Source organism: Coregonus lavaretus (assembly GCF_964263955.1).
Source record: "Coregonus lavaretus genome assembly, chromosome: 16".
In the NCBI taxonomy this organism is placed as follows: domain Eukaryota; kingdom Metazoa; phylum Chordata; class Actinopteri; order Salmoniformes; family Salmonidae; genus Coregonus; species Coregonus lavaretus.
This window is the reverse complement of record NC_140003.1, coordinates 10,401,790-10,511,022: the sequence shown is the minus strand read 5'-3', so window position 1 is coordinate 10,511,022 and position 109,233 is coordinate 10,401,790. Positions and strand designations below refer to the sequence as shown.

General features: G+C 42.8%; 2 protein-coding genes and 1 pseudogene across 3 annotated transcripts; 1 reads left to right on the top strand and 2 right to left on the bottom strand.

Annotated features, from left to right (window-relative positions):
* Positions 1-13,135: 13,135 nt before the first annotated feature.
* On the top strand, positions 13,136-19,314 carry LOC311143395 (peroxisomal N(1)-acetyl-spermine/spermidine oxidase-like; annotated as a pseudogene). The gene is made up of 3 exons: positions 13,136-13,246; positions 14,659-15,459; positions 19,098-19,314. The product of its transcript is annotated as a peroxisomal N(1)-acetyl-spermine/spermidine oxidase-like (transcript).
* Positions 19,315-25,593: 6,279 nt separating this feature from the next.
* On the bottom strand, positions 25,594-81,372 carry LOC311143972 (villin-1-like). Its single transcript, XM_084179880.1, has 20 exons — positions 81,252-81,372; positions 66,226-66,334; positions 65,706-65,780; positions 65,392-65,588; positions 58,367-58,475; positions 49,557-49,667; positions 48,868-49,076; positions 48,576-48,654; positions 30,836-30,934; positions 30,338-30,491; positions 29,969-30,069; positions 29,722-29,859; positions 29,356-29,514; positions 28,959-29,138; positions 28,675-28,820; positions 28,337-28,481; positions 27,186-27,374; positions 26,910-26,978; positions 26,453-26,605; positions 25,594-26,308 (listed from the first exon to the last, which is right to left on the bottom strand). The coding sequence occupies exons 2-20, from the start codon at positions 66,304-66,306 to the stop codon at positions 26,195-26,197; spliced, it is 2,508 nt and encodes an 835-aa protein (XP_084036006.1). The 5' UTR covers positions 66,307-66,334; positions 81,252-81,372; the 3' UTR covers positions 25,594-26,194.
* Positions 81,373-82,477: 1,105 nt separating this feature from the next.
* On the bottom strand, positions 82,478-108,555 carry LOC311144042 (integrin beta-2-like). The gene is made up of 16 exons (XM_084179978.1): positions 108,478-108,555; positions 103,454-103,502; positions 103,267-103,364; positions 101,970-102,174; positions 101,277-101,447; positions 100,771-101,012; positions 100,212-100,370; positions 99,893-99,988; positions 99,471-99,560; positions 99,133-99,267; positions 88,649-88,842; positions 88,051-88,283; positions 87,584-87,803; positions 87,056-87,267; positions 86,618-86,784; positions 82,478-83,305 (listed from the first exon to the last, which is right to left on the bottom strand). The coding sequence occupies exons 1-16, from the start codon at positions 108,523-108,525 to the stop codon at positions 83,240-83,242; spliced, it is 2,385 nt and encodes a 794-aa protein (XP_084036104.1). The 5' UTR covers positions 108,526-108,555; the 3' UTR covers positions 82,478-83,239.
* Positions 108,556-109,233: the final 678 nt, after the last annotated feature.

Sequence of the window (109,233 nt, the reverse complement as noted above, 5' to 3'; positions counted from 1 at the left end):
GAGGTTTTCACTCAAAATCTCACGATACATGGCCCCATTCATTCTTTCCTTTACATGGATCAGTCGTCCTGGTCCCTTTGCAGAAAAACAGCCCCAAAGCATGATGTTTCCACCCCCATGCTTCACAGTAGGTATGGTGTTCTTTGGATGCAACTCAGCATTCTTTGTCCTCCAAACACGACGAGTTGAGTTTTTACCAAAAAGTTATATTTTGGTTTCATCTGACCATATGACATTCTCCCAATCCTCTTCTGGATCATCCAAATGCACTCTAGCAAACTTCAGACGGGCCTGGACATGTACTGGCTTAAGCAGGGGGACACGTCTGCACTGCAGGATTTGAGTCCCTGGCGGCGTAGTGTGTTACTGATGGTAGGCTTTGTTACTTTGGTCCCAGCTCTCTGCAGGTCATTCACTAGGTCCCCCCGTGTGGTTGTGGGATTTTTGCTCACCGTTCTTGTGATCATATTGACCCCACGGGGTGAGATCTTGCGTGGAGCTCCAGATCGAGGGAGATTATCAGTGGTCTTGTATGTCTTCCATTTCCTAATAATTGCTCCCACAGTTGATTTCTTCAAACCAAGCTGCTTACCTATTGCAGATTCAGTCTTCCCAGCCTGGTGCAGGTCTACAATTTTGTTTCTGGTGTCCTTTGACAGCTCTTTGGTCTTGGCCATAGTGGAGTTTGGAGTGTGACTGTTTGAGGTTGTGGACAGGTGTCTTTTATTCTGATAACAAGTTCAAACAGGTGCCATTAATACAGGTAACGAGTGGAGGACAGAGGAGCCTCTTAAAGAAGAAGTTACAGGTCTGTGAGAGCCAGAATTCTTGCTTGTTTGTAGGTGACCAAATACGTATTTTCCACCATAATTTGCAAATAAATTCATTAAAAATCCTACAATGTGATTTTCTGGAGAAAAAAAAATCTCAATTTGTCTGTCATAGTTTACGTGTACCTATGATGAAAATTACAGGCCTCTCTCATCTTTTTAAGTGGGAGAACTTGTACAATTGGTGGCTGACTAAATACTTTTTTCCCCCACTGTATATATATGTAATATTTACATAAGTATTCAGACCCTTTACTCAGTACTTTGTTGAAACACCTTTGGCAGCGATTACATCCTCGAGTCTTCTTGGGTATGACGCTACAAGCTTGGCACACATGTATTTGGGGAGTTTCTCCCATTCTTCTCTGCAGATCATCTCAAGCTCTGTCAGGTTGGATGGGGAGCATTGCTGCACAGCTATTTTCAGGTCTCTCCAGAGATGTTCGATCGGGTACAAGTCCAGGCTCTGGCTGGGCCACTCAAGGATATTCAGAGACTTGTCCCGAAGCCACTCCTGCATTGTATTGGCTGTGTGCTTAGGGTCGTTGTCCTGTTGGAAGGTGAACCTTCGACCCAGTCTGAGGTCTGCTCTGGGGAAGGTTTTCATCAAAGATCTCTCATTACTTTGCTCCCTTCATCTTTCCCTCTACCCTGACTAGTCTCCCAGTCCCTGCTGGTGAAAATCATCCCCACAGTATGATGCTGCCACCACCATGCTTCACTGTAGGGATGGTGCCAGGTTTCCTCCAGACGTGACGCTTGGCATTCAGGCTAAAGAGTTCAATTTTGGTTTCATCAGACCAGAGAATCTTGTTTCTCATGGTCTGAGAGTCCTTTAGGTGCCTTTTGGCAAACTCCAAGCGGGCTGTCATGTGCTTTTTGCTGAGGAATGACTTCCGTCTGGCCACTCTACCGTAAAGGCCTGATTGATAGAGTGCTGCAGAGATGGTAGTCCTTCTGGAAGGTTCTCCCATCTCCACAGAGGAACTCAGTGACCATCGGGTTCTTGGTCACCTCCCTGACCAAGGCCCTTCTCTCCCGATTGCTCAGTTTGGCCCGGGCGGTCAGCTCTAGGAAGAGTCTTGGTGGTTCCAAACTTCTTCCATTTTAGAATGATGGAGGCCACTGTGTTCTTGGGGAACTTCAATGCTGCTTTGTTTTTGGTACCCTTCCCCAGATCTGTGCCTCGACACAATCCTGTCTTGGAGCTCTATGGACAATTCCTTCGACCTCATGGCTTGGTTTTTGCTCTGACGTGCACTGTCAACTGTGGGACCTTATATAGACAGGTATGTGCCTTTCCAAATCATGTCCATTCAATTGAATTTACCACAGGTGGACTCCAATCAAGTTGTAGAATCATCTCAAGGATGATCAATGGAAACAGGATGCACCTGAGCTCAATTTCGAGTCTCATAGCAAAGGGTCTGAATACTTACATAAATAAGGTATTTCTGTTTTACATTTGTAATACATTTGCACACACAAAAATCACTTTGTCATTATGTTGTATTGTGTGTAGTTTGATGAGGACATTTGTTTATTTAATCCATTTTAGAATACAGTTGTAACGTAAGAAATTGTGGAAAAAGTCAAGGGGTCTGAATACTTTCCGAATGCACTGTATGTAAAAAAACAAACATATGAAAACAATATTTTATTGCAAACATTTTGAACAACAACCATTGTTAAACATTTAATTAATATAAGACAAATAACATTCCAAAAGTAGCCGATGGGCAGAGCTCAAGGAAGTAGGCCAGTGTTTTTGAGAGATGGGCCAAAAAGCAGAGGGGTCATGCCGCATAGAAGAGCTCAGTGAGCAAAGTGAAACTGTATCGTTTTTGGTATATCTAACACAGGTGTGGAGGGTCACCTGCTTGTGAGAATCACCAAATTGAACTGCCTGGATTTCACTGGTGTATTTACACAGGTAGTTCTCTGCAAAGTCAATATGCACGATGATCTGCTCATTCCGCAGATTCTCTTTTAATTATCTCAGTTTGGAGTATTGGTGTTGAATGTTGTACACGTGTTTCCCCAAGTCCTCCAGTAGAATCTGCAGTGTGCCACACGCTGTCACGCCCTGGCTCTGGGGACTCTGAAATGTTGAGCCAGGGTGGGTAGTTTCTGTGTTATATTTTCTATGTTGATGTTCTAGATCGTTTAGATCTATGTTGGCCAGGGTGGTTCCCAATCAGAGACAGCTGTATCTCGTTGTCTCTGATTGGGGACCATACTTAGGCAGCCTGTTTGGCACTAGTCGGTGTGGGATCTTGTTCCGTTGAGGTTTGTTTTGTGTAACCTAGGACTTCACGTTTCGTTTGTTTGTTGTTTTGTCGTGAGTTAAGTACTTAATAAAATGTACGCTTATCACGCTGCGCCTTGGTCCGTATCTTCCGTTAACGCTCGTGACAGAAGATCCCACCAAAAGAGGACCAAGCAGCGTGTCCAGGAACAGACAGCCTGGACCTGGGAGGAGATCCTGGATGGGAAGGGATCCTGGACTTGGGAGGAGATTCAGGCCAGAATGGATCGGCGTCCTTGGGAGGAGACTGTGGAGGCGCGCTATAGAGAGGAGCAGCGGCAACGCAGAGGGTACCGGCCGAGGAGGAAGACAGCCCCAATAATTTTTTTTGGGGGGGCTAAAGGGGTGGTTGGCGGAGCCTAGGGTTAGAGCAGAGCCAACTCCCCGTACTCAGGCTAGGAAGTGTGTGACTGGGCAGGCTCCGTGTTATGCGGAGCCACGTACTGTGCTGCGAGTGTTCCGGCACAGTCCTGTACGTCCTGTGCTAGCACCACGCACGTGTCGTGCAAAGATGGGCATTCAGCCAGGACGGGGTGTGCCGGCTCAACGCTCGTGGTCTCCAGTACGCCTCCTCGGTCCCGTATATCCTGCGCCAGTTCCACGTGCTGTAGCGCCAGTATGAGTGCACAGCCCCGTACGTCCTGTGCTGATGCCTCACACGTATTGTGTGGAAGTAGGCATTCAGCCAGGACGGGTTGTGTCAGCTCTCCGCTCCAGACCTCCAGTCCGCCTCCACAGTCCGGCCCGGCCCGTTCCGACTCCCCGCACCAAGCCAGTGGTACGTGTTCCCAGTCCAGCCCGGCCTGTTCCTGCCCCTCGCACCAAGCCAGTGGTGCGCGGCGCCAGCCCGGTCCGGCCTGTTCCTGCCCCTCGCGCCAAGCCAGTGGTGCGCGGCGCCAGCCCGGTCCGGCCTGTTCCTGTCCCTCGCGCCAAGCCAGTGGTGCGCGTCGCCAGCCCGGTCCGGCCTGTTCCTGCCCCTCGCACCAAGCCAGTGGTGCGCGTCGCCAGCCCGGTCCGGCCTGTTCCTGCCCCTCGCACCAAGCCAGTGGTGCGCGTCGCCAGCCCGGTCCGGCCTGTTCCTGCCCCTCGCACCAAGCCAGTGGTGCGCGTCGCCAGCCCGGTCCGGCCTGTTCCTGCCCCTCGCACCAAGCCAGTGGTGCCCGTCGCCAGCCCGGTCCGGCCTGTTCCTGCCCCTCGCACCAAGCCAGTGGTGCGCGTCGCCAGCCCGGTCCGGCCTGTTCCTGCCCCTCGCACCAAGCCAGTGGTGCACGTCGCCAGCCCAGTCCGGCCCGTTCCTGCTCCCCGCACCAAGCCAGTGGTGCGCGTCGTCAGCCCGGTCCAGTCCGTTCCTGCTCCCCGCACCAAGCCAGTGGTGCGTGTCGTCAGCCCGGTCCGGCCCGTTCCTGCTCCCCGCACCAAGCCAGTGGTGCGCGTCGTCAGCCCGGTCCGGCCCGTTCCTGCTCCCCGCACCAAGCCAGTGGTGCGTGTGTCCAGTCCGGCACGGCCCGTGCCTGTTCCACCGGTGCCTGGTCTGGCACCGGTCAGCGGCTCCACTCCGGAGCCAGAGCAATCTGCTCCACCAGGGTCCGGTCCAACTCCAGTCAACGGATCCACTCCGGAGCCAGAGCAATCCGCTCCACCGGTGTCCAGTCCAGCTCCGGCCAGCGGCTCCAGTCCGGAGCCTGTACGGTTTGATCCACCGTCGTCGGGTCCAGCTCCAGTCAGCGGTGCCAGACCAGATCAGGGGCGCAACGGGGAGGTGGAGAGAAAGTGGTGGTCACGCCCGGAGCCGGATCCGCCTCCGAGGCGGAATGCCCACCCGGCCCCTACCCTGTTGTGTTTGTGTGGCGCGGTCGCAGTCCGCGCCTTTCGGGGGGGGGGGGGGGGGGGGGGGGGGTACTGTCACGCCCTGGCTCTGGGGACTCTGAAATGTTGAGCCAGGGTGGGTAGTTTCTGTGTTATATTTTATATGTTGATGTTCTAGATCGTTTAGATCTATGTTGGCCAGGGTGGTTCCCAATCAGAGGCAGCTGTATCTTGTTGTCTCTGATTGGGGACCATACTTAGGCAGCCTGTTTGGCACTAGTCGGTGTGGGATCTTGTTCCGTTAAGGTTTGTTTTGTGTAACCTAGGACTTCACGTTTCGTTTGTTTGTTGTTTTGTCGTGAGTTAAGTACTTAATAAAATGTACACTTATCACGCTGCGCCTTGGTCTGTATCTTCCGTTAACGCTCGTGACACACACGTTTTCTTTTACATTCAAATGTACAGTGAACTTCTCCATGTTTCCCTCTTTGTTTTTTTTCTTTCTCTCTTCAGCTTTGTTTTTCCACTCAAACCACCATGTCTGCTCACCAGCATCAAAGTCAGATGTTTAAGCTCTTTTGCTTGGCAAAGGGAGCACTCTGTGTACATGCACTCTTTCTTCAGGTCCTCACAGCACAAAGACTCAATAAGGTTCTCAATGTTGTTGCAGCTGATCACTTTGTGTTACTGTAGTTTGTCCGCCATGAACTGGAGGTTGGCATGGGTTTTGCAGAGGCATGTGTCCCTATCCTGGACTGTTGGCTTGACATGTATTTTGCAGAATTCATAGTACGAAATTTGAATCTCTGAATATTCCGTCTTAAACTTCTGATAAAGGTTATAAATTGTGCTATTAAAGAAGCGCTTGTGCTTTTTCTTCATTAGTGTCCTTTTTCCCTGTTGTTGTTCTACTGTTGTCATCATGTTCATATAATCTAGTGATTTTCTCTTCTGTGGCTATGCTAATTCTGTTACACTGTTTTTCTTGGAGTATTGAAGACTGGTTGGCCTGTTTTCATTTTCCCTCATTGCTTTTGCTGAAAATCCAAATTCTCAGTTTGCGGCTTTGACCAGGCCATTCTTTCTCAGGACGTTGCCTCTGAGGCATCTTTGAAGCCACTTGTTTGTCCTTGGCACTGCGCATGTTTTGATACTTGTGCTTTAACTCTGCAATGATGGCATTTTACAATAAAATCCTTCTCAAGTTCTTCGGAGTTCCCTTCATTTGCTGTTTTGCCTTTGCCTTTGGGGAATCTTGTCTCTCCATTTTCTTCATCAGTCGATCATACCTTTTTTTGTATTTCTCAGCTTTCCATAAAGCTTTATCAAGTTTGACATTTGTCATGCAAACATCTCTGTATGTTTTTGAGCGATCTCTTCTAACCTTTTTGCAGATGTTCCTGGTATCATATAGGATCATTTTCTATTTAGTTTCTATGTCTGTGACCTCTGTGCTGTTTTATGTGGCATCTTCTAAAAACAAATATAAACACTACTTAGTTTTCAACTTGTGCACACCTTTGAGCATTTTCTAGATTAAATGAATTTAAAACATGATTAAATAAGCCTAAAGTAAAAAAACAAAAACAAATGCATTAATGGATTTTTTGTCATTTCCACCACCGTTAAGTTTGTGATGGAAATGACTGTGATGGAAATGATGCTTCTACAGTTTTTGGATAAAAATGACAGGCTGTTTAGCATGCTTTGGCTAGAATTCCAACTAGCATTTAGTTTACACTAAATACATAAACTATACACATTTTGACAAAATTCTACCACAAATTAAATAAAATGTATATCCATTCAGCAAGCAAGAGGATCGATCAATGCTTCCCTTCTCCAATAGGCCTAGGCCTATTATTTAAAATAATAGCTTTAAATAAGTTTTAAACTACTGTATATTGCTGTTCATTGTCTATAGGCTACTCATTCAAGAGAGAGGGGGAAGAGAGTCCATTGGAGTTTGCCAGATGTGTGAATTGTGCAAAAAGGAAACAGTCAAGAAGACAGAGAGATGTGTAAGTTAGAAGTTAATTCATATATTAATGCATCATTCGTATAGCCTATATATTAGGCTATACAGTTGAAGTCAGAAGTTTACATACACCTTAGCCAAATACATTTAAACTCAGTTTTTCACAATTCCTGAGATTTAATCCTAGTAAAAATTCCCTGTCTTAGGTCAGTTAGGATCACCACTTCATTTTAAGAATGTGAAATGTCATGGATACATTAGAACTAGTAGATATATGGAGGCTTAAATATGCTGATCTAGTGAGATATACATGGCGGAGACTGAATCAAGCTAGTCGTCTTGACTTCTTTCTTATCTCATTCTCGTTGGCACCAAAAGTTAAAAAAAGTGTTGATAGGGGACAGAATGCGGTCGGACCATCATATAATAGGCATATACATTACTCTGACTGAATTTCCACGTGGGCGAGGATATTGGAAATTTAATCAAAGCCTATTAGATGATAATTTATTTATAATTAGAACAAAGGAATTTATAACTGACTTTTTCCAACATAACATAGGTACAGCGAATCCCCTTATTGTATGGGACACCTTTAAATGTGCCTTTAGAGGCCATGCAATTCAGTACTCATCTCGAAAACAAAAGCAATTTAGGTCAAAAGAGTTTATACTAAGAAAGGAAATAGAAAGTCTAACAGAACAGATAGATGGCAATAAAAACTGTAACATAGAGGCTCAGAATAAATTAGAGGAAAAACAAAAAGAAATGGAAAAACTTATTCAAGAAAGATCAAGTGTAATATATTATAAAAATAAAGCAAACTGGATGGAATATGGGGAAAAATGCACAAAATTCTTTTTTAATCTTCAACATAGGAATGCTACCAAAAAGAACTTAATGAAACTGGTTACAATTGACGGAGTCACCCATAATTCACCTAATGATATTTTGAAGGAAGAAACAAAGTATTTTAAGCATATGTTTTCTTTTCAGTCGCCTCCATCTCCTCTAACTGAAGCTAATTGTAGAGATTTTTTTCTATTGATAATGTCAAATTAACAGCCACACAGAAAGACTCATGTGAAGGTGAAATTACAGAGGAGGAACTTCTGGATGCAATTAAAGACTTTAAGTCCGGGAAAACTCCAGGGTTGGATGGCATACCAATCGAGGTATACCAAACCTTTTTTGATATACTAAGAGGACCGTTATTAGCATGTTTTAACCACTCCTATGTAAATGTTAGATTATCTGACACTCAAGAAGAAGGTCTGATCTCATTATTACTGAAACAGGATACAAGTGGAAAATATAAAGATCCAGTCCATTTACAAAATTGGAGGCCCCTTACACTTCAGTGTTGTGATGCAAAAATCCTAGCAAAATGTATAGCGCCTAGAATTAAAAAGGTATTGTCGGATATTATTCATTCTAATCAGACAGGTTTTTTACATGGAAGATACATTGGAGATAATATAAGGCAAGTATTGGAAACAATAGAACACTATGGAAAATATGGGAAACCAGGCCTGCTATTCATAGCAGACTTCGAAAAGGCATTTGATAAAGTTCGACTGGAATTTATATATAAATGCCTGGAGCATTTCAATTTTGGAGAATCTCTTATAAAATGGGTCAAAATCATGTATAGTAACCCTAGGTGTAAAATAGTAAATAATGGCTATTTCTCAGAAAGTTTTAAACTGTCAAGAGGAGTGAAACAAGGTTGTCCACTATCGGCATATCTATTTATTGTGGCCATCGAGATGTTAGCTATTAAAATCAGATCCAATAATAATATCAGAGGATTAGAAATACAGGGCTTAAAAACAAAGGTGTCATTGTACGCAGATGATTCATGTTTTCTTTTAGATCCACAACTAGAATCCCTCCACAGCCTCATAGAGGATCTAGATACATTTTCTAACCTCTCTGGATTAAAACCAAATTATGACAAATGTACTATATTACGTATTGGATCACTAAAAAATACAATTTTTACATTACCATGTAGTTTACCAATAAAATGGTCTGATGGTGATGTGGATATACTCAGAATACATATCCCAAAGGAAATAAATGATCTCACTTCAATAAATTTTAATAGAAAGTTAGCAAAAATAGATCTTACTACCATGGAAAGGAAAATACCTGTCAATTTGTGGAAAAATCACCCTGATTAACTCTTTAGTATTATCCCAGTTTACCTATTTGCTTATGGTCTTGCCTACGCCTAGCAAACAGTTTTTTAAATTATATGAGAAAAAAATATTCAATTTTATTTGGAACGGCAAGCCAGACAAAATTAAAAGAGCATATTTATATAATGAATATGAATTCGGAGGACAGAAATTATTAAATATTAAAGCATTAGACCTATCACTAAAATCTTCAGTCATCCAAAAGTTATACTTAAATCCGAACTGGTTCTCAAGCAAATTAGTAAGATTGTCTCACCCACTGTTCAAGAAAGGCCTTTTTCCCTTTATTCAGATTACAACCTCTCACTTTCAGTTATTTGAAAAGGAAATAATCTCCCAAATGTCACTATTTCTAAAACAAGCCATAGAAAGTTGGTTGCAATTTCAATTTAATCCTCCAGAAACGACAGAACAAATAATGCAACAAATATTGTGGTTAAATTCAAATATACTAATTGACAAAAAACCTTTATTTTCTGACAGAATGTTTAAAAAAGGTATAATCTTCGTAAATGATATCATCGGTAGGACTGGTGGAGTTATGTCGCACATGCAGCTAACAAAAACATATGGAAATGTCTGCTCTATCCAAAATTACAACCAAATAATTGCAGCCTTACCGCAAAAGTGGAAGAGGAAAGTTGAAGGGGGAGAAAGTAAGGAACTTGTCTGTCGGCCTTGCATTAAAGAACATAATTGGTTAAGGAAAACTGTGATAAATAAAAAAGTATATCAGTTTCACTTAAGGACCAAAGGATTGACAGCCGTCCCATATAGATTGCAAAATAGTTGGGAAGAGATCTTTGACGTACCGATCCCATGGCATAGTGTTTATGAACTGACACGCAAAACGACACCGGATTCAAAAATTTGAATCTTTCAATTTAAATTATTATATAAAATTCTTGCTACCAATAGAATGTTATTTATATGGGGGATACAATCTTCCCAGCTCTGCAGATTTTGCTGTGAAGAGATAGAATCATTAGATCATTTGTTTTGGTTCTGTCCATTTGTATTTTGTTTTTGGACACAGGTCCAGGAATGGCTAAAGGATTGCAATATTTACCTGGAACTAACCTTACTGGGTGATCTGAAAAGTCATAGTCAATCAATCAATAATATAATAATACTTTTAGCAAAAATGTTTATTTTTAATTCACAATCTGTAGAAGCAATGAGAATAGAAAGGTTCAGAACTTTTGTAAAACATCACAGTACGGTTGAAATATATATGGCAAATAGAAATCCTATATGGATGGTGTTAAGAGATAGATGGGAGGTATTGAATAGAGTTGAAGGATGGGACTAATAACAAATAACAACAAATAATAACAAAGATAGCTAATAATGTAAGCATACTGTGTCCATAATAAGTATATAGGTTGTATGTTGGGAGCTTTTGGGAAAGAGCACAGTTAGAAAGATATGGCATTTAGAAGCAAACCGGATGGACATCATGAAAATGATCGGAGAGGTTGAGAGTAGAAGAGGTTCAGGAGCAAAAAAATAAATAATATATATATATATATATATATATATATATATATATATATATATATATATATATATATATATATATATAGAATTATTGTAAAATTAACTCTGTCCATAAGGTGTAGATAGTAAGTATAGACCGGAAGTAGAGGCCTGGGCGTTGTTGTTCACTAATTTACTCGAAGTAGGGAAAGGATGGTGGGGTTGAAAAGTAATAAAGGGGAATATATATATAAAAAATAAAAATAAACATGGGGGATTGGAAGTGATGCAGACAATTACATTGATAGAAGATACAATCTATCTGCAATATTAAGCTGATCCATCCCCCCGGAAAAAAAATAAAAAAAATAATAATAAAAAATAAAAAATAAAAAATAAAATTGATAAAAAAATAATAAAGATTGTGAAATGTCAGAATAATAGTTGAGAGAATTATTTATTTCAGCTTTTATTTCTTTCATCACATTCCCAGTGGGTTAGAAGTTTAAATACACTCAATTAGTAGTTGGTAGCATTGCCTTTAAATTGTTTAACTTGGGTCAAACATTTTGGGTAGCCTTCCACAAGCTTCCCACAATAAGTTGGGTGAATTTTGGCCCATTCCTCCTGACAGAGCTGTTGTAACTGAGTCAGGTTTGTAGGCCTCCTTGCTCGCACATGCTTTTTCAGTTCTGCCCACACATTTTCTATAGGATTGAGGTCAGGGCTTTGTGATGGCCACTCCAATACCTTGACTTTGTTGTCCTTAAGCCATTTTGCCACAACTTTGGAAGTATGCTTGGGGTCATTGTCCATTTGGAAGTCCCATTTGCGACCAAGCTTTAACTTCCTGACTGATGTCTTGAGATGTTGCTTCAATATATCCATATAATTTTCCTTCAACATGATGATGCCATCTATTTTGTGAAGTGCACCAGTCCCTCCTGCAGCAAAGCACCCCCACAGCATGATGCTGCCACTCCCGTGCTTCACGGTAGGGATGGTGTTCTTCGGCTTGCAAGCCACCTCCTTTTTCCTTCAAACATAATAATGTTCATTATGGCAAAACAGTTCTATTTTTGTTTCATCAGACCAGAGGACATTTCTCCAAAAAGTACAATCTTTGTCCCCATGTGCAGTTGCAAACTGTAGTCTGGCTTTTTTATGGCGGTTTTGGAGCAGTGTCTTCTTCCTTGCTGAGCTGCCTTTCAGGTTATGTCGATATACGACTCGTTTTACTGTGGATATAGATACTTTTGTACCTGTTTCCTCCAGCATCTTCACAAGGTCATTTGCTGTTGTTCTGGGATTGATTTGCAAGTACGTTCATCTCTAGGAGACAGAACGCGTCTCCTTCCTGAGTGGTATGACGGCTGCGTGGTCCCATGGTGTTTATACTTGCATACTATTGTTTGTACAGATGAACGTGGTACCTTCAGGCATTTGTTATAGGCAACCCTAAAATACAGAGGAAATAATAAGTTTACCCTTATCAGTAAGTGTTTGCCCAGATTTAGATAAAGCATTCTCTCAAAATAAAATGTTGTGTCAACATAACCACCCATTGCTTCACTAAAATGTATAACTGCTGAAAATTAGGCTATGGACAGGTTGTGTGCATGTATTTCTATTTTCTAATGGTTGTCGATTTCATCTTCATGCCTATCACAGCTGTCTCTATATATCCCCCTTCAAACTTTCCTCGTCAATTTATATGATAGGCTACATTGATTTTGAATTATCCTATAATGTAGACTATCTTTTGATATTTTTTTTGGGAAAGGACAAATGTCTGAGTAAGATGCGCTGCAGCCGGCTTTGATGGGTCCTTTTAGGTGGGTGGGTGGGTGTGCATGTATGAGTTCACTAATTATAATGTCCATTCAGAAAGATTCCACAAAAATATGCCCAGTTTAGCTTATTAAATGGGGTGCAACTGAATGAAACGTAGCCAAGCTCTTCTCATGATTCATCCTATAGGATGCATAGCTTAAATCCTAATATTTTCAGTCGCATATTATTTTTCCAGTAGTATATGATTTTTCTCCCATTACTGCATCCTCTCTAGCCACTTTGAACAACATATTGACACAGAGAATGACCGCAGCAGCATTGGTGACGTTATGGTAATTGTTTGGAAAAGTAGAGGGGAAAACGCATCGGCTTTGGTGTGAATGGTTTAGTGCGTCAGAATCGGAAACTGTATTTTTTCGGAATTCCTCTCCAATCTGACATTTCTTCATTTGTGTACTAGACTAATATTTGAGGTAATAACTTGAATAATAATAATGAAATGCAAGTGATAATAACGAAGTGTAATGGTAATAGTGAAGTTGGCACATTTCTTTTGAGTCTAATATTCGCCAATCCCAATCTGATATCCCCCCCCCCCCCTCCATGTACATTGGCCTTTCCAATTACCGTAACCTCAAATTCCAAGACCATCACAGACCTATGTTTTGTGCACAAAGGTCGTGACTAAAGTATCTTATTAGGAATTTTCAAATCTGACTTCTCTATGTGGCCGTCTATGGAAATTGTCTTTCTGGGCCGGGCGTTAGTGAAACTGCAGTACCAAAACGAAACTGTAGGAGCAGTGGAAACCGTGCTTCTAGACTGGAACCCTGGCCCTGAGAACAAGGTTCAGGGAAGATAAGACCATCGAGCACAGCTAACATTAGCTAGCTATTTTTGCAGATTTATAAAATAACAAAAACAGAAATACCTTATTTACATAAGTATTTAGACCCTTTGCTATGAGACTCGAAATTGAGCTCACGTACATCCTGTTTCCATTGATCATCATTGAGATGTTTCTACAACTTGATTGGAGTCCACCTGTGGTAAATTCAATGGATTGGACATGATTTGGAAAGGCGCACACCTGTCTATATAAGGGCCCACAGCTTGAGAGGATCTGCAGAGAAGAATGGGAGAAACTCCCCAAATACAGGTGTGCCACGCTTGTAGCGTCATACCCAAGAAGACTCGAGGATGTAATCGCTGCCAAAGGTGCTTCAAAAAAGTACTGAGTAAATGGTCTGAATACTTATGTAAATGTGATATTTCAGTATGTATTTTTAATAAATGTGCAAAAACGTATAATAACCTGTTTTTTTGCTTTGTCATTATGGGGTATTGTGTGTAGATTGATGAGGGAAAAAAACAATTTCATCCATTTTAGAATAAGGCTGTTAACAAAATGGGGAAAAAGTCAAGGGGTCAGAATACTTTCTGAATGCACTGTATTACCTTAATTACCTCGACTAACCTGTACCCCCGCACAATGACTCGGTACCGGTACCCCCTGTATATAGGCTCTTTAATTTCATTGTTACTTTTTCTTACTTTAGTATATAAAAATATATATATATATATATAGATACATATAAATTATATTCATTTTTTCTTACTTAAAAAATAATAAAACTCTGCATTGTTGGTTAAGGGCTTGCAAGTAAGCATTTCATGGTAAGTTCTACCTACACCTGTTGTATCCGTTTTTGTATAATAAATTAGCACACATTTCTAAAAACCAATTTTTGCTTTGTCATTATGGGGTATTGTGTGTAGATTGATGAGGGGAAAAAACAATGTAATCAATTTTAGAATAAGGCTGTAACGCAACAAAATGTGGAAAAACTCAAGTGGTCTGAATACTTTCCGAATGCACTGTGTCAATTCTGTCTCCCCTTTTCGTAGGCCTAGATTAGATGGTTGCATTCAAGACAAGGTCGTTTTTATTGATCTGTTTGTCAGTATCAGCAGAGTAGGTCTAGGCTACCTTGTGATTTGTCGTATGAAAAAAGATTCTGCTAATGTCCCCTGTCATACAAAGTGTAGTAGATTTGCATGAAATGTGTTCATCAAAGGCCACATTCTTCCAGTGCAAAGAAAAGAGAAGAAACGTCTCTAATATAGCCTATAGGCCTATGCCACTACGCGCTCAGCCATATACAGTGATTAGACTTATATTATCAAACATATGGATACCACATAACTCCGTTCCATTGATTCCATTCCAGCAATTACAATGAGCCCATCCTCCTATAGCATCTCCCACCAGCCCCCACTGCTCTCTTCCTGCTAGCTCAGGAGCGGGGCCTGCTGGTGGTGGAGAGCGGCTCAGCCAGCATAATGTGCCTGCTGGGCTCCGTCACCCCTAGGGACTTCTTCTTCAAGGAGAGCGGGAGGCAGCTGCTGGTGGGTGAAGTGGAGCAGGTATGTGCACTCTTCAGTAGGTGCACCTCCAGCGCTTTTGATTTGGAGATGAGGCACAGCACACAGAGCTTGAGGGGCTACCTGGACGAGGAGTTAACCTAGTTGCCCCTGGCGGCCTCAGAGAACTGCCCAGGGGTCTTTGAGTGGTGCAAGAGGAGCAAATGCACGGATGAGGCCATCTCCTCCCTGTACACAGTATCCACTGGGCCCTGGAGGAGAGCCACACCCATCCAGCCAGAGTGCTGTGCCAGGGGGGCCAGTGCTTTACTGCAGACCACGTCATCATGACCGTCCCTTTGGGCTTCCTGAAAGAGAATGTGGCAGCCATGTTTAAGCAAGCCCTCCCCAAGTCCAAGGCCGGCGCATGGTGGACAAGATCTACCTGTGATTCAAGGACATGTTCTGGCCCCACGACTGGGTCAGGATCCAGTTGGTGTGGGATGCGGGGGAGGATGAGGAGTTATACCAGCACTCTCATTCAGAGGGTGGGGCCTGGAGAGACACATGGTATAAGATCTGTGGCTTCGACACGGTGGCCCGCCATGCCACCGTCCTCTGCGGCTGGATCACAGGCCAGGAGGCCCGACATATTGAGAGCCTGGACGAGAAGATGGTGGGACAGGTGTGTGTCATGTCTGCCTATCACTCAGGTGCACAGGTCAGCGTGTCAATCATTGGCTTTGTGGTAGAGAGGTGTGGCCATCATATCTCATCACTGAGATATGTGACATTCCTGTTTAACCTTTCACCCTGTCGTTAAGGTGGGGTCAGTAGATATCCTCCAACGGTTTCCCACCATAGATTATATAAATGGATAAAGCCATCGATCACGTGACACCATTCATCCCTATGTGAAGACTTAATAGCACATTTAAAGCCAAGGAAGTCTGTGTTTAGCTTGCTAAAATGGCGTCTCATGGAGACATAACATGCTCAGTTTGAGCTAGTCCAGGAAGTGACATTGCAGGTTAGCTCATTGCTGCCCCCTCTCATTGAGGATCTCAAATTGAAGGCCGACTGGGGTACTGCAGACTTCCGGTACAATCTAAATTATCCTTATAACTTCTTCTGTGTGTGATTTTAAAATGATCAGTTCAAGGACATAATAGAAGCAAGTATTTGTACCATGACTGTCTTAGAATTTTGATGTTATTTACGCTAATATTGCCCACGAAGATTGCCATTTTCCTACTCACCTACCAGAATGGCGCCGGAGAAGATGGCTGCCGTTTTACAGCCCTCTAACCAATTGTACTATTATGTGTGTTTTTTCGCATTATTTGTAATTTATTCTGTACATAATGTTTCTGCCACCGTCTCTTATGATCAAAAAGAGCTTCTGGATATCAGGACAACGATTACTCACCTCGTATTGGACGAAGATTTTTTCTTCAACGAGTCGGACGCGAAGGAAAAACACCCGACAAGGCCCAAATCCCCGTCATTCGCATGAGAAAGAGACAGAGATATCGTGGACGTAGGTCGGGGTGCCTTGTAAGGATCCGACGGATCGCAAGTAAACTGCCTCTTCCATCAATCCTATTAGCCAATGTTCAATCATTTGAAAACAAATTGGATGACCTAAGACTAAGGTTATCCTACCAACGGGACATTAAAAACTGTAATATCTTGTGTTTCACAGAGTCGTGGCTGAACGACGACATGGATAACATACAGCTAGCGGGCTATACGCTACATCGGCAGGATAGAATGGCTGACTTCGGTAAGACAAGGGGTGGCGGTCTGTGTATATTTGAAAACAACAGCTGGTGCATAAAATCTAATACTAAGGAAGTCTCAAGGTTTTGCTCGCCTGAGGTAGAGTATCTCATGATAACCTGTAGACCACACTATTTACCAAGAGAGTTTTCATCTATATTTTTTGTAACTGTCAATCTCCCACCACAAACCGATGCTGGCACTACGATTGCACTCAATGAACTGTATAAGGCCATAAGCAGACAGGAAAACGCTCATCCAGAGGCAGCGCTCCTAGTGGCCGGGGACTTTAATGGAGGGAAACTTAAATCCGTTCTACCTAATTTCTATCAGCATGTTAAATGTGCAACCAGAGGGGAAAAAAACTCTAGACCACCTTTACTCCACACACAGAGACGCATACAAAGCTCTCCCTCGCCCTCCATTTGGCAAATCTGACCATAATTATATCCTCCTGATTCCTGCTTATAAGCAAAAACTAAAGCAGGAAGCAGCAGTGACTCGGTTAATAAAAAAGTGGTCAGATGACGCAGATGCTAGATATCATTGAGGAGTACACCACATCAGTCACTGGCTTCATCAATAAGTGCATCGATGACGTCGTCCCCACAGTGACCGTATGTACATACCCCAACCAGAAGCCATGGATTACGGGCAACATCCGCACTGAGCTAAAGGATAGAGCTGCCGCTTTCAAGGAGCGGGACTCTAACCCGGAAGCTTATAAGAAATCCCGCTATGCCCTCCGACGAACCATCAAACAGGCAAAGAGTCAATACAGGACTAAGATTGAATCGTACTACAACGGCTCTGACGCTTGTCGGATGTGGCAGGGCTTGAAAACTATTACAGACTACAAAGGGAAGCACAGCCGCGAACTGCCCAATGACACAAGCCTACCAGACGAGCTAAATCACTTCTATGCTCGCTTTGAGGCAAGCAACACTGAAGCATGCATGAGAGCATCAGCTGTTCCGGATGACTATGTGATCACGCTCTCCGTAGCCGATGTGAGTAAGACTTTTAAGCAGGTCAACATTCACAAGGCCGCAGGGCCAGACGGATTACCAGGACGTGTACTCCGAGCATGTGCTGACCAACTGGCAAGTGTCTTCACTGTCATTTTCAACATGTCCCTGACTGAGTCTGTAATACCAACATGTTTCAAGCAGACCACCATAGTCCCTGTGCCCAAGGACACTAAGATAACCTGCCTAAATGACTACCGACCCGTAGCACTCACATCTGTAGTCATGAAGTGCTTTGAAAAGCTGGTCATGGCTCACATCAACACCATTATCCCAGAAATCCTAGACCCACTCCAATTTGCATACCGCCCCAACAGATCCACAGATTATGCAATCTATATTGCACTCCACACTGCCCTTTCCCACCTGGACAAGAGGAACACCTACGTGAGAATGCTATTCATTGACTACGGCACAGCGTTCAACACCATAGTGCCCTCAAAGCTCATCACTAAGCTAAGGATCCTGGGACTGAACACCTCCTTCTGGATCCTGGACTTCCTGACGGGCCGCCTCCAGGTGGTAAGGGTAGATAACAACACGTCTGCCACGCTGATCCTCAACACGGGGGCCCCTCAGGGGTGCATGCTCAGTCCCCTCCTGTACTCCCTGTTCACCCATGACTGCATGGCCAGGCACGACTCCAACACCATCATTAAGTTTGCCGACGACACAGAGACCTGGCCATGTGGTGCCAGGATAACATCCTCTCCCTCAACGTGATCAAGAGAAAGGAGATTATTGTGGACTACAGGAAAAAAAAGAGGACTGAGCACACCCCCATTCTCATCGACGGGGCTGTAGTGGAACAGGTTGAGAGCTTCAAGTTCCTTGGTGTCCACATCACCAACGAACTACCATGGTCCAAACACAACAAGACAGTCGTGAAGAGGGCACGACAAAACCTATTCCCCCTCAGGAGACTGAAAAGATTTGGCATGGGTCCTCAGATCCTCAAAAATTTCTACAGCTGCACCATCGAGAGCATCCTGACTGGTTGCATCACCGCCTGGTATGGCAACTGCTCGGCCTCCGACTGCAAGGCACTACAGAGGGTAGTGCGTACGGCACAGTACATCACTGGGGTCAAGCTTCCTGCCATCCAGGACCTCTATACCAGGCGGTGTCAGAGGAAGGCCCTAAAATGTGTCAAAGACTCAAGCCATCCTATTCATAGACTGTTGTCTCTGCTACCGCACGGCAAGCGGTACCGGAGCGCCAAGTCTAGGTCCAAAAGGCTTCTCAACAGCTTCTACCTCCAAGCCATAAGACTCCTGAACAGCTAATCATGGCTACCCGGACTTAACTGTAAATTAAATAAGCTAGTCGTATTTGTAAACAATCTACAGTGCATGTGTTATTGCTCACTGAACCCAAAAACTGTGTTGTGAGAATTCATGCATGTGGAACTACTGAAACACACACTCATAATTGTTGAAGGTATTATTAGTAGCTAGCTATTATTTTTGCCGTACTGTATTTGCATTATGAGGATGAGTAACCTCCAGGCTTATGTTTTGAAAGACTACTCAGGTCGTTCTTGGGCTGCTTAGTCCCAGAGTCAGCCCAGGTCCTGATGTCCAAGTGGGGGAGTGAGCCCTTCGTCCGTGGGTCCTATACGTACCCCCCTCCAGGAGTGGACACTGTGAGGGAACACCCAGCCCTGGCAGCCCCGCTTCCCCAGCCCTTTGAGGCTGGACACTCACAGGCAAAGGGAAATTATGTTCACCACCGTCCTTGAGATCACATACTACAATAGTCAGAGAATATGACACCTTCGTATACACTTTAAAATGAAGATAGAAATAGGCTTAATGTTACTAGAAGCTAACTGCTCATTATTGCAATACCTAGTATATTTGTTCATGCCTACTCACTCATAACATGTTAGACACACAGTCAAGTGTAGAAACCGGTGGTATGTCTCTAAGGCTGCGTTTAGACAGGCAGCCCAATTCTGATATTTTTTTCACTAATTGGTGTTTTGCCCCATTTGGATCAGCTCTGAAAAAGAGCTGATGTGAAAAGATCTGATGTGATTGGTCAAAAGACCAGTGGTGTAGTGGAGAGAATACATAGCTATTTGCCGTATACCCACTTATTTTTAAGTGGTCATTGCGTATACTCACTTCTTAATCCCCACAATGCATACAGTGGGGAAAAAAAAGTATTTAGTCAGCCACCAATTGTGCAAGTTCTCCCACTTAAAAAGATGAGAGATGCCTGTAATTTTCATCATAGGTACACGTCAACTATGACAGACAAATTAAGGAAAAAAAATCCAGAAAATCACATTGTAAGATTTTTTATGAATTTATTTGCAAATTATGGTGGAAAATAAGTATTTGGTCACCTACAAACAAGCAAGATTTCTGGCTCTCACAGACCTGTAACTTCTTCTTTAAGAGGCTCCTCTGTCCTCCACTCGTTACCTGTATTAATGGCACCTGTTTGAATTTGTTATCAGTATAAAAGACACCTGTCCACAACCTCAAACAGTCACACTCCAAACTCCACTATGGCCAAGACCAAAGAGCTGTCAAAGGACACCAGAAATGAAATTGTAGACCTTCACCAGGCAGGGAAGACTGAATCTGCAATAGGTAAGCAGCTTGGTTTGAAGAAATCAACTGTGGGAGCAATTATTAGGAAATGGAAGACATACAAGACCACTGATAATCTCCCTCGATCTGGAGCTCCACGCAAGATCTCACCCCGTGGGGTCAAAATGATCACAAGAACGGTGAGCAAAAATCCCAGAACCACACGGGGGGACCTAGTGAATGACCTACAGAGAGCTGGGACCAAAGTAACAAAGCCTACCATCAGTAACACACTACGCTGCCAGGGACTCAAATCCTGCAGTGCCAGACGTGTACCCCTGCTTAAGCCAGTACATGTCCAGGCCCGTCTGAAGTTTGCTAGAGTGCATTTGGATGATCCAGAAGAGGATTGGGAGAATGTCATATGGTCAGATGAAACCAAAATAGAACTTTTTGGTAAAAACTCAACTCGTCGTGTTTGGAGGACAAATAATGCTGAGTTGCATCCAAAGAACACCATACCTACTGTGAAGCATGGGGGTGGAAACATCATGCTTTGGGGCTGTTTTTCTGCAAAGGGACCAGGACGACTGATCCGTGTAAAGGAAAGAATGAATGGGGCCATGTATCGTGAGATTTTGAGTGAAAACCTCCTTCCATCAGCAAGGGCATTGAAGATGAAACGTGGCTGGGTCTTTCAGCATGACAATGATCCCAAACACACCGCCCGGGCAACGAAGGAGTGGCTTCGTAGAAGCATTTCAAGGTCCTGGAGTGGCCTAGCCAGTCTCCAGATCTCAACCCCATAGAAAATCTTTGGAGGGAGTTGAAAGTCCGTGTTGCCCAGCGACAGCCCCAAAACATCACTGCTCTAGAGGAGATCTGCATGGAGGAATGGGCCAAAATACCAGCAACAGTGTGTGAAAACCTTGTGAAGACTTACAGAAAACGTTTGACCTGTGTCAAAGGGTATATAACAAAGTATTGAGAAACTTTTGTTATTCACCAAATACTTATTTTCCACCATAATTTGCAAATAAATTCATAAAAAATCCTACAATGTGATTTTCTGGATTTTCTTTTCTCATTTTGTCTGTCATAGTTGACGTGTACCTATGATGAAAATTACAGGCCTCTCTCATCTTTTTAAGTGGGAGAACTTGCACAATTGGTGGCTGACTAAATACTTTTTTTCCCCCACTGTATATAAGTAGTGTAGTGGAGGTATACGCCATATCAAATAATAAAGCTGATGGAACAGATCAGAATGTTTAGATTATTTTTTCTATAAATATGCACACAGTTTTAGGCCTATGCGTGAATGTACCAAAATGTAATATGCTGGAAAACACATTTATAAAAATCGCACTGTACATGTGAGCGGTTTCATGGACAGAGATGGAAATATCTGTTAGAAATTTAGAAAGAGGGGAGATCTAAAGATGCAACAACTTGCTAATATGACTAGGATAATGCCTTTGGCTGCTAGACAATGAAAGAAAGTTGAAAGAAAACCAATAGAACAGGAGAACTCATATGAAGGAAGTCTTTATAAAATAATTGCCTCCACGTTTCTATGGTGGGATTTTGGCTATAGGCTACTTTGAAGCAAGGTAAGATATGTCTCATAATATGAAGTAATACGTCCAGGTTTCGAACAATTAAGGAACAGGAGAAATATAGCGATGCTAATGATAGGCCTATCCATCTTCTGGTAAACCTAACCGTTTTAACTACTCCTATAGAAATGGTAGTCTGTCAGGTACTCAGCAGGAAGGTCTGATTTTACTATTAATAAAACAAGACCCAGATGGCAAATATCTAAAAATAAACTGGAGGCCTCTTACACTTCAATGTTGTGATGCAAAAATACTAGCAAAATGCATGGCACTCAGAATTAAAAAGGTTTTGGAGATACATTGGAGACAACTACTAGAAATAATAGAACAACACGAAACATCTAAGAAGCCAGACCTGGTATTTATAGCGGATTTTGAAAAGGCCTTTGATAAAGTAAAACTGGGTTTTATTTATATATGCCTGGATTTTTTTTATTTATGTGATTCTCTTATAAAATGGGTATAAGTAATGTATAGCAACCACAGGTGTAAAATAGTAAATAGTGGCTACTTCTCAGAGAGTTTTGAATGGTCAAGATTAGTTAAACAAGGGTGTCCGCTGTCACTATATCTATTTGTTATGGCCATCGAAATGCTATAAAAAAGCTATTCAAATCAGATCAAATAACAACATAAGGCTTAAAAACAAAGGTGTCCATGTATGCCGATGACTCAAGTTTGATATTAAGTCCGCAAGCTAGATCCCTGCAATGTCTCATTGACGATCTAGATAACTTTTCTGGACTCTCTGGTCTAAAACCTAATTATGATAAGTGTACAATATTACGTATTGGATCTTTCAAAAATACAACTTTTACATTACCCTGCAGTTTACCTATAAAATGGACTAACGGTGAAGTAGACATACTTGGTATTCATATCACAAAATATATAAATGAGCTCTCCACAATGAATTTCAATAGAAAACTTGTAAAAATAGCCAAGATCCTGCAACTATGGAGAGGTAAATACCTGTCTATTTATGGAAAAATTGCCCTGATTAACTCCTTAATCATATCTCAGTTTACTCACTCACTTATGGCGCTGCCTACTCCTGATGATTTAAAAAATATTTAGCTTTATCTGGGATGCTAAACCAGACAAGATAAAGCGTGTCTATCTATATAATGAATATGAACTGGGTAGGTTGAGATTTTGAAATATAAAGCACTAAACCGCTCTCTAAAAGCTTCAGTTATCCAAAAGTTTTACTTGAACCCTAAATGGTTCTCCAGTAGATTTCTAAGAAAAGCTCATCCATTGTTTAAAAATTGCCTTTTTGCCTTTGTACAGATTGCGATGTCTCATTTTCGATTAATTGAAAATGAAGCATTTTTTCAAAGTATCTCTCTTTTTCAAACAAGCATTGCAGAGCTGGTTACAATTTCAATTTCATCCCCCCCGAAAAGATAGAACAAATATTACAACAAATATTATGGCTGAACTCAAATGTGATGGTTGATAAAATAACTGTATTTATGGAAAAGATGTTTGAAAATTGTGTTTTGTTTTTAAATGATATTGTAAATTGGAATGGTAGTTATGTCTTTCATGGAGTTATCATAATTGTATGGGAAGGTCTGCTCAATCCAAGATTACAACCAATTGATTACAGCATTACCCCAAAAATGGAGGAGACAGGTGGCAGCGGGAGGAGGTCTGTCTGCCCAATATAAAGGATCAAAACTGGCGGAGGAATAAAAACAGCATAAATAGGAAAGTATACCAGTTTCATTTGAGGACCAGGATGTTGACAGCTGTACCATACAGATTGCAAAATAGTTGGGAAGAGATTTTTGATGTACCGATTCCATGGTGAGTTGATATATAAAACGACACAAGATTCAAGACTTTGTGCTTTTCAGGCCAAAAATGTTTTACGGGTACAGAATTCTTGCCACCAACTAAATGTTGAATATTTGGGGCATACAATCATCACAGCTCTGCAGATTTTGTTGTGAGGATACAGAATCAATAGACCATTTGTTTTGGTATTGCCCTCAGGTAGCCTGTTTCTGGTCTCGGGTTCAGGAATGTCTGAAAATGATTAACATTTATCTAAAATTGACCTTATAAATAGTATTGTTGGGAGAACTGGAGAGACCTGGTCAGTCAATTACTAATATGCTAATACTCTTAGTAAAAGTATTTATCTTCAACTCACAATCTGTGGATTCTATTCGATTAGATAGATTCAAATTGTATGCTAAACATCACAGCATAGTTTAAATATATATGGTGTGTAGAAATCCTAAGAGGGTGGCCAGCAGAGATAGGTGTGATGGGGTGAGGGAAGCTGAGGGTTGGGATGTGGAATTGGAGAGAAGTGGGAGGGGAGTTGCTGGGCGGGGGGTAGAATGACGGTCAAAGATAAAAGTAAAAAAATAAAAAATAAAGTCAAAATAAAACTAAACTAAAAGTCAGTTTGAATGACACTGAGGGGCAGTGTTGTTACAGCTAATGCCTGTTTGCCTGAGGCTGATGCCGCGCATGTGTTTGTACACATGCATATACACACACTCTCTTTCAAATGCATACATGTGCACATACACGGACACAAAGACACATACACACGTAAATAGTGCCATACATGCACCTAAACATATTCAGTTGGCCTTGCTGTTATGATTTTTGTTGTCCTTGATGTCTTTAGTTCTTTGCATTGTTTTCTGTTTTCCTTTGTCTTTGGCTTTTTACTATTTTGTTAATTTTGTTGGTTATTGGTGCATTGGGGGACGTCTGTCAACCAACGTGCCCTTGAGCAGGGCGTTGACCCTGGTTGCTTCTGTGGGTCGCTCTGGATGGGAGTCTGTTAGATGACTAATGTGATGTAGATGTTGAGTGGCTTCACTGCAAGTAGATTGTATGTTTTAATATATAAAAAAAAAATAGAAAAAGGCATAACCGTTTTCTGGTAGCCTTCTCAATTAAATGATAACTAGCTATAAAGTGGCCTATGCCTGCCTAGCATAATTATATTATGATTATTTGCATCAATCCAGTGGCCATTTGTTTTACAAACTCCATCTTATGTGCTACAGAAACACAGCTAACCAGTTCAACAGTTCTAGGTGCCTGTGCACTTGAATTAAAGGGTAACTACACAAAGCAATCCACATTTCTTGGATTTTTCCCAGACCTCAAAAGTGGTCTCCTGATGTGGTTTAAGCATTGTTATGGATTTAGAACATCCAATTTTGTTGTTTTTCTATTAAGAAAGTCTGACTTTGAGAGCAAAAAATAAATAAAATCAGAAACCTGTGAATTTCTAACTCAGTTGACAGCCTCATTTATCTGTTTCAATTGTAGGCCTACTATTAGCCTACTTGCACAGTTGGCCTGACTGTGAAAGACCAATATGGGATTTATCATTCAGGTCATTCAGAGTGTATGTCAACTAATCATGTTTCTATCCACAGTTTTTATGCGAGTAAAGGCAGGGGTTGGAACCGGTTCAGGGAACAGAACAGAGAAATTATTAGAGGAACAGAATCCGAACTGGAAACAAAAGTGATGTATACTGTTCCGGAACAGAACGGTTATTTTATTTTAAAAGCATGGGAACCGGTTAATAACGTTATTTTACTACACTTTGCTATTTCATTTCACATCCAATTTTAGTTATTATGATTTGCTGAAGGTATTGAACTTACACAAAGTGGGGAGTATTATCTTTATTGACTGCCATTCAGCATGGCAACTGAAGGGTCTTCATATAAAGACCTATTAATCTGTGTTTATCCAACATAGCAAAAACTAAATACCACAGTAGTTATCTCTATTTGACTATCTTGAATTTCATTGATACATTAGATCTCAACATTTATATTATGAAGCACATGAAGTAACAAAGATACATTTTAAGATACATTTTCAATGTTAAGGCTCATTGTGAAAATAAGGTATAGAACCAATATCTTCTCCTGCTTAATCTTAAATGCTTGACATCTACATTACATATCCAGGTAGAATTCGGTGACACAAGTAGCAATTCAGGGGAAATTGTGCTGCTTATAGTGCCTATGATAAATCTCAGATAACAAAACGAATAAAATAATTCCTATCACCTACACATTTCCTCTTCATAACTTGATTGTTTAAATTCCAACAGCAACATTTCAGAAGCGAAAAAAATAACTAACCACTCATTCACACATTCTCATGTTGGCAGAAGAGTAGAAGTGAAAGATGACAAAACATGAGGGGCCTAATTTTGACAGCACAAAAAAGCAGTGCTAGTGTCAACCATGTCTGAAATTCTCCCTATACTTTTGTCCACGCAGGAGCAATATTTTTTTACATTTAAGGATGCACGAATAACGGTGCAAATTCAAGATGAAGAATTAAGATGTGTAATTCTTGCATTCTAAACTCCCTATGAAATAAACACTAAAGTGTGATTTGACAACATGCTATTTTACACTGTCAAAATGAGACCTGAGGTGTAGATATTCTTCTCCTAGAACAGACCATTCTCTTTCTTCAGATTCTGCTGCTTCCAGGAGGGCATGGAGTAGAACTCTACCCGGGACACACCCAGGATCAGAGCAAAGTCATCATTGGACAGATACTCCTGGAAAAGATAGAGGTATGGTATAGTTATAGTACATGTAAAAATAGATGAGTGACTGACTACAATAATCATGAATTTAGCTGACAGCTACACTGAAGTACAGACTGGTGAGAGACCAATCATGGAGATCCAGTGTTAGTTTACCTCCTTCTTGGTAGGGTCAACCCCATCGGGCAGGTCATCTGTCTGGCGGTTTAACAGCTTGTCTGCAGGGAAGGTGACCCCAACGGTGGGGGACAACAGTGGTTCTCCAATGTTCTTGGAATTATTTTGAGTGGAGTTGGATGTGGTTCTGTCCTGTAGCCACAAACAGACAAGAGACCATTAATTTAACCAGAGCAGAAAATAATATTTGACTGTGGTTTCTATGACGATGCAATAATTGTTCCTTAATGACTGGGCTAGGTTAGAACACCTGGTCAAATGGTAGCTAGACCTTCGGGAACTTTATTGGTGGACATTTTTTCTAATACATATGAACATTAACACTTACATGTACATACTGTAGATTTCCTTTGTGCATTTGTAAAGAATGTTTACATGAGAACTGTTTCGTAAAATCAGATGACGTGAGTGGGCTTGAGAGAGAGTAGAGACTCACCACGGTGATCTGGATGATATCAGTGGCATCCCCAAGCTCAGCCTTCAACTCCTGGTAGGATTTCCCTCCCTGTGGATATACAAAGCAAAGCAGCTTGTTTAATTCAATCTTTTGTGCCCTGAGTAAAGAGACTTTGGTAACACTACCTGAAGCCAAGCGGTGTAATGCGTTGTTATGCAGTTACAATGCATTGTTAGGCTTGTCATACGTATATGACCCTCTTACAATGTGTATTATCACCTCATAATTATCCTGACTAAAATGCATGCTACATACACTCCACATGTGTGGGTCCCAGGTGTGGAACCAGCCTGTGAAGGTGGGAGGCTCAAATCCCTGTTTGACCAGCACAATGGGGGTGTCCAGATTTCGACCCCCTGGGTGGGTCCTCAGGTACTCATGTGCGGTGGGGACCACATTCTCCTTCTCTATTTGATTAGCTCCCTTGCCCATCCACAGGAACACCTGAGGAGGAAGAGGACCTCTTGTGTTTTAAAAGAACCAAACCTCCAGATCGTAGATTGATAGTAGTGCTGAGCGATTAACCGAAATGTCTGTTATTTTTCGGTTTTTAAACAACTAATTAACTGACAAAGGTTCAATTATTTGAATTCCATTTCGTTCGGTTTTTTTCTGTGAGCTCAATGCGAACATTGCACAGTTTCTCTAGAGATAAATCAGATCCAGCCTCAACTGTGCGATTATAGTAGGGAGTTGTCGTTTCCAACAGGCCAATATTCTACATAGTTTAGGGCACAAAACGTGGCAATTAACTACAATGACCATAATCCATAGAGCATCTACTTGTCCGGTCTGCGTTTCTTTTACACCCGATAAGGAAGGGACAAGAATGAGCAATCGTGAGGGGATATAGAGAGCATATGTTGCTTCGCGAGGCTTCTCTACCTGAAAATACATGATCAAAGTGATGGATAGCTGGTATTCAGCAGTCATAAAAGTATGCCTTATTTACTTAGAAGAACTACAAAATAGTGATTTTGTCAGACAGCATAGGCAGCAGCTCTATAGAGATGAGATGATGACTTGGAATGAAATAATAAAGTCATCAAATAAAACATATACACAACAACTGAACATTTTTATTAAAGTGAAGTAATGTGAATAAATTATGGTTAATAAGGGAATAAGCATTAATGAACAGTCACTACCATCATGGGACTTTTATTAATTGTTTTTTGTTCTGTGTTGTAACAGCGTTCAACCCAAATAATCGAAAACCGAAATTAAAAACTGTGATTATTTCTTAATAATTGAACCGAAACCGACCTCAAAAAGCACTAATCGCTCAGCACTAATTGATAGCAGCAATCAAAGGACAGTACAGTAGTAGCCTGAAACCCAAACTGAAACAATGGGGAAACACGGCACATCAGTTTGGATTCCAGGGTAAAAAGATAGGTATTCACCATGTCCCAGATGTCCAGCAGCATGATGTCATCTTCGTCCAGGTCGTCCTGGTTAAAGTTGGTGATCTCCATAGCCAGGAAGCGGCCTGTCTGATTGGAGCACTCGAAGAGACGTGGGGTGATGTTGTTGTGCTCTTCCTGAAGCCTTGGTTAGAGACCACAGATGATCCAGGAAGAAGGCATCAGAATGGGATGTCATTTCCAGTTACATTGTACTAGACAGTGTTTTGCTGTCTTGTGCAATGAGTTTATGAATCAATTACATTTAAACCCGCTAACCGAGTTCAGTTGAATAGGGCCCTTAGGGAACTATAAAACCAAGGGATCAAGTGTGGTACCTCTTACTGTTGGCATACTGGGACTTGCCTCCCAGATTGACCCAGAAGTGAGCCGGCTCCTGGCCCTCTGCGATGACATGTTTTTCCCTCCTGGAGATAATGTCTGCCAGGGATTTTCCCATCTCTCGCTCATCACCACTGCAGCCCTGCAGGGGATAAGAGTCATACCTGTCACATAACTAGGTACAGCCCTTGTACTCTCCTCATCAGTGCTTAACTTGAGAACTGTCATATTGTCAAACCTGGATTACTAGTTTATGGCGTTTCTCTAAAATGGTGCTTACCTTTCCGTACCACAGATAGCAGCAAGTGTCAGTGCTGAACACAAAGACATCGTTGGAGTTGAGGGACGAGGAGCGTGCTGGCACTTCGATGGCGCGGGTGTTGAACTCGTTGGTGCCGTGGATGTGGAAGAGACGAACTGTCGGCTGGGCATGTGTGGAGTTGGCTCTGGAGCTCCCCTCCTGCAAACCATGATTACAATCTTGATGATGAGATAGGATAACATTCATGGTGAGATTCCAATCACCGAGATGGACCCAGATGATGTGAAACATAATTTGGACTTTTGAAGTTTGTCTCGTAATTGAATAGGATCTATGTGGTCTCATATTTCAGTCGCCTCTTGTAAGATGAATTACTTGAAATCCCGTTGACAAAGGAATACTATGAAGCGCCTACCTCATAGACCACTATCTTGCCCTTGAATATGGCCATGAGGTGGAGTGGTTCTTTCCCCATGGGCACTCGGACCTGAACTGGCTCCCCGTTGTACTGCCGGTCGATGTTCACGGCTTGGAAAGCAGAGGCAGCCAGCTCTCCTGTGCTCGCATGGCGACCCTACATTGTACACATCAAACACACTATAGTTCCTGTACCTTTCTGCATAAGGTTGCATGGAAAGCAAGCAAGCCAGACACTAAGTCATGGAATTAAGCTCTACTCATATTAACATTTTCTGGTATTTTCAAAGCCTGATTGCCGGGCAGACAGAGAGCTATGTCGATAATGCCGGAGATGGAATGTTGGATAGTAGGGTGTTCTGACCTGCCATATGTATAGCATGTAGTGACTCCTGTTGCTGACTTCATATTTGTAGAGGATGAGATAGCAGTCGCCTCCATAGAAGTGGCCCAACCACTTCCTGTCCACAGGCACCAGCTCACTGTCCTCTAACCTCCACACCTGATTGGAGGAGAATAGGACATGTTGATTTGTATTGGATATCCAGTTTAAAGGGGAGGATTATGAATAATTATTTTGTCAAAGCTAGTTATTACAGGTTGTTACCAACCTCTGCTTCGCCTGTTCCGTCATCCACCATTTTCTGCTGGGCAGCCAGGTCAGGCCTTGCATGCATGGAAGTAGCATCAAACTTGATCTGCTCAATCTTGGCTGCATTGTCAAGAAAAAACATTTAGAGATACCAATGTTGGCTCATTCAGTGTTTTTTGTTTGTTTTTTACCCGTGAATACTGGATGCTTAGTTTCATTAGTCAAGTTGAGAAATAGGTGTTGGATTCATAATGTACATTGAAGCATACTGTGCATTTCCCACAGCATATTTCAGTCAATACTCCCCAAAGAATGAAAAAAAATCCTAAATACATCTGATTGGAGATGTGTGCATTGAGTGTATATTTTCAGTGTGTGACATGCTCACCAATTTTGCCTGGGCTGTTTGTGGCCCCCATCCCCACAGTCTGACCCTTCACGGTCCACCTCTGGAACAGCTGCTTGAACACGGCAGACTCAGCACCATCGTTCACCGTCTCAACGTAGGTGGAGATAGGGTAGCCCTTCGCCTTCTTGTATGCCTAGAATTACAAGATGCTTTTTATTTGAAGAGGGGTCCTAAAATATTTTTTTAGGACGGTACCAAAGTATTCTTCAATTAGGTTAGTATAGAGATATGGGTGTCAGAGAGAGTTGAATTGGTAAGTGATTGTGTGTATCTGTGATCCAGGACCGGAATAAATGTTTCAGGGATCCAGATGATTTTCAGGGTTAACTTGTTTAGGTATCTGGTATCTGGGTTGTACAAAAAGGGGGGAGGGGGGATATTTTTTGGACTCTGTATTAAACTAAAAAGCATCTAGGGGACAGCAAAGGGATATCAAAAGCATTGTGAATCTAAAATGTGTCAAGAGGTGTGGCTCACTTCTGCTTTATCCAAAGACTCAGACCGCTCTGTCTTGGAAGCCTTCTTTCCTTTCCAGATAAAGATCCTCATACCACCTTGATCCAACAGATAGCAGTCCTGTGAAATTAGTAAATTTAGATTATGTTTCATGTAATAAAATTACAATTATTGATACCTCTACTGCCAAGTAAAGAGGTTCACTGTTTGACTAAATGAGTGTCAGTACTGCATTATTCATTGCTGCACAATTCTTGTGTGGCATAGTCAGAATATCTGTAACCATTCTAACAGATTCAGCCCACTGGGCACACTACGACTTTTCAAGGTGGACATTTTGGTAATATTTGGTTGAGACGTTGGTCAATGAGATTTCAACCTTTATTCACCCACTCAAAAAGACAACCATCTAAAAGCACAACCAAATTCCAATTGAAAAACAATGTCAGATATTTTGTATTTATACAACAACTTAATGTGTTATCACTGTGCTTCATATAATAGCACAACCTAATCACCTGGATTGCGATTGATATTACATTAAAAGCAGTGGTAGCTGGTTGCACTTTAAATGGGGAGGACGGGCTCATAGTAATGGCTGGAACAGAACGAATGGAATGGTTTCCATTTGTTTGATACCATTCCATTCACTGCATGCCCCTGCCCCTGTTTCGGTAAAAAACTGAGGGATGGGACTGGAGAAATGTAACCAGTCTCAAATTCATAGACAGAGCTATGGATGCTAACATTATGGTTTTAAGCATGTTTTGAGGCTATACAGTATAGTGTTTGTTTACATTTACTTTGTTTACAAACATTGGAGTAAAGCAAGCTTATATTTTAGGTTCTGATTGGGTACGACAGTTGAACTAAGCTACAAATTATATTCTTCAAGAATCAATGAGTACATATCATGATTTTATAAGTCCAAAAATGTATGTAGCAACTGCTGATTGCCGCTTTAACTTTAAGCTATTTACTGTATTATGTACAAAAGTAATAATGAATTGTGTTTGGTTGACAACACAACCAAATATCAACATTTAAAGGAGCTGTATCTAATGCTTGGATAGTTTCATCTGAACCACTACTCTTTCACTTACATTTTTGGTTTAATTGGAGACGTGATTCCAACATATCATTTGTTAACTTTTCGACAAGTTAATAGGCTATTTACTCTATTGCAAAAGTAATATTGAATTGTGTTTGGTTGTCAAACAACCAAATATCAACATTTGAAGAAGATGTACACAGAGTGTACAAAACATTAGGAACACCTTATCTTTCCATGACATAGACTGACCAGGTGAATCCAGATCAAAGCTATGATCCCTTATTGATGTCACTTGTTAAATCCACTTCAATCAGTGTAGATGAAGGAGAAGAGACAGTTTAAAGAATGACAGTCAGATGGTGAATGGGCAAGACAAAGATTTAAGTGCCTTTGAACGGAGTATGGCAGTAGGTGCCAGGCGCACCGGTTTGTGTTAAGAACTGCAACTGTTTGTTATAAACTGGGTTGTTCGAGCCCTGAATGCTGATTCGCTGACAGCTGTGGTATATCAGACCATATACCACATGTATGACAAAACATTTATTTTTACTGCTCTAATTACGTTGGTAACCAGTTTATAATAGCAATAAGGCACCTCGGGGGTTTGTGATATATGTCCAATATACCACGGCTAAGGGCTGTGTACAGGCACTCCGCGTTGCATCGTGCATCAGAACAGCCCTTAGCCGTGATATTGGCCATATACCACACCTCCTCTGGCCTTATTGCTTAAGTATACTCAGTGTAGAGCCGGAGTGTAAACCTTGCACATCCTTATCTCTCTCAGCTTACGCATTTCTCAGAAGGCTCTTTCTGTCTTAGAAATATCTTTATCATTTTCTCATTCTTGTATGAGCCTGATCATTTTATTATGCTTAAGCTCAGTCAATATCATTTCATGGCGCACGCCCACATACTTTGAATTGTGGATAAAAGTGCTGAAATAACAGGGTAATGTCCAGAAAGTAACAGGAAACAACAGGGAAATAAGACGGCAACAACCAGATACGAATACGGTTAAACACGTTAATAGTTAGTTTGTAGCTTCTAAATACTTAAAGTGTGATGAATTTTCATGGTTGTTATGTAGAAACAATTATTCATTACTGAAGAACTGTCAATAATAGAGGCTAATAAGCAGACGTTATGTAGTAAGTATTTAACACTCGGAGCACCGGAATTCCATAACTACTAGAATGGCTATGACGGTCATTCTAACTGTTCATATTTCAATTGTGTAAATATTCCATAATAGATAATAAATTGCAAAATGAATGCATTTATTATGTTAAAATTGGTCTTAATGAACCTAGGGCAGCAGGTAGCCTAGTGGTTAAGAGCGTTGGGCCAGTAACCAAAAGGTTGATGTTTAGATTCCCCAAGCTGACTGTGAAAAGTCTGTGCCCTTGAGCAAGGCATTTAACCCTAATTGCTCCTGTAACTTGCTTTGGATGAGAGTGTATGCTAAATGACTAAAATATTATGTAAATAAGAAACCTCAGGACACCAAATGTAATCAGTCAGAAAATGTCTTGATTGATCCAGAAGCCCATAGACTGTAAATACTAAAATAAGATGATACTGTATTTTCTGACTGTAAGATAGCATTTGCCTGCACAGCTAATGGCCCATTGTCTGTCTTGCACCTACAGTACATGTCGACTGCATGAACTTTACACTAACTGATCTCTCTCACTAACTGATTGTACAATGTGTACACATAATATTATATTATGATTTCAGTTTGTAAGTTTGTGATATGGGGGTAAGATACATGTTTATTTCAGCAATATAAAACACTGGCATGTTGATCTGAGCCTTGCTGTTAGTAAACCACATTAGTGTCAGACTTTAGGCTGTCGCAGATGCACCTCCCCCGACTTCACTCCTTGAATTTCGTCTACAGTCGATTGCTTCAGCCTTATCACTCAAGCGCGCCCAATATCTATGGTGCTGCACATGGCAACGTCATCTCACTGCGTCTAAATTATAAAGTCAATCTCAATGTGACCTGCCAGATTCAGAAGCCCAAGAAGGTAGCAGCCAAGAAGGCCGTCGCCGCAAAGAAGTCCCCCAAGAAGGCCAAGAAGCCCGCTACACCCAAAAAGGCCGCCAAGAGCCCCAAGAAGGTGAAGAAGCCCGCCGCAGCGGCCAAGAAGGCGGTCAAGAGCCCAAAAAGGCACAGGCTACACAAACGCCTCACACCGCGTGGCTGCTGCCTCTCTAACCTGGTGGTCCCTGCACGCACCCCACACCTGGAGTTCCAGGTCTCAGGCAGCCTCTGGAACTGCCGTTCTGCTGCCAACAAAGCTGACTTCATCCCAGCCTATGCTAACCTCCAGTCCCTCGACTTCCTGGCGCTGACGGAAACATGGATTACCACTGAAAACACTGCTACTCCTACTGCTCTCTCCTCGTCTGACCATGTGTTCTCGCATACCCCGAGAGCATCTGGTCAGAGGGGTGGTGGCACAGGAATCCTCATCTCTTCCAAGTGGACATTCTCAATTTTTCCCCTAACCCACCTGTCTATCTCCTCATTTGAATTCCATGCTGTCACAGTCACTAGCCCATTTAAGCTTAATATCCTTGTCATCTATCGCCCTCCAGGTTCCCTTGGAGAGTTCATCAATGAGCTTGACGCCTTGATAAGTTCCTTTCCTGAGGATGGCTCACCCCTCACAGTTTTGGGGAATTTCAACCTCCCTATGTCCACATTTGACTCATTTCTCTCTGCCTCCTTCTTTCCACTCCTCTCCTCTTTTGACCTCACCCTCTCACCGTCCCCCCCTACTCACAAGGCAGGCAATACGCTTGACCTCATCTTTACTAGATGCTGCTCTTCTACTAATCTCACTGCAACTCCCCTCCATGTCTCCGACCACTACTTTGTTTCCTTTTCTCTCTCGCTCTCCTCCAACACTACTCACTCTGCCCCTACACAGATGGTAATGCGCCGCCGCAACCTTCGCTCTCTCTCTCCCACTACTCTCTCCTCTTCCATCCTATCATCTCTTCCCTCTGCTCAATCCTTCTCCCTCCAATCTCCTGATTCTGCCTCCTCAACCCTCCTCTCCTCCCTTTCTGCATCCTTTGACTCTCTGTGTCCCCTATCCTCCCGGCCGGCTCGGTCCTCCCCTCCAGCTCCGTGGCTTGATGACTCATTGCGAGCTCACAGAACAGAGCTCCGGGCAGCGGAGCGGAAATGGAAGAAAACTAAACTCCCTGCCGACCTGGCATCTTTTCACTCCCTCCTCTCTACATTTTCTTCATCTGTTTCTGCTGCTAAGGCCACTTTCTACCACTCTAAATTCCAAGCATCTGCCTCTAACCCTAGGAAGCTCTTTGCCACATTTTCCTCCCTCCTGAATCCTCCCCCCCCCCCCCCCTCCTCTCTCTCTGTGGATGACTTCGTCAACCACTTTGAAAAGAAGGTTGACGACATCCGATCCTCGTTTGTTAAGTCTAATGACACTGCTGGTCCTACTCACACTGCCCTACCCTATGCTTTGACTTCTTTCTCCCCTCTCTCTCCAGATAAAATCCTGCGACTTGTGACTGCAGGCCGCCCAACAACCTGCCCGCTTGACCCCATCCCCTCCTCTCTTCTCCAGACCATCTCCGGCGACCTTCTCCCCTACCTCACCTCGCTGATCAACTCATCCTTGACCGCTGGCCATGTCCCTTCCGTCTTCAAGAGAGCGAGAGTTGCTCCCCTTCTCAAAAAACCAACACTCGATCCCACTGATGTCAACAACTACAGACCAGTATCCCTTCTTTCTTTTCTTTCCAAAACTATTGAGCGTGCCGTCTTTAGCCAACTCTCTTGCTATCTCTCTCAGAATGACCTTCTTGATCCAAACCAGTCAGGTTTCAGGACTGGTCATTCAACTGAGACTGCTCTTCTCTGTGTCACGGAGGCTCTCCGCACTGCTAAAGCTAACTCTCTCTCCTCTGCTCTTGTCCTTCTAGACCTGTCTGCTGCCTTTGATACTGTGAACCATCAGATCCTCCTCTCCACCCTCTCCGAGCTGGGCATCTCCGGCGCGGCTCACTCCTGGATTGCGTCCTACCTGACCGGTCGCTCCTACCAAGTGGCGTGGCGAGAAGCTGTCTCCGCACCACGTGCTCTCACCACTGGTGTCCCCCAGGGCTCAGTTCTAGGCCCTCTCCTTTTCTCCCTATACACCAAGTCACTTGGCTCTGTCATATCCTCACATGGCCTCTCCTATCATTGCTACGCTGACGATACACAACTAATCTTCTCCTTTCCCCCTTCTGATAACCAGGTGGCGAATCGCATCTCTGCATGTCTGGCAGACATATCAGTATGGATGACGGATCACCACCTCAAGCTGAACCCTGGCAAGACGGAGCTGCTCTTCCTCCCGGGGAAGGACTGCCCGTTCCATGATCTCGCCATCACGGTTGACAACTCCGTTGTGTCCTCCTCCCAGAGTGCGAAGAGCCTTGGCGTGACCCTGGACAACACCCTGTCGTTCTCCGCTAACATCAAGGCGGTGACCCGCTCCTGCAGGTTCATGCTCTACAACATTCGGAGAGAACGACCCTGCCTTACACAGGAAGCGGCACAGGTCCTAATCCAGGCACTTGTCATCTCCCGTCTGGATTACTGCAACTCGCTGTTGGCTGGCCTCCCTGCCTGTGCATTAAACCCCTACAACTCATCCAGAACGCCGCAGCCCATCTGGTGTTCAACCTTCCCAAGTTCTCTCACGTCACCCCCCTCCTCCGCACACTCCACTGGCTTCCAGTTGAAGCTCGCATCCGTTACAAGACCATGGTGCTTGCCTATGGAGCAGTGAGGGGAACGGCACCTCTGTACCTTCGGGCTCTGATCAGTCCCTACACCCAAACGAGGGCATTGCGTTCATCCACCTCTGGCCTGCTGGCTCCCCTTCCTCTGCGGAAGCATAGTTCCCGCTCAGCCCAGTCAAAACTGTTCGCTGCTCTGGCACCCCAATGGTGGAACAAGCTCCCTCACGACGCCAGGACAGCGGAGTCACTCACCACCTTCCGGAGACATTTGAAACCCCACCTCTTTAAGGAATACCTGGGATAGGATAAAGTAATCCTTCTACCCCCCCCCCCCAAAAAAAATTGTAAAGTGGTTATCCCACTGGCTATAGGGTGAATGCACCAATTTGTGAGTCGCTCTGGATAAGAGCGTCTGCTAAATGACGTAAATGTGCCCTTGAGCAAGGCACTTAACCCTAATTGCTCCTGTAAGTCGCTCTGGATAAGAGCGTCTGCTAAATGACTAAAATGTAAATGTAAATGTAAGCTTGAAAAACCCATTAGATTTTTCTCCCCCCAAAACATTTTTATTTTATTTTAGTTAGTTTAGGAGTCAAAGATAATAGTTTCAGTATAGTTTTAGTTTTTCAAAAGGGTTTGTTAATACATTTATTTCAGTTTACTAAATTGTTTTTTCATGATTAGTTTTCGTTTTTGTTTCAGTTTTCATTTACTATAATAACCTTGCTGGCAACAATCAGCAATAGCCATTTGGGAAAGACATCCTTTCAATTTTTTTCTGTTATATTCCATTTATATTCTTACTTTAAAAAATATGTGTGTTGACTGTGGTAGTAGGGCAAGGGAATATAAGCATGTGAAATCTGCTAAATGTTGATTTCATTGGCATGGTGCAGCCGTATAGCCTCGGCTACCAAGCACAGATAAATTAAACTCAAAACATGCTATTCTGTTCTTTCAAAATAAATGGTCATAATATTTTTTATGACTTTCGTAAACAAACTATTAATGGATTTCTTTGCGATTGTGTATATTAAATAGATTTATTGGGATATTGGTACTCGTCATGATGCTTTGAGGTAGAAATGCTCAAAGTTTTGGTCCCACTTTATTTGGATAGTCCAGATAGTCATACTGTCAAGAAACGATCTGTTGATAAGCAACTGCTTGCTAAGGTTACGGTTCGGTTTAGAATAAAGGTTAGGGTAAGGGTTAAGGTTAGGGTTAGGGTTAAGTTTAGGGCTAGGATTAGGGTTAGTAGATAGTTAGTTATACTAAAGTTTTTGTCTTTCATGATATTTATCTCAAAGTATAGCTAGACTGTAAAATACACATATTTAGGAAAAGTCAGGGACAGGTGGTTCAAGGTTTTTATTGAAATTAAGCTATTGAAATTACAAAATTGAAAATGGTCAGATTGACCGTCTTGGCAGTTCTATTGTTAAGGCCATTTCACCTTTTCTCAGCAGCACCGTCTATACTTATTAAAAATGTACTTGGAACTTTCGTAGAAAGACTGTTTATTTCACAGAAACATTTGAGAAACTACATCATACAGTACATATTCTTTATGTGGGCCAACCTCAAATCTTACTTTTTCGGGTCTATGTTTGTAGCTGGGTAGTTACCTTGTTGTTTTTGTCTTGTTTGTCTGTTGTTTCCTATTACTTTCCGGTCATTACCCAGTTATTTCAGCACTGTACTTAAGTCATTATTATGTAACTTACTGGTAGTTTCTTCATAGTTTCACCATAGTTTCAGTGTACCTATGGTGCCTTGACACTGTATTCTAAAGAAATATATTTTCCCCTGTTACCATTTACCTTACTGTTACTTTCTTTATAGTTTCCAAGACAGATTAACACAATCACAAATAATTAAGGTACTACTTTCAAAAATTTTACTTAATTGATGGAACAGAATAATGTAGTTATAATTTTTTCACATTACTAATAGTTTCTACATAACACAAAGAAAGATCAATAATATACTGTTAGTATGGAGCCAATTCACAACACCTGAATGAAAGGATTGTAAATATTTATTTTGCTTCTTGTAGCATACATTCAATCATCAGTCATCATAGCTTTTGCATACCTAGCTAATGGCTTCAGTTGATAGCTACTGGACGGTCCCAATCCAGCCAAAGCAATCCACACATTGATATCTACATTGATTTGCATCCACACTGAATACTTATGTAAATAAGGTATTTCTGTCCTACATTTTTTATACATTTGCAAAAAAATCAAAAAATTATCGTAGAGCACCCGGTAATCAATGCACGGCCACTGCCCACCATCATTTTTCAACACTAAGAAGAAACCTGTGCCCGCAGGTGAGGTAGAGGGACGAATGTGACCCTCGACGAGTGCCTCGTTGATATACTCCCACATGGCCAGCGTCTCCGGCCGGGACAAGGAAAATAATCACCCTTGTGTGGGCATGGCGCCCGGCAGGAGATCGATAGCGCAGTCGTATGGCCTGTGAGGAGGTAGGCCCTTGGCATGCCTCTTACTAAACACCTCCCCCAGATCCCAATACTCCCGGGGAACGCCTGCCAGGTCTGGGCCGGTGACGGAATCTGTAGCCGCGTTGATGACAGCATTGCACACTCTTGACATTCTCTCAACCAGCTTCATGAGGAATGCTTTTCCAACAGTCTTGAAGGAGTTCCCACATATACTGAGCACTTGTTGGCTGCTTTTCCTTCACTCTGCTGTCCGACTCATCCCAAACCATCTCAACCTGGTTGAGGTCGGGGGATTGTGGAGGCCAGGTCATCTGATGCAGCACTCCATCACTCTCCTTCTTAGTAAAATAGCCCTTACACAGCCTGGAGGTGTGTTGGGTCATTGTCCTGTTGAAAAACAAATGATAGTCCCACTAACCCAAACCAGATGGGATGGCGTATTGCTGCAGAATGCTGTGGTAGCCATGCTGGTTAAGTGTGCCTTAAATTCTAAATAAATCACAGACAGTGTCACCAGCAAAGCACTCCCACACCATAACACCACCTCATCCATGCTTTACGGTGGGAACTACACATGCAGAGATCATCCGTTCACCCACACTGCGTCTCACAAAGACACGGCAGTTGGAACCAAAATTCTCCAATTTGGACTCAAGACCTAAGGACAAATGTCCACCGGTCTAATATCCATTGCTCGTATTTCTTGGCCCAAGCAGGTCTCTTCTTCTTATTGGTGTCCTTTAGTAGTGGTATCTTTGCAGCATTTAGACCATGAAGGCCTGATTCACACAGTCCCCTCTGAACAGTTGATGTTGAGATGTGTCTGTGACTTGAACTCTGTGAATCATTTATTTGGCCTGCAATTTCTAAGGCTGGTAACTCTAGTGAACTTGTCCTCTGGAGCAAAGGTAACTCTGGGTCTTCCATTCCTGTGGCGATCCTCATGAGAGCCAGTTTCATTATAGCGCAGGATGGTTTTTGCGACTGCACTTGAAGAAACATTTTCTGGATTGACTGACCTTCATGTCTTTAAGAAATGATGGACTGTCATTTCTCTTTGCTTATTTGAGCTGTTCTTGCCATAATATGGACTTGGTCTGTTGCCAAATAGGGCTATCTTCTGTATACCAACCCTACCTTGTCACAGCACAACTGATTGTCTCAAACGCATTAAGAAGGAAAGAAATTCCACAAATTAACTTTTACAAGCCACACCTGTTAATTGAAATGCATTCCAGGTGACTACCTCATGAAGCTGGTTGAGAGAATGCCAAGAGTGTGCAAAGCTGTCATCAAGGCAAAGGGTGGCCATTTGAAGAATCTGAAAAATAAAATATATTTTGATTTGTTTAACACTTTTTGGGTTAGTATATGATTCCATTTGTGTTATTTAATAGTTTTGATGTCTTCACTAATATTCTACAATGTAGAAAATAGTAAAAAAAAAAAAAAAACTTGAATGATTAGGTGTGTCCAAACTTTTGACTGGTACTGTATATAAAGACCTGATAATAGATAACACTAACACATCAGTTATAGTAAACTTCCAGTTGAAGTGCTTGGCTGAGAGGCCTCAGGTGGTGGCTTCTCAACTTCCTCTGGCTCCTTCATCTCATTCTCTTCATCCTCCTCTTCTCAGAGTAGCTCAGCATCAACGGCATCTTCCTCTAAGAAGGCCATACCTTCATGGTCCACTTCATCCTGCAGGCCTTCTGCAGCAATGACCTGCGGCTCATCTGCCACCAGTGTCCTCCTCCTCATGGATAGGGACTGCATTATCCGCTGGTACTGGTCTCCTCTGTCCATTTCTAAAACTCAAACATAGAGACAAACAATGAAAATGAACATTTCAAATGTAATTCAGTGACAACCCCTCCAAAGAATAGCCTAAGATTTACAACAAATTATATTCAGAATACACTTCAGTACATAAAAAAGGGAATAATCAATTGCAAGATGACGAAGTAAAATGTTATTATCCAAAGGTGAGAAAACATGTCATATAAATGCATATCTGATAGTCCATAACTGAAATATTATGATCATGTATGCCTGTAAGTTGCAAAATCACAAACCAGCTAGACCAGGGGTGTCAAACGTCCGGCCCGCGGGCCGGATCAGGCCCGCAAACGGGTTTAATCCGGCCCGCGAGATGATAAAAATAAAAAATAAAAATAATTTTTTTTTTTTTGTAAAGTATACAAATGCGCTGCAATTTTTCTATAAAATAAACTGCTGTTCCAATTGCGTCCACTGGATGGCGCAATAGCAATTGTGTTAAGCAAGCAAACTGTTTATACTGGGGCAGAGCAAGTAGGTCAAGCACGTGCAGCCAATGAGCTACTTTGTTTTGCCCGCGATATTTATTACGGCTTCTACTTTTAACATTATGTGCTTTGGCACCCTCATTGCCCCAATACAGTGGGGAAAAAAAGTATTTAGTCAGCCACCAATTGTGCAAGTTCTCCCACTTAAAAAGATGAGAGAGGCCTGTAATTTTCACCATAGGTACACGTCAACTATGACAGACAAAATGAGAAAAATAAATCCAGAAAATCACATTGTAGGATTTTTTATGAATTTATTTGCAAATTATGGTGGAAAATAAGTATTTGGTCAATAACAAAAGTTTCTCAATTCTTTGTTATATACCATTTGTTGGCAATGACACAGGTCAAACGTTTTCTGTAAGTCTTCACAAGGTTTTCACACACTGTTGCTGGTATTTTGGCCCATTCCTCCATGCAGATCTCCTCTAGAGCAGTGATGTTTTGGGGCTGTCGCTGGGCAACACGGACTTTCAACTCCCTCCAAAGATTTTCTATGGGGTTGAGATCTGGAGACTGGCTAGGCCACTCCAGGACCTTGAAATGCTTCTTACGAAGCCACTCCTTCGTTGCCCGGGCCGTGTGTTTGGGATCATTGTCATGCTGAAAGACCCAGCCACGTTTCACCTTCAATGCCCTTGCTGATGGAAGGAGGTTTTCACTCAAAATCTCACGATACATGGCCCCATTCATTCTTTCCTTTACACGGATCAGTCGTCCTGGTCCCTTTGCAGAAAAACAGCCCCAAATCATGATGTTTCCACCCCCATGCTTCACAGTAGGTATGGTGTTCTTTGGATGCAACTCAGCATTCTTTGTCCTCCAAACACGACGAGTTGAGTTTTTACCAAAAAGTTCTATTTTGGTTTCATCTGACCATATGACATTCTCCCAATCCTCTTCTGGATCATCCAAATGCACTCTAGCAAACTTCAGACGGGCCTGGACATGTACTGGCTTAAGCAGGGGGACACGTCTGGCACTGCAGGATTTTAGTCCCTGGCGGCGTAGTGTGTTACTGATGGTAGGCTTTGTTACTTTGGTCCCAGCTCTCTGCAGGTCATTCACCAGGTCCCCCCATGTGGTTCTGGGATTTTTGCTCACCGTTCTTGTGATCACTTTGACCCCACGGGGTGAGATCTTGCGTGGAGCCCCAGATCGAGGGAGATTATCAGTGGTCTTGTATGTCTTCCATTTCCTAATAATTGCTCCCACAGTTGATTTCTTTAAACCAAGCTGCTTACCTATTGCAGATTCAGTCTTCCCAGCCTGGTGCAGGTCTACAATTTTGTTTCTGGTGTCCTTTGACAGCTCTTTGGTCTTGGCCATAGTGGAGTTTGGAGTGTGACTGTTTGAGGTTGTGGACAGGTGTCTTTTATACTGATAACAAGTTCAAACAGGTGCCATTTATACAGGTAACGAGTGGAGGACAGAGGAGCCTCTTAAAGAAGAAGTTACAGGTCTGTGAGAGCCAGAAATCTTGCTTGTTTGTAGGTGACCAAATACTTATTTTCCACCATAATTTGCAAATAAATTCATTAAAAATCCTAAAATGTGATTTTCTGGAAAACAAATTCTCAATTTGTCTGTCATAGTTGACGTGTACGTATGATGAAAATTACAGGCCTCTCTCATCTTTTTAAGTGGGAGAACTTGCACAATTGGTGGCTGACTAAATACTTTTTTTCCCCACTGTATGTCTCTGTCAAAAAAGAGAAAAGTGGACGCAGAGTGCAGAGTGTTCCAAGAAAAATGGTCATCCTATTTATTCACGGAATTGAATGGGAAAGCTGTATGTTTGGTGTGTTCAGAGCATGTTGCAGTGCTGAAAGAATATAACCTTCGTCGCCACTATGTGAGTCTTCATGCCGACAAATATGACAACTTTCAAGGACAGCGGAGATGAGAGAAGGTGAATGAACTGTTAGTCTGTGTTTACTCACAGCCGAGACATCAGTGACGCTGCAGTGAAAGCTAGCTACCTCATTCCTAATGAAATCGCAGTGGCTTCAAAACCATTTAGTGAGGGTGAATTTGTAACGGGAGTAACGGGAGTTTGAGCAACGCTTTCAGATTTATGTTTATATGTTTTTATGTTGATGTGCTATTGTTTTTAATTGTTTTTATTTTATTTGTATATTTAACCTATTCTTGACTCTGTGGTTCTTGCACTTGTTTGGGGAACAGGATTTCATTATTTTTATCTACATTTCTGCCTGAGAAATGACACCCTGATATAGTTCTGTGATCTGTGATATACTTCTGTGAATCACTGAGGCATTGTGTGTTTGTGTGTTCTTTGTCCTCAGAACTTTCAAATAACTTGAGGTGTTTTATGATTAATAGTGATGTTGTGCTTTTGGACACTGTCCTCAGGCTCCAGCTTTATGTTTAGATGTTTTTATGTTGATGTGCTATTGTTTTTAATTGATTTTATTTTATTTGTATATTTAACCTATTCTTGACTCTGTGGTTCTTGCACTTGTTTGGGGAACAGGATTTCATTATTTTTATCTACATTTCTGCCTGAGAAATGACACCCTGATATAGTTCTGTGATCTGTGAAACAGTTCTGTTAATCACTGAGGCATTGTGTGTTTGTGTGTTCTTTGTCCTCAGAACTTTCAAATAACTTGAGGTGTTTTATGATTAATAGTGATGTTGTGCTTTTGGACACTGTCCTCAGGCTCCAGCTTTATGTTTAGATGTTTTTATGTTGATGTGCTATTGTTTTTAATTGATTTTATTTTATTTGTATATTTAACCTATTCTTGACTCTGTGGTTCTTGCACTTGTTTGGGGAACAGGATTTCATTATTTTTATCTACATTTCTGCCTGAGAAATGACACCCTGATATAGTTCTGTGATCTGTGAAACAGTTCTGTTAATCACTGAGGCATTGTGTGTTTGTGTGTTCTTTTTCTTTAGAATTTTCAAATAAACTTGACTTGTTTTATGATTAATAGTGATGTTGTGCTTGTACTATTTTGGACACACTGTCCTCAGGCTCCAGCTTTATTGTCACACCCTGGCTCTGGGGACTCTATGTGTTGAGCCAGGGTGTGTAGATTCTATGTGTTTTGTTCTATGTTCACAGTCTAGCTTTGTATTTCTATGTTGGCCAGAGTGGTTCCCAATCAGAGGCAACGAGTGTCAGCTGTTGCTGGTTGTCTCTGATTGGGAGCCATATTTAGACAGGCTGTGTTTCCACAGGTGTTGTGGGATCTTGTTCCTTTTGGTTTGTTTCCGTGTTGGTTGTTTAACCTAGGACGTCACGTCATTCGTTTATTGTTTTGTTTGTGTTATCACTTTGGAAAATAAAGTATGTTCGCTCATCACGCTGCGCCTTGGTCTACTCCGTTCAACGATCGTGACAGAAGATCCCACCATACCAGGACCAAGCAGCGTGTCCAGGAGCAGGCGGCCTGGACATGGGAGGAAGCGCCGGGAAAGGAGCTGGAGAGGTTGGCGATGGCCCAGGTGGGCCAATTGTGGTCCTGGGAGGACATGCTCGGGGGCAAAGGGCCATGGGCTAAGGTTAAGGCCCTGGCGAGAGAGGAGCAACGGCGTCAACAGTGTCGTCGTCGGACGGACGAGAGGCAACCCCAGAAATGTTTTAGGGGGGGGGGGGGCACACGGCATGGGCGACTGGGCAGCAGGAGGCTGCCACAGGGCGAAATGGGAGATTAGGAGAGGAGGCCACCGGGTTTGGGGGGCCAGAAGGCAGGTTGGCGGAGCCTGGATGGAGAGCAGAGCCAACTCCCCGTACTCAGGCATGGCAGCATGAGACTGGGCAGGTTCCGTGGTATGCGGAGCTGCGTACTGTGCCACGAGTGGTCCGGCATAGTCCGGTACGTCCTGTGCGAGCACCCCGCACGTGTCGTGCGAAGGTGGGCATGCAGCCAGGACGGAGTGTGCCGGCTCAGCGTTCGTGGCCTCCAGTGCCTCTCCTCGGTCCCGGATATCCTGCGCCAGTGTCACGTGCTGTTATGTCGGTACGGGTACACAGCCCTGTACGTCCTGTGCTGATGCCTCACACAGAGTGTGTGAAGGTAGGCATTCAGCCAGGACGTATTGTGGCAGCTCTTCACTCCAGGCCTCCTATCCGTCTCCACAGCCCGGCCCGGCCTGTTCCTGCCACTCGCACCAAGCCTACGGTGCGCGTCGCCAGCCCGGCCCGGCCTGTTCCTGCCCCTCGCACCAAGCCTACGGTGTGCGTCGCCAGCCCGGCCCGGCCTGTTCCTGCCCCTCGCACCAAGCCTATGGTGCGCGTCGCCAGCCCGGCCCGGCCTGTTCCTGCCCCTCGCACCAAGCCTATGGTGCGCGTCGCCAGCCCGGCCCGGCCTGTTCCTGCCACTCGCACCAAGCCTACGGTGCCCGTCGCCAGCCCGGCCTGGCCTGTTCCTGCCACTCGCACCAAGCCTACGGTGTGCGTCGCCAGCCCGGCCCGGCCTGTTCCTGCCCCTCGCACCAAGCCTACGGTGCGCGTCGCCAGCCCGGCCCGGCCTGTTCCTGCCCCTCGCACCAAGCCTATGGTGCGCGTCGCCAGCCCGGCCCGGCCTGTTCCTGCCACTCGCACCAAGCCTACGGTGTGCGTCGCCAGCCCGGCCCGGCCTGCTCCTGCCACTCGCACCAAGCCTACGGTGTGCGTCGCCAGCCCGGCCCGGCCTGTTCCTGCCACTCGCACCAAGCCTACGGTGTGCGTCGTCAGCCCGGTGGGGCCCGTTCCTGCTCCACGCACCAAGCCAGGGGTGCGAGTCGTCAGCCCGGTAAGGCCCGTTCCTGCTCCACGCACCAAGCCAGGGGTGCGCATCATCAGCCCGGTCCGGCCCGTTGCTGCTCCACGCACCAAGCCAGGGGTGCGCATCGTCAGCCCGGTCCGGCCCGTTCCTGCTCCACGCACCAAGCCAGGGGTGCGCATCGTCAGCCCGGTACGGCCCGTTGCTGCTCCACGCACCAAGCCAGGGGTGCGCATCGTCAGCCCGGTCCGGCCCGTTCCTGCTCCACGCACCAAGCCAGGGGTGCGCATCGTCAGCCCGGTCCGGCCCGTTGCTGCTCCACGCACCAAGCCAGGGGTGCGCATTGTCAGCCCGGTCCGGCCCGTTCCTGCTCCACGCACCAAGCCAGGGGTCTCAGTCCGCGCCTTTAGGGGGGGGTACTGTCACACCCTGGCTCTGGGGACTCTATATGTTGAGCCAGGGTGTGTAGATTCTATGTGTTTTGTTCTATGTTCACAGTCTAGCTTTGTATTTCTATGTTGGCCAGAGTGGACCCAATCAGAGGCAACAAGTGTCAGCTGTTGCTGGTTGTCTCTGATTGGGAGCCATATTTAGACAGGCTGTGTTCCCACAGGTGTTGTGGGATCTTGTTCCTTTTGGTTTGTTTCCGTGTTGGTTGTTTAACCTAGGACGTCACGTCATTCGTTTATTGTTTTGTTTGTGTTATCACTTTGGAAAATAAAGTATGTTCGCTCATGTCGTGCGCCTTGGTCTACTCCGTTCAACGATCGTGACATTTATGTTGTATGTTGATCGTATTAAAACAAAGAAAACAATCTGAAGTTGTTGTTTTTAAGTTATATATACCATGATTTTTCCGGTCCGGCCCACTTAGGAATAGATTTTCCTCCATGTGGCCCCTGAGCTAAAATGAGTTTGACAGCCCTGAGCTAGACCATGAACATCTAGTTACCAAGCTGACCACCACAAAGTCATTATTTATAAGCTACTATAAGGTTTTAGGCTATAATGTTACGTTCATTCTTGCAATCAACAGCCAGAAGGCTTAATATTTTATAGGAACCATATCACATATAGACACTTAATGAGATATACTAGCTAGTCATATATCCCCATAGCCTTGTAGTCATCAGGGGATGACTACATGGCTATGGGGATATATGACTAGCTAGACAAAAATACGTTATACCAATCCAATTTTCCTTCAAAACACTCCTCTCTCTTTTGGCTGGCTAGCTAAGGACAAAATATAATCACTAGCCAGTTTGTTTTTAGCTCTAATACCTAATGACAAATGCATTTTATTTTGTACAGTTACCAAAGAAAACACTAATATAAAAAAGACAAAACAAGAGTTAAATCCAGTAGCCTACCTTGCTCCATCTTGGGTAACTGACTTGACCAACACAGGCTAACTAGCAGTCATAGTTAGCTAGGTGGCTAGCTAACATTATCTGAGAAGATTTTTAAAAAAAATCTCTGATTCACTTCATAAAGCTGTTCATGTACTTAAAAAATATAGATGTCATTGATCAGATAATATTAACTTTACCTCCAGATAGAAATGGTCAACTCACTTTCAAGCTGATTCTACTTTTCAAGTCTCCTCGGCTTGGTAGCTAGCTCACCAGGCTTCAAAAGCTAATTTCATAGACTCATCTTATCAATCAGAAAAAAATACACTAAAATGTAAATATTATCATTACCAACGTAAAAACGAATGATATACAGTTTCTTACCTTAATATTGTTGTCAAATCTGAATGATGGCGCAAGTTGGTCATAACCTGTCAGATTGAGAGGGGAAGAAGCGGCTCCCTGTGGCAGCAGCGTCAAATGAGCCATTATCATGTTGACCTTTTCCTTTTGAGAGAAAGCCTAATTCCCGCCCCTTAACACCTAAAACAATAATATATCATTAATACAGACATTATAACCTATCAAAAGAGTAGTTTTATGAAAAAATTGGTGATTGTAGAGATATTGACGTGACAAACATGGAAACATGTTTCCGATTTTTGAATGGACTGGCTGGAAATGGTAGATGGTGCTGCTAAGAAGAGGTGAAATGGCCTTAAGTACTTACTACATACTGTATCTTCTGCTTATTAGCCTCTATTATTGATAGTTCTTCAGTAACCAATAATTGTTTCTACATAACAACCATGAAAATTCATCACACTTTATATAAGTATTTAGCAGCTACAAACAAACTATTAACGGGTTATTACCGTGTTCGTATCTGGTAGTTGCTGTCATGTTTTCCTGCTGTTTCCTATTACTTTCCAGACATTACCCTTTTATTTCAGTACTGTAAACTAAAGTGCTACCAAACCCTGGCCCCTTTAACATGCTCCCTCCCCTTTCCATGATTGACAAGGAGACTGACCTCGTGAATCAACAGGTCCTGAGTCAGAGGCTTCACTGCCACCTCCTGCACCACAAGGTTCCCCTGGGCATCTGAGATACTGCACAGAACAAACAGAATTATATTATTTTCCACAATAATTCTGTAATAATGAGAAGCGTGCCAACCGGGTAACATCACTGCATAATGGATAGCTCTCACTAGCGAGTTCACATCTGCTACAGTACATGTCTATGACAGGTCATAAGAGGTTGTAATGTCTATGACAGATCATAAGGAAGTTATAAACATCCCTGAAGTGGTCAGCACTCACTGGAAGAGCTTGACGCTGGACCTCAGCTTCTGGTCGACCACGTCATCAGACGCGATGCTGTCCCTGATGTCTCGTCTCGTCTCACCCAGGTGCTGCTTCATCAGCTTCATGGCCTCCTCTGAAGACTTCTCGTCGTCCCCTTCCACCACGGTAACCTGCGCCCGTCCCCCTCTTTCCCTGTCACGGATGTCCTTGGCTAGAGTCATCCCCTGCAAAGAACAACAACCGCGACAACATCAACCTTACAGAACTGTCGACATTCACAATCTACTACCCCACTGAGCCATTGGAACCACAATCCAGCCTTCATTTAATGCTTTCCCATGCTGTAAGGGCTAGGTTTATAGGCAGAGGTCTTCCTTCTTAGGGGCCTTGTTTGAATACTTAGAAAATGCACCCTTCTTCTCTTCCTTGTGATTATCACTGATCTGATATGCCTGGAGGTGTGAAGGCAATGTGGTCTAACTCGTGATTTCACCTATCACACATTCATTAAGCACCAAAGTTAAAAAAAAACTAAAATGCCACCACTCAACTGTTTCACTTCCTGAAAACACAGATGGGAACTAAACTCTGCCGAGATCTGTCCATTTTGGTCACAGCGTTTAGATGAAGAAAATGTTACCTATAAAGTGATGTTCAACTAGTACTGTATTTCTCTGTAGCTGTGGTCTAAAATGTCTCCTTACCTTGAGTCTTTCCATACGGTTGCTCTTGGGTCCGTTCCACTGGATGATGAGGTTGCCCAGGTCCAGCAGGAACACATCCCCCTTGTTAAAGCTGTTCCAGCTCATGTCCACCTGTGCTCACGGATGGATGGATGGATGGATGGATGGATGGGGATGGAAAGGACACACTGATTAATTTAATTCTAACATTGCCTGAATTTTATTAACAGTATGATACAAACTGCAACAGGAGAGCACTTGTCGAATTGATGCTTTTACTCTATGCTGACGTGGTTATATCAAGTAACATTGATACCTGTGGCGTCATGACCATAGGGGGCACAAAGGCGCATGCCCCCTCAAATTAGTCCTGTTTTTACATTTTCAGATGTTAAATTCATTACTAAACGTAATTTTTAAGCCCACGTTTTATCCTTATTATTTACAAAACAATCGGTCAGCGGTATTTTGCAGAGGGGGCACACTGACTGGATCAGGCAAAGAGGACCCCCCTCTATTCTCCCTAGTAAGTGGTTCCTTCCAAGGTGCACGGAGCAAAGAGATGCTTAGGCAGGATACTCTAGTCACTAGTGCGTGCAGTATCGTCAGTGGAGGAGGAGAGAGAGAGTCACACACATACAGCGTTTATTTGATTTTAGCTGCCAGAGGTATGCTTGTAAATACATTTTCTCAAGCTATGTAGCCTATTGATTCCTTCTTGATGAATAAATAAAACTAAAATGTTTAGTTGTTTCTCTATAATACTAGCCACCTAGCAGTTTTATGAAGTTGGCTTACCTAACCAGCTAGATAGGTTCCCAATCTGCCAACCTCATCACTAGCAATTAACCAAAATTGCTTTAATTATTGGGTTATGATACCAATGTAAACTCCTAAGGCATAAAAGTTCTTAAAGAATCAATGTGTATCATTAATAAAAATATACATTACATTACATTTTAGTCATTTAGCAGACGCTCTTATCCAGAGCGACTTACAGGAGCAATTTAGGGTTAAGTGCCTTGCTTAAGGGCACATCGACAGATTTTTCACCTAGTCGGCTCGGGGATTAGAACCAGCGACCTTTCGGTTACTGGCACAACGCTCTTACCCACTAAGCTACCTGCCGCCCCAATATACTGTGCATTCAGAAAGTATTCAGACCCCCTTGGTATCAATCTACACACAATACCCCATAATGGCAAAGCAAATACAGGTTTTTAGACATGATTGCAAATTCTTATTTACATAAGTATTCAGACCCTTTGCTATGAGACTCGAAATTGAGCTCAGGTGCATCCTGTTTCCATTGATCATCCTTGAGATGTTTCTACAACTTCATTGGAGTCCACCTGTGGTAAACCCAATTGATTGGACATGATTTTGAAAAGCACACACCTGTTTATATAAGGTCCCACAGTTGACAGTGCATGTCAGAGCAAAAACCAAGCCATGAGTTCGAAGGAATTGTCCGTAGATCTCCGAGACAGGATTCTGTCGAGGCACAGATCTGGGGAAGGGTACCAAAAAATTTATATCAATGAAGGTCCCCAAGAACACAATTGCCTCCACCATTCTTAAATAGAAAAAGTTTAGAACCACCAAGACTCTTCCTAGAGCTGGCCGCTTGGCCAAACTGAGCAATCGGGGTGGAAGGGCATTGGTCAGGGAGGTGACCAAGTACCTGATGGACACTCTGACAGAGCTCCAGAGTTCCTCTGTGGGGATGGGAGAACCTTCCAGAAGGACAACCATCTCTGCAGCACTACACCAATCAGGCCTTTATGGTAGAGTGGCCAGACGGAAGCCACTCCTCAGTAAAAGGCACATGACAGCCCCCTTGGAGTTTGCGAAAAGGCACCCAAAACTCTCAGACCATGAGAAACAACATTCTCTGGTCTGATGAAACCAAGATTGAAATCTTTGTCCTGAATGTGCCAAGCGTCACGTCTGGAGGAAACCTGGCACCATCCCTACGGTGAAGGATGGTGGTGGCAGCATCATGCTGTGGGGATGTTATTCAGCGGCAGGGACTGGGAGACTAGTCAGAATCGAGGGAAAGATGAACGGAGCAAAGTACAGAGAGATCCTTGATGAAAACCTACTCCAGAACGCTCAGGACCTCAGACTGGGGTGAAGGTTCTTCTTCCAACAGGACAAAGACCCTAAGCACACAGCCAAGATAACACAGGAGTGGCTTCGGGAAAAGTCTCTGAATGTCCTTGAGTGGCCCAGCCAGAGCCTGGACTTGAACACGATCGAACATCTCTGGAGAGACCTGAAAATAGCTGTGCAGCGATGCTCCCCATCCAACCTGACAGATCTTGAGAGGATCTGCAGAGAAGAATGGGAGAAACGCCACAAATACAGGTGTGCCAAGCTTGTAGCGGCATACCCAAGAAGACTCGAGGCTGTAATCGCTGCCAAAGGTGCTTCAACAAAGTACTGAGTAAAGGGTCTGAATACTTATGTAAATGTTATATTTCAGTTCTAAAAACCTGTTTTTGCATTGTCATCATGGTATATAGTGTGTGGATTGTTGAGGGGAAAAAATAATTTAATCAATTTTAGAATAAAAATGTAATGTATCAAAATGTGGAAAAAGTCAAGGGGTCTGAATACTTTCCGAATACACTATTATTATATTTTTTCACCTTTATTTACCAGGTAAGCCAGTTGAGAACAAGTTCTCATTTACAACTGCGACCTGGCCAAGATAAAGCAAAGCAGTGCGATTAAAAACAACAACAACACAGAGTTGCATATGGAATAAACAAAAACAAAACGTACAGTCAATAACACAATAGAAAATCTATATACAGTGTGTGCAAATGTATCAAGTTATGGAGGTAAGGCAATAAATAGGCCATAGTGCAAAATAATTTCAATTTAGTATTAACACTGGAGTGCTAGATGTGCAGAAGATGATGTGCAAATAGAGATACTGGGGTGCAAATGAGCAAAATAAATAACAATGTAAATAACAATATGGGGATGAGGTAGTTGGGTGGGCTAATTACAGATGGGCTGTGTACAGGTGCAGTGGTCGGTAAGCTGCTCTGACAACTGATGCTTAAAGTTAGTGAGGGAGATAAGTGTCTCCAGCTTCAGAGATTTTTGGGGATGACCAGTGAGATATACCTGCTGGAACGCATACTACGGGTGGGTGTTGCTATGGTGACCAATGATCTAAGATAATGCAGGGATTTGCCTAGAAGTGATTTATAGATGACCTGGAGCCAGTGGGTTTGGCGACGAATAAGACTGTAGATAATGTTGCTTATTTGTGTCATTATTTGTGAAATATTCCGGTTCTCGTAGTTGTATTAGAAATTACAAACTTATTTTGATGGTTTTCGGATGAGCAAGATATTGGCAAATTAATTTTAAGCAGCGTTAGTTCTGAGAAGGCTTGTTTGCTAGCTAGGGCTAACGTTAGCTAACCAAAACCGGTTCAAGTCGTGCAAAACATTGGAATTTGCCACATGTGAATGAACAGGTTGTGTAATTTGGACAATAGTCTGTTTAGTTCCATAGCTCGCTACATCGTTAGTTTTATTAGCTAACGTTAACTACCAGAACTGCTAGTAATTGAGCTAACTAGGTTGGCCTGAGCTGTGTTGCCAAAGAAGGCGGAGGCAATTCATAACATTGTTTACATTACGGATGTAACGTTACCAGCGATATCTCTGACTTTACTCGTTAGTTAGCTACCGAGCTAGCCAATCCCCGAGTATTGTTGACGGAACCTTTTTGTAGATTGCTATCCATTTATTACAAATTGCTAGCAACCATGGCCCCTGGCTTTGTTTGTAATAAATAGTTGAGTGGTTTATTTTGCTGTCGAACGTGGATAGTTGGCAGGCTAACTAGCTACAAAACTTAACTGGATAGTCATGGCTTAGCTAGTTTGACACTGTCATCGTCATTATTTATTTAAATGTTATGATTACTTGGTGTCGCTGAATGCTACTTGTTGTAACTTTTTTATAGAGGGCTCTGATGTAGACTAATGTTACCATAGATTAGCGGATGACCTCTTATTTCCATTGTAAATAGTTAGCTAGTGGCGATGTTAGTCTGTTAACCACCAAATCTCCTAATTGAATACAAAAATGTTGTATTACAAAAATATTGTCTCGGAGAGTCTTTAATCAAAGCAAATTTTGACCGTGTAGCTCAGTTGGTAGAGCATGGCGTTTGCAACGCCAGGGTTGTGGGTTCGATTCCCACGGGGGGCCAGTATGGAGAAGAAAATGTATGCACTCACTAACTGTAAGTCGCTCTGGATAAGAGCGTCTACTAAATGACTAAAATGTAAAAATATGTAGTGAGGGCCAGCCAACAAGAGCATACAGGTCACAATGGTGGGTAGTATATGGGGCTTTGGTGACAAAACGGATGGCACTTTGATAGACTACATCCAATTTGCTGAGTAGAGTGTTGGAAGCTATTTTGTAAATGACATCGCCGAAGTCAAGGATCGGTAGGATAGTCAGTTTTACGAGGGCATGTTTAGCAGCATGAGTGAAGGAGGCTTTGTTGCGAAATAAGAAGCCGATTCTAGATTTAACTTTGGATTAGAGATGCTTAATGTGAGTCTGGAAGGAGAGTTTACGGTCTAACCAGACACCTAGGTATTTGTAGTTGTCCACATACTCTAGGTCAGACCCGCCGAGAGTAGTGATTCTAGTCGGGCGGGCGGGTGCAAGCAGCGTTCGATTGAAGAGCATTCATTTAGTTTTACTAGCGTTTAAGAGCAGTTGGAGGCCACGGAAGGAGTGTTGCATGTCATTGAAGCTCGTTTGGAGGTTTGTTAACACAGTGTCCAATGAAGGGCCAGATGTATACAAAATGGTGTCGTCTGCATAGAGGTGGATCTGAGAGTCACCAGCAGCAAGAGCGACATCATTGATATACACAGAGAATAGAGTCGGCCCGAGAATTTAACCCTGTGGCACCTCCATAGAGACTGCCAGAGGTCCAGACAACAGGCCCTCCGATTTAACACATTGAACTCTATCTGAGAAGTAGTTGGTGAACCAGGCGAGGCAGTCATTTGAGAAACCAAGGCTATTTAGTCTGCCAATAAGAATGCGGTGATTGACAGAGTCAAAAGCCTTGGTCAGGTCGATGAAGACGGCTGCACAGTACTGTCTTTTATCGATCGCGGTTATTATATCGTTTAGGACCTTGAGATTGGCTGAGGTGCACCCATGACCAGCTCGGAAACCAGATAACATAGCGGAGAAGGTATGGTGGGATTCGAAATGGTCGGTGATCTGTTTGTTAACTAGGCTTTCAAATACTTTCGAAAGGCAGGGCAGGATGGATATAGGTCTGTAACATTTTGGATCTACAGTGTCACCCCCTTTGAAGAGGGGGATGACTGCGGCAGCTTTCCAATCTCTGGGGAACAGCCTAGTAATAGGGGTTGCGACAATTTTGGCGGCTAATTTTAGAAAGAAAGGGTCCAGATTGTCTAGCCTAGCTGATTTGTAGGGGTCCAGATTCAGCAGCTCTTTCAGGACATCAGCTATCTTAATTTGTGTGAAGGAGAAGCGGGGGGGGGGGGGGGGCTTGGGCAGGTTGCAGTGGAGGGTGCAGAGCTAGGGGTAGCCCTGTGGAAAGCATGGCCAGCTGTAGCAAAATGCTTATTGAAATTCTCGATTATCGTAGATTTATCGGTGGTGACAGTGTTGCCTAGCCTCAGTGCAGTGGGTAGCTGGGAGGAGGTGCTCTTATTCTCCATGGACTACAGTGTCCCAAAACTTTTTGGAGTTAGTGCTACAGGATGCAAATTTCTGTTTGAAAAAGCTAGCCTTTGCTTTCCTAACTGATTGTGTATATTGGTTCCTGACTTCCCTGAAAAGTTGCATATCGCGGGGGCTGTTCGATGCTAATGCAATACGCCACAGGATGTTTTTGTGCTGGTCAAGGGCAGTCAATTCTGGGGTGAACCAGGGGCTATATCTGTTCTTAGTTCTGAATTTTTTTGAATGGGGCATGCTTATTTAAGATGGAGAGGAAAACACTTTTGAAGAACATCCAGGCATCCTCTACTGACAGAATGAGGTCAATATCCATCCAGGATACCCGGGCCAGGTCAATTAGAAAGGCCTGCTTGCTGAAGTGTTTTAGGGAGCGTTTGACAGTGATGAGGGGTGGACGTTTGACCGTGGACCCATTACGGACGCAGGCAATGAGGCAGTGATCGTTGAGATCCTGGTTGAAGACAGCGGAGGTGTATTTAGAGGGTAAATTAGTCAGGATGATATCTATGACGGTGCCCATGTTTACGGATGTAGTGTTGTACCTGGTAGGTTCCTTGATAATTTGACTGAGGGCATCTAGTTTAGATTGTAGGACCGCCGGGGTGTTAAGCATATCCCAGTTTAGGTCACCAAGCAGTACGAACTCTGAGGATAGATGGTGGGCAAGCAATTCACATATGGTGTCCAGGGCACAACTGGGGGCTGAGGGGGGTCTGTAGCAAGCGGCAACAGTGAGAGACTTATTTCCGGAAAGGTGGATTTTTAGAAGTAGAAGCTCAAACTGTTTGGGCACAGACCTGGATAGTATGATAGAGCTCTACAGGATATCTCTACAGTAGATTGCAACTCCGCCCCCTTTGGCAGTTCTATCTAGACGGAAAATGTTGTAGTTCGGAATGGATATTTCTGAATTTTTGGTGGCCTTCCTAAGCCAAGATTCAGACACTGCTAGAACATCAGGGTTGGCAGAGTGTGCTAACGCAGTGTATAACTCAAACTTGGGGAGGAGACTTCTGATGTTAATATGCAAGAAACCAAGGCTTTTACGGTTACAGAAGTCAACAAATTATAGCGCCTGGGGGGTAGGAGTGATAATGGGGGCTACAGGGCCTGGGTTAACCTCTACATCACCAGAGGAACAGAGGAGGAATAGAATAAGGATACGGCTAAAGGCTTTAAGAACTGGTCTTCTAGTGCGTTGGTTACAGAGAAAAGGGGCAGATTTCCGGCTGTTGTAGAATAGATTCAGGGCATTATGTACAGACAAGGATATGGAAGGATATGAGTACAGTGGAGGTACACCTAAGCATTGTGTAACTATGAAAGAGATAGCATCACTGGAGGTACCGATTGAGCCGGTCTCCGCGTGTATGGGGGGTGGGAAAAAGGAGCTCTCTGAGGCTGGTTGAGCTGAACTTGGGGCTCTACAGTGAAATTGTATAATAAGAACTAACCCAAACAGCAATAGGCTAGGCATATTGACATGGGAGAGAGGCATAATGCAATCACAGGTGTTATTCGAGAGGGCTAAGACAACAACTGGTAATGGCGATGAAAGTTTGGGCTGAGGCTAAACAGATCAACAGGATGGGGTACCATGTAAAGGACCCTCCACCTCCAAATCGATCCCGCTCCAGAGTACAGGCCTCGGTGTAACGCTCATTCCTTCGACGATAAACGCGAATCCGACCATCACCCCTGGTGAGACAAAACCGCGACTCGTCAGTGAAGAGAACCTTTTGCCAGTCCTGTCTGGTCCAGCGACGGTGGGTTTGTGCCCATAGGCAACGTTGTTGCCGGTGATGTCTGGTGAGGACCTGACTTACAACAGGCCTACAAGCCCTCAGTCCAGCCTCTCTCAGCCTATTGAGGACAGTCTGAGCACTGATGGAGGGATTGTTTGTTCCTAGTGTAACTTAGGGCGGTTGTTGTTGCCATCATGTACCTGTCCCGCAGGTGTGATGTACCGATCCTGTGCAGGTGTTGTTACACCTGGTCTGCCACTGCGAGGATGATCAGCTATCCGTCCTGTCTCCCTGTAGCGCTGTCTTAGGCGTCTCACAGTACGGACATTGCAATTTATTGCCCTGGCCACATCTGCAGTCCTCATGACTCCTTGCAGCATGCCTAAGGCACGTTCACGCAGATGAGCAGGGACCCTCGGCATCTTTCTTTTGGTGTTTTTCAGAGTCAGTAGAAAGTGTCCTAAGTTTTCAAAACTGTGACCTTAATTGCCTACCGTCTGTAAGCTGTTAGTGTCTTAACGATCGTTCCACAGGTGCATGTTCATTAATTGTTTATGGTTCATTGAACAAGCATGGGAAACAGTGTTTAAACCCTTTACAATGAAGATCTGTGAAGTTATTTGGATTTTTACTAATTATCTTTGAAAGACAGGGTCCTGAAAAAGGGCTGTTTCTTTTTTTGCTGAGTTTACATATTTTTTAAACATAAAATTAGGCATACGATTATGGCTCTAGATTTCAGGAGAAAGCTGTTTCAGGTGTTGGAAAAATTCAAATTCTCCACCCCCATTCTTATTTACTTTGTGTCCCTTTTAAAATAATGTGTGCATGATGCCCCTGATTGATACTGTAGGTATTTAACAGTAAATTGCACTGTTGTGTCAACCAATGATCTCTTTAAGGGTTAGAGATCTCTAAGGGTTAACAATCTTTCCTTGTAAGACATTCTACTCAGTTTTCACAATTAGTAGTAATTAGTCTGAGTTGAAAATTAACCTTGGAATGATCATAATGACACATCAGTGTGATTTCTTGATAGTCTTTAAGTGTGATTATGTCAGTTGTAGAGGAGCTACACAGAGTCAGTCATGTGACTAATAGTTTATGCACTTGAACCCAAGTGTTCTGCATCTCTTCTGAGATGAGGAAGTGACATGTGGAGAGGTGTTTCTAGTCCAGTAGAATTGAAGAAGACAATATAGTAAATGCTGCTTGACATTTGTCAAGAGCAGAGCCGAGGCTGTTTGAAGGCAATATATTCCACTAGGGATATATTGGCTTGAGTTGGGGCTACGGTTGTGAGCTTTCTCACCTCTCCAGCCACCACATGCTTCCTTCCCTTGACATGGAGCAGGCGGCGGATGTTGTAGGTGTTGGTCTCCACCTGCTTCATCCCGGACGCCACGCCGCCACTCTTGTAGCTGTGGAAAAATACGCACAAGAAATGCTGTCAGATGACGGCCATCAATTATGGTTTGAAACCCTTTTTGATGTTATATGGAATGAATACCAGGGTTGGGGTCGATTTGAATTGAATTCAGTCAATTCAGGAAGTAAACTGAAATTCTAAATCAATAATTGAAAAAATGGCATCTTTTTTCAATGACTTCTCAATGAAATAGAATGGAGAAATGTATTTATTATATTTTTTTATTTGAAATTCAACTCCATTCCTGAATTGACTGACTTCAATTTGAATTGAACCCTGCTGAATACCATTACATATTAGGTACGTCAGCTTGCGTTGTGTGTCACGGTCTGGTTCTCAAGTTATTTATGTTATGCTGTTCCACTCTGACACCACTCCACCCTAAATACTCTTCTGTCTGACCACCATGCTCTTTTTCAGAAGACAGAATGCAGAAGTGATGGTTGCGTCAACTTCCTCACAAAGTGTTTATTTTTTATCCCCCTCTTACCATCAGTCACAATGCAATTTAAGATTAGTCAAAGAAACACTACAAGAGGAAATGGCCTTTGATGTAGAGTGGAGGAGGCTATATAATATCACAACGATCTACAGGTAACTGCCAAGATAAAGGAAATGGAAACACGAGCCGCCAGAACAGCTTCAATGCGCCTTGGCATAGATTCTACAAGAACTCTTATCGGAGGGATGCGACACCATTATGCCACAAGAAATTCCATAATTTGTGGTTTTGTTGATGGTCCTGGAATACGCTGTCTCAGGCGCCGCTCCAGAATCTCCCATAAGTGTTCAATTGCGTTGAGATCTGGTGACTGAGACACACACCCTTTAAACCCCCTTCAGACCCCTCTTTCAAAGTCACTGAGATTTATTCTAGCCATAGTAGCCAAAATAATGGGCAACTGGGCATTTTTATACATGGCCCTAAGCATGATGGGATGTTAATTGCTTAATTAACTCAGGGACCACACCTGTGTGGAAGCACTTGCTTTCAATATACTTTGTATCCCTCATTTACTCAAGTGTTTCCTTTATGTTGGCAGTTACCAGTACATGCCTAATGATGGCTACAGAAATACCAGTACCTCTTTTTTCAAAATTCTGGTTCCTCCTATTCTAATTTCCTGTTATATCAAGAGGGACAATTGTATTTTCCACTGTCTTTAATGGCTCCATAATCATTCCAAAGATATTGGTTTTAGGCTTTTTGGTATTGAGTTAATTGACAGTGCAACTAAAATAATGTGTGTGTGTGTGTGTGTGTGCGCATTGGGTACTGCAGCTAGATGGGTTTTGTGGGTGTTTGGGTGTGTTTGTGTGTGTGGGATGGCCCACATGGTCTCCTATTTGTATTTGTATTTATTAGGGATCCCCATTAGCTGCTGCCAACGCAGCAGCTACTCTTCCTGGGGTCCAAACACATTAAGGCACTTACATTACACATAAAACAAAAGATAAAACAGTACATCATATAACATTATTACACTAATACATATCTACAATACAAAATGTATAATACCGCCATACAACAATATTACAATGTGCGTGTGTGTAGAGTACGTGTGCTAGTGTTTGTGTGCGTATGCGTGTCTGTACCTGTGTGTGTGTCTCTTCACAGTCCCCGCTGTTCCATAAGGTGTATTTTTAAAATCTGATTCTACTGCTTGCATCAGTTACCTGATGTGGAATAGAGTTCAATGTAGTCATGGCTCTATGTAGTACTGTGCGCCTCCCATAGTCTGTTCTGGACTTGGGGATTGTGAAGAGACCTCTGGTGACATGTCATGCATGGGTGTCCGAGGTGTGTGCTAGTAGTTTAAACAGACAACTTGGTGCATTCAGCTTCCCAACACTTACAAAAACAAATAAAATCAAATCAAGTGTTATTTGTCACATGCGCCGAATACAACAGGTGTAGACCTTACCTGAAATGCTTACTTACAAGCCCTTAACCAACAATGCCGTTTGAAGAAAAATAAGTTAAGAAAAATATTTACTAAATAAAATAAAGTAAAAAATAAAAGAGCAACAATAAAATAACAATAACGAGGCTATATACAGGGGGTACCGGTACCGAGTCAATGTGCAGGGGTACAGGTTAGTTGAGGTAATTGAGGTAATATGTACATGTAGGTAGGGGTAAAGTGACTTTGCAATGCAAATAGTCTGGGTAGCCATTTGATTAGCTGTTCCACAGTCTTATGGTGGTTGTAATGATGTCATTTCATAGTGTTGGGTGACACAGGGGAGTGTTGGTAGATACGTGACTTGGTGCCACAGAGTCTGCATTCCTTATGTCAAAGGAGATTACTGATGTTGATCTTAGAATAATTGATGGACAGGATATACTGACTTGGGGGTAAAGAGTAATAACATCAAAGAAGGGAGTGCCCATTGAGGGTTACCAGATGTTCGTGAAGAAACTTGTAACAGAGGGTATATAAGAGAGAGTGGCTCTTTGTTCAAATGAGTTCGGAATTGCCAGAGGCAGGGCTTTGTCTTTTGTTATAACGAACCATGGTACCTATTTAATATCTTATATGAACTCCCCATCAAAAGTGTCTAAGTACATCCTTACATTCTTAATGACTTGATACCTGAGAAACTCATCATAACATGCTGGTAGAAATTAGGTAAAACTGATTTAAGTTTCCCTGCATCAAAGTCCCCAGCCACTAGGACGCCGCCTCTGGATTAGCATTTTCTTGTTTGCTCATGGCTTTATACAGCTCATTGAGTGCGGTCTTAGTGCCAGCATCGGTTTGTGGTGGTAAATAGACAGCTACAAAAAAAATGATGAAAACTCTCTTGGTAAATAGTGTGGTATACAGCTTATCATGAGATACTCTACCTCAGGTGAGCCAAACCTCGAGACTTCCATAATATTTGATTTTGCACACCAGCTGTTATTGACAAATAGACACAAACCACCAACCCTTGTCATATCGGAGGCAGCCCCCTCTACCTTGCTCAAACGCATTAAGAAGGAAAGAAATTCCACAAATTAACTTTTAACAAGGCACACCTGTTAATTGAAATGCATTCCAGGTGACTACCTCATGAAGCTGGTTGAGAGAATGCCAAGAGTGTGCAAAGCTGTCATCAAGGCAAAGGGTGGCTACTTTGAAGAATCTAACATCTAAAATATATTTTGATTTGTTTAGCACTCTTTTGGTTACTACATGATTCCATATGTGTTATTTCATAGTTTTGATGTCTTCACTATTATTCTACAATGTAGAAAATAATAAAAAAGAAAGAAAAACCCTTGAATGGGTAGGTGTGTCCAAACTTTTGACTGGTACTGTCAAAACAAAAGAGCAAGGTGTAAACTTATAAACAATAGACGGGACGAGACCCGTAATAACAAGAGCACAATAACACAGTACACACGAGACCAATGGACATGGGACAATAATCGACAAGGACAATGGGGGACAGAGGGCATATATATATACATACTAATCAGGGGAAATGGGAACCAGGTTTGCGTAATGAGACAAGACAGTCCGGGGTTGGTGGTAATGATCCAGGTCAGTGACGCCTAGAAGGCCGGTGACGTAGACCTCCGGAGCTGGTGAACGGAATGAGCAGCAGTACCGGGGGGATCCGTGACAATTCTGTACAAAATAAGTTAAACAACGCGAAAAAATAGCACAATTGGTTCAGAGCCCGTAAAATGGCAGCCATCTCCTCCGGCGCCATTCTTTACACACTAGTGATGAAGTAAATCTCTCCTCCACTTTGAAGAGATTGACATGCACATCATTAATGTCTGTGTACATTTAAGGGCCAGCCATGCTGCCCTGTTCTGAGCCAATTGTAATTTTCCTAAGTCCCTCTTTGTGGCACCTGATCACACGACTGAACAGTAGTCCAGGTGCGACTAGGGCCTGTAGGACCTGCCTTCTTGATAGTGTTGTTAAGAAGGCAGAGCAGCGCTTTGTTATGGACAGACTTCTCCCCATCTTAGCTACTGTTGTATCAACATGTTTTGACCATGACAGTTTAAAATCCAGGGTTACTCCAAGCAGTTTAGTCACCTCAACTTGCTCAATTTCCACATTATTCATTACAAGATTTAGTTGAGGTTTAGGGTTTAGTGACTGATTTGTCCCAAATACAAAGCTTTTCGTTTATGAAATATTTAGGTCTAACATATTCCTTGCCACCTATTCTGAAACTAACTGCAGCTCTTTGTTAAGTGTTGCAGTCATTTCAGTCGCTGTAGTAGCTGACGTGTATAGTGTTGAGTCATCCGCATACATAGACACACTGGCTTTACTCAAAGCCAGCTGTATGTCGTAAGTAAAGATTGAAAAAAGTAAGGGGCGTAGACAGCTGCCCTGGGGAATTCCTGATTGTACCTGGTGTAATATTCATATGTGTCAACATACTGAATTGTAATTGGTTGCATTCTACTGTCGTATCATACTACGCTATGATTGGTTAAGAACACCCAGGTCGTGAGGTCATTTTCAGTTGATCATGGCCGGAGACACATGAACATGCCAGTTATAACTAGCTAATAAAGAGCTACGTTTAGAAAGATCCTGTGGTACTGCATTTTATTATTTTGTACAAAGCGTGCAAAACAAGACACCTGGATTATGTTGGAGAGGCATCCATTAAAGAACACCCTCTGTGTTCTGTTAGACAGGTCAATCTTTATCCACAATATAGCAGGGGGTGTAAAGCCATAACACATACGTTTTTCCAGCAGCAGACTATGATCGATAACGTCAAACCGCACTGAAGACTAACAAAACAGCCCCAACAATCTTTTGATCATCAATTTCTCTCAGCCAATCATGAGTCATTTGTGTAAGTGATGTGGTTATTGAATGTCATTCCCTATAAGCGTGCTGAAAGTCTGTTGTCAATTTGTTTACTGTAAAATAGCATTGTATCTGGTCAAACACAATTTTTTCAAAAAGTTTACTAAGGGTTGGTAACAGGCTGATTAGTCGGCTATTTGAGCCAGTAAAGGGGGCTTCACTATTCTTACATAGCAGAATGACTTTTGCTTCCCTCCAGGCCTGAGGGCACACAGTTTCTAGCAGGCTTAAATTTAAGATATGGCAAATAGGAGTGGCAATATCGTCTGCTATTATCCTGAGTAATTTTCCATCCAAGTTGTCAGACCCCGGTGGCTTGTCATGGTCTATCAACAAATATGTTTTTGCGGAATTCAAAATTACAATGCTTGTCTTCCAGAATTTGGTCAGTTATACTTGGATGTGTAGTGTCGTGTTTGAAGCTGGCATGTCATGCCTAAGTTTGCTAATCTTGCCAATGAAAAAATAATTAAAGTAGTTGGCAATATCCGTGGGTTTTGTGATGAATGAGCCATCTGATTCAATGAATGATGGAGCTGAGTTTGCCTCTTTGTCAAAAATTTCATTTAAGGTGCTCCAAAGCTTTTTACTATCAACAATTATATAATTTATCTTTGTTTCATAGTATAGTTTATTCTTCTCTTTTCCCGGCATCTGTCGTAGAATGGTAGGAAGCAGCCTTGTAATGTCCTGTACTCGTGTCCAGGATAGCACAGGGTTTATGCCCCGGGAACCAAGATGTTTCTTACAATAGAACTGCCGATGACGACAGATGGTGCAATGGCTGAGGAGGTCCGGCTGTTCTTTTGCCTCAAGTTGTTTCGCAACCACCTCGAGGACCAAAGGGCGGTGTGGCCCGATGGACGTAAGCCAGCTGTAGTATCCATCGTTGATGATGAATGGGCTGGAGTCTCTGACAGCGTCACGGTCTGATGAGGGTGGGAGCTCTGAGGATCTGAACCCGAGGTAGAAGCCACCAGAAAGGGAAACCGAACAGAGGACGAAAGTGCAGGTACCTCCGGATCCGATCTGGAATTGGAAGCCCCCAGGGAAGAAGACGCCGGAACCTCGATACAGGGCAGCAAAGCTATTTCTGGTCTGTGTCCGGTCCGGGCTTAACATCTCCGACACGGCGGCGACACTTCCACCAGACCAGAGTGGCGTCCGGCTACTGGGGTGGAAGAGAAAGAAAAAGTAGGCGGGCGTGGATTCCCCAGTAGCTTGTGTAGGTTTGCTACTTGTTTGCTGAGAGTAGCCACTTCGCCCCTGTAGTCCTCTGCAAGCAAACAGTTGCTACATTGAAAGTCGGGGCAGTCCACAATGTTCCCGGAATAAAGCAAAATAAACACAGCTCCTGCAGCGTTGAAAACTTTCAATAGCGACCTCCATTTGAGACTGCCGGCCAGCTAGGCTAGCTGGGCTTTTGTGTCTCTCTCCTTACAGGGAATTCTCAACTAAGTGAACAAAAAGAGCTCACACAAATTGCAAAAATACTAAAAGCAGAAATATGTGTCCTCCTTAAGATTCTGTCACAGTGGTGAGCACGAAAGCAGTGTCTTTGCACATACTGTTGGTAGCAGCATTGGCTAATGTTGGTAGCTATACAACGCAGTTCCAGCCAGGTCAGGTTGCAGGGGAAAAGCAGCAGGGAATACAGTCACAATAACTGTGGGACACCTCCGTGGTCCCAGCCACAAGGGTTAACTGCGTCGCGGACTGTGTTCAAGCTGTTCGTGGAAAACCCTGCTTGTTTGATACTGACAGCTCCCTGCTAGGCTAGTATCTAGCTTCGGCAATCCCGGGACAGATGGTAGTGGTCACAGCAACTGAGGGTAACCGCGTTGCGGGAACCAAAATCCAAAAGTATATAAATTAAACTTTGCAAGGAAACACTGTCACAACATTACAAAAACAATAAACCAAGGTCTCTCGTTCAGCGTTCAACATACGTCACACTCTGATGACTTGTGAATAATGAGTTGAAGGAACTGAAGTTGTTTGTCTATAAATAGTTTGACATTACATTGTCTCCATACAGTAGGCAGGTGTAGTTTGTTGTACATCACTCACATGATGCCCTTTTTGAAGTATCCACGAAAGGTGTCACTCTCATAGCCCTGCGCCTCACGGTGCTGCACAGCCACGCCCCCCAGGTGCTCGTCCATCATGGTGGTGTAGATGGCCGCCGCCCCCTGCTCGTCATGGGAGGTGGCCCTTCCCAGCCAATAGTGGAGGTCGTAGGTGAATGAGCTGCGCATCTTATTGGTCTACGGGATCAGACAGAAATATGATACTGGGATGTCACTTTGTGTATTTTGTCCGTATAGGCCACTTTTTTGGAGTAGTTTCGAATATGCCAACATAATGTTACATTGATTACTTACGTATAGAATGACATAGCTGTCACCTTCATAGAATTGTCCATATGCTTTAGAAGGGAAGGGCACCATCTCCATGTCCTGACCAATAGGGAAATATGAACAAGTTCAATAGCATTTAATGTCATTGTGTGAAAAAGTTTAGATTAAGAACCTAACTTGGAATAGCATTTAATGTCATTGTGTGAAAAAGTTTAGATTAAGAACCTAACTTGGAATGGCATTTACATGTTAGATGTTTGTTCTGCTATCATATTCATTATACACTCAGAAAAAACACGTTCCAAAAGGGTTCTTCGGCTGTCCCCATAGGAGAACCCTTTTTGGTTCCAGGAAAACCCTTTTGTGTTCCATGTAGAACACTCTGTGGAAAGGGTTCTACATGGAACCAAAAGGGTTATAGCTGGAACCAAAAAGGGTTCTTCAAAGGGTTCTCTTATGGGGACAGCCGAAGAATCCTTTTAGGTTCTAGGTATCACATTTTTTTGTGTAGTGATGACAAAATATATATGTTCTGGTGTCTCACCTCTATCCTCCATATCTGCAGCCCTGGCGTGGTTTTATTGAAGACTTTTGCAACTTGGGTTTTGACCTGGATCTGTGGCATGGTGCCAGATTCAGCTTAGAAAAGATACCTAGAAGGAGGGAGAGGAGTTGATCCAGAAGTCTATGAGTTGATCATTGGCTGAGTCAATTATTTCATTTCCTGTCTCAGGTCACAGAAAGGTAATGGGAGTATACTGCTCAAGAGTTTCTAACTATGTGCTCATTGTACTGTCAAAAGTAGGGTGGGACCCCACATATTTTGAAGAAACCATTGCAGTAGGATTGTAAACGGTTGGCCACAAAGAAGGAAGTGAAAGCCTCTGTACCGCCTAGATGTTACCACATCCTTGAACACATTTAACATTTCCTGAGTGTCAAAACATATTGTTCCTTACTACAGTGTCTATAACGGTTATACTGCTATGGTCTCATTACTTATTTGACTAATTATATTCTATCTCAAAACTGAAAATGCATCTAAAGTGTGTTTCATTTAATAGTCTATTCCATTGTACAGCATAAATTAAGGGAATGACACATTTATGTTTGTCATTTAGTTGATAGATTTTGCTGCGAGGCAAAGCCAAGTTCTTATGATAGCCAAGTTCTTCTCTATCAATCTAAGAGAGAGGTGGAGAACAGTGACCTTATCAAGGCTTTAAACCTTTAGGACCGGTATCTCAGAGTAGGCTAAACCGAATCTCTGTTAACCCAGAAGTAAACTCTTGCGTAATTTGGTCAGCTGCACAGAATCTGCTCACGGGAGATTAGACTAAGGCTAGTCCTGAACTAATAAAATATTTCAATAGAAATATGGCACTGAGCATGTATTTTTGTCCTGGACTAGCATAGGTTTAATCTGTAGTGGAAGATCTTATTTAAATGTCCACTGTGAATATGGCTTGGGGTTGAATATCAGATGGAGATAATCCCCAACAACATATAGGAACAAAATGTCCACTTAACAGGACTATTTGTCCCCATTGAAAGAATGTTCCTATTGAGAGTCTGAGGGCCAGCTGGAACAGCATGCTATGTGTGGCTGGCTGGCTGCTGATAGACCATAGAGGAAGCCCAGTTCAGTTTACCACAACGTGATATTGTGCTGTGTTTTCTCTCTGTCCATTTCTTATAACTGCAGACTTCCCAGCTGTCTCCATATGGCTGTTAAACCGAACAGCAGCCATTGCTGAAACAGACTAAGGGCTCTATTCAATCTGTAACGCGGATTCTGCGACTAGAAATGTAAAGGTTATTTCCGATTGAGCCGACATAAGCAGTGTTTACCGTGAATGCAGTCTCCGCTAAAGCGGGAACATTGCCTTTAAATTTCAATCATGCTGTAAAGCTGAATTTCTGCGATGCAGATTGAATAGAACCCTAAAAGGCATATCACACTGTGTCCTTTGTAGCCTGAGTGTTTTTGAATCAATCAATCATATGCCCCACCCAACATCATTGGTACATTAACTGATGGGTATAACACTCATAATTACAAATACCCATGATAGGCTGTTCACACAGCCAGGTCGCTCAAAATCCACTGCGAAATTAGACCTCCGTTTGGGTAAGCAGGACGTCAGGAGATGACTTCAAAACCAGCCACTAGGGGCAACGGTGAGTACTATTACCATAAAGTAGGCTTGGGTTTTGCTAGGCCATTGTGGACAGGGATAGCAGGTAAGCTGTGAGCTCCGGCTCCGAGGGTACTTGTTCAATCCCAGTGCTAGGCACTCCTTTTTTTGTTTTTGTTTTAACCCTATCCCATACCTTAACCCTTAACCATTCGGAATGAATGCCTAAACTTAACCTTCGAAATGTGAAGTTCATGGGCAAGGGTTTGGACATCTGATTCTACAGGGAGACTCTGAGAGCTTGTTGATTTACACCTCCAGCAACTCATTAGTGTATGGTTGGTCCATGCTAGTGTGTGTATGTGTTTATTGTTTACATTTATACCACTGCTTGATCTACGTCCTCAAAAACATTATTATTATTATATTATCGCAATATTAGCATTTCAAATTGAGGACAAGTGAGACCAATGCACTCATAATTTGCCTTTCTACTTACAGAGTAACCACAGTATAGATACGTGTTTAGTATGAAAAATGTATGCACTCACTAACTGTAAGTCGCTCTGGATAAGAGCGTCTGCTAAATGACTAAAATGTAAAAATGTGTTTGCTTATCATAAAACAACAACTTTATGAGGAAAAAAAAATCTCCCCTAACTGCTATTCAGAGGTCTGTTGATAGAGTAATACAACAATGACTCATTGCAACCACACTTATATTCTCTGTGTCATGATTGGATAATACTCCATGATAAAGGAGGGGCCTACTGTTGGTTGAGTGACAGGTTGACAGAGGACACTCCTCCTCCACATCCGTTCCCAGGCCAACCAACCATGATATGAATACCATTGATTTCCTCAACCCTCAAAGGTGGAGATGGTTCGTGATCGGTGACCTCCCTTTTATTGCAATGTGATAATAATCCTGCCTATGACCTCAAGGTCCCATAGCTTTACAGTTACTACCAACCCCTGAGGCTGACCAAGCAGGGCAGCACCCTGTGGTATAATATGGGCTGATATGGCCCCATCGGGTGAAGGCCTGGCATAGTGCCAAACGCTAGCTATGAAATGGATCACAAAAGCTAAAAAGTAGCCCAAGTGTATCTAATATGGCAACAATAATGTCACGGCATGAAGACACAAAAAAAAATGTATGCACGCATGACTGTAAGTCGCTTTGGATAAAAGCGTCTGCTAAATGGCATATTATTTATATTATAAGACTTTCACCATCGGTGCCCAACATCTAAAGTGATCCATCCTTTTTCAATGCGTCAAGCTGAAGTGTTGTACAGTCATTTAAATTAATATGTCTCCTATGACCAATATCAATACATTTGCAGGATGACACTTTCACTACTTTATCTGATACCAGCATCTAACACAGGTCAGCTTTCCTTAGCTAACCTCTCCAAGGCTCCACAGTAACCAAGTCAACATTTCTCCAACCTTAATTGTCTACATCAAGACAGAGCCTGTTCAACATAAACCGACCATTAGCTTGGTACGTTGTACAAAGGACTCACCTAATGTGGTGGAACCATGAGTCGAGAGGAAACGGTGAGATGTGTCAGGAGCTAGCAGGCAGCAGCAGACTACCTGCTCACCACCCCGTTTACAGCACTTGAACTTTGCCCCCTCTCTCTCTCTCTCTCTCTTTAACACACACACACACACACACTTGATTGTCCATTACCTCAGCGACCATATATGGCAAGCAGAGGTGATATGCGTACAGGTGTGTGTGCCTTCTCTCATCTAGCGCTGAGCGACCTTGTTCATAGAAACCACAGTGTTTAGTCCATAGCTGTCTCATTGTGTTTTTCCTCCTCATCAGGAGTGTCTCATATTTACTTGCTGTCATCCCTCCCCTCCTTGCCCTTGTTGTTTGTTTGTTGATGAATATAAATTTAGAGGAACACTTTATTTTATGGTAAAGAAAATTACCAGGTATTTATATGGAAATTATTGTTAATTGCAGAGTAATGACTTGTGTGTTATGTGTTTGTTTTTTTCTCAAACAATTGTGTTGAATTCTTTGAAGAAAGTACTAGAATGTACAGATTGTTAGAACACAATTTCCCAGTGAATACCCCGACGAGCTAGATGTATTGTGTTTGAGTTGGCTTTGGTCATCAATTAGAGTCAAACTGAACGTATCTGTGAAGTTTCCATTCAGTAATAATGGAGTTTCATGGTGGTTTTGGATTTGTTGTGAGTATGGGTTGTTTCTGTGTAGTAGAGGTCTGTCTGTGGGTTTGGTCAGTGAAGGGACGCACAGTGCAGATTATACAGTATGTGTTATTTGTTCTTCGTTGGTTGTATTATGGTTTTCTGTAGGTTATACACTCTTAGAAAAAAGGGTTTTTGGGGTTATATATAGAACCTTTTGGCTCTTTGGACGAGATTAAGGAACCCTTTAGTGAAAAAGGTTATATATACAGTTGAAGTCAGAAGTTTACAAACACATGGTCCCGTGTAGCTCAGTTGGTAGAGCATGGCGTTTGCAACACTAGGGTTGTGGGTTCGTTTCCCACGGGGGACCAGTATAAAAAAATTGAATCAATAAAAAACATGTATGCACTCACTAACTGTAAGTCGCTCTGGATAAGAGCGTCTGCTAAATGACTAAAATGTAAAAAAAATGTAGGTTTGAGTCATTAAAACTCATTTTTCAACCACTCCACATATTTCTTGTTAACAAACTATAGATTTGGCAAGTCGGTTAGGACATCTACTTTGTGCATGACACAATTCATTTTTGCAACAATTGTTTACAGACAGATTATTTCACTTATAATTCACTGCATCACAATTCCAGTGGGTCATACGTTTACATACACTAAGTTGACAGTGCCTTTCAACAGCTTGGAAAATTCCAGAAAATGATGTCATGGCTTTAGAAGCTTCTGATAGGCTAATTGACATCATTTGAGTCAATTGGAGGTGTACCTGTGGATGTATTTCAAGGCCTACCTTCAAACTCAGTGCCTCTTTGCTTGACATCATGGGAAAATCAAAAGAAATCAGCCAAGACCTCAGAAAAAAGATTGTAGACCTCCACAAGTCTGGTTCATCCTTGGGAGCAATTTCCAAATGCCTGAAGGTACCACGTTCATCTGTACAAACAATAGTACGCAAGTGTAAACACCATGGGACCACACCGCCGTCATACCGCTCAGGAAGGAGATGCGTTCTGTCTCCTAGAGATGAACGTGCTTTGGTGCGAAAAGTGCAAATCAATCCCAGAACAACAGCAAAGGACCTTGTGAAGATGCTGGAGGAAACAGGTACAAAGTATCTATATCCACAGTAAAACGAGTCCTATATCGACATAACCTGAAAGGCCACTCAGCAAGGAAGAAGCCACTTCTCCAAAACCGCCATAGAAAAGCCAGACTACGGTTTTCAACTGCACATGGGGACAAAGATCGTACTTTTTGGAGAAATGTCCTCTGGTCTGATGAAACAAAAATAGAACTGTTTGTCCATAATGACCATTGTTATGTTTGGAAGAAAAAGGTGGCAGCTTGCAAGCCGAAGAACACCATCCCAACCGTGAAGCATGGGGGTGGCAGCATCATGCTGTGGGGGTGCACTTCACAAAATAGATGGCATCATGAGGAAAGAAAATGATGTGGATATATTGAAGCAACATCTCAAGACATCAGTCAGGAAGTTAAAGCTTGGTCGCAAATGGGTCTTCCAAATGGACAATGACCCCAAGCATACTTCCAAAGTTGTGGCAAAATGGCTTAAGGACAACAAAATGAAGGTATTGAAGTGGCCATCACAAAGCGCTGACCTCAATCCTATAGAAAATGTGTGGGCAGAACTGAAAAAGTGTGTGCGAGCAAGAGGCCTACAAACCTGACTCAGTTACACCAGCTCTGTCAGGAGGAATGGGCCAAAATTCACCCAACTTATTGTGGGAAGCTTGTGGAAGGCTACCCGAAACGTTTGACCCAAGTTAAACAATTTAAAGGCAATGCTACCAAATACTAATTGAGTGTATTTAAACTTCTGACCCACTGGGAATGTGATGAAATAAATAAAAGCTGAAATAAATCATTCTCTCTACTATTATTCTGACATTTCACATTCTTAAAATAAAGTGGTGATCCTAACTGACCTAAGACAGGGAATTCTTACTAGGATTAAATGTCAGGAATTGTGAAAAACTGAGTTTAAATGTATTTGGCTAAGGTGTATGTTAACTTCCGACTTCAACTGTACACTGAACAAAAATATAAACGCAACATGCAACAATTTCTAAGATTTTACTGAGTTACAGTTCATAGAAGGAAATCAGTCAACATGGGGAGCCATGCCTAGCCAATCAGAATGAGTTTTTCCCCACAAAAGGGCTTTATAAAAGACAGCAATGGTAGAGGAATTAACATTCAATTCTCTGGCAACAGCTCTGGTGGACATTCCTGCAGTCAGCATGCCAATTGCACGCTCCCTCAAAACTTGAGACATCTGTGGCATTGTGTTGTGTGACAAAACTAAACACTTTAGAGTGGCCTTTTTATTGTCCCCAACACAAGGTGCACCTGTGTAATGATCATGCTGTTTAATCAGCTACTTGATATGCCACACCTGTCAGGTGGATGGATTATATTGGCAAAGGAGAAATGCTCACTAACAGGGATGTAAACAAGTTTGTGCACAACATTTGAGAGAAATAAGCTTTTTGTGTGTATGGAAAATTTCTGGGATCTTTTATTTCAGCTCATGAAAAATGGGACCAACACTTTACATGTTGTGTTTATATTTTTGTTCAGTATATATACACTGAGTGTACAAAACATTAAGGACACCTTCCTAATATTGAGTTGCACCCCCCTTTGCCCTCAGAACAGCCTCAATTCATCGGGGCATGGACACAGGGACGCTGGCCCATGTTGACTCTAATGCTTGACTGGATGTCCTTTGGGTGGTGGACCATTCTTGAAACTGTTGAGCGTGAAAAACCCAGCGATGTTGCAGTTCTTGACACAAACCGGTGTACCTGGCACCTACTACCATACCCCGTTCAAAGTTATCTACACCAGGGGTGTCAAACGTCCGGCCCATGGGCCGGATCAGGCCCGCAAACGGGTTTAATCCGGCCCGCGAGATGATTAAAATAAAAATAAAAATAAATATTAATAATTTTGTCAAGTATAAAAATGCGCTGCAATTTTTCAATAAAATAAACTGCTGTTCCAATTGCGTCCACTGGATGGCGCAATAGCAATTGTGTTAAGCAAGCAAACTGTTTATACCGGGGCAGAGCAAGTAGGTCAAGCACGTGCAGCCAATGAGCTACTTTGTTTTGCCCGCGATATTTATTACGGCTTCTACTTTAAACATTATGTGCTTTGGCACCCTCATTGCCCCAATATGTCTCTGTCAAAAAAGAGAAAAGTGGACGCAGAGTGCAGAGTGTTCCAAGAAAAATTGTCATCCTTCTATTTATTCACGGAATTGAATGGGAAAGCTGTATGTTTTGTGTGTTCAGATCATGTTGCAGTGCTGAAAGAATATAACCTTCGTCGCCACTATGTGAGTCTTCATGCCGACAAATATGACAACTTTCAAGGACAGCGGAGATGAGAGAAGGTGAATGAACTGTTGGCGGGTCTGAAGAAACAGCAGTCTGTGTTTACTCACAGCCGAGACATCAGTGACGCTGCAGTGATAGCTAGCTACCTCATTGCTAATGAAATCGCAGTGGCTTCAAAACCATTTAGTGAGGGTGAATTTGTAAAAACATGCATGATGAAGGCAGCGGAGATTGTGTGCCCTGAAAAGCGGCAGGCTTTTGCAAATATCAGCCTGACAAGAAACACAGTTGCAGACAGGATTTCCGATCTTTCAGTGGATTTGGACAGCCAGTTGAAGCAAAAAGTAAAGTCATTTATTGCGTTTTCGGTTGCAATTGATGAAAGCACGGACATTACAGATGTTGCACAACTGGCCATTTTCATCCGCGGAGTTGATGACACATTGACCGTCACCGAGGAGTTCGTGGAGTTGGTGCCGATGACAGATACAACGACAGCAGCTGATATTTTTACCGCACTCGTCGGCGCGCTGGACAGGGTCGGAGTGGACTGGTCCCACGCTGTCAGCCTGGCTACAGATGGTGCGCCCTCAATGATCGGGAAAAAAGCAGGCGTTGTGACAAAGTTCAGAGAGAAAGTGCAATCTGCAAATGGAGGACGTGATTTTTTGACTTTTCACTGTATTTTGCACCAGGAGGCTTTGTGTTGCAAGTCATTAAAGATGGATAACGTCATGAAGGTGGTCATCCAAACTGTTAATTTCATCCGATCCAGAAGCCTGAATCACCGTCAGTTTGACAGCCTTCTCAGAGAGAAAGACCACATATATGGCCTGCCATACCACACTGAGGTAAGATGGTTAAGCCGAGGTGCTGTGCTGAGGCGTTTCTTTGATTTACGAGAAGAAATTGAACAGTTCATGGAAGAAAAGGGCAAACCAGTGTTAGAATTTCATTCCGCAGAATGGATGCAGGACCTTGCATTTATGGTGGATGTTACAGAGCACCTGATAACTTGAACAAACAGCTGCAAGGGCGCAACAAAGTTGTCACGCAGTATTATGACAGCATACGTTCTTTCAAGTTGAAGCTGTCATTGTGGGAGACCAACTTGCCGGTGGTGATGTAGCTCACTTCCCCTGTCTGAAAAATGTGTGCGCGACCCAACATGTGGCAGACATGAAGAGGTTCAAAGATAAAATAACGGGACTGTTACGGGAGTTTGAGCAACGCTTTCAGATTTATGTTTATATGTTTTTATGTTGATGTGCTATTGTTTTTAATTGTTTTTATTTTATTTGTATATTTAACCTATTCTTGACTCTGTGGTTCTTGCACTTGTTTGGGGAACAGGATTTCATTATTTTTATCTACATTTCTGCCTGAGAAATGACACCCTGATATAGTTCTGTGATCTGTGATATACTTCTGTGAATCACTGAGGCATTGTGTGTTTGTGTGTTCTTTGTCCTCAGAACTTTCAAATAACTTGAGGTGTTTTATGATTAATAGTGATGTTGTGCTTTTGGACACTGTCCTCAGGCTCCAGCTTTATGTTTATATGTTTTTATGTTGATGTGCTATTGTTTTTAATTGTTTTTATTTTATTTGTATATTTAACCTATTCTTGACTCTGTGGTTCTTGCACTTGTTTGGGGAACAGGATTTCATTATTTGTATCTATATTTCTGCCTGAGAAATGACACCCTGATATAGTTCTGTGATCTGTGATATACTTCTGTGAATCACTGAGGCATTGTGTGTTTGTGTGTTCTTTGTCCTCAGAACTTTCAAATAACTTGAGGTGTTTTATGATGAATAGTGATGTTGTGCTTTTGGACACTGTCCTCAGGCTCCAGCTTTATGTTTATATGTTTTTATGTTGATGTTCTATTGTTTTTAATTGTTTTTATTTTATTTGTATATTTAACCTATTCTTGACTCTGTGGTTCTTGCACTTGTTTGGGGAACAGGATTTCATTATTTGTATCTACATTTCTGCCTGAGAAATGACACCCTGATATAGTTCTGTGATCTGTGATATACTTCTGTGAATCACTGAGGCATTGTGTGTTTGTGTGTTCTTTGTCCTCAGAACTTTCAAATAACTTGAGGTGTTTTATGATTAATAGTGATGTTGTGCTTTTGGACACTGTCCTCAGGCTCCAGCTTTATGTTTATATGTTTTTATGTTGATGTGCTATTGTTTTTAATTGTTTTTATTTTATTTGTATATTTAACCTATTCTTGACTCTGTGGTTCTTGCACTTGTTTGGGGAACAGGATTTCATTATTTTTATCTACATTTCTGCCTGAGAAATGACACCTGATATAGTTCTGTGATCTGTGATATACTTCTGTGAATCACTGAGGCATTGTGTGTTTGTGTGTTCTTTGTCCTCAGAACTTTCAAATAACTTGAGGTGTTTTATGATTAATAGTGATGTTGTGCTTTTGGACACTGTCCTCAGGCTCCAGCTTTATGTTTATATGTTTTTATGTTGATGTGCTATTGTTTTTAATTGTTTTTATTTTATTTGTATATTTAACCTATTCTTGACTCTGTGGTTCTTGCACTTGTTTGGGGAACAGGATTTCATTATTTTGTATCTACATTTCTGCCTGAGAAATGACACCCTGATATAGTTCTGTGATCTGTGAAACAGTTCTGTTAATCACTGAGGCAGTGTGTGTTTGTGTGTTCTTTTTCTTTAGAATTTTCAAATAAACTTGACGTGTTTTATGATTAATAGTGATGTTGTGCCTGTACTATTTTGGACACACTGTCCTCAGGCTCCAGCTTTATGTTGTATGTTGATCGTATTAAAACAAATAAAACAATCTGAAGTTGTTGTTTTTAAGTTATATATACCATGACTTTTCCGGTCCGGCCCACTTGGGAATAGATTTTCCTCCATGTGGCCCCTGAGCTAAAATGAGTTTGACTCCCCTGATCTACACTGACTGAAGTGGATTTAATAAGTGAGTGACATCAATAAGGGATCATAGCTTTCACCTGGTCAGTCTATGTCATGGAAAGAACAGGTTTCCTTAATGTTTTGTACACTCAGTGTTTACCCAGTGAAGGCAAAGATCCTTGAGGGTTTTATCGCTACCCCAGAGTGTAATGGGCATTTTATAAAACAACAGCTAACAAGCTAACCCAGTCACATCAAACTCTGAAATGACAGCTAACATTCCCTTTTAATAAGTTTGAGCGGTTTTGCATTGACATTAATATCCACATTAATGATGGTCAGAGAAATGGCTAGCTGACGTCCGACACCGTTAGCTCTATAGCAGGGGGAAGATCAAATTCATATTTTGAAACATTGCTGCTGGAGGTCAGATTGGCAAACAGCAAGGTTCATACAAACCTGTGCTGTTGCAAACTAAATGTGTTTAATTAAAGCATACAGTCTTAGATAAAATAAATGGGTTCTATATAGAACCTTTTGGTCATTTCAAAATGTAACTACCATTCCGATTCAAGAACCAATTGGCAATTATTTTTTTTTTTTTTTATATATATATTTTTTTCACCTTTATTTAACCAGGTAAGCCAGTTGAGAACAAGTTCTCATTTACAACTGCGACCTGGCCAAGATAAAGCAAAGTAGTGCGATAAAAACAACAACACAGAGTTACATATGGGGTAAAAAAAACATAAAGTCAAAAAAAAATACAACAGAAAATATATATACAGTGTGTGCAAATGTAGCAAGTTATGGAGGTAAGGCAATAAATAGGCTATAGTGCAAAAATAATTACAATTAGTATTAACACTGGAATGCTAGATGTGCAAGAGATGATGTGCAAATAGAGATACTGGGGTGCAAAAGAGCAAAATAAATAACAATATAGAGATGAGGTAGTTGGGTAGGCTAATTCCAGATGGGCTGTGTACAGGTGCAGTGATCGGTAAGGTGCTCTGACAACTGATGCTCAAAGTTAGTGAGGGAGATAAGAGTCTCCAGCTTCAGAGATTTTTGCAATTCGTTCCAGTCATTGGCAGCAGAGAACTGGAAGGAATGGCGGCCAAAGGAGGTGTTGGCTTTGGGGATGACCAGTGAGATATACCTGCTGGAGCGCAGACTACGGGTGGGTGCTGCTATGGTGACCAATGAGCTAAGATAAGGCGGGGATTTGCCTAGCAGTGATTTATAGATGGCCTGGAGCCAGTGGGTTTGACGACGAACATGTAGTGAAGACCAGCCAACAAGAGCGTACAGGTCACAGTGGTGGGTAGTGTATGGGGCTTTGGAGACAAAACGGATGGCACTGTGATAGACTACATCCAATTTGCTGAGTAGAGTGTTGGAGGCTATTTTGTAAATGACATCGCCGAAGTCAAGGATCGGTAGGATAGTCAGTTTTACGAGGGCATGTTTGGCAGCATGAGTGAAGGAGGCTTTGTTGCGGAATAGGAAGCCGATTCTAAATTTAACTTTGGATTGGAGATTCTTAATGTGAGTCTGGAAGGAGAGTTTACAGTCTAACCAGACACCTAGGTATTTGTAGTTGTCCACATACTCTAGGTCAGACCCGTCGAGAGTAGTGATTCTAGTCGGGTGGGCGGGTGCCAGCAGCGTTCGATTGAAGAGCATGCATTTAGTTTTACTAGTGTTTAAGAGCAGTTGGAGGCTACTGAAGGAGTGTTGTATGGCATTGAAGCTCGTTTGGAGGTTTGTTAACACAGTGTCCAATGAAGGGCCAGATGTATACAAAATGGTGTCATCTGCGTAGAGGTGGATCTGAGAGTCACCAGCAGCAAGAGCGACATCATTGATATACACAGAGAAAAGAGTCGGCCCAAGAATTGAACCCTGTGGCACCCCCATAGAGACTGCCATAGGTCCAGACAACAGGCCCTCCGATTTGACACATTGAACTCTATCTGAGAAGTAGTTGGTGAACCAGGCGAGGCAGTCATTTGAGAAACCAAGGCTATTTAGTCTGCCAATAAGAATGCGGTGGTTGACAGAGTCGAAAGCCTTGGCCAGGTCGATGAAGACGGCTGCACAGTACTGTCTATTATCGATCGCGGTTATAATATCGTTTAGGACCTTGAGCGTGGCTGAAGTGCACCCATGACCAGCTCGGAAACCGGATTGCATAGCGAAGAAGGTACGGTGGTATTCGAAATGGTTGGTGATCTGTTTGTTAACTTGGCTTTCAAATACTTTCGAAAGGCAGGGCAGGATGGATATAGGTGTGTAACTGTTTGGATCTAGAGTGCCACCCCCTTTGAAGAGGGGGATGACCGCGGCAGCTTTCCAATCTCTGGGGATCTCAGACGTTATGAAAGAGAGGTTGAACAGGCTAGTAATAGGGGTTGCGACAATTTCGGCGGCTAGTTTTAGAAAGAAAGGGTCCAGATTGTCTAGCCCAGCTGATTTGTAGGGGTCCAGATTTTGCAGCTCTTTCAGAACATCAGCTGTCTGAATTTGTGTGAAGGAGAAGCAGGGGGGGCATGGGCAAGTTGCAGCGGAGGGTGCAGAGTTGGTGGCCGGGGTAGTGGTAGCCAGGTGGAAAGCATGGCCAGCCGTAGCAAAATGCTTGTTGAAATTCTCGATTATTGTAGATTTATCGGTGGTGATAGTGTTTCCTAGCCTCAGTGCAGTTGGCAGCTGGGAGGAAGTGCTCTTATTCTCCATGGACTTTACAGTATCCCAAAACTTTTTGGAGTTAGTGCTACAGGATGCAAATTTCTGTTTGAAAAAGTTAGCCTTTGCTTTCCTGACTGCTTGTGTATATTGGTTCCTAACTTCCCTGAAAAGTTGCATATCGCGGGGGCTATTTGATGCTAATGCAGTACGCCACAGGATGTTTTTGTGCTGGTCAAGGGCAGTCAAGTCTGAGGAGAACCAGGGGGTTGAACCAACTGAACATGCAAGAGGACAGTGGTTGAACCAACTCGCAAGTAGCCTACCAATAAGCATGTTATTTTTAAGCAAAGTTGATTATCTAATTCAAATATATGAAGCCAAAGTCATTTGATAAACTGTAGGCTAGATAAAGTTGAAACGTTATTACAATTTGAGCACGTTTGTAAGCTAGTTAGCTAATTTAGCTAGCTAAACCAAAAAGGGGGTGAGAACGGAGCATAAGACACATTTCTGTTGTTCACTGTAACTAATGGACAAAGTTGTATTGTATTCTAAAGATGTCAGCCAGGGTTGACGTGGGCCATCATTCAAAGAAAGAGATGCCTCCCTGGCCACCAACTATGTTTGCATATAATGACAATAAATTCTAAAACTATGTCCATTATTTCATTGTTTATTCAATTATATTCTTAGCTAAAAATATTACTATTTAATAATTTAGTAGTAGCCATAATTCATAAATGGCACCATGCAGGGTTTTTATGGAACTATTTTGGTTCAGTGAAGAAGAACCTCTAGGGTTCTGATCAAAGAACACTATAAAAGGGTTCTATATTCAGCTTTTAGGGGTTCCATGTATGAAGCAAGCGATAGAACCCCTTTAACTATAAGGAACGTTTTTTTTCCCTCTGTTGCTAATTAGTTTTATGGTTTTCTGTAGGTTGTCTGTAGGTTGTAGTTGTGCCAAATTACACTGGTTTAGCCTCTGCCAGAGCTCTCTTGATAATAGTCTGGAGATTAAAAGCTCTCTGATTTTCAGATTAAGGGAATTATCCTGACCACAAGCCAAAATCTGGACTGAAATGCACAAATTATTAACCCTCGTAGTTCCCCTCAGCTTTATAATGAACTGTAAATGTATACACACACATCACACACACACACGCACGCACACATGCACACACCACAACAAAGTACAACCCTAACCACCTACAGGCTAAGTATGATGTACAGTATGAACTACAGCTGAACCAGATATTGAATGAAGGCTATTATTCAAGCCTTCTTGTTATCATGGAGGTCCCTTCCCTCAGCCACCCACTCGCTTCTCTCTTGTCCCTCCTTGTCCTTCACTGGCCTCTCTGTCTGACCACTGTCCAGAGGATTGGACCACTATGGTCTGACTCTGTGTCATTTGGAGCGGGTTTCCACCGTTTCCCCGGGCCAAATGGCAAAAGGGTCGGATCTTCAAAGAGCTTCACAAAGTTAAACGGACCATTAGAATTTGGCGAATGCTAAGTGGGAGGTGCGCTGCTACAGTAGGGAGCTGTTTGGTCCACTAATGGGCCAGACTTTTGTTCCCCTGAAGTCATGCAACAACTCAACACAGGAGCCCCTCAGAAAAGCTGCTGATTAGAGAAGCGGGACGGCATGGGAAAATTCAGAGCAAGGCAGGTTACCAAAAGGTCTCTATGGACAGGCCAACACTCAGAGACACATAGGCTACATGTGATGTACAGACATGCACGTACGCATGCATACACAGACAAACATTATGCTTATACAGAAACACATAAACATTGCAGGCAGGGCCATACGTACGATGCGCTTCCCCTCAGCTTTGCAATGACCTGTAATTGCATACACACATCAGGCAGATAGACAGACAGACAGACACACAGTAGGCACATACAGAGACACAACATACAAACAATGCCAGTAGGGGCACACGAACAGTGCACGCATGTACGCAGGCTCACAGAAACAGATACACTTATACATTCATACAAACAGACACACTAACACACGACACACAAACACATGCTCACACCTGCTGACAGCCCTGAAGCCCTTAGGTGGAATGTCAGCCCTAAGGTTTGGACTCCAGGTCTCGTTTACTTACTAAACAACCATCTCACTTTCCAATTTGTATCCGATCCACACTAAATCAAAGCCTGTTCCCACCGGTGTCGTGCACCACAACCCCCCTAGAAACACAAGGAAACAAACAAGGAGCATTCACCCGTCAAACACTGCTTTCACCTACCTCAGTCAGGTGGAGGACGTGTGTGTCTCCTTGACAGCGTCAGTGCGTCAGGCTCTCTCTCACAATCTCTCGCTCGCTCTCTCCACCTGCTGCTTGTGTGCCGGTGAACTTCAGCCCCTTGTGTACAGCCACTCCCTCTGCCTCCTCCAACTCATTAACCAGTCCCTTGGTGCTGCGGTGGTGGTGGTGGTACCTGGAAGTGCCTGGAAGGAGATAAAGAGAGCCAGCACCTCGGAGCTGCCTGTATCCCTCGTTGAGTGGCTGCAACTGGGTGCTCCTCTCCTGGAGATGGACTCTCACCCCCATTCCGTGGCTCTGGGTGAATGGTTAGTTCAGCTCCATGGCTCTCCCTTTGTGAAAGTGCTCCGGAGTGTTGAAGGCCCTCAGAGGAGGGGGTAAGACCCAACCTCAACACTCACGCGTAGGAGACCCAGCTCCCCCTCGCCTCTCTCTCTAGTTCCCTCTCCTGTTCCCCACATCTCTAACACAATGGGCCGATCAGCTGGCAAGGCAAGGTTGCACAGGATTTTGAGCGCTTGGTAAGCTGCAGGTTGCTAATCTAAAGCAAGGCAGAACTTTTTGTGTTGTGTAGATTTGAAAGTCAGGTATTTTCCTGACATCAAGCTTTGCATAATAGGAAGACGAGATAGTAGATTTGTTGATAATATGAATTTGAATATTATTAAAATGTAGGGAAAAAAGGGAAGCGCTGCTAGGGTACACAATAGTAGATCTTTGTAGATGCTCTGTCGTTGTGATGACTGCAGAGTGCATCACATTCTCTTTCTCTGAATCATGAGCTGGAGTCCAAATCAAGAGAGAGAGTTTTATTTGTAATGAATAATATCAGTGTTCACTTGCTGCTTTACACAATATTTCCTTGTATGATATGTACAGTCACGGTACATTGTAGATAATTTTATTTTATTTGTAATATTTAATTTAATATTTTAACACATGACATACAAACAAATTGCTATAAGTAATATCATTGAGTTAAACAATCAATTTCCTTGAAACTTTAGGATGATTTGGATATAAAGCATGAAAATGCTAGTTGACTTGCATTGGATTTGTGACACAAATGCTAAAAAGATAGCATTTGAAACAGTGGCAAGGTAAACAAACCCAAAGCATGGGTTGCTGTCATACCTGGTCCATAGACATTATGCAATTTTGTAATTTGGGTGAACTATCCCTTTAACAATGGGGGGGGGGGGGGGGGGGAGGGGGGGGGATCTTTAACAAATAATCACCAAATAGCAGGAACAGCACCATCTAGTGGTAAATAAACATAAACCCAACAACTTCAATTACTAATTTCTCTGAACAGGGGAAACAAAAACATCACCAAATTCACTGAGAATACATTACATAGGATGAAGAAACAATACTAAGAGCCGCATGTCCATACTACTTGTCAAACATAGAGAACTGACACTATTTACTCGTTGTTGGGGTGGGATTGGTGTGGGGTGTCCGTGGATTGCTTTTGACCACTTCTTTTGATTTCTCATGTCTTACCCATTGTTAGAAAAATGGTTTAGTCCAAATCGGATGTTAGGTACTATAATTATTGAATATTATATGAATCCTATAAATTAAAATGGCCAATTTAGTGCAATCAATTAGCTTACTTTCTCAGAGATCAAATTATATTCCAACAAAATAATGTTGCAGGAATGCTAATCTAATTTGTTTCTAACAACAGAAACGATTTCAGAACAATCTGAGATGGTGGGTGTCGAAATCCTCTTTATTGTGTTTTTTTTAGGTGGAATGACTCTGTAGCAACATTGCAGCAGTTTTTTCCAATCAGTGCATGATCATTCCTGAGTTCAGACTCAGGAACACATAAAAAATACTATTTATACACCAATGTATAAATGGATGTACAAATCTCCAGAAAATGCACATAAAAAAAGAAACAATAAATGTACATGCATATGAATCCAACTTATTGTCTGGGCTGACTGATGTCGCTGATCTTATTCTCCAGTGAAGGTAGGGTTAGCCACGGTGGTGGTCGCACTGTTGAATAGTGGATTCTCTCCCTATTGAGAGGTACAGTAAATGACATATTATGAAAAATCTGTAACGTATGGAACTCAGACATCTGGAGTGATAAATGTGGTGTCTTGTTTTAAATAGCTGCTGTCTTTGCCAGCCATACATTTATGGCAAATCACAACACTGGCTGGATTTCGACTTACGCACAGTTACTGATCAAATCTTGAAAAAGCGTTTTACAAACAAGGCTCCCCGGGTTCTGGAGACCACTGCTGTGCTGCTCTATCTCTTCTCAAAGGGACAGATACCGACATAAGAATGTATGCCTTTCCTTCGCATACCTTCCTACGCACTTCTCAATATTTAGTCAAGTAATGCGCTCTGCAGGTGTGGCTACTTTGCACACTCAGAATACATTTTATTCAACCATTCCACTTGCTGCCAACAGATATGTTTTCATTCAATGGGGTTTTCAGTACATTTATCTTAAGCCATCCCTTTAAATATGGTGCACCTTTAATTAGAATTTCGTCGACAGACTCAATATAATACATTGAGAGAGCGGGTTCAGAATATAGGGATCAATGAAAGAAAGCCATCTATGCATATTCATCTCCGTTTCAGCACCAGCTGGTAGAATTATCTGATCTTGTAGATTATTTAGGCAAATTTTGGGGTTAGGAAAGTATATATGTATGTAAAAAAAAGTATGTAAAACTTTGGAGAGCATTTACGCACGAAACACTACAGGGGTTTGATTCCTCCTTGTCATATTCAAGTTCAATCCATTAAATATTGGAATGTGGAAAAAAGTGTAAAATAGGAGTTGAACGGGGCCTCCCGAGTGGCGCAGCGGTCTAAGGCACTACATCGCAGTGCCAGAGGCGTCACTACAGATCCGGGTTCAATCCTGGGCTGTGTCCCAGCCAGCCGTGACCGGGACACCCATGAGGCGGCAAACAATTGGCCCAATGTTGTCCGGGTTAGGGAAGGGTTTGGCCGGCTGGGATGTCCTTGTCCCATCGCGCTCTAGTGACTCCTTGTGGCGGCCGGGCGCATGCACGCTGACTTCGGTCGTCAGCTGTACGGTGTTTCGTCCGACACATTGGTGCGGCTGGCTTCCGGGTTAAGCGAGCAGTGTGTCAAGAAGCAGTGCGGCTTGGCGGGGTAATGTTTCAGAGGACACATGGCTCTCGACCTTTGCCTCTCCCGAGTCCATACGGGAGTTGCAGCGATGGGACAAGACTGTAACTACCAATTGGATATCGCAAAAAAGGGGTAAAAATACAAGAAAACAATAGGGGTTGAACAATAATCCTATAAATCTACCCTAATTCTCACTAATCATGGAACTGTATGACAATGGTCCAGTCGTGGTGAACCGTGCACCAGGCTCCAGGTTTAACCTGCTACCTGTGGTCTGAGTTCCATAATGATTCAAATAGGCTACATGTCCTAAATTATTGCACAACGTTAGCCTAATATGATCCACTAATGCTAGCGACCCTCAGAAACAGGACATGAGAGGGGAAAGAAAGGTAAACAGAATGGAATGATGCAAACATAAATGTATGTGGGTATTACTGACAGTGGCTCCCGATTGTGTCAAATATTTAACATGATTCAAATTGTAAAATAAAATGGAAGAAAGCCTGGGCATATAATCAAAACATTCTAAAGCACATACATCAACGTTTCCCAAACTCGGTCCTTGGGACCCTTAAGGGTGCACATTTTTTTTTTTCCCATAGCTGTCACTATCGTCGGGAACAGATGAGGACCAAGGCGCAGCGTTGCAGGCAAACATACTCTTTAATGAGCGAAACGCGATCAAAACAACAAAGACGGTAACGTGACAGTACACGGTCAAACACAACCAACTTGAAACAAGAACCCACAAAAACAAAGGAAAAACCGACAGTTTAAATATGGCTCCCAATCAGAGACAACCAGCAAACAGCTGACACTCGTTGCCTCTGATTGGGAGTCACTCAGGCCAACATAGAAATAGGGAACATAGATCTACACACCCTGGCTCAACATAACAGTGTCCCCAGAGCCAGGGCGTGACAATAGCACTACACAGCTGATTCAAATAATCATGTAATCATCAAGCTTTGATTATTTGAATCAGCTGTCTAGTGCTAGGGCAACAACAAAAACATGCACCCCTTGGTGTACCCAGGATCGAGTTTGGGAAACACTGGCATACATCAACTCGGCAGGTTCAACCCTACAGAAGCCTATAGCTTGGGTCTCCAAATTTCATCTACACAAATTATAAAGGCACACAATTAGAATTCTGAATAACGGCACTGCAATTTATATCCTATTTCAATGTGCTATTCATGTCATGTTGATAAACAATTACTATGTGTATTTACAATCCCCTTCTCCAAATGGATTACTAATTTACCTAGCTCTTATCAAGTAAGTAAATCACAGTCCATGGAGAATGGTGCTATTTCTATCAGAAAAAAATGAAGCAAATGCTTTTTCCACTTGGAACCGGTAGGTTCGCTAGATCTTATTCATGATTTCCTCGCGCGTCAAGGTGGTGGAATTATTCAGGAATTAATTCAAGGTCAGAATATGGCGTGTCTGTAGACACACCTCCGCCACACCTTAATTTATTCGAGCTTCAAACTAATAGTGGGTGAATAGCATGCTATTCTCATGCTTAAGTTCAAGGTCAGAATACACATTTACGCGCGCTTAACTTGGCTCGGAATCTGGGCCAAAGTGATGATTTCTATTGATGGGTTCTGACTTCTAAACTTGAACATGTGAAATATCCTTATTCATGATACAGAGGGAGAGAGGGGAATGCAGAAAGTTTACATTCTGTCAGAACCTGTTATTGTTAGATATTAGGTATCCTATGGAGAGGAGAAGGGCCACAGTCTGGTTTCAGATGTTGGGTTGTAATTTGAAATACTTGATACACCGAAGTTAAGGGTTATATGTAGGAGGAATGCATATGGTGGGGTCAATGGAGGTTGGATAAGAGCCAGGGGCTTAGAATGTTTCTAAGATAGGTGAAAAGACAATCACATGGTTGTAGTCACTGATAAGGGTGGATAGCTGTGGATTAGTGAGGGATGGGGGCCGAGGTCAGGTCAGGTCCCATGAAGTGAGAAGGAACAGGCATCACTGAAGTCCTGTCTAGCATCAAAGATGTATTGGCTGACAAGATGTGTAAGGAGGAGACTCAGCATAGGAGGAAGGTTTAAATACCAGTGCTTGTGTAAACATGTCTTTGTCTTATGCAGCTGTGTGAATAAACTTGGTTTGAGCTTTACTAGTCGTCAGTACGTTTTTGAATCTAACACTATAAAGTATCAAATGTCACTCACCTTTGCCCACTTGGATTTCTTTTTTTCATTCTCAAACTTGCGGAACTCCTTCAGGTCATTCATGTGGATTAAGCCTTTGATGAGGAGCAGGATCAGGAAGCCGATCATGGCCACTACCACAATGGAGCCTCCAATGATGGCGTAGATGTTTGGCAACTCGGGACACTCTAACACAATTATGACAGACATGAACAATCACACATTTATAGGCGGTCTTGGTGGCTATGGCATGTTTTGTTTAGTGTGAAAAAATTTGGTAACGAACATCTCTCTGACATTGTGATTCAGATGCTTTCAATGTCCCTTGGAGGCTTTATCTTGATGCACATCAAACAACGTGGTCAGTCAATTAAAACCCCAGCAGACATTTCTGTTTTCTGTGGGCAATGAAGGTAACATGGGCATAGTTTTTAGTTGCACAAGACATAAGTCTCTTACCTCTGGTCTTTAGTATCTGGGCGGAGTAGTTGTCCTCTCCATCCAACTGTTTAATGGTAAAGAACACCCGGCAGTTCTCCACATCCCTCACGTCACAAGGCTTACCAGGTGGCAATGTTTCCACCATCTCAAATTCATTAATACTCTTACAGGTCTGGGAGCAGTTCTTACTGAACGGGCCTGTCTGAAAGCCCAGACACTCGATGCATTTCCTGAAAATAGAAGAACGAGGTAGAGAGTGAAAAACTTCCTTGCTCAACATTTTGTTTTCTCCTTTAAGGACTTCAACGCATGCTTTGGTTCCAAAACCCCTCGTTTTGAGTAAGATGGCAACACGCAGAAATTATATTTCGCAGTCCTACATTCTATTCTCCCAGTCATCCTGTATGGTCAATGGTAACCATCTTTGTTTGTCCTGTGATTGTGATGCATTTCAATACGTACACGATGGCTCCAACAACATTACCCCAAGGGGCCAGTGAAGTCAGTGGTTGAGTGAGTGAAAAAGGTGGGCCCAGGCCATCTTACCCCTTGGTTATACAGGGGGTCAAGCAGGCGGGGCAGGTCAGACAGTAGGGCCGCTGGTAGCCCTCGATACACTTGCACTGGTTACACTGGCATGTGCCCCTGCCGCTGCACACACTCCCGCCTGGTGTGCGACACTGCTCGTCCGACTTCTTGCATTGGCAGGCGGTGCCTTCGTAATCAGGGTTGCATTCGCAATTTTTACAACGGCATTTCCCGTTCCCTTCAACACAGAGAAGTTATTTTACGTCAGAATTTGTAGATTATGTTTGTAAAACACTCCTCTTTGTGGTGTTTTAATAATTCAAGTGTGTACCCCAATTCATAATGAGACTGTCATTAACAGATGGCAGGTGTTCATTATATTGTTATACAGTACATGCATATATGTTTTCATCTATATTTCCAATGTTACTGTATGTATTATCTATTTATAAATGGATATTGTCAAATGTTTTATCAGACTGCACCTCCACACAGTTTGTTCTGGAACTTCTCGCAGCTCTCGTTTTCACACTCGCAGTGCGTGCCGTAGTAGGTGCTGCCGCCTTGTAGGGCATAGCACTGGCATATGCCACACACACAGTCCCCTCGTCCTTCGCACTCCGTGCCGTTGTCCTTCCGGCATGCCGCCCTCAGAGAGCTCTCATCCTTCTCCCCAATGGAGCACTCACACTTCTGGCCCACGAAGCCGGCTTTGCAACTGCACAGAGTTGGGAGGAAATAGCCTACTGTACTGATTGCTTGTGAATAATTTACATGTACCACATAATTTACATGTACCACCCCCCACCACTGTGTCTCCTCCCCCCCCCCCCCCCCCCCTGAATATAGAGAATAGAAATACAGTATAGAAAATAGAATGGAATAGATGGTTCATATCAATCCATGTTTCTCAGAAGTCCCTTGTTTTTTTTCAGGTGACTCAATGCAGTTCCAGGGGGATGGAGGGTAAATCATGCAACATATATTGGATTCAATATTGACTATATCAACATAAGTTGGAAAATATAGTGAAAACAAAAGCACATGCTATTTGTTTTATATCCCAGCCAATGCCTGCCTTACCTGCACATGCCACAGTTGACTTTGCCCTTCCCGTTGCAGTACGGGTGATTGTCCTCCTGGGGGTCATCACAATCACACTCGCAGCGAGTCGACACGTTCACCTTCAGCTTGTCTTTTATACCCAATGGGCCAATCAGAAAAGACATCTCTCCATCTATACATTCATCTGCCGTCACTGTTACGTCGAAAGACACCTGAGAGGAATTCAAGAGATGCAATGAGTACATTTGTGGTATCTGTTTAGATAATGTTTGTTGCTATGTATTATCATGGGCCTAAAATAGTGTATAAGAGTGTAAAATAATATTGTATAAGAGATCATACAAAAGATTTTGTTGTGACTCTTATATGGATGATGTTAAAAATATTTGTTGGTTTAATGTGATTAATAAGTAGCATCTAGAATTTATGAACTTGCTTCTTCCAATGATTGATAAACATGCACCTGTTAAGAAACTGACTGTTATAACTGTTAAGGCTCCATGGATTGATGAGGAATTGAAAAACTGTATGGTTGAAAGAGATGGGGCAAAAGGAGTGGCTAATAAGTCTGGCTGCACATCTGACTGGATTACTTTTCTATGACTGGATTACTTTTCTATGTGACTAAACGCAACAAAAAGAAGAAGAAACTGTATTATGAAGCCAAGATCAATTATATAATTATGATGGAAGAAAACTTTGAAGTACTTCAAATGAAATTATGGGCAGAAAGACACATTTCATCGAATCAGATGGCTTATTCATCACAAAACCATTTGATGTTGCCAATTATTTTAATGATTACTTCATTGGCAAATTGGGAAAACTTAGGCAGGAAATGCCAACAACTAACAGTGAGCCATCGTATTCATGCATAAGAAAACTAATAATTGAAAGCATTGCAAGTTTGAATTTTGTAAAGTTAGTGTGGGAGAGGTGGAAAAAGTATTGTTATCGATCAATAATGACAAACATCCTGGCATTGACAACTTAAATGGAAAGCTACTGAGGATGGTAGCTGACTATAGCCACTTTAATCTGAGTTTACAGGTCCTCAGGCCTGGATGGAAGCCAAAGTAATTCCGCTACCCAAGACTGATAAAGCGGCATTTATTGGTTGTAACAACAAACATTCAGCATGCTTATAGAGAAGGGCACTCAACATGTACTGCACTGACACAAATGACTGATAATTTGAAAGAAATGGATAATAAGAAGATTGTTAGAGCTGTACTATTAGATTTCAGAGCAGCCTTTGATATTATTGACCATAACCTGTTGTTGAAAAAACGAACAGTTCCAGTCAAAGGTTTGGACACAGCTACTCACTCAAGGGTTTTTCTATATTTTTACTATTTTCTACATTGTAGAGTAATAGTGAAGACATCAAAACTACGAAATAACACATATGGAATCATGTAGTAACCAAAAAGTGTTAAACGAATCAAAATATATTTTATATTTGAGATTCTTCAAAGGAGCCACCCTTTGCCTTGATGACAGCTTTGCACACTCTTGGCATTCTCTCAACCAGCTACATGAGGAATGCTTTTCCAACAGTCTTGAAGGAGTTCCCACATATGCTGAGCACTTGTTCGCTGCTTTTCCTTCACTCTGCAACTCATCCCAAACCATCTCAATTGGGTTGAGGTTGGGTGATTGTGGAGGCCAGGTCAACTGATGCAGCACTCCATCATTCTCCTTAGTTAAATAGCTATTACACAGCCTGGAGGTGTGTTTTGGGGCATTGTCCTGTTGAAAAACAAATTATAGTCCCACTAAGCGCAAACCAGGTGGGATGGCGTATCGCTGCAGAATGCTGTGGTAGCCATGCTGGTTAAGTGTGCCTTGAATTCTAAATAAATCACTGACAGTGTCACCAGCAAAGCACCCCCACACCATCACACCACCTCCTCCATGCTTCACGGTGGTAACCACACATGCGGAGATCATCCGTTCACCTACTCTGCATCTCACAAAGACACGGCGGTTGGAACCAAAAATCTCAAATTTGGACCCATCAGGCCAAAGGACAGATTTCCACCGGTCTAATGTACAGTGAGGGAAAAAAGTATTTGATCCCCTGCTGATTTTGTACGTTTTCTCACTGACAAAGAAATGATCAGTCTATAATTTTAATGGTAGGTTTATTTGAACAGTGAGAGACAGAATAACAACAACAAAGTCCAGAAAAACGCATGTCAAAAATGTTATATATTGATTCGCATTTTAATGAGGGAAATAAGTATTTGACCCCTAAAACATGACTTAGTACTTGGTGGCAAAACCCTTGTTGGCAATCACAGAGGTCAGACGTTTCTTGTAGTTGGCCACCAGGTTTGCACAAATCTCAGGAGGGATTTTGTCCCACTCCTCTTTGCAGATCTTCTCCAAGTCATTAAGTTTTCGAGGCTGACGTTGCTCATGTTTCTTGGCCCAAGCATGTCTCTTCTTCTTATTGGCGTCCTTTAGTTGTGGTTTCTTTGCAGCAATTCGACCATGAAGGCCTGATTCATGCAGTGGCTGTCATGAGCCTCTCACTCCACCGGGTTACCACCTTAATTTTCTTCCACTCTGCTTACCACTCTCTCTACTCAGCCTAACTAGCTCCACCTGTCCCTGCTCTGCTCTGCTCTAATTACTCTGCCAGCTGCGCTGCATTACCCACTACCTCTCCCAGTATTTAAGGCCCTGTCTTTCAGCTCTCCGGTGTCAGATCGTCTGCAAAGCTCACACCCGGAACCTGTTTGCTCGCGCTTCTGGCTCACCCTGGTTTTGTGACCCCGGACCTGCCTGAATTTTTGGATACTCTTCTGCCCCAGGAGATCCAGACCTGCTTCTGCCATTACGACTCCTGACTACTCTTCAATCCCGGTAACTCTGACCAGCCTTCTGCCTTGCTACTACGTATTTTTGGATTTCCCTTGAACTGTACTGCTGCCTTGTTTCATTCCGCCCTGTTGTGTCTGTGTCTCCCCCCCCCAGGACTTCTGGACCACCCACCACCGGCTTCATAGGACGCATCGCTGCCACTGGGGGGGGCACAGACCCAGCACTTTGGACGGGATCCCTGTTACCCCTGGAGCCTTCATTCACTCCCTACTTCCCTTTTCCCTTAAGTTTTAATAAACTTTCTGGTGTGACGCAATTGTGGTCCTCTGGTCGTCTGTCTGAACCGTGACAGTACGATCTGACCATTATGGACTCAGCGCACACTTTCCCCGACATGGAAACCGATGAGCATGAGCAGCAGTTCCAGCAGCAGCAACAACAACTCGCCATGATCATTCAACTCCTCACCAACCTTACCCCAGCCAGTCTGCCCACCAGCCCTGCCCCCGAGTTACCTGCCCCGGTCATTGCAGCCGCTGCTCCGGAACCCAAGATTGGAAACCCCGAGCGGTTCAACGGCGATTCAACCCAGGTCCGGCCATTCCTGACTAGCTGCCGACTTCAGTTCTCCTTGCAGCCAAGGACCTTCGCCACGGAGGGGGCTAAAGTTGGGTATGCCATCACTCACCTGACGGGCCGAGCTCGACTCTGGGGAACAGCAGAGTTTGAACGTCAAACCCCCGCATGTGCAACCTTCGACCTGTTTGCTGAGGAGATGCTGAAGGTGTTTGACCTGGATTCACCAACCGCAGAGGCGTCTCGTGAACTGTTCAGTATTCGACAAGGCAGACGTACAGTCGCAGACCATTCCATCGACTTCCGAACCCTGGCTAGACGAAGTTCTTGGAACACACCATCGTTGGTGGACGCGTTCTTCCATAGTTTGGCTGACTATATCAAGGACGAGTTGGTCTCCCATGAACTGCCTTCCACTCTTGATGAAGCCATCGCACTGACTGTCAGGATCGACAGAAGGATACAGACCCGTCGTCGTGAGAGGGGGCGCCAAGGTCCACCTACTACCGGCATTCGGAGAGATCCGACTGGGCTCCTGTCATCTACTGCCACTCACCCAGGTCAGCTTGATCAGTCTGAGCCTATGGAGATTGGGCGAGCCTCTCTCACTCCTGCAGAGCGCCAGCGCCGCTTCACCTCAAACCTCTGCCTCTATTGTGGAGGTGATGGACATCGTGTGGTAACCTGCCCTTTAAAGGGCCGAAGCTCACCGGGCATAGGGGGAGTCCGGTTGAGTTCAATGACCATCCAGTCCTCCGACCGCAAACCCCTGCTGCAAGTTCACCTCCGCCTCTCTGACTCAACTCACACCCTGGCTGCTCTGGTGGATTCTGGCGCCGAAGCCAACATAATGGACATCAAGCTGGCACGCCAACTGGGACTGGAGAACCTCCGTTTGACACCTCCTATTCCTGCCCGGGCACTGGACGGACACTTACTCGGATCGGTCACTCATGTCACGGCCCCGGTCTCGATGGGTCTGTCCGGAAACCATCAAGAAACTATCCAGTTTCACCTGCTCCCCTCTCCAGGCCAACCCCTCATCCTGGGTTACCCATGGCTCCGCCGGCACAACCCTCAGCTCGACTGGGTGACCGGGGTGATCAGGGAGTGGGGAGAGGACTGCCACCGAACCTGCCTGCTTGCTGCCGCACTACCCCCTCGGCCAGTACCTACTAACTCCGCTCCTGACCTCTCCAATGTCCCAGAATGCTACCATGGTCTCAGAGAGGTGTTTAACAAAGCAAGAGCCACATCTCTGCCCCCTCACCGACCGTACGACTGTGCCATCGACCTCCTCCCTGGAACAGCCCCTCCAAAGGGTCGTCTTTATTCGTTGTCTGCTCCTGAAAGAAAGTCCATGGAGGACTACATCAATGGCTCTCTGTCCGCAGGATTAATCCGTTCATCTTCATCTCCTGCTGGTGCTGGCTTCTTCTTTGTGGGGAAGAAGGACGGATCTCTTCGCCCCTGCATCGACTACAGGGGACTCAACGACATCACAGTGAAAAACCGTTACCCTCTGCCTCTGCTCACCTCTGCTTTTGAGTTGCTCCAGGGAGCCACTGTTTTTACCAAGTTGGATCTCAGAAACGCTTACCACCTAGTGCGGATCCGGGAGGGAGATGAATGGAAAACCGCATTCAATACACCAACAGGCCACTACGAGTATCTGGTTATGCCTTTTGGCCTCACCAATGCTCCTGCTGTGTTCCAGGCTCTAGTGAATGATGTACTGCGGGACATGTTAAACAAGTTTGTCTTCGTTTACCTGGATGACATCTTAATCTACTCCAGAAACCTGTCTGAACACACCCGCCATGTCCAGCAAGTCCTTCATCGTCTTCTGGAGAATTCCCTCTACGCCAAGGCAGAGAAATGTGAGTTTCACGTCAAGACAGTGGCCTTCCTGGGGTACATAGTGGCAGAGGGAAGTATCCAAATGGATCCTGCCAAAGTATCAGCAGTCACTTCATGGCCAGTTCCGGAGAACAGAAAGAAGCTGCAACAGTTTCTGGGGTTTGCTAACTTCTATAGAAAGTTTATCCGGAACTACAGTACCGTTGCTGCCCCTCTCACTGCTCTAACCAGCACCAAGCAACCCTTCACCTGGACCCCAGCAGCCGACAAAGCCTTCAGTACCCTCAAGGTGAGGTTCACCTCCGCTCCCATCCTCCAGATGCCTGATGTGGACCGGCAATTCATTGTGGAGGTGGACGCCTCGGATGTGGGAGTTGGTGCTGTGATTTCTCAGTGGGCTGCGGAGGATAGGAAGCTCCATCCCTGTGCCTTTTTCTCACGTCGGTTGTCCCCCTCTGAGTGCAATTACGACATAGGGAACCGTGAGCTGCTGGCTGTGAAGCTTGCCTTGGAGGAGTGGCGTCACTGGCTGGAGGGGTCCACCATTCCATTTCTCGTTTGGACCGATCATAAGAACTTGGAGTACATCCGCACGGCCAAACGGTTGAACTCCAGGCAGTCCCGCTGGGCCCTGTTCTTCACCAGGTTTAATTTCACTCTGTCATACCGGCCTGGATCACGTAACACCAAGCCAGACGCCCTCTCCCGTCAATTCCAGAAGGATGACACCCCCTCCAAGGACCCTGTGTCGATTCTGCCAAGTCCCTGCATCGTTGCAGCTCTGACCTGGGCTGTTGAGGAACAGGTGCTGGAGGCTCTCCGTAACCAGCCAGGTCCCAGCACTTGCCCAGCTGACCGCCTTTTTGTCCCCGAAGACCTGAGGTCCCAGGTCGTTCAGTGGGGACATGACTCCCGCCTAGCTTGTCACCCTGGCTCCACCCGCACTTACAACCTGCTCGCCCAGAGGTTCTGGTGGCCCTCTCTGAGAAAGGATGTACGGGAATTCGTCCAAGCCTGCCCCATCTGCAACCAACACAAGTCGTCCTGCCAGCCCCCAGCCGGATTGCTGCAGCCCCTGCCTGTGCCCAGACGTCCCTGGTCTCACATCGCCCTTGACTTTGTCACGGGGCTGCCCCCTTCAAGGGGCATGACCGTCATTCTCACCATAGTTGACCGTTTCAGCAAGATGGCACACTTCATTCCCCTCCCCAAGCTCCCAACCGCCAAGGAGACCGCCCAGGTGGTCCTGGAACACGTCTTCCGGATCCACGGACTGCCAAAGGATGTAGTTTCTGACCGTGGTCCACAATTCTCCTCCGCTTTTTGGAAGGAGTTCTGTCACCTGCTGGGAGCCACAGTCAGTCTGACTTCCGGATTCCATCCCCAATCCAATGGGCAGTCAGAGCGGGCTAATCAGGAGCTCGAGAAGGCACTGCGATGCATGACTTCACGCAACCCCCACTCCTGGTCGCAGCAATTGACATGGGTGGAGTACGCACACAATTCTCTGATCTGCTCTGCCATCGGTATGTCCCCTTTCCAATGTGTTTATGGATACCAGCCTCCTCTATTTGCCAGCCAGGAAGAGGAGGTTACTTGCCCATCTGCACTTGCTTTTGCCCGTCGATGTCGCCGCACCTGGTCACAAGCCCGAGCCACACTCCTCAGATCCGTTGCCAGCTACACTACCGGGGCCAACCGTCGGAGAATTCCTGCTCCCACCTACCATGTTGGTCAAAGGGTGTGGTTGTCATCGAAGAACCTGCCACTCAGGGTGGAGTCGCAGAAGCTGGCACCTCGGTTCATTGGCCCATTCCCTATCATAAGAGTGATTAGCCCAACTGCTGTCCGGCTCCAACTGCCTAATTCCCTGAGGGTGCACCCCACTTTCCATGTGTCTAAGATTAAGCCCATCCATGAGAGTCCGCTGGTCCCTGCTGCGCCTTGTCCTCCTCCTCCACGGCTCGTCGATGGTGGTCTGGTTTACACCGTCCGCCGCCTGCTTCGGTCCAGACGGAGGGGTAGGGGTCTCCAGTACCTCATTGACTGGGAGGGCTATGGACCTGAGGAAAGGACCTGGGTGCCAGCTAGTCGGATTGTGGATAGGACTCTCATCACCGCTTTCCACCAACGGCATCCTGATCAACCTGCAATCCGTAGGGGCCGCCCCAGAGGGGTCCCTAACCGTCCTGCCCGCTCGGCTTCCTGTCCTGTGCCTGATCCTGTCTCGGGACCTGTCCCATCTCCCGACCACGGCCCTCCGGCTTCCTCCGAGGATGAGGACGTTCACTCGGACCGTTCGGAGGAGTTCTAGCCCTCCTCCGGCTCCCCTCCTCCCGCCCGGCGTGGTGTTGCTCTTGGGACTTCTGGGGCCGTCCCTTGGGGGGGGGGTTCTGTCATGAGCCTCTCACTCCACCGGGTTACCACCTTAATTTTCTTCCACTCTGCTTACCACTCTCTCTACTCAGCCTAACTAGCTCCACCTGTCCCTGCTCTGCTCTGCTCTAATTACTCTGCCAGCTGCGCTGCATTACCCACTACCTCTCCCAGTATTTAAGGCCCTGTCTTTCAGCTCTCCGGTGTCAGATCGTCTGCAAAGCTCACACCCGGAACCTGTTTGCTCGCGCTTCTGGCTCACCCTGGTTTTGTGACCCCGGACCTGCCTGAATTTTTGGATACTCTTCTGCCCCAGGAGATCCAGACCTGCTTCTGCCATTACGACTCCTGACTACTCTTCAATCCCGGTAACTCTGACCAGCCTTCTGCCTTGCTACTACGTATTTTTGGATTTCCCTTGAACTGTACTGCTGCCTTGTTTCATTCCGCCCTGTTGTGTCTGTGTCTCCCCCCCCCAGGACTTCTGGACCACCCACCACCGGCTTCATAGGACGCATCGCTGCCACTGGGGGGGGCACAGACCCAGCACTTTGGACGGGATCCCTGTTACCCCTGGAGCCTTCATTCACTCCCTACTTCCCTTTTCCCTTAAGTTTTAATAAACTTTCTGGTGTGACGCAATTGTGGTCCTCTGGTCGTCTGTCTGAACCGTGACAGTGGCAGTTCTCATGAGAGCCAGTTTCATCATAGCGCTTGATGGTTTTTGCGACTGCACATGAAGAAACTTTCAAAGTCTTAAAGTGATGATGGACTGTCGTTTCTCTTTGCTTGTTTGAGCTGTTCTTGCTATAATATGGAGTTGGTCTTTTACCAAATAGGTTTATCTTCTGTATACCACCCCTACCTTGTAACAACACAACTGATTGGCTCAAACGCAAATTAACTTTTAACAAGGCACACCTGTTAATTGAAATTATTTCCAGGTGACTACCTCATGAAGCTGGTTGAGAGAATGCCAAGAGTGTGCAAAACTGTCATCAAGGAAAAGGGTGGTTATTTGAAGAATCTCAAATATAAAATATATTTTGATTTGTTTAACACTTTTTTGGTTACTGCATGATTCCATATCTGTGATTTCATAGTTTTGATGTCTTCACTATTATTCTACAATGTAGAAAATAGTACAAATAAAGAAAAACCCTTGAATGAGTAGTTGTGTCCAAACTTTTGACTGGTACTGTATGTGTTATGGCTTTTCAACCTCTGCCATATCGTAGATTCAGAACTATCTACAGTGCCTTGCAAAAGTATTCATCCCCCTTGGGGTTTTTCCTATTTTGTTGCATTACACCCTGTAATTTAAATGGATTTTTCATGTAATGGACATACACAAAATAGTCCAAATTGGTGAAGTGAAATGAAAAAAATTACTTGATTCAAAAAATTCAAAAAAAAAAATAATGGAAAAGTGGTGCGTACATATGTATTCACCCCCTTTGCTGTGAAGCCCCTAAATAAGATCTGGTGCAACCAATTACCTTCAGAAGTCACATAATTAGTTAAATAAAGTCCACCTGTGTGCAATCTAAGTGTCACATGATCTCAGTATATATACACGTGTTCTGAAAGGCCCCAGAGTCTGCAACACCACTAAGCAAGGGGCACCACAAAGCAAGCGGCACCATGAAGACCAAGGAGCTCTCCAAACAGGTCAGGGACAAAATTGTGGAGAAGTACAAATCAGGGTTGGGTTATAAAAAAATATCTGAAACATCCCACAATTAGAAACTTCTCTAATGTCAAACATGTAAAGTATGGTGTACCACAGGGCAGCTCTCTAGGCCCTCTACTCTTTTCTATTTTGACCAATGACCTGCCACATGCATTAAACCAGGGCTTCCCAACCCTCTTCTTGGAGATCTACCTTCCTGTGGGTTTTCAGTCCAACCCTAATTTAACACACCTGATTCTACTTATTAGCTGCTCAACAAGACCTTACCTAGATGAATCAGATATGCTAAATTAGGGTTGGACTGAAAACCTACAGGACAGTATATCTCCAGGAAGAGGGTTGGGCAGCCCTGCATTAAACAAAGCATGTGTGTCCATATATGCTGATGATTGAACCATATATGCATCAGCAACCAGCTAATGAAGTCACTGAAACCCTTAACAAAGAGTTGCAGTCTGTTTTGGAATGGGTGGCCAGTAATAAACTGGTCCTGAACATCTCTAAAACTAAGAGAATTGTATTTGGTATAAATAATTCCCTAAGTTCTAGACCTCAGCTGAATCTGGTAATGAATGGTGTGGCTGTTGAACCAGGGTTCTTTTCACAGTCCCCAATTCCAGAACAAATTCAAGAAGGCCTACAGTATTATATAGAGCCATTATTGCATGGAACTCCGTTCCATCTCATATTGCCCAAATGAACAGCAAACCTGGTTTCAAAAAACAGATAAAGCAACACTTCACAGCACAACGCCTCTCCCCTATTTGACCTAGGTAGTTTTTGTGTATGTATTGATATGTAGGCTACGTGTGCCATTTTAAAATTGATATAGTTCTGTCCTTGAGCTGTTCTTGTCTTTTCATGTTCTGTATTATGTCATGTTTCATGTTTTGTGTGGACCCCAGGAAGAGTAGCTGCTGCTTTTGCAAAAGCTAATGGGGATCCTAATAACATACCAAATACCAAAGTATAACACTTTATAATAAAGGTCACTAATTAGCCATTATGTTAATTATATTGCTTATAATTACAATAAATGTATATAAATGTTTACAAATAATGAAATACACATTCCTGTTTTATCAATAGTTGATTAATACTTCAGTTATTATCAAGTGTTACCATATTATTTTTTGGTATGTGATAGATACTTCTGAGCTCTTACCATCTGTCCTACTTTAACGTTGTCACAGACCCCCTTGTCCCCTGCGGGTCCCCCTCCAGGACAGAGTGGAGTGTAAGTGACTCTCACATTGTCAGGGAGAGCATCATGAGTCACCGTTACTTTGGAGGAGAGCCTCTGTGTCAGACACAAAACAGTCTCAGAGTTAACACCAATGCTAAATCACCAGCACTAGAGACTCCTAGAGATACTAGAGGTTTATGATTAACTCAAGTAAAGTTCCACACATTAAACACATAATTACAATATTAATTATTGGAGTACCATCTTTTTAAAAAGTGATTCATTAAATTAATAAGAAAATATTGTAAATATCTTACATTGTAGGCAGCTTCGATCAATTCAACAACATTTTTGGAGTCCTCAGACAGTACTCCCACCTCAGACTTGGGGATCATTCTACTGAGTTCCTGGAAAAAAGTGTTGATTATACATTTACATTTACACTTTAGTAATTTAGCAGACACACTTATCCAGAGTGACTTACAGTACAATTAGTGCATTCATCTTAAGATAGTTAGGTGAGACAACAACACATCACAAACGTATCAAGTACATTTTCCCTCAACAAAGTATTTATCAGCAGTCAGTGCTAAAGGGGGGGAGGTTCAGGCGCACTGTGAAAGTTATTTAAGATACTCTTCATTATTATGTGGGAGTATTAATAAGTGCCTGCATTAGATATGTTGACGTTTATAACAATAGAAAAACAGAGGAAGAAAGAGAGAATGAGTCCACTTACCCTGTATACATTCTCCATATTCTTTGTCACAGCAAAGATTGGCTGAATGTTGTTCTTCTCTAACTGTGAAGCCACTTGACCAACAGATGGGTAGTCCTACATACAGAGACACTTAACTTGTACAACCTCAATAATGTAATTGTTTAGGGCCAAAGGGGATGGAATATACAGGCTTTAGTTCAGTCCAGTCATGCTGTTGTATTCATTACATATTTCTCATATTCTCTTATGGTATTTTTCATATACAGTACATTATATCAAAGTTTTGGTGAGGACCAATCATATTGATCTGAATGTATCCTATGTCACCATCACATACCATGTAATTGCTCTTGCTGTACAGTTGTTTGTCCATGTAACATCTCTCATCATTGGGCTCCAGTATGCCAGCCAGCTTGCCATCCCCTGCCATGTGGAAGCCATCATCGGTGGTCAGGACGATTAGCCGAGTGCTGCTATTCCTCCAGCCAATCCTGTCCTGTGGAAAACAATTTGAGGCTTCATGTAAAATGGATGGAAAAGATGCGAAAAAGTCGACATCACACATTGGAGTTTTTTTTGTACTACACTGGCAGAGCATCACAGAGGAAGTGTGAGTCACTTTATCTAATGTTTCCGCCTGCAAGCGTCATACACTGCTACGTTCAGCCTATGATGTGTGTGGTAGTCTTGTGTCTAAAGACAGCAAAAAGAGATTGGTGTTATAGAAGTGAACTACTTCCCCATCTGCCTATCTATCTACAGTATGTACTTATCTATGATACACAATGCTGCTTTGACAATAGATTTACCAAACATTCTATTGATGTTCAATGTCAGTATGTTGGTAGAACGTTGGTTCAACTTATTTTTGCCCTGTGGGATTAGACTACTCTTACCCCACAGACTGCAGCCTGCATGATGGCGTCCAGCGTCCCTTCAGGGGAGTCCAAGTTCCCAGAGATGCGTTGCTTGTCTACCTCCCTCTTAAAGTCAGCTTCGTTCCCTGTCATGCTAAGAACATGCCTGTAGCCAAAGGCAGGTTGACAGAACTGCTCCTTGTCGGCGCATGGCTTCTTCAGCTTCTCTGGGTTGGTGTTAGTGAAAGGCAGGACAGTCTTGTCTACAAAAGAGCCGAAGCCTGCAGCAAAAGATAAAGGTTATAAAAAATGAGATTCATGGACACTCAAAGATAGACTAGGAATTGAGTAGGAATTGAGGCTGAGACAGACCTGGGTTCAAATACTATTTGAAATCATTTGAAATAATTTAGCTCTGCTGTTGGAATGGATCTAATAGAAATATCCCAAAAGGGCAAACCCCACCCACCTGGCACCCAAGGCAGGCTAAACCAAAGGCAAATAAAATAATCTAATAATATTTGATCCGATCTAAGATATATCACCTATTCGCCCTTGTTTTGTGATGCCTTGCAGAGCTTTAAAGAGCTCGTTTCCCAGAGACTTGATGCTCCTCAGATCATCCTCCATGGAGTAGGAGAGATCCATCAGGTAATAGAGATCAACAGGATAGCCCTCCACTCTCTGAAAGTCCAGCTTGAACGTCCGAGGCAGCCCTGAACAAAGCAAAATATATAAAAATATCAAGCCAAAAGCACATGATGATAACGTGATATGATGAAATTGAGGTTATAAATTTGCTATTTTAAGATAATTTCATTGTGTTTGATTACTTAGGGCTACTTTTAATATGTTCCAGCCATAGAGTTGGATAGAGGGCGTAAAGCCAAGGTTGGTTATTTACTGACGCATGCAGTTATGGAAGGATTGCTGAGGAGTTTAATTAATTGGCAGATCCCTGCTGGTGACCTGGATATAATTCTGTGATCCTTCCTTAACCCATAGGATGTCCCACCCAGTTGACTACTTAAAAATGGCGAAAGTCATTAATGACGCTGCCCATACTAAAACAGGCTTTTGGTCCTTTATCCAACTACATGATTTTATCCATTTTCAAAACATGGCAGCCATCTTAGAACCCAGTTTGGGCGGTAATGCACCACTAACATTGGAAGCCAACCACCGTTGAAACCCACCGAAGAAGAAGAACCCAATTTGGCCATTTTGAGAACACCCACCTGGTCTGAGCTTCAGATTTACCTCCTGAGGACGCAGCTGGGTGGGTTCCTCCTTGGCAAATGCACTGGTGGACAGGGAGGTGTTCTTAGACACAGTAAGGTTATTCTGGGGGTTGATGATGTCTCTTTCCATGCAGCCCCTCTCTAATAGCTGAGCCAAGGTGTCACAGCGAGATGCTTCTTGCTGCCCTGGTTTGATGAAGTTCTGTGAATGGGACAGATATAAACTCTGGACTTAAAATAAGTGTGTCAACCATATCTGTAGATGCTCTATTAGACTATCAACAAACTATCAAGCAACTCCAAATTGTAATATTTCTTCAGTTGCCCAGTCGCTGTAAACGTTGTTGCAGTTGACTGACCTTGTGCACAGTTGTACATTTAGATGTAAGTGAATATTATTCAAACAATGGAAATAAAATGGGGTCTGCACATGCATATCCTAGCACTCCAACCCACATACTTTAGCTTAACACTTTCATGCATATTCTCAGCCCTGTTTGCATACACTGCTTTACATAGACAGCCAAATGCATAATGTTAGCACCTAGCAGCGGTATAAAGTTCTTAAGTAAAAAATACTTTAAAGTACTACTTAAGTAGTTTTTTGGGGTATCTGTACTTTACTATTAATATTGTCAACAACTTTTGCTTTTACTTCACTACATTCCTAAAGAAATTATTGTACTTTTTACTCCATACATTTTCTCTGACACCCAAAAGTACTCATTACATTTTGAATGCTTAGCAGGATGGGAAAATGGTCCAATTCACACACTTATCAAGAGAACATCCCGGGTCATCCTTACTGCCTCTTATCTGGCGGACTCACTAAAAACAAATGTTTGATTTGTAAATGATGTCTAAGTGTTGGAGATAGCCCCTGGCTATCCATTATTATTTTAATTTTTTTTATAAAACGGTGCATTCTGGTTTGCTTAACATAAGACATTTGAAATGATTTATACTTTTACTTTTTATACTATATTTTAGTAATTACATTTAGTTTTGATACATAAGTATATTTTAATCCAAATACCTTTAGACTTTTACTCAAGTAGTATTTTACTGAGTGACTTTCACTTTTGCTTGAGTCATTTTCTATTAAGGTACTGTATCTTTACTTTTACTCAAGTATGACAATTGGGTACTTTTTCCACCACTGGCACCTAGTGTACCCACACAGCTTTTATTCACACATGGGACCTCAAAAAGTTGTTAGCATTTGTGCCTCCACTTTGCTCTCATCATTTACGTTTTAGCACTACTACCACACATACATTATTGCACTCCTCACCAGTTGTTTGCACCACACGCAGTACGCTCCTGATCTGATGCAGTCGCTGCAGGAGTTGATCACTGTTTTGGAACATACTTCCACTTTCTGGGAGAGCACTAGGGGAAACACACACAGGATGACGCTCATATTATAGTTGTGAGACTTTTCAATATCAAGAGGTGATTTGATGACTGTAAAAACTTACCACCTCTGCCCATCAGCAGGAGTAGGAGAGACACACACTGATACATTTCCTGGTGACAGAAAGTGGGAACAGCCATTTATCAGTCCATCAATCTTGACCATGTCAAATACTATTACAGGCACACCTTTTAGATGTCCAGTGATCTATATTTTACCATTCAAGTACCAGTAAAAGATACATGTGCTATAGATTAACATACACTGTAAGCACTCTTACACCATTACAATCTGATGCACATTATATGGCCACTGTACAAAACTCTGTCTGAGCAACAGAAATCTTGTCAAAATTAAACGGGCCTATTTATATAATGAATATGAATTCAGAGGGCAGAAATGATTAAATATGAAAGCATTAGACCTCTCACTAAAGGCTTCAGTCATACAAAAGTGATATTTAAATCTGAACTGGTTCTCTAGCAGATTAGTAAGAATGTCTCACACGATGTTCAAGAATGGCCTTTTTCAAAATGATCAAATCCTTACATTACAAGGGCTATATTCCAAAGGTATTAAATCAATTACAGTACACTAGAGAACAAAACTGAATAATGAGCCAAATCTATTGGTTTTGTACCCAAAGTTGTAAAGGAAATGTTGTGATCTATTTAACAAACACAAGACCAGCAAAATAGATAACAGTGTGGTGGTATAGCAGGAACAGTGGCATCTAGTGGTCAGAACCTGGTACGTTATGGTAAATAATGGAAGCGACTTCTATGACTAATGTCTCTGAACAGGGGAAAAAAATCACCAGATTCACAGGGAATACATTACATAGTATAGAGAAGCAATACTCCAAGCCACAGCTTCATACTACTTGTCAAATATAGAGAACTGATACTGTATAATGGTTGTTGGGTTGGGATTGGCATGGGTGACTTTTGACCATTAGTTTTAGATTCCTCATGTCTTACTCATAGGTAGGAAGACGTTTGGTCCAAATCGGATGTTGGGTACTGCATTTATTGAATATTATCTGAATCCTATAAATTAAAATGGCCAATTTGGGTCCAATAAATTAACTTAATTATATTTCAACAAAATAATGTTTCAGCAATGCTAATCGTAACTACCAAAATGATTTCAGAACAATCTCAGATGGTGGGTGTCAAAATTCTTTTTTGTGTGTTTTTTAAGGTATAAATACAAATACTCTTGTGAAATATCTCACTTCTCAGATAGTTAGCTAGCAGTACTTAAGCAACTCACTCCTCTCCTTATAAGGCATGAGAAATCATGATATTTTTTGACTCACTATCATTAAGTAACTGGTTAGCAATCCGCCACAAATATGAGTCAACTAAATGGGTTAATATTAGAAACATGAAATGCTCCACTGTAGGCTATAGAGAAACCAACAATAGCCTGATAAAACAGGCATTTAGCTTTCGTCTGTGATGCTATTGGATAGCTACTTTTATTTTATGATATTTTATATTATTTTCTTGTGCATCGAGAGTCTGTTTATCTTTGCTTAGTCTTTTTTTTTCTGTTCCTCCAAACAAAGACACTGGCATTAGAGTTACAATGTTAGGATGTCTTGCAAATCTAATGAACTCATCCTCTGCAGCAGAGGTAACTCTGGGTCTTCCATTCCTGTGGCGGTCCTCATGAGAGCCAGTTTCATCACTGCACTTGAAGAAACTTTCAAAGTTCTTGAAATGTTCCGTATAGACTGACCTTCATGTCTTAAAGTTTTTTTAAATTAATTTAATTTTAAAGTAATGATGGACTTTCTCTTTGCTTATTTGAGCTGTTCTTGCCATAATATGGACTTGGTCTTTTACCAAATAGAGTTATTGTCTGTATAAGAAATTAAACAAATTAATTTTTAAGAAGGCACACCTGATAATTGAAATGCATTCCAGGTGACTACCTCATGAAGCTGGTTGAGAGAATGCCAAGGGTGTGCAAAACTGTCATCAAGGCAAAGGATGGCTATTTGAAGAATCTCAAATATAAAATATATTTTGATTTGTTTAACACTTTTTTGGTTACTACATGATTCCATATGTGTTATTTCATAGTTTTGATGTCTTCACTATTATTCTACAATGTAAAAAATAGTAAATATAAAGAAAAACCCTTGAATGAGTAGGTGTGTCCAAAAGTTTTGACTTGTAGTGTGTATATTGATAAATCAACCAAATTATCTCATATGACAGTTAAACATTGCTACTACATACTGTAATCTGGGCCAACGTTAGCTGTAAATGGGTCTTTCTATAAATAATGAGGCCAATGTGTGACATTGGGCTAAACATTTAAAAATCGTTTGAAACAAAAAATAAAAAGGTTTTTCATGAAGTTCCACATACTTAGAGGAATAAAAGTGAATATATGGCAATTGACCCATAACTCCACCTATACAATAACATAGGCCTAGGAGTATAATCCTTTAAGCAGGGTTCATACAGACATTAGCAAGTCAAATTAAATTACTTACAATTGTATAATTTATATAATTGTACATATAGGGCCTAATGTAGAAGCCCCTCCCCCACCCATTACCGGACTAAACCTTATGTTGGTTGCATGTATGGCGTCCTCGTAATAACCTCATGTGGTTTTACCGCAACAGAGCAGCGCAACACCCTTCAATTGTTGTGCCGTGAAACTAATCAAAGTGGCCACATCTCTCACAAAATCAGATCAAAAATGAAATCTTGGATAATTATAAGGGAGCAGGAGACCTTATAAATTGGCTACAATAATTACAAGGACTTTTCAAGCACAAAATGTTGAAGAAATGGCTGATTTTCAAGGTAGGCCTATTCCAGTACTTGAATTTCTTAGCTCCAAAATTCAAGTTAAAGTAGGCTACTTCAGGCCCCTTGTATTGTCTAAAATTGCAGGTGTAGATTAGATGATGATATGTGAAAATATCACGGTGTAACTAATCAGCTGGACACCAAATGCGCATCAATAAGTATTATGCATAATTATTGAAGTACCACGTTAACGACAGTATCGATGTAGGTTTTAAGTATCTTTCGGTTAGAGGTATTCGATTTTGCAATCGCATTTATTATTTTGGATTTGTGTGCCCATGAAAACTGTTTTCACACCGTAATATAAGAAGACACTAAATGTTATGTAGTTACACTGCTTTTCTGAGATCTCTATATAAAAAACTGTCCAACATCTAGATCCAGGATTCTTACAGGGTTCAAGTTCAATGTCTAATTTAACGGATTAATGGTTAATATATGATATAATGACAACTTACACTGCCATAAATGCAACGAAAGAAAAGTAATGTTTTATGTCACACGATTTTGGACAAATCCATCAAGACAACAACCATGATAAAGGATAAACCTCTATGGGATTGGTGTCCCATATACGGGATGGTTGAGCTAATGTGCGCTAATGTGATTAGCATGACTGTTGTAAGTAACAGCAAACTTTCCTGGACATAGACATGTCTTATATGGGCAGAAAGCTTCAATTCATGTTAATCTAACTGCACTGTCCAATTTACAGTAGCTATTACAGTGAAAAAATACCATGCTATTGTTTGAGGAGAGTGCACAACAACAAAAAACGTATCACCGCAACTGGTTTGATACATTCACCTTTGAAGTTAAATAATGTACTTACATTCAGTAATTTTGCTCTGATTTGTCATCCTAAGGGTCCCAGAGATAAAATGTAGCATAGTTTTGTTTGATAAAATAAATGTGTATATTCAAATGTAGCAACTGGGTTCTACAGTTTGAACCCCTGCTGTCTCTGGCGCCACACCCACCCTGCCCGGCCATCTAGATGTGTGAAAGTTAGTGTATAAGCTAATGTTCCATCATGTATGACATTCCTGGGAGTGTTTAAACTTACATTTTGTATTACCATATAAATGTTGTATGTTCTCTATAGTTATGTACTTGAAAATGTATCAATTGACCAATTCGGCACATTTGGGCAGACTTGATACAAAATAGTCCAGTATTGCAATGCTTCACTGGATCAATCTGAAACTTTGCACACACACTGGCCAAAATCGACATTGCGCCTAAACTGCAATATTATATTGTGGCCTTTCTCTTGCATTTCAAAGATGATGAAAAAAATAAAAATAGAAAATGCATGTTTTTTGTTTGTATTATCTTTTACCAGATCTAATGTGTTATATATTCTCCTACATTAATTTTACATTTCCACAAAAAAGTGTTTCCTTCCAAATGGTATCAATAATATGCATATCCTTGCTTCAGGTCCTGAGCTACAGGCAGTTAGATTTGGGTATGTCATTTTAGGCGAAAATTGGAAAAAAAAGGGTCAGATCCTTAGGAGGTTAAACAGGTTTTAAATCAATTTGTGAATATTATTGAATATAGCTATGATTCCCCCTTATATCTTAACGTAATGACATTAACACAATTGGCAGATTATTATCAATGACTTATCAACAGCTGTAACAAGTTGTCCAGCATAGGAAATTCTCACTTGTACCCTAGTTTATAGAAAGAGCCAAATATATGCTGTAGTATATGGAATAATCATACAGTATATGGCTCAAGTGTAATGGTTACTTCTTTTACACCCCTCAGAGCCCAGTTCCTCTCTAGGTTTCTTCCTAGGTTCCTGCCTTTCTAGGGAGTTTTTTCTAGCCACCGTGCATCTACATCTACATTGCTTGCTGTTTGGGATTTTAAACTGGGTTTCTGTATAGCACTTTGTGACATCTGCTGATGTAAAAAGGGCTTTATAAATACATTTGATTGATTGATTTTATGTAAATCCTTATAGGCTGATAATTGTAAATCCTGAACCTAAATCTTTGATCTGATATGCCACAATATGACATTATTTTTACTTTGATCAACTCTAGTTTAACACATTAAAAACGATCATTTGTATGCTACATCTTTTCCTAAAGATAGAACGTCCCATTAGTTACATTTAGTAATAAAACAGTTATAAAGTGGGCTTGATAAAAAGGTTATTGCACCTAGTAACCTTAAAAAAATACATGAATCAACAAACATACATCTTAAATACAGCAGTAAGGATGCTACTCACAAATATCAAGGTGCTGCAGCTCCTATGAAACCCACAACTCACTGTCATGGGTGTGTTCTCTATGTGGGTGACTGACTGCTTGAGATGAATGTCAGTTTGTGAAACACAACCACCCACATGACAGGAAGGCTATGTAGGGAAATAGTATGAACAGAGAGGAAGAGGCAAAAACAATACACTGAGTGTACAAAACACTATTAAGAACACCTGCTCTTTCCATAGACTGACTAGGTGAATCCAGGTGAAAGCTATAATCCCTTACTGATGTCACTTGTTAAATCCACTGCGACTCAATATTAGGAAGGTGTTCTCAATATGTTGTACACACAGTGTATAATTTAATTGTCAATTGATCATCTTTGGTATGAACCATCTCATGGATGTGTGTAATTGGGATGTAGAATTATGACCTTCCTCTTTGAGTGAGCTATAAAACAACTGAAAGGTATGTTCGTTTACATAGCGAGAGGATGCAATGCAATGTAATGCAAGACCTGTAATGCACTATGTTTAAGCAAGCTGTACTGTGTTGTTCAGAGTAGATATTTAAGTTAGAAAAACTGTGAGAGATTTTACCGTCATTCTGTTACCAAACTTTGTATCTTCAAGTAAATGTGTTTTTGTCAAATTTTCAGTGGAAATTGTTAAAAGTAGTCCTTGTGCATAGAGTTGTATGGTTTGTTTAACTTGTTTGGCATACATTTTTAAGTGAAAAAGTGAGTCTCAGCATAATTTTGTTTACGTGGAATTGCCCAA

Excerpts from the sequence above, each read along its gene's own strand:
- LOC311144042 (XM_084179978.1), bottom strand. The coding sequence starts at position 108,525 with ATGACAGTGAGTTGTGGGTTTCATAGGAGCTGCAGCACCTTGATATTT. Across the intron at positions 99,561-99,892 it reads ATATGGAGAATGTATACAGG|GAACTCAGTAGAATGATCCC; the intron begins GTAAGTGGACTC and ends ACTTTTTTCCAG. Across the intron at positions 99,268-99,470 it reads TGATCGAAGCTGCCTACAAT|AGGCTCTCCTCCAAAGTAAC; the intron begins GTAAGATATTTA and ends TGTCTGACACAG.
- LOC311143972 (XM_084179880.1), bottom strand. The coding sequence starts at position 66,306 with ATGCCACAGATCCAGGTCAAAACCCAAGTTGCAAAAGTCTTCAATAAA. Across the intron at positions 29,860-29,968 it reads ACGGAACAGGCGAAGCAGAG|GTGTGGAGGTTAGAGGACAG; the intron begins GTTGGTAACAAC and ends TCCTCCAATCAG. Across the intron at positions 26,979-27,185 it reads GGGACCCACACATGTGGAGT|GGAGGGAAATCCTACCAGGA; the intron begins GTATGTAGCATG and ends GTATATCCACAG.